General features: G+C 39.5%; 2 protein-coding genes and 2 long non-coding RNA genes across 7 annotated transcripts; 3 read left to right on the forward strand and 1 right to left on the reverse strand.

Moving 5' to 3' along the window:
• The first annotated feature begins 5,212 nt into the window (after positions 1–5,212).
• LOC135261477 (uncharacterized) lies at positions 5,213–20,981 on the forward strand. Its single transcript, XR_010331955.1, has 4 exons — positions 5,213–5,365; positions 15,003–15,066; positions 19,931–20,135; positions 20,849–20,981. It is a non-coding gene; the product is annotated as an uncharacterized LOC135261477 (long non-coding RNA).
• On the reverse strand, positions 16,382–21,139 carry nrsn1l (neurensin 1-like). Its single transcript, XM_064347806.1, has 2 exons — positions 20,957–21,139; positions 16,382–20,188 (listed from the first exon to the last, which is right to left on the reverse strand). Exons 1-2 carry the CDS (start codon positions 21,137–21,139, stop codon positions 19,793–19,795), a joined length of 579 nt encoding a protein of 192 aa, XP_064203876.1. The 3' UTR covers positions 16,382–19,792.
• Positions 21,140–32,094: 10,955 nt separating this feature from the next.
• Positions 32,095–56,047, forward strand: LOC135261478 (uncharacterized). Of its 3 annotated transcripts, none has more exons than XM_064347809.1 (11): positions 32,095–32,492; positions 34,688–34,827; positions 35,100–35,253; positions 35,481–35,527; positions 35,998–36,048; positions 37,178–37,204; positions 37,666–37,695; positions 37,832–38,009; positions 38,680–38,779; positions 39,771–39,806; positions 40,374–40,609. In XM_064347809.1, the coding sequence occupies exons 1-11, from the start codon at positions 32,483–32,485 to the stop codon at positions 40,393–40,395; spliced, it is 795 nt and encodes a 264-aa protein (XP_064203879.1). In that variant the 5' UTR covers positions 32,095–32,482; the 3' UTR covers positions 40,396–40,609. The 3 variants fall into 3 exon arrangements, with proteins under 3 accessions (XP_064203879.1, XP_064203878.1, XP_064203877.1); XM_064347808.1 differs by lacking the exon at positions 40,374–40,609 and adding an exon at positions 55,411–56,047 and having other exon boundaries at positions 32,096–32,363; XM_064347807.1 differs by having other exon boundaries at positions 32,097–32,363.
• Positions 56,048–79,658: 23,611 nt separating this feature from the next.
• LOC135261479 (uncharacterized) lies at positions 79,659–119,837 on the forward strand. Of its 2 annotated transcripts, none has more exons than XR_010331957.1 (4): positions 79,659–79,722; positions 90,701–90,789; positions 117,378–117,493; positions 118,343–119,837. It is a non-coding gene; the product is annotated as an uncharacterized LOC135261479 (long non-coding RNA). The 2 variants fall into 2 exon arrangements; XR_010331956.1 differs by having other exon boundaries at positions 118,605–119,837.
• The last annotated feature ends 24,342 nt before the right edge of the window (positions 119,838–144,179 follow it).

Raw genomic sequence — 144,179 nt, forward strand, 5'->3', positions numbered from 1 at the left:
AACATGAGGTCTTTTCATGGGGCCCTTAAATCTCTGGTGGCACCTGTGTGTGTGTGTGTCTCTATGTGTATGTATGTGTGCAATGAATGTTGAAGTAATCCATATGTACATTTACCGTACAGTCACTTAATTTTGTTATCTGGTTTTGCAATCCAGATTCCGTGGAATCTGTTAACACACAACACAGTAGCCTATCCATAGTAATGACATACCATTCAAATTAATTCAAGCCAAATTTGTCCCTCAGTTTGGGATACATTACAAAAATCAACAATGCTCATGTGCAAAATATAAATTAAATGTTCCCTGCCCCTAAACAACACAGCTTAAATCACGTGGAACATTTTTTCTAGACAAACAGCCATCTAGAGTTTCTCACAAGTTGGCCGTTGTTAGCAACACTGTCAATTTTTGCCAGACATTCTAATTCCAATTGTATTTATCTATGCAAATAAATCTATTCCTTGTTTCAGAATTAGTGATGCCTTCGTCGAAACTGACAGGAAATCTACAATGGGCTAACATTGTGCAGGGGATGCAAGCAGTTTTGAGAAATTTGACACAAAAATGAAAGAAAAAGATGATATTGAAAGACCACAGTAGTACATACTGTATATCACCGTGTACAGTGCACATTCAGTTATGGACTACTTGTAATAAAACATTCTCTTTCCTTCTGGAATAAATTGTCACAGTGCCATCTTGTGGTAGTAGAATAAAGTAAGTTATGTGAGACCTTAAGTGAACACAATTAGGACTAAAACACAGAAATGCAGCCAATCACTTGCAATCACTTACCTGAAATGCACAAGTGTTTTAAACCCACAACCTTAAATGGAGTACGCAAGTCTGAACACATTTACCTGCTTGTAATCTTTGAGTCACACTGACAGCTCTTTGTCATTAAACTTCAACAACATAATTTTAATCAAATATATCAATATTCAATTCAATCCAAATAACCAGCATGATATTCTGGGTTCCATTTTTGTATGGGTAGTTCAGTGTGTGAATCACCTTTGACATTAGCTGTGCACACAACAGACATTTAATGAGAATCTGTGTAAGCAGCCCTTTTTAAAATTTTAAATTATTTGAATCCATTCACTGCACTTGGGGTATAAATACATGGCAAACAAAAGTACAAATAATGTGCTAATTAAATCCAGTCTGTATTTATTGTAGCAAAATAAAACGTAAAACCAATAACAGCATTTTTGCACATGGTGCACATTCGTAAATGAATCCATAGAGGGCGATATTAACAAGCAAATTGAAATAAAATGTACACATGCACACAGATATTCCCACAAGCAGTTTTAAACTATTACAATGATCATCATTATCTATATGGATTATCTTTTATGTTTTGCTGCAATTTGTTACAACTGAAACAAATTATTTCAAGACACAAACGCAGATTTGACATTAGACAGTTATTGAATCCACATTGACATTGTTTTTGACATTATTATTATTATTATTATTATTATTATTATTATGAATATTTGATAAAATACTAATAGACTATACCAGGGTGAATTAATGAATGAATGAAAATGCTCTTATCTCTCAGAAGGGATGGAGAAAATCTTTAAACCTTGGTAGGCTTATTAGGGATGTGTGAAATTGCAATCTACTAGAAAATGGCAGCAATTGACCTTGTAGTGGCACAAAAGCACTTATTTAGCATTGTCAGCCAGTGCTCAATCTGAAAAAATAATACTTAAAAATGTTCTCATGAAGCATAAGTCTGATCAGCATGCCATTTGGAATATGAACACTTTGTTCAAATGCCTACGTGAATTGTGAAGAAAATGGTAAAATGGTATGTTCAAACATGGTAAAATGACAGTCATATTTCAGTACATGACAATTAGCATAGGATGCTAAGTCGCAGCTTTAATTCTTGGTCTGTTTAATTCCAGACTTTGCAGCAATATTTATTATAATGATAATAAGAATACCAATACCGCTACTACTACTACTACTACTACTACTACTACTACTAATAATAATAATAATAATAATAATAATAATAATAATTATTATTATTATTATTATTTCCCTTCTTTCCTCAGCTTAAAATACAGCCAGGGCAGAACGGTTGTGCAGTGGGTAGCACTGGGTTCGAATCCTGGCTTGGGCCTTTCAGTGTGACGTTTGCATGTTCTCCCCGTGTTGTGTGGCTTTCCTCCCACAGTCCAAAGACATGCAGGTAGGCTAATTGGAGATCCTAAATTGCCCATAGAGGTATGAGTGTGTGTGTGAATGGTGAGTGAATGGTGTGTGTGTACCCTGTGACCAATCCGGCGACCAATTCATGGTGTGTTCCTGCCTCTCGCCCAATGCAAGCTAGGATAGGCTTCATACCTCAACCCCAACAAGTCCATATAGAAATGGTTTTGTCACGCTTGGTATAGAAGAACTCGACTGGCCTGCACAGAGCCCTGACCTAAACTCCATCCAACACCTTTGCGATCAAATGGAAAGCCAAATGTGAGCCAGGCCTAATTGCCCATTCAGTGCCCGACCTCACTAATGCTCTTCTGGCTGAATGAAAGCACATCCCTGCAGCAATGCTCCAACATCTAGTATAAAGCTTTCCCAGAAGAGTGGAGATTGTTATAGCAGAAAAGGGTGGACCAACTCCATATTCATGGCTGTAATTTTGGATGAGATGCTCGATGTCAGGTGTCCGCATACTTTTGGCTATGCAGTGGATTTTTTATTAAAGCGTGTTTTGGTGTCTTTTTTCAGCAGATACAGATGGACCTGTCCAGATTATATTTAAACTGACCATTTCAGATCCATTAACAACAAGTTTCCAAATACCCAGAACATCAGTTTGCACTGTCTGTCTCTGGAGTTCAATTAGCATCTATGAAAAGAAGACTGAGCACATCCTACACTTTGAACCAAGAATTCCACAACTGAGCACTCTATTTGAGCATTCAACATAGCCTGTGGTTGTCTTTGTGCTCCAGTTCTGAAAACATTATGGAAATTTCAATGCCGAAACACTTTAGTTCTGCTTCATTTATTCTCTTGGGGGAATTTGATGTAAGAATTCCCCAATAATATGTATCATTTAGCCAGCCACTGAGACGCCCCCTTTACAATTCAGACAATTTTCATAAATGCTGTCAAAACAGATGTTTCCTGTTTTAAGAGTCTGGGGCAGCAAGAAATAAACAGCATGGGTCATTTAATTAAATCCAAGGACAAGATACAAATCTGTTATTTATTGTGTCCTTGCACATGAACACCAAACAGAATAGCAAATTGCTTTTTGGTGGCTAATGGTGTTTTCTAACGTACTTATAAAATAATAAATTCACATTCCTAAAGCATGGTCGTTGTTCTTATGCAAAGATTGAATTAACCTGCATAACTCTTAAAGGTAATTTGTGATATATCATATGTAAATGGAAAGCAAATTAACCTTCCCACCAACAACAAAAGATTCAAATGTTCTGGAAAACTGTTCTGAAATGAAGGATTAAATATTGAATTATTCCCCTCTACAGTGAGGGCTGGAAACACGTTATGATGGGGGGGTGGGGGGGGTGGGGGGGTGGGTGGGTTGCACTCAGTTTCTTTGCAGAGGTAATGTTGTAATAAATGTGCTATTTCAATGAATCGCAAACACATCATTCTAGATTACCTTTTTTTCTAGTGCATTTATATCAACTACATCAATGCAGCAGATACATCTGTTCTCAGAATGAAAATGTTTTATGACCATAGTCATGAATATGTTTGAGTTTAGGGGGCACGGTCATCTAGGCTAATGGTTCAGTGAGGGTCGAGCTCTAGTTTTAGAGGGCATGGTTCAGAGTGTTTAATCACGCTCGTAAGGTACATATCATAAAACATGTCAAATTTTAATTTCTAACCAGAGATGTTGTCTCACGGGAGAAAGGGCCTGGTGGAGTCAGTAGCTTGTAAAAAATGTAATCAGGAAAAAAATAATAATAATAAATTGCAAGGACAATAACAACCCAGCATAGCACAGCAATCCAAACGCAATTTCTATTTATTTATTTTTTTAACCAGACCAGAATCTTAGTGGAGCAGGGAAAATGTGTCAAGCGAGAATGTCAACCGCGTGATTACTCATGAAACCGCAGTGCAATGTGCTAAGAGACATAACTTAAAGCCAGCGGTTAATGTCCCATCTGGTAATTTTACCACAAGTGAAGTAAAAGCTGGTTTTATTAGCAAAGGACCTGATTAAAGTTTACCTTCTCCTCTAGTAAAAGATTATGCTTTCTTTGGGAATGACCAGACTGCTGGTTGCTGCATAGTAGGTTGCGTCTTGGGGGGGTGTGATATAAAACATAATCAAACACCAGTGTTTCTTCATTGCGTTTAAAAAGGGTATTCAGACAACCAACAGTTATCCCACCTTCCGTCGCCTCCAGGATTTTACAAGTAGGCTATTTTGTTTTGCTAACCTCAGAAAGTGGCTTATTGGATTCATTAGAGAAACAGCATTAATCTTAAAAAGCATGCTTCACAGTGCTATGGGCAACATGAAATGAATGTGAAGGCTTGTGCTTATTGCGATTGTTGAACTGCGTGTATGTTGATGTTGATTGCAGTGTTTGTTGCTCTCGGAGAAAAGTGAAATGAATGGCCACAATCGAGGTCAGAGCAGCACAGTGACCCCAGAACAGCTGTGCATCAACTTGAAGTGAAAGTTCAGGGTACTGGGATGGCATATCATGGCAGGTGTGCCATCCGGCAAGTTACGGCCTGGCAGCGTGTGCCCCATACTTATACAGCACTGAGAGTTTGGCACTTAACAGGGTTTCATACAGAAATAACCACAATGACTATAGACTCTCAGCCCTTAAGAACATTAAACTTCTGTATCTTCTGTCCTCATGTAAACACACATAATTGAGATACAACTTCACATGTCGACATAATAAAGCTTCGAACTTGGGATATTTTGCGATTTTTTATTTATATTATTTTATTTATTCATCACAAATGCTGCAGTCCCACGCATAATAATTCTCCCTATTAACCATTTAGCTTCAACCTCTGTCAATAACAACGTCATAACATCGAAGTAGTCTGATCAATGTAGTCAATTACAGGACACTCGGATCCATGCAAAATGACATCAAATGAAGTGCACATGTGATGCTATTTCAGCCAATGGAACACGTTTTTAAAAACTTGGTGATCGCATCGCCATCTTTATTTGTGTGGAAGAGCTTGCTTGATAACTTTAATTAGCTAGCTTGCTAACTGTACCTGCTCTCACTGATTTAGTCAACAGAGCGTGTGTAACGTTCGTGAAGACGGCACCGAAATGAAGCACCGTAACATGTGTTGCAATTCAGTCTGGGTAGGTAGAATACCGGTTGTATGTGAACATACATTGTATGTGTGTGCGTGCGTGCGTGTGATTTGAACCAGCTATATTGAGCTTCGATCTACACGCTGAAGTGGTACTCACGCTCACCGCCTTGACATCCAAGCCCGCTGCTCCCTCCCACCCGTGGCTAATGGAACCGGAGTGCTGTGACCCAGGGGTGGCCTCCTGCTTCATTTCACTCAAGAAAAGCTGTTATTTATATAGCTCGCGTCAGTCCCGTACAATTTGTAGAGCTAAAGTTACCAAGATAAATTAGCACCGACCGTAGCATTCGCAATTACGTTTGGCCTGTTGTCCTGTTGTGTGCATTTCTGAAATGGGCCCACTCCCCAGCCATTGTCCGTGTCCATCTGGAACGGTAAAATATCAATGGTACTTCAATGCTTTTATCTCTGACATATTTGGCGTTGTGCAAATGGAGAAAAGCACTGTCGCCTGGACGATCGATAATGTTTGGTACGGAAGTATAAAGAGTCGTTTTGTTTAGTTACAGCTACCAGGAGAATATAAATTTCTGGGCTGTGCTTAGGTCTATGCGCAGCAAAACAACGTAGTTGACAGAATCAGCGCATTTTGGAACTAACTAATGAATCATACCGTATTCATTTAATTTGTATTGGTTGTTGTGGATAGGGAAGTCCAACTTAATTTGGGTAGGGATAGGGTGGGAATGTGGAGTACGCTAAATGTGGCATTCTTATAGCCTATATTCTGTGGTAACAAGGTGAATTGTAAGCTAATTCATTATCAGGGGTAATAGTATTATCATATTGTAAAAATGGAAATTTGATTTATAATGTTACAGAAGCCCTGGGTCCTAGGGTACTATGTGTTACCACCACCCAAGATTCACACACAACCTTCTGGATACTGGCTTAGCTCCCCACCTCCTATACCCCAATGCCACCTGTGAAATGGTCTGATTTTACCCAAGGGTGTGCTCAAGCACTGCAGCATTAGGTAGTCAGAAGTGTATCTCAAACGGCAATTAAAATTCACAGTAGGCTGCCGTATTAGTTTTACTAACACCCAAATGCATAGTTTTAAGAGATTTAGGCTGTAGTGAGGCTTGGGATGTTTCGCCTTTATGGACCCTGCTTGGCAGTGACGTATTTTCCTCATGCCGTGGACTGGTATCAGATCTTTCATCCTGGTTATAGTGTTCAAGTATGCATAAGTGACTTGTGCGTAGCGTGATAAGCTATCCTTATACAGCACTCATTACATTGTGGGGATATCTCCATACTTGCCCGTGGTCTTCCAGCTTGCTTGTCACCTGACTATGAAATGAACCCAATAAACCACTGTAACGATAAGAGTTTTTCCCTGAATATAGAAATAATATCACCAGTGCAGTTAATGCGTTTATCTGTCACAGAGTGAAATTTGATGGGTTTGTGTCAGTTGTGTTTAATAACATTGTAGCAAAGGTAATACGGGTAGCAATAAGCATATATTAAGGCGTGAAAGATCCTTTGGATTAATTTCCCATGTGGAATATTGCTTTTTGGCATGATTTTGACTTGTGGTGTTTTATGCTAATAAGCTGTCTCTTTAGCATTTTTATATATGTAACAGAAATGACAGCAAGGGTGAAGGAACACATTTTAAGACTTATTTTGTGTTGGTGTGCGTCTGTCTGTCTATCTGCATTTGTGAAAAGAGTAATTATTTTGTTGTTGATTTTAACAGTGACGAAATAAACCATAAATATTGGGTTTAATTTAGTAAACAGAATGTATCTGCATATGCTTTGAGTCATCCAGGAATCCAGTGAACCATTACTATAAAAAATTGAAATTGCCCTTTTTCTGTGCTCAAAGGAATATTCAAACTCAGCTAGAATATTTGGAAAATGTATTTACTTCTGAGATATCAGACTGGAAATATTCAAATGAGAACGTTTGATGCTGAAGCAATAAGTACAGTATGAACTCTGTGTTTTATGTCTGGGGTAGATATGGAGCCCACATTTTCCTTGGGAGCAGACACAAAATATATTGAATTTGTTAGTGAACAGATAATTACTTTATAAATTGGCCGTTGGGAGACACTACTGATGACACTATCTCCGGAAATTGTGTTTCAGAGGGACAAACATAAAACAACCAGTCATTCTATTTGGAAAAAGTAATCCGTCAGATTTAATGAAGGCAAGATTTTTCATTTTCTATCTTGATTTAGCATTTTTATTTGGCCAGCTCCGTGCTAAATCACATTAACAATGTTTATAGTTGCATAAACATTTCTGCTTGCATTTGCACTCACATTTAATATATGCAGCTGATTTCCATTGTGAAAAATGATCAAGGAACCCATTATTGCCATGAAATGACAGCCATGCAAAAATATATTAAGTGTATTGGTAAAAAGTTGAGGGGTTTCAGGGAACTTTATGGAAACTGAACAGCATTGAACCCATTGTTTAGCTTGATTTACAGTCTCCTTAAAAATGATTGGCACCTTTGATAAGACAAACAAAAATATTATAAAATAGCCTAATACTAGTGCCAACCTATATTGTAATCTTCCAACATGTAGAATATATTTTACTTACTGATGATTATTTTATGACATATGATGACATTTGATGGAGTCAACCAAAATTACACTTTTATAATTATATTTTTTCCTAAATGTCATGTTTTTAGTAGTACTTTATGCTGGGTGGGCCTTCTCCTTGCAAGGATAATGGCACTGGGCCTTTTTGTAATGTCTTATGAGATTTAAGAACACATTGGGAGGGAACTTAAACCATTTTTTCCATACAGAATATTTCCAGTTCCTCGATATCATTTGGCCTGCTCATCAGACCATGGATCATTGTCTTTCTGCAAGGTCCACTTGCTGGCCTGTTTCAGCCTCCTGACAGAGTCAACCAGGTTTTTGACTAAAATGTCTAATGTTGACTTTAACAATAATTTTTGATGTGACTAAATGTTTATCACACTTCTCATTTGAAATTGTAGCTCATTTAAATACAAACATTCTTTTTTGTTGCATGTTGGAAAATGCCTGGGTTAAATGTGGACTTAAATCTTAATGTCAAGCATCAGGAATCACATATGATAACTTTTTCAGTGACATTTCCTCCAGCATCTTCCAGATCATAGGGAATTTAGCATTGAATGTGTTGAATAGGAATTTTCATTTTTATCAGACAGAAATTCAATTAAAACCGTTCTAAGATACAGACGGGTGACAAATTAAAGAAAAACCCAACTTAAACTGTCTTAGTAAGGTGTTGGGCCACCACAAGCCACCAGAACAGCTTCAGTGCACCTTGGCATAGATTCTACAAGTCTCTGGAACTGTACTGGAGGGATGGAGCACCATTATTCCAAAGGATATTCCCATATTTTGTGTTTTGATGATGATGGTGGTGGAGAGCACTATCTAACACGTGGGTCCAAAATCTCCCATAGGTGTTCAATTGGGTTGAGATCTGAAAACTGCGAAGGCCATTTTTATTTCACATGCCTGGACACACTAATACAATAGTGTGGTTGCATTTCTTTAATTTAGGGTCTATTTTGTATTCTTTAATTTTAACATTATTAAATGCAATATTTAAGCTATTGGTCCTGAATATCAAACGGGACGAACAGGAGGAACATAGTTAAGTTGAAGACATGTTTCATATTTTTATCTGTAATGATTAAATGGCAATAATATTTGGATTCAGACGATGTATAGCAGGTGTCAGCTGGTAAATGGAAAGATGATTCCAAAAAAAAAAAAAAAAAGATATCAGCCCATTCTGATGGAGGAACCGGATCCATAGTCAATGCTCATCATGAACAGTCGTCCAGTTCCATCATCCTCACACCCAAGAATATGAAGATGGCAGTGCAAGCTGGAACATGTGCGCACCGCAGCCTGGCATGCAGAGGCATCAGTGTAATCCTGTTACGGTGCCACCGGAGGCTGGCGTTTTGCACACTTGATGAGCGGAGGTCTGATGCTCCACACCGGGATTATTTCGCGAGCGGTTTAGCGGAGCGTCTCTGAAGTCGGTTTATGACGGCTGAGCCGGGTTCACACGTCCGCTGCCTCCTCTGAAGCCTGGAATCTGCGGCTGTAGATTTGCCTCTCAGGCCGGAGGGGGATGTGCTCAGCATGGCTTCGGAACAAAGACGAGCGGAATCCTCCGTAATGGGAGAGAGGAGTCGCAGCGGGGGACTGCCACTCTGTCAGTCATCCGGAAGGCTGGGACAGGCCATGTGTTCCGTAAAACACGCTTACACCCTCCTCTCTTCCAATAGACGCAGTACTGTACTGTTCACCAAATATGAAACACTGAGCAATGGCAATTTTAGAATTAAAAGCACTTGCTACTACTACTATATTATTGTTATTATTATTATTGTTATCTGGCCTGGGCCTGTCTAGGTGGAGTTTGCATGTTCTCCCCGTGTCTGCTGGGTTTCCTTCGGGTACTCCGGTTTCCTCCCACAGTCCAAAGACATGCTAAATTGCCCATATGAGTGTATGAGTATGAGTGTGTGAGTGAATGGTGTGTGTGCCCTGCGATAGATTGGCAGCCTGTCCAGGGTGTCCCTGCCCAGGATAAGCGGGTACTAGATACTGGATGAATGGATTAATAATAATAATAATAATAATAATAATAATAATAATAATATTATTACTATTATAGCACTTGTATAGAACCTTTTCTTTCATCATCATAAAATGCTTTACAGTGAAGGGGGTGGGGGTGTGATCTAATAACACAATGAACTCATTCATTTAGCCGAGGTGAGAGGGGGATTCATTTAGCCATTTATAATGGGAGATGATGATTAGATGGCCAGATTGAGAGAGTCGTATTGGGAATTTGGCCAGGACACCAGGATCTTTAATTTGGCCAGTATCACCTTGGGATCTTTAATGACCACACTGAGTCAATACCTCGGTTTAAATTAGCTTCTGGCTGTGAGCCTGTTCATATCTAATACCTACATAGAATTTTAACTACTTATTTTGAAAATAATTATTTGAAATATATTTCGACACTGGTTGTCCAATTAATATTATATATGTATTTCCCGAACAGCATGTTTGGCCAAATAAATGCATTCAATTTCTTAAATGTTTTTCTTAGTTTCAAGTAGAAAAGTGCAAATTTAATAGATAAAGAAGCAAGAATCAGACCTGTAATAATTCTGTTCTTTGTAAAACATGTTTGTATTGATCTTTGCCATTCCATTTGAAACTACTGATTGACCAAATGTATGTGTCTCAGACTGAATATGACAAAATATTTAGCCTATATATTTCAGATTGTGGATTAGACACCATATGCAGGTCTGACAGAATGTACATATGACAGACTGTTTGCATTTGTCTGAAGTACAGTGAATTTTCGAACTATGTATATGGAGCAAAAATGTGTTTTTCTTTCATTTTTGTGTGCTTTTAGAACTATAGAATACGAAAGTTTTGTAAATGTTTGGTTAACTGGTCTGTCACAGCCAGTTGTGATGCACTCAAAGAAACTGCCACTGCAGCATTAGCCCTGCATGACCTTATTATTCAGAAAGTGATGAAGTGAATGAACCTGTCAGTGTCAAGCAGAGACAGAGAGAGAGAGAGAGAGGAAAGTCCAGCTTTCTCTCTACTGTTTTATTCATTTAATTAAATTCATTCATGCAACCTCAACATTTTTCAAATGAGTAAACGACTGTACTTCTGTGCTGCTGTACCCACGTTGCCTTTCCTTCCTTGAGAGAGAGATTGTGTGTGCTCAGTTCATGTTGCTATCAGTACGGGAGCGAGACCACTGCCGTTCTCAGTGTACCTGACGGGCTGCCTGGGTAACGGCCAGGCTTCAACATGCGATGCTGACGTTTCTTGTTTTTCACCACAAAGTGTCAGTGTTGTGCTGCTGTTTACCACGACGGCTTTCCTCCTCCAACCACACACACACACACATGTGCCCTGCTGAAGGCTGGTGAGGGTAACGTTCAGGACAACCCCAGCGAGAACCCTGTCCTTTCTTACTGACTTAAGTGATGGAATCGTTTCACAGGAAATCGCAACCACTTTGAACTATTTCCAAAATGTGTTTAACTATTAATGTATTCACTGCGTTATGTTTATTTATGTGATCATTTTTACAGAAGCATTGCTTGAATTTTTAAAGATGTTTATGAATATTATGCATTAGTAGGATTATTAATAAGTTGTTTTATATCCTAATGGTTTCTAGTTTAACTCAACTGCCCAATTATGTTTTGTTTAGTTTTTTTTTTCCCCAACCTAAGAACTTCCCCACTGAGATGTGCTCTGTGACAAATATATTGTAAATGATGCTATGACAAATTAAATATTTCATATTTGGCATTACACTAAAAGGATTCAGGGTTCACCATTCACAAAAATGTATTTATTTATTTGTTTGTCCGTTAGTGAGCCACCCAAGGTTGCAACCGGCTTCTAAATGATGTCCGTAATAGAAACTTCTCAACGAGACAGGAAATCTGGTATACTGCGCTTGCGTTAATATACTTTAAATGGGGATTCATATAAATGTTGCTAAATCTCTCATAGATATCTGCCATGTGTATCAGTGATTGAACTGCAACATAGTAATGTAGTAACATGCGTTATTGTTCAATTATGTTTTTTCATCCTGTCCTATACAACGAGTTAGCATGATAAAAAAGCCTGTTCACTGTGCCTTTCCTTGAAAGGACAGGATCAAGTCAATATGAAAATATGTGAAGTTCAGTCTTCTGAAATTTTACATTATCTTCATGGTGGGTATTCAGGAAAAGAGGTGCCACGAGAGCCAATCAACTTCACTTCACTCTCATTCACATTCACCAAGGTATTCATACAGCAAGGTTTTTGCCTTTTAGTAGTACACGTCCTTCAATAGTGTACTAAATGTGCGGCTTCCTCGAATGAAAGCTTTACAGGAGAGTTTTATGAATGACGTTTCCTTTTTCATTTGCTTATTCCGTGAATAGCTGTTTCTTGAGTGACCTTGTTATTTTCATCATTTTTGTCCTCACTTTGTTTCCAAGGCCGTGTACACTTTTCTGGGTAACCTATGCGTACAATGTTCAAGGTAAAAACACAGGTGCGGTGAAAAACAATCTCATATTTTATTTTTTATATTACCATTTGAATGTAGGATATAAACAGTATGCATGCATATCGTTTTGGAAATGTAGTTCACAGAAGTAGTGGCAGTTTTTATACCTGGCCATGTGTCCATGGTTACAATCTTTATGCCATATGAATGCATAACTTTATATTATTCAATACTTCAAACATATTTCAAGCATGTGCGTTATCTTGTTTGAGTGGAGGACAGTGTATAAGTATCAGCTAATTTAACATAGTCGGGTTTTATTAAAATTCTACATAGTCAGGATTTAGTCTAAGTTAAAACCACGACACAATTGACACGACACGAAGGTGAGGAAGAGTGCATTCTGTGTGAATATCATTGTGAAGTGATGTCTGTCAGAATCCTTCAAACCATGTATAGGGCTCACTGTCCAACATTTTCACGATGCCACATGCAACACTATACCAGTGTGTTATAATTGGCATGGTAACAGGAATGCCTATTGGCTTCTGAAATATCCTTTCAGACACATTTGTAAAATCATATTTCCGTACCGACATCTCAAGCTTTCAGAACACAGTACGTTGTACTGTAAGTCATAAAACATCAGGGGGATTCTGGGAAAGAAGCCAACCCAAGCCTTTTATTCACACTTTAACCAATTTATCTGTATATGTAATCACAATAACATATCAGATCAGTGGTCTATGTTTTATTAGTCTAGTGTGTGAAGCTCATTAGCATAACTTCAACAAATGAGCTGAACTCATTTGTTCAATTGTGCATTGTGGAAATACTTACTAAACAGTGTTTTGTTGTGGTTGCTGCAGTTTATTTGCAAACATTTATTACCATTAATAAAAATATTAGAATTGACTGATTCAAATCTTATGGTTTTAGCTTATATATATATATATACTTACACTCAGTGGCCACTTTATTTGGTACTCCTGCTTGTTAATGCAAAAAGCCTGCTCCTAATAGTGAATCATGTGTCTGTCTGAAACTCAATATGTAGAGCATGCAGACATGGCGAGGGCAACATGAATACATGGATCCATCCTGCCTTTCGTCATCGATGTAGGCTGATGATGGTGTAATGGTGTGGGTAATGTCTTCTTGGCACACATTAGACCTCTTAATACCACTTGAGTGCCATTTGAATGCTACAGCATGCCTAAGCGTTGCTGCTGACCATGTGCAGTCTACCCTTTTTCCAATGGATAGGTCCAGCAGGATCGTGCACCATGTCACAAAGCACATATCACCTGAAGCTGATTCCACAAAGCTGACAGTGACTTCTGTTCACTCCAGTGGCTTGCACAGTCCCCAGTTCTCAGATGTTCGCAGCACGAGCGTGTGGCCTAGCGCAGGAATGTGTCTCCAACATCATGAATCCTTGCCGCAAATATTTAAGGCTGTTCAGTAGGCAAATATGGGCCCTACCAGATACCCGATATAGGTGTACCTAATAAAGTGGCCACTGAGTGTATATGTGAATAGTGACACGTACCAATTTAACTGACGGATAACCCCACATATTCCAAGCCTGCCCTTATTTTATTAACAGACATGCTGTATTAGACAGACATTGCAACAGAAGCTAATCTAAGATAGAACAGTGGATGGACAGGCATGTTATTGGAGCATGAAAGCATTACACTACACAGCCCTTTTTGGCTTGTCATTTTGCATCTATTTATAATAACAAAGCTCGGCTTTGTTTACACAGCTCTGAACATGCATTAAAAGCATAAAAACACGGCGCTTCTCACGCATTAAAAAATGTACACTTGACATTCGAAAATAGAGATTTTCATGAGGATAATCTTTTAACTTTGTGCAGTTAGAGAATCAAACAAAGCTATTATTTTTTTTCCCTGCATGAAAGCCTCACTGCTGTCCCCAACGTTATCTCTCTGTCAGGCATAATGTGCCACATTGCGGATGTATGGAAATGTGTTAATACAAAACGGTGATAATGGGAGAGTGGGCGAGAAACACTCGTGTGATATTTCTTTGACACTTTTCCCCCAAGAGTGAGTCGAGTCACAGTCGGCTTTGGTATTTGGAACCACCATCGATGGACCGTGCAAGTCCTTATTAATCAGCTCTACAGTATGTTTCGCCCCAACTCCAACCCCAAAAGATTTGCTGTTTGTATCAATATTCGGCCAGCCAAAAATCTCAGCAATATACAAAAATATGTTGCACTGGCACTGATATTTATTTCAAACCAATTGTTGCTGGATGTCTTATGGTTGTGCAGCAACAGAGTAATTTGAAATGCCATTGATGTATTATGAAACAGTGCTGCCATAGCTTGTAATAGGTAAAAACAATAATTCACTTGAGCTCATATGAAACGGCTTTGGTCTATTGCATATCATACACCCTGTCACTAGGGATGCACATGCGGAGTATGATGTACAGACATGGAGGCTGCTGGGCCATGCAGAATAGAGTGTCATTTAATATGCGGCCCCAGCGTGTATAATCTCACTCCTGTCTCTCTTGCTTTCACAGCAGTATGCAATGGCAGCACAACACGCAGGCTGCCACAGGATGAGGATGCTGATGCCTTCCTCAGGTAGGATTTTGAGTCCTGGCAGTGAGCCAGGGAACACAAGGTACAGAGGAGAGACAGGCATAAAAACATGAGCCCCATGGAGGGACTCTCAAGAGGTAATCAAAAATAGCCTACCTCCAAATAAATAAATAACTACAGCAGTGAGTCATCCGTTGCAATAGAGGTATTTTCAGGGTACCAGTGTTCCCAGAACTTTTTTTTTTGTTGCTTAATCAGTGAACAGAAAGTCATAGAGTCCTGCAATAACAGCTTGTGAGTGTTACATGAAAAGAAAGGGAAGCTGTAAATGAGGGTTTTCAGGACCCAGATTCAGCACGGAAGCCTTGCGATTTACTGCACATAGCCCCTCTGTTGTTTGCTAGCCTGAGAACGGGATGGTGACTCACTGCAGATCTGGTGTGACACATTACATCATCTTCTGAATGTGTTTTGAGACTATATGCAGCTCCCAGGACCTGGCCTCGCAGACATACAAAACAGGAAGTCCTGCATCCTAAAACATACAGCTCCATGTTACACTAATACAGCATATAAAGGTTTACAGGGGTGTAGAACCCCTCATAAACTAATATTTGTTTGTACTCTACAGAGACCCATTTTATAACCAGTTTTACTGTATAGAAGATTACACCTGTATTATTTCAAATGAAGCATTACTTTTTTGGTTGTAAGTATGATCATGCTATTGCATCAGACAACTTTCCTTTAAAAAGAAACTGATTGGTTGTTTGCTTACCCCACTTTGAAATTGTCAGTTGTGCCATACTTCTTATTTTCATCTCTACAAGCCATAGAGTGCAAAAGGAGAGCTAGCTCCACTCAGAGGACATGCATATCTCTATGACAGAGCCTGTGGGCGACTAGAACCTTGTAGGCTCTTGGGAAGTACCTCGACTGACTGGAACATTCAGTGTACATACTTTAAGCAATTGGTGTTACATTTTATGTGATTGCAGCAGTAATTTGCAAATGCATTCTATACTTGAGGATCGCAGGAGAAGAATCATACTGCATTGCGTTAAGTTCATGATAGGTTTGGTCTTTTGGAGTCCAATTTCAATTTGAAGTACTTAATGGAGTAGGTCAAAAAATGGAACACAAATTGAATAAAATTAGAGCATCAAAAAGCTCTATGGCTTTGCTTTGAGATATTTCGAACAAAATGCAATAAATCAGCACGTATATCCCCGCTTGCACATGCATCATCATTATAATTTTGCTTTTTGTAGCTTGTGACGTATTATTGCTGAAAATCATCTTTTTATCTGTGCTTAAAAATATGTGTTAATATACAACAAGAAACAAACAGAATCAGTTTTGTGCGCAGATATCAATTTAATAATAATTAAATCCATTGAAAAATAAACAGTTACCTTACTGCTGGGTTACATTTGTTTTTTGTTTTTTTTTTCCTCTAGTTTGCATTTCTTTTACAATGAGTAACATGAATTTCATTAATGGTCAACTGGTTTTCTGTATGACTTCTCAGCTCAAGATTGCTACTCTTTCCAAAATGGTTCAGCTGTGCAAGATTAATGCCGGGAACGGAACCATAATAGTGATAACCATTGTGTGAAAACAATGTACTGTGTTTTTTTTATTCTTTGTCCTAACCATTAAAGCATAATTAAAACAAGCTACCAAACAATAACATAACTCGACTATGTGCCTAACTGACATCAACACATAGAGTGGCCCTTATATTCTGCAGGGTAAATCTATCATAGTAATTAGGATTACCTAGAATCTCTGTCAGTCATATAGGGGGAGGTCTTTTCTTGGGAAAGGCATATTGGATCAGATTCACATGTATAGGCATAAATGGAGTTACACTGGCACTGTAGTGCAGTTTCAATACCAAATCTAAATTTGCCCATATTTAGTCTCTAATAGAATCCATTCTGCTGATGTACTTGTAGCTGCTGTAGCGAGAGAGAGAGAGTCTTGTATATGTTATAGAATAATAGCTTTTTCTCCACCAGAATAATGTCTTCAACAGGAGTTTAATTTCAAGTCTTGTGCTCTTACAGTAATTCAGGATTTTAATCCTTATCAACCTAACATATAACATTTCCTATATGGATCAGCTGATTTTCACATATAAATTCATGTTTGATATTAAGATTCATAGTCAATAATTGTCAAAGGAGTCCCATTAGAGAGTCTCATTAATTTATATTTTGCTCTTAATTTCCTTCAGTTTTTATATGAGATTTGGTTTAGAGTTAGTCTGTGTGTGTGTGTGTGTGTGTGTGTGTGTATTGAATTAATCATTTAGGTAGTGTAAAACGATCATGACACCTGTATGACAATTAAAGTATAAATAGAACAACATCTGCCAGATGTTATTCTATCTGTATATCTATCGAGTTGGTAGGTTTGAATAGTATGAATGAGGTCAGCTTACATGGTTACATAATTTTGATGTATTTCATACAGTTATTACAAATCAATGTTCTGAGAGCCTAATGTCTTTTTGAATAAAAAATATAATGTACCCAGTACAGTTAAAATGAGGTAAAGTCTTTGCTGTGTGAAGCCTAGCTTAGTCACCAAGATATTTACCCATTTCTTTGGGCTGAGCTTGGTTCTATCTGACTGTTAGCTTGCTATGCACTTGGGATGTTTTACCATCATTCTAAAAGTATTGCAGTGCCACAATTTCAGTGATGCCACACAGCCTTGGTAAGAAACCCTAAGAGAGACAAATGAGAATAAAATGTATTTGTGTCACACATTATTTGTTATCTATTTGAAACAAAAAATGAGTCTAGTATCCGACACTAATGACAATTCAAGGAAATCCCTTTATTTCAGCTTGTGGTTTCCACGAACCTTTATGGTGGTGGTCATGCATTGCCTTTCCAGTGACATCAGTTATTTTGTGTGGAATTATTCATTTTGGGGACATTTATGTATTTATTTATTTGTTTGTCTGTTGGTTTGTAGTATCTCTGAAGACAACAATGTAGGTGCTCAGTATTTAAAGAATGATCTTTTGAACACATGGAACATTTGTATCCAAGAGTCCCTTTTGTAAATATTTTCCTAAATAAATTCAAATTCAGTTAATGACTCGTGGATGAATGAATGACTTATGAATCTGCATTATCTGTACTAAAGGTATTATCTACGCACAGGCACATATTCAGAGAGCTGGTATTTGAACTGCACCTCCTGCTGTGTGGTATTCAGCGGTACTTTGTAGCTCCAACGTCAACTCAACACAGATCCCTTTATTAATGACGTATCTAGTATGATCTAGCTTCACACCGAGACAAAAAACAGGCACTGTTTCATTTGAATTTAATTGGATATGGGCACTGGCATTATGGATCTGATAACATGTTAAAGAAGACAGGACGTTATTTCATATTCTGCTTCACGATTTCTAATCGAAACGGATGATGCCGACGCCGCTGAGCTTTTCGGCTGTTCGGTACTACTCTGCAGTTATTATTGAAGCCGTGGATCAGCAGCAGATGACAGGAAATGCACCATACATACTGGCCTAATGGGCTAGGGCTGGGCTTAATAAGCCTGCTGCTCTGTCAGTTTCCTTTTCTTTAATAAGGAACTCACGGGGAGAAAATAAGCATGGATTTCATACACGGGAGACGCGGGAGACATTTCGTTCGGCTGGTATTATTATTAGTAATATTTCCCTCAGCATAAAAAGATGGCCGAGATCAGTGGTAACCAACCCTGTTCCTGGAGATCTACCATCCTGTAGGTTTTCATTCCAACCCTAATTTGGCTCACCTGACTCTACTGATTAGAACCTCAACAAGATGTCTATCTCTTGAATGAGGTGTGCTTTGTTAGGGTTGGAGTGAAAACCTACAGGATGGTAGATCTCCAGGAACAGGGTTGGTTACCACTGGCCTAGATTGTAGGTCGCTATTTTGCTGTACTTCAGTTTAGGCGACCAAGTGCAGAAATGCACAACGCAGTCAACCCCTGTAATATTCTGCCTTATCTATATTGTCTATATTGTACTGTTGATTGCTTGGTTTCATTCTGCAAGACGCCTGTGCGCTTATTGGCTCATCAGCAAAGCGGGACGTGGGAAAAACTAAATAAATAAATGAGATCTGGCCTGGACGTTGTTCGGCAGTGTTATAATGTTTTCCGAAAATCAATAGCCCATTTATCAAGGTGTCTCTGGCAGTCCAGTCGCATCGATTGCCAAGATAAACGCAAAAACAAACTATTTTCTCCTGTCCACGAAACTCTAGAACATGATGGCTGTTGGCCAGCTTTCGTAGTGTTTGAGCCTCAATTTTGGAAAATGGATAATACTCAGTTTCAGGTATTTTCTGCCATTCAGGTATTAACTGCCTTGGTGCCAAGAGTATAGAGGGATGCTCCTTGGATCCTGGAAAGCCAGATTAGTTGTGAAACTTGCTGATCTATTCACCTACAAAATAGCTTAATTACCATTCCCCCCTAAGACTTATGAGCAACCACATCTGCTCATCTCTTAAAGTAAACTTGATAACGGAAAAGGAAATAAATAAATATGCAACTGGGAGGCCTGTTCTTGGATGTTGAAATCTACCAAACTCTACGTTGTGCTGCTCCTGTCCAGCAGCATCCAATGAATGTCTGGTGGCTAACGGGTTATGGACTGTATGTTTTTCCTACCTAATCATGTAAGCTGACCTTAAAACGTTTAGGAAATGATCCAGTGGTGTGGCAGCTGCCGCACGTGCTCTGTCTGACTTCAGGAGGTGGGCTGAACGTTTTGCACTTTGGACAGTGTGACAGGGATCTTACTCTCTCCCGGTGTGGGCGCTTTAGTGATCGGGTGGGCGGCGGCAGCGTGCATGTCTGCTATTGTCTCCTTGAACTTGTGCTGCAGGTAGGCCTCGTCCTTGGAGTGGCTCTTGGCGAAGGCGGAGAGCAGGAGGCCCACGGCCATCAGGATCCCTCCCGCGCAGAAGAGCGCCGCCCCGGCCAGCTTGCTGAGGTGGAGCCCCTGGTTGAAGCGCACGGCTTGGCTATCCACGAACACCATCTCCCCCTCCCCGAAGGCTTCTATTTTGGACGGCACGGCATAGCCCACGGTCAGTGTGATCAGCCCGGCGATCAGCATCAACGTCCCAAACGCGAGAGAGACCTGAATGGGGGGGGGAGGGGGGGAGAAGCCGAGTATGCTTGAGATCAGGGTACAGATTGTTTTAAAAAAACACCATCAGGGTTGTTTCTTAGGTTGGTCGTACTGAAATGCTCTTTATCTTGATTTATCAATGCTCAATCCTTAGAGTCAAATATTTTGCCTGGCTTTGAAATTGTTACATCTGCAATGTGATGACTGCTTGCAGAAAAATACAATATTCTCTGGGTTTCATATTGACCATTTTGGTCCGTCAGGACTTTATCGGTGCAAAATATGCTCACTTGTTATATCTCCACTCTCAAAAAAGCAGCCAAAATAATGACTAATGGTTTCATTTGATGTTACTATGGCATGCCAGCTGATTCTACCCTGGTTCTGAAGAGCTAAGGTCATGCAAGGTTGAGAGTTTCCCTTCAGTGGGGAATGGATCAACCCCTGAAAAAATATCATTCACATTACTATTATTTCAATGTCTCCAGTTACATTATTGAGTCCTGCATGGGAATAAAACTGAGAAAACCGGCAATTTACAGTGGGAGCTATTGCTGAGTACCACAGCACACAGAAACACAGATTCTTGCATTTAAAAAATTGTCTTAGTCAACCATTAGTCATAACATGTCTGTGGAACATGTCTGATGATGCCAACATTGTTTTCAGGTGCAGAAGAGATTGAGCAACCATAGTGCCGGTCCCTCAGTTTAACAGACACATATGACTCGGCCTTCCCAGAATTCCACGCAGCCCGACACCAGAAGATCACCCCACCTTCCAGAGGACAGAGCTCCACCTGCGCGGCGATCTCTGAACCTGAAAATCCTCGTCGCGCTCCCAGATGGAGGCCGTGCACTCCTCGTAGAAGTGGTGGAGGTAGGAGCGGACGCCGTAGCGCTGGCAGCTGTCGTGGGCCGGGCCCTGCCCCGACCCGCACATCTCCGAGCAGGAAGCCATCTTTCACTGTGAACACGTAAAAAAAAGAGCGCGCTCAACGCGGCCGCAGCTGCACGCCACCGATCGCCGCCGGAGCCGGTTCATCCTAGCCTCGCCGCGCCGCCCCGGCTCATTTCCTCTGCCTGATGGAGCCCGCCGGCCGCCAAAGACCAGCGGAGTCATCAGGCAATCGGTTCCCTGCTGTTTCCGTTCTTACGGCCTCGGCTTCCATCAACCCTTTGCCCACACAAATACTTCGTTGTAGTGCGGAGGTGACAAATTTCTACAGTGACACGGCTGTCAATTAAATTACACGACTGGTGAATACTGGGCCGCACTAAGTGGACACGTGCAAAATCTCTCAAAAAAACACGTCAGCCTCTTCAAGCGCGAACCGAGAGGTAAACAAACGTCACATTGCAAATCCCACACCTTTTCAACCGTGGATTCTGCCCACCCGGTGTCAGGCAGCTATTTACATCTGGCTTCCCTCTGCCGAGAGGTCTTAGCCGCCCATGCATGAGTCACCCTGTGAGTTAGCTGTGTGCGTCCGTGAGCCACCAAGGCCTAGAGGACAGGCACGTCCACAGATGATCTGCTGTCGTACGCATGCATGCAGAATGCTTCAGCATTTCCCTGGTTAGCATGATTATGTAAGTGTTGGGCCATAATTCAGCATTCGATTAATTAATTAATCTCAGTTAAGGTGAGGGTAGATTTCAAGGACACCCTTTCTGCACACACAACAATGATTCTTGTGTTTCAGGTTCAGATCTTGGGCTGGCTATTGCTGTGGCACCCCTGGACAACAATGAGACCAAAATGGCTACAGTCAATATTCAGTGAAATATAGGATCTGTTAAAGGTTTTTTTTTTTCTTCCATAACTGGGAAATAATGGCTATGTTCATTTTCAATTCTATTGCTCTATGGTTGAAATTTTATAATGCTTTAGTACATTGTTGCATATATTACTGTTGTCCATTTATTATCCAGCAAGACTTTCATGCATTCAACGCAGCAGACTCATCTCTTCGTAATATAACCCAACTGCGTTGGTTTGAATCAATTAGCCTATTGAACAACGTCCAAGCCACAAGCGGACTTTAAAATGAACACTAACATTCCTAGTCATATGTAAACGGTGGTGCATTAAATTCTACGGATGTGTAAACAATAAGGATCGACAGACACCTCGTGTTTATTAATTAGCCAATTATTTCACACTATTCGTCAAACTCGTGGACAGCTGAACAACTAAACTTCAACAAAAATGTTGTTCATTAAATAAACCACACTTTAGTTGGTTTACTGAAATATGGAAAATCATATGTGCGTGGAAATTATTTAATTGGTAACGCTGTCTTCATATGGGTAGAATTTCCCTGTTCCATCATTGTGATGTATGATAGTAATGCATTTATGAAATAAAAAAATAAAAATAATAATAAAAAACGGCATGAAGAATGATATGTGATGTTAAAGATAAATTAAAATCCCAATTTATTGTACAAAGGACTTATTCCAAATTGTCAATACTATTGCAGGCTTTAGAAACAAATACAAATATAACGGAACCTTTCGCGCATGTTATTTATGACAAAATAAATTATAAATAAAATAATTTACAAAACATATTCGTGACAAAACAAGGGTATCCATAGGGAAAAGACCTATGCTATCCATTTTACACGATATCATGTCATTTGATGAGCAAGGTCAGTTGATATTTAGGTTACCAATCCGGTAAACACACCAAAGCTTCCTCCGAACGGAGCGCTGTCCAAGGTTATGAATCCTCAGTTGCAACTAATACAGAACGTTGACGCCACAATAATGGGCAGATCACTAAAGCCACGATTACACCGTTAAAAACAGTGGCAGCCTACCTATGGAAGGTAAAATACATCTCGAACGACTACCAAGATCGATAGAGGCACATAGCCTCTCTGTAAATTGCATTTAGATTCGTTTTCAGTACAGGTGAAACAGTGATGTTCGGGTCAGTTTGCTACATAAAAGTTGTATTGTTGTATTTCGTGGAATATGACACATAATTCAGTTGCATTTCACAGCGGTTTCACTACACATCAGCTGGTACCTCTGCCTGGAAAGAAATTAAAAATAAAATATCGCCTTTGTCTCTCACGAAATCTGTTACTTTGCTTCAGTATAAACCGATTGCAGTTGTACATAGCATAATCCCGTGTTCTGAGAATAATAATATATCTCTTACCCAGCCCTGGACAGTGATCGCGCGCTCCTGCTCCTTCACTTAAGACCCATTGCTCTGCGCGTCTCCTCGTAGGCAAACAGATGATTTACGTTCCCCAACTCATGTTCCGTGGTGCGCAGGCGCCATCTTCCATTGCTATCATCAGGGTCAGCCTCGTGCTGGCGGAACAACTTGTTGTCAAGGACCTTTCTATCACCATTTTGACTGTTCTCCCTGTGGATTTGAGTAGAGGTTACCGCGACAACGTCGAACATTCCTGCTTGATAATGGAAAAAGATTTTGATATGTACTGATTTAATTAACAAATAATTTGCTTTCAGTGATTCTGATGTTACTGTGATATTTTAAAGTGTTTTATTATTAGAGTAAATCACTGAACTTTCTACATCAGCACTGCTTATTCTGTTCTGTTCAGTTGAATTTTATTTGTATTGTGCTTTGTACAGGTGCTATCAGAGATAGATGCTTTGCGGGAAAACAGGAAGTTTAGAGTAAATTTAGTAGAGGACCCACCGATGCCCTTTACAGTTTCCAGATATATTCATCCTCTCTTCAGTTGAATGTTGTTCTAGAAATATTGTAAAATTTATTGTTAAATCTTCTCCATAACTGAGTATTTAAGTTCTGATGTCTGTCACGTTGGCAGGAAAATAGATCCTCATCCTGGATTCTGTATCTCTCTCCACATCAAAGGTTTTAAAATTAAAAGATTAAAAATAATGGCTTCAAAAAGATAAATGTAACCTAAAATACCCAGTGCCAGGTAACGTAAGGACTTCATCCTTTTTTAAGCAATATACTTCACGAGCAGCAAAACAAACAGCTCTTTCAGGGCCATTGATAAATTGAGACTGTGCTATTCTACCAGTAGAGAGTTGCTCTAATGGAAAATTGATATATTCGGTTTTCAGTGATGTTAATAATAAGTACTCTCAGAGTGAATGCGAAGATAATTGCTGATGGACAATAATGGTTCGATATAATTTCAGTGCACTTTATGCTGAATTTTGCTACTATTATAATTTTGTGGAATGAATGTACAATTCCGGTTCACTTAAATGTGGCACACAATCACATAGGGCAACACAAGCCATAGATAGGACAGGATGTACTTACATTACGAAGCGGCACTGCCTTACATTACCTCCTGTTTGCTTCCTGTTAGGCTATGCTAATGTTTTATTACACCCTAAGCAGATGCCTAAGCAGATACAGATAGTGTGTTTTTAAATTCAATGACTAACACAGCTTTATTCATGTTTCCAAATGCTATTCTGCATTTACAAAATACGTATCATTTAAAACATTCAAGGAAAGAATAAGGAATGAACAAGTGAAAGAACAGAGCGCGATTTGGAATTCCATCAAGATTTTACGGCACAAGCTATTTTTAGATCCACCACTGACGCACTGTGTGAGGCAGCATTGCTCACGGGTTCTTTACGTATGGAGGAAGGCGGGGGGTGAGAGAGAGAGAGGGAGAGAGGGAGGGGGGTGGGGATATGTGTGTGTGTGTGTGTGTGTGTGTGTAGTGTTTGAATGTGTCTGTGTGTGAGTGTGTAGATGCAGTGAATGCCTTAATATCAGTCACATTTTCACAATTTTTTCAAGATGGAGAATACAGGCTTAGCTAGCTCAGTGGTTTTAGAGCGGGTTTAACAGCTGACTGATTCATTGCCATGGTACATTTTTCTGGGCCATTGAGTGGACAGCGTCATCCAGGGTGACTGACCATAGCAGTGTGTACGTAATTACGTAATGCGTCGTCATTGAGAAGTGTTTAGTGTCATGATTCAGGATTTCTTCATGCATGCCTGTATGGTGAACCAAAATAAAACAAGCGTTGTGTGTGCGGCATATATAACAGCTGCGTAATGGCCTTCCAACTGAGCTGACACGGAATGGATTCAGCGAAAGGCAGTACCTCCGTTAGAATCCAACAGTGTGTGGATGCACAGCCCACACGTTATGCTGATGTGTGTTCGCCAGCTGCCTTGAGAATGAAAGTCTAATGTTCATTCACGTCATGTGGCGGAGAGGGGGAGAGACGGAGGACTCGTCCCCGAGGCGTCTGGCTGTTTCGCGGGAGCTGTGTTTCTGAACCGTAGCGTGAGTCATGAGATTGACTCAGACACCTACAACGTCTACATCCTGCTGGAGATGTGCTCTCATTTCATAGTGAGTAGTGTGAAAAGAACTGCCAGAAAAGTAGAATGAACTAAATCTGTTCTTCATATATATATATATATATGATTTCATTCTACTCTTCTACAAACATGGTAGCGGTAATGTTATGGCTTGGCCAGGTATGGCTGCCACAGGAACTGGCTTACTTTTCTTTACTGCAGACCACGCTATATATGCATTTAGCATATTTGCAATACTTCACTGAGATTGGGCAGACAGGATTGCCTGGGGCTTAACGTATGCTGCCCTTTCCTGTCTGGGGTGTAAAAGCTTTGGAAAGCAATTAAGTTTGAATCTAAGAAACAATTTTATCAAAGCAGATTCCGGAATGATTCTTGCATACTAAATACGTTTGGATCACTCATGCCAAGCAGAACTGATTTTATCTTCAATAATAGATAAGGAAATGCCTGCAGAGGCTGACCCATAAGGCAATGTCTGCTGACAGACTGCTTCAGAGAATGAACCGGAGTTTAAAATGAGTTAACACATTTCAATCTGCACGTCACCCTGAGTTTCGTCAAAGACTAAGTGAACAACCCTGTGTCTGTGAACGAGCCTGTAAAACAATTTAGGTTCATTCACAGCATAATGTACCATTGTAATCAAATTATACATTGGATGTATACAAATGTATTTAACAGCCGAATTGAACAGCCCACATTACTACAGTAATAAAATTATTACTTCAACAAATCTACAGGGAGCTCCATAATGTTTGGGACAAAAACATTTTTTAAAAATTGATTTGGCTCTGCACTCCACAATTTTAGATTTGTAATAAAACAGTCCATGTGGTTGAAGTTCACATTCTCAACTTATATTTAAGAGTATTTTTATACATTTTGGTTTCATATAAATGATAAAACCTTGTTTATAAATAGTCCCCCCACTTCAGAGCATCATAATGTTTTGGACAACTGGCTTCACAGGTGTTTCTGATTAGTCAGTTGTTTCCAATTGCTTCCTTAGTGCCTATATGGGAGCTTTCAGTATCTAGTTTTGATTCTAACATTTGATTGCCTTTGGAGTATGTCATTGGCCTTTGTCAACACAAGGACCAGAGTTTTGCTAATGAAAGTCAAGCCATTGAACACACCAGATTAATCAGAAACACCTGTGACTCCATTTGTCCCAAACATTATGACACCCTGAAATGGGGGGGACTATTTACAAAATGTTCTGTAAGTTCTACATGGTGAAACCAAAATGTATAAAAATGTCCTTAAACAAAAGCTGAGAATGTGCACTTAAACCGCATGTGTTTGATTATTTAGCTAAAATTGTGGACTACAGAGCCAAATCAATAAAAAAATAAGTCTTTGCCCCAAACATTATGGCGCTCACTGTATGTTACCCAGCAACAGGCAAATTGAGTGGATCAGGCGTTATTGTTCTCTCTATTCTCTGATATCAAGAGAAAGGGATTTTAACCCACATGCTAGGCCTAGTTTCTGAGCTCATATATTTCTGTGTTGCAGTGATTCATTTTCTGGGAAAGAGATTAATGGATTAAGCTTTTTCCCAGAATGCCATTGTTCTGTTTGTTCGGGAGAGATGTTTCTAGCACGTTGCTTAAAAAAGCCAGTTCCTCAGCCATAGTTTGCATTAGCTTTGTTTGTAAAACTGGTATTTGGTTTTAATATTTCTGATATATTTCTCATCATGTTAAACAAAGAATGTGTCAGGTGATCTCAAGATTTCTTTAAGCTTTGGAGGCACATAAAAGGGGAAACAAGAGTCATCTAATATACGTACAAATAATATAATAATAAATATTCACTCAGTGAAAATGCACCCAGCCAAGAAATGTGGATTCAAGGCAGCAATACTGATCTATTTGTCCTGACCTTGTCCCTGCTATTATGCACGTGCAATCCCACCACAAGCAATAGGAGTTTTATTTCAATCCGATTACAAAGAGATTGACTTGCCAAAACCTTTCAGTTCTGTACAAACATACTATGCCAAAATTATGTTTGGAGTGTGTTGACTAGAAGATTATATTGTCAAATTCAATCTTGCAAGAACAAGAAAATGAACACGTTCCCCTGTTTTTTGACTGTTAGAGACTATACCAGGTCCCCAGCCTTATCACCATGCAAAGGTACTTTCTAACTGACCAGGATTCTCTCTACTGGGGCTAAAAAAAGATACAACAAACACATTTAATATTTTATTCAGAGAGACACTGTATAAATTATTATATGTAAGTATAGCCCTTTCCACCATCATAGATCTAATTAAGATTGGAAAGTACTGACCATTGTTATTCATATAATTAAAATTTTAATATTGCTTGTTTTTTTCATTTCTTGAGAAAGGTCTTTAATGGAGTTTTCCTAAAAATGAACAATAATGTGCAGAAATGAAACTGGATGTAGCCATAGCAACTATATCAACACTGATTGAATGTGCACAGTGCTTTTCATTAAAAGCAAGTATAATAAGCTGGATACATTTAACAGAATTGAAAATATTTATTTGGCTCAATTAACCATTTAATGTAGAATGAATTAAGCCCATTAAATGTTTAATAAGGATTCAAATATTTGATAAACAATACCTGGCCAGAAACTGCAATCCTCCTCCAACTCATCTTGGTGCAAGTTTGACATGCTAGCTGACTGTGTGTGTGTGTTTGTGTGTGTGTGTGTGTGTGTGTATGTGTGTGTGTGTGTGTGTGTGTGTGCGCACGTGTGTGTGTGCGTGTGTGCATGTTACAGTGTGTGAGAAATGTGAGTATTTGTATATTGCAGTTGTAATGTGTGTATTGCAGTGTGTGTGTGTGTGTGTGTGTGTGTTACAGCTTGAACAGTATGCATATGTACTGCAATGTGTGAACAGCACAGGGTGTGTATACTATTGTATATGAGTAGTTTGTGATATGTAATCATTATCTGTGCAATTCTGCAGTGTAATTTTCTCTCTCTCTCTCTCTGTCTGTTGCCTCACATACTCGCTTTTTCCTGGTACAAACTGTGAACAGCAGAAGGGGGTGATTTCATTTCCATGGTTACAGTCATCAGGCAGTGACCCTCAGGAAGTTACCTCGGCGTGCTGAACGATCACTGGGTAATGACACTTCCTGTATAAACTGATAAAAGAGACTTGATCATGCTGTTGTGATGGATTCTTCCTCTGGTAATTCATTTAGAGAGGGCTCATTATTCATAATGAGAGACAGGACTCCCCCCCCCCCCCCGACTTCTTTACATTTTCGGTATTATTTATACGAATGGCTTTTCTAATGAATAACACTGAGGCCCTCAAGAGATGTAAAAACATACATATTTTTAATTGTTTACCAACATTTTTTCTTTGTTCTCGTAGGATATTGCACAGCTTCATGGGCTAAATAGATGCTTGTATAGTTTTTGTATTTTGTTCAGCAACAAAACACTGACCATGCTCTTGCCACCAGCTATTTATAACATATGAGAAAATTAGGTTTGGTTTGTGCAGGTATGTGTATGTGAATAAATGTGTCAATATTGGTGTATGCATATGTATGCAATTATGTGTGTAATTGTTTGACAGAGAGTATGAGTGGCTTTGTTTTGGGAGAATGTTTCTGTGTGTGTGTGTTTATCAGTAAGTCTTAGAGTGTGTCTGTGTTTGCATGTGTTACATGCCTGAACCCAATGCCCTCATCTCTAAGTGAATTCAGGCCAGGTCATGCACATCAATGATGTGACACCATTCTGTCATGACAAATGTTAGATCACTGTAAGTGCACCCACATGGTGATTCCCAGTATACCTCCTAGCTCAGTATATTTCTTACACTGCATTACAGTCGCTTTGCATGTATTCCTGATGGGTGTGTGTGTGTGTATTCTGTCCCGCTCAGCATTGTGTGCAGTGCACAATAGGACTTGTGTGTGTAATAGTTTAGAGGTGTTTACGGGTTGTAAGAGAATAGGTACGCACAACCTAACCTGATTAGGGAAACAGAAGGAACTGTTTAACACAATACAGTGATAAAGAGTAACTGATATTTAATATATTAATGGGGTTCTTTGGTCATTCTCCTCTTCATTATTTAAAATGTGAAATGACAATAGAGATATAATATTTTTATGCATTGTGAAAATAACTTGGGTTTTTCAGATATAATATTTATATGCATTGTGGAGATAAGCTGTACCTTTCATATATATATTTTTTAATGCTTTGGGACAATAAATGGAGTGATATATTTTTATGAATTGTAAAAACTAGTCACATTTCAGAGTTTATGAACTATAAGATGTTGCAAATATGTTTTATATGTGAAAGTCATAGCTAACAGTTAATGCTGGCTAATTATTCCCCTATTTCAGGGTACTTCAGTGTACTATAAACATTATTTAACAGCATATTAGGATGGCAGGTATGGCCATATTAAGGGCATACTCCATATCTATACAGAACAGAGAGTTTAGCACTTTTCGGAGTTTCCTACAGAAATAACCACAATGACCACAGACCAACTTCTGTACTTTTTGACCTCATGTAAATACATCTGCACACGTCCACTCGATAAAACCCCAGACTTAGGTTATTTCACATTTTCTTCTTTTTCCCACCGATTTTATCATCACAAATGCTCCAGTCCCACAATCAATAATTCTCTTAATTGGACATTTGTCTACCTCTGCAAATAACAACATCCCATCAAAGTAGTCCAATGAAAGTAGCCAATTGCAGGATATTCAGATAGGTTACACAGGCAAAAATATAAGATACACATGTGATGCTATTTCAGCCAATAGTATGTTTTTGAAAACTTAGTGGTTGCCATCTTTGTTTTGTGTGGAGTCGAGTTTGCCTGCTGAATAATAATTGGCAAAAAATAAATAAAAAATATTGCTTTTACCATATAATCTTATATTTCATTTAAATGCATTCTCTATCATTTCACATGAAACCCCCACATAATATTGTTCCATGACTCAGATAACTACATGACTACAAGGTAGGGCATAAAAGACTGCATTTGTAACCGTTACTCTTTAACCAAAACATAATGCAGCCAGCTACATAGCCATAGTTTTTTTTTTCATTCAAACAGCTGGCTGGCTATCTAGCTACACAGTTTCATCAAACCAGCTGCATGGCTAGCTAGCTTGCTGCTTCAGCTCAGCTTGAAAGTAACATTACTGAAGTGTAGACAGCTAGCTAGCACTGGCATATGGCATAAATGAAATCATTAAAGTTTACTGAACGACTAACTAGATGCCTGCTTAAAAACAAATTGCATCCGATTGGCGCAATTTGCGTCAAAATGCACTGTTTTCTTTGTTGTTGTTATGCGTGAAAGACCTGCGACTCAAATAGGGGCGACAAAAGCCACGAGGTAAGACCGATTGTCTGGCAGTCGGAGGGTTGCCGGTTCAAACCCCGCCCTGGGCATGTTGAAGTGTCCTTGAGCAAGACACCTAACCCCTAACTGCTCTGGCGAATGAGAGGCATCAATTGTAAAGCGCTTTGGATAAAAGCGCTATATAAATGCAGTCCATTTACCATTTACCAAATATCTCAAATCAGCTATCAAAACCAGGGTTGCGTTTGAAATCTATGCCTCCCTTTCGATAAGTTTTGCTTGTTTCATCACTACCAGTAGTAGATTTTGAAAATACAGAGTGTCAATAAGATACTGCACTAGCTGTAATGCTTCAGAAATATGCCTCCAAAATAAACTTTATCAGAAGAATTGCCACTTCATGCCATACGTCATTATAGTAATGAAGACGATGGTTCAGGAGATGAAAGTGCACTTACTGGGGGATGAGGATTTTTATTTCTAGGCAATTAATGAAAAAGTGAAACTGAAACCTGTGTGAATAGTCCTGTTCTTAGGTTACGTGTTTTTTTTTTTTTTTTTACTGTTTGTGTAATAAAATACAAACATTACTATATATTATACTACTATATTTACCATTAAAACTACTGGAATGTATGTTTGCGTACATGTATGCACGTCTCTCGAGATTAAATTCTTTATGGTTCATAAATTTATATGCATTATCATTAACTCATAACAAACACAGTACAAAAATTGTATCTCAACCAGAACAATGCATTCAACATACAAAAATTTCAATTTACTCGTACACACTAAGCACTGTCCATAAGTCATTAATTAAAACTTGAAAAATCTAGGCCTGCTGTTAAGTATTGACATCAAAATTATCTTCTAATGCTAAAATGAAAAACACGGGGCCAATTTACATTAAATTATTTTGGAAACACTGATTTGCATTGCTTTGGAATAAAGCTTGTTTATATTGTGCGAGCTAAGATAGCCAATATTGTTTGTTGTAACTTGGCCTGATTTTGATATCTACTTTTTACGGCAGGGCTAGATTTTGCAAGTTTCATTTAATGACTTAGAGATAATGTTATGTATGCGTACGTAACGTTGCGTTTTTTAAAATTTATTTTTACATTAAAACTAACTCTGTTCAAAATGTCACTGAAGCAAAAGGAGGCAAACCACGGTTCATTCAGACAACCGAAGCGAGAATTTCTGAGGTTTCGAACTAACCGGAAGTAAACAGACGGAAGTAATAATCACTGCACAGCTGTTGGAATCGTACGCTCTATGGTTGGAACTTGGAAGTGGACCTGGAGAAGCAGAAGGGCCAAGGCGATGGACCGTTATGTGCTCATTTTCGTATAGAGACCAATGCAACCAGTATTAGTTAAAGATTTGCGGAAAATAAAAAAAATGTTGCTAGATAACGAACTAGTTGGACTTGTGGACCATGGCTCGGCAACCCAAAAACCACCCAAACATGGATGGAAAATGTACCCTGCTAGAGTATTGACTGTAAACGGTCAGTAAATTGTGTCGTTGTTAACAACAGCGATATTATTAACTACATCATCGTTAATAATGATTAACCTTAAAACTTAAGGTTACTAGCACATTTTCAAATTTTCCAATGTTTGACTGATGGTGACAGGTAAGTTAGGTTAACCTAGCTTGTCAACGTTAGCTATGTAACCTAAAGTTGACAATACGATGACACTAACAGTGCGGATGCACTTCAACATTCTGTTTCACGGAAAAGGTCGGTCACAAAACTGTTTTTATCCAAAGTAACAGTTTTTGCATTTATGAGTAATCAATGTTGTCGTAAAACGAATCGTTACCGTGAAGAATCACCGACTTGTTTACATTCTGGACAAATGTGACTGCAAAGGGAATCTGTCGGTGTTTTCATCGCAGCACTTCCGACACAAGAGATCCTGGAAGCGCTGTCCAAAGTGTATTCTTACCGTGAAGAGTGCCTGACCCTTAAGCGTAGACATGTTATCACGGCGGCACAATTATATCGAGAAATACCATACCACCAAAAAAAAAAAAAAACCCATTTGCTGTGACTGCATTTAATTTAAACACACCGTGCATAAAAAGCTAAAAAGCTTTCATAATGTGCCATCATAGAACGGAGTGTTTAAACCCATTTTGGGATGCACCGCCTTCCAAAAAGAAAAGAAAAGAAAAAAAAACTAGGTTACGCGTGAAGTTTCAATATGGACCCACTAGTCTGGCTTTGACGACTTTGGGACTAAACTGACTCAAAAGTAACTTGAACATATAATAAGTGGCTAGTTCAGTATTTTTGCATAATTTTCTGTGGCCTACTTTGAATATACGTGATACTAAAAGTTCAGATTTAAGCCTATTGTAAATATATTTTCCTTAAGTGTATAATAGTTCAAAAGTGAACCACGTATACGTTCTTATTTTAAGAAAGTATGTTATATTAGCGTGTGCTTATAAGACTTCGTAGCGTCCACCTAACGTTCTTTTTAGGCTAAAACTGTTCATTCAAGTGGTTGGCCTATCATATGATACAGTATCATGGAAGACATCCCAACACAGCTCCATCATGCAATTCAGGGGAGAATCCATAATAGTACACGAGAAAACTGAAGTGAGCCTCAGCCATGTTTTTGCGTTAATGAAACTAACTGCACAGGCAAAGATGTTGTTATTGAGAAATCATTGGAAATGCATGGAAATTGGACAGTACCTTATTACTGAACTCCCCTTAGTGCCAGAAGAAGAATATCAAACATCACAAAAATGCATCCTAGTTCAAGTGAGCTTTGTGTATTCATGCCTCTTTGTATATAAAGTTACCAATATTTAATTGTCCACTCCTAAATCTTTTAGAACTGCTCAGGTGTCTGAACAATTTGTACATGATTGTCATGATTTACTAAAAAAATAAAGTGTGAATAGACATGTCCACTGAAGTCTAAGCAAGCTGAAGATTTAACATTCATTATGGAATTTTTCTATGGGTTTGGGCTTATGGGTTAAACCGATTGTCACAGACAATTCCTGAATACAGGAATAATATGTTGTGCAGTTATCATGAATTTTCAACAATTTCTCAATAATAACATCTTTGCTTGTGCAGCCATTTTGTTTCTTATGGTGTAACTACAGATTCTCCCCGGAATTTTATGATAGAGTGGTGCTTGGGATGTCTTTTATGATATCACACGATACTCCTACTACTTGAATAACCAGTTTTAGGCTGAAGGGAACTTTTACAAGGTGGACAATGTAAAGTCCACCTTGTCACTAATACAGCATACTTTCTCAAAATAAGAAAGTGTGTTTGGTTGACTTATGAACTATTATACACTTAAGGAAAATGTACTTAGGGTTATACTTGCTCACAGGATGTTTAAGTTACGTTTGAGTTCTTTTAACTAAAATGTCAGCCGGTTCAGTCCCAAAGTTGTCAGTCAGACTATATTTAAAGCCTACAGTCTTTCCTTTTGTTTGTAAAGTGGTGCAGCGCTGTATTTAGACACTCCGCGCTATGATGGCTTAACAGATTGAGTGTGTGATTGACTGGTGTTTTTTGTATGCATGGTAGCTTTGATCTAAATGCAGTGACAGTATATAGCCTTTTTTTTCCAAAGATGGTATTTCATGATATAGCCTAATAGTAACACCATGGTAACACACTTCTATGCTTATGGGTCAGGCACTCTTGACGGTAAGAATACGTTTTAAAACAGCACTTTTCGATATTGCTTGTATCTAAAGTGCGGCGACAGAAACAACAATAGATTAATGCAATATTTATTCTAATTCATCTTTCATTAACTTGCCTAAATGAAACATTTCCAGATGATTTAGAGACAATTAAAGCAGAAATGGAGTGGCTGGAAGGTGTGGATCCAGAAGACCATCTAGGGATTACACCAAGGAGGAGGAAAGTTGGCAAAGATGAAGTGGTGGATGATGATGAGCCTAGGAAAGCCAAAGAGGTTAGCTCAATGTATCAGTTGGCTTGACGATAATTAATTGTCATTTGGAGAATGATCGTTGAAAAGGGGTTTTGCTTCTTAAACCCCAGTTTCCCATTTGTGGGGAATTGACACCAATACCTTTTGCTCATGTTCTTAAATATTGATAGTGATGTCCTAGGCGATTATAATAATATATTAATTTCTTAAATTGGGTGGCATTTTTGTTTAATTGTATCCAATTTTCTATAGAATTTGTTGATAGTGAACTTAACTGCAGTTTTTTTTTTAAGAAAAGAAAAAATGTAGAGCTGGACTCTGTTTTACAAGAATATGAAGAGGAGCGGAGAAAGGACAAGGCAACAATACAAAAGCTGAGAGAACAGGTGGATTCTCAACAGAATGAAATAAGAAGACTGCAGAACCTCATCCTCAATTTGCAGGATGGTAAGTAATTGTAGTTAGCTCTCCATATATACGAATGCACCCACTGCACATGAAAACTTCATGGCTTGTAACGATTGCTGCGGTATGCCGCACTATTTTGTGAAAGAGAAGTGTTCTCTAAAATGCCGGTGTAAGGAGTTTTACAGATATCCTAAGCTCCTTGTATTTCACACTGACTGGATTGTATTCATGTATTTATATTAAAACAGTTGTTTTTTTATGTGCAGGCGTCTCGTCCCTCATAAAGGACACAATAGAAAAATCAACGCAACAGGTAATGTACACTGGGTAAATCATAATTGTAAAGATAAGTACGCTGGTCAAAAAAAAAATAAATAAAAGAGGTCAAACAGGGACACAGATGCAAAGCATTTGTCATGACATAAAGACTCATGCCACTATAGCTTCTTTACGACTGCCCAGGCCGCACAAAGTCGTCAAACCGACCACACCAACCCACGAACAAACCCATAGAATGCAGTGGTGCTGCAAACACTTAATAACATGCAAATGGAAGGGTACCAATTGCACGTGCACATACACATGCGCATATACACACAGACACACATGTTCCATGCATGTGAGGCAACACCAGGGGCAGCGCGGTGAACCGCGAGTGAGTGAATGTGTGAGTGAGGCTGTGACTTTGCCAGTTGTAGAGGTGCTCCACATCCAAAAAAAAAAAGGATAACAAAAAAAAAACGTGATGCTTCTAGTGATTATTCTGTAAATTTCTCATTGCAGTTTGCTCCAAGGCACTCTGTTAAGATGACAGATCTGCAGGCATCACCATCTGTGAGTTTGTTCTCTTTTTGTGTTTTTGACCTTTGCAGAAATTACTGAATAAATGTCCTTGATTTAATAAATAATATTGAGATTGCTTACTCACTCTTTCACAAAGAGAGGAGGGCAAAGAGTGAAATAATGCCCAGACTTAAGACTGACAGGTTCCCATTTCCTACTTCTGCGACATTGTTAGAAACGTGTGCAGATACTTTTGAAAGCAGTGTCTTCTTGCATATAATCACTTGGCATTAGCAACAGGTGTCATCTGAAATTTTGCATATTCTATTTGCTGAACCTGAAGGGCCAGCCTACTGTATTCTGATGGGCTGTGCTGATTAAAGTTGCACTGTGATCTTTTGGCATTTTACCTGAGAGGTAATTTACCTTGCACAATGTTCTTGGAGTAATGACACCTAGCAGTGTAAGTTACCAATTTTAATTGATGGCAGTGAACATGGCAGCTGCCATGGCACATGGACTGTGCTATGTGCTACATAGAATTAAATAGCTCAGTCTAAGCCTATGGAACAGTTTAAAGCCTCTTTGTGCGGAAGCAAAATTGTGATACTGATTTGGAGAGGGACTGACTAAAAAAGCTGTAATGTATGGTCAACATGGCCGCCCGTAAAGACTTGCAGCATAACTTCTTATATTGACCTACTTAGCTTGCTTACTGTAGGCCCTGCATGAACACCCATTTGAAAACGTAACTATAGACGGGGCTAATGTCATTATAGTTCTGAAGACATGTTAGTGAATCACAGCTTGACAAACACTAACGTTAGCTAGCTAGCTATTGCTGGCTAGGTATGTCAGCAAGATGTTTTTTTGTGGAACGTCACTGTGGGACGTAACCTCAGCTAGGACTGTATTCAATAAATGTGCTAATTAGCAAGCTAACTAGTTCATTATACACAGTTGTAACTAGCAAACTGCAGACTGATGCCGGGATTGTTTACCCATTTACAGCATGATACTCAAGTGTTGCAACGTTTCAGCCAATAGCTGAGTGTAGTTTTTGGATTCATCTGTACTAGGAATGATTAATGCTGTTCAAGGTGGATTTACACTAGTATAATGGCTGCTCTCTGATGTCAAACAAGCAGATGTTCATTTTTTGTATCTTTCTGGCTCGCAGTTTCCAGCAGCCAGTGCTGACAACAAGGTATGTGCAGAGCTACAGTGTATTTATTTATTTATTTATTTATTTATTTATTTATTTATTTGTTTGTTTGTTTGTTTGTTTGTTTGTTTGTTTGTTTGTGTTACCACCAACAAGGAGGTTACGTTTTTTCCTGTTTGTCTGTCAGTTTGTTTTTCTCTCTCTGATCAAGATATCTCAAAAAGTAATGGCTGGATTGCCATAGTATTTGCTGTGAACATACAGTATGTGGATGTCTTGGGTTTTTCCCTCCTGATTCTCAGAAAACTTTCTCTGTGGCATCTTGGGAGCATCATCTGCCGGACCCAGTCACATTTAACATAAATGCATGTAACCGGGAAATTATGTGTGAATGCTTTGTTCGATTTGAACCAAACTTGACACGTTTGTCCTACAATAACAATTTTTTTAGGCCACTGTAATGCCTAATGTCGGCTCAGTGCTAATTGTTAGTATCATTTTAGGCGGAGGTGCAAGAAACCATGACTGTCAAGGTAACTGAAATGGAAAATTTGTCATTATTCATATTATACTCAATTCAAAGTGTACTGTACATCATCTAACATTATAATCATTATGTTTCGAGGTGCATTTACTGTCTCACTTAACTTATGTTTGGCCATTGACAAGAACCTGAACGCGAGGTTGGCTGTCAAAAAGGCGTTGACGTACAAGAAGATGACCAGGACACTAATGACGGCCATGTTTCCTCTGGAAACTCTCCTGAAGAGTTCCGTCACTGGGAAAAAGCTCCAGAATGGCGAGCCCAGGCCCGCATTAGACCCAGCCAAAGTAAAATCAATCATAGGTAAGAAAATACATGCTCTGTGCCAATTAGTCAAATGTTATAGATATGTACTTGCACCCATCTATAATAATTTAATTATGACCATTCCCATGCTCAGTTATGCCTAATAGGTCACTGCAGCAATTTTTGGGTTGATAACATTAGTTCTGTAGTTTTGGTGCAAAACGGAAACATTTTTTACCACTAGAGAATTGGGAAGAAATGACCAAAAAACTCTCAAAAGTACCACATTGAGACCACAAGACCTTGAAAAACACTTCAGAAAAGTTCATACTCTGATTTGGTATCAATAACTTTTCGTATCTGCCCAGTTCTGGCAGTGTTGCGGCCACGTAGCGGAAATGTTATAATATCGACAGAACATTCCAGTAACATTGTGAGAAAGTTTTGTGTTAGCTGTGTGGAGACTCCTTTAAAAATTGGCCATTTTGGCGATTGTATGGGCGGCCCTTTCTTAGAATCTTTCTGAGAAGCTCACTTAATGGCAGTGTACATAGGCAAATAATACATGCCTATGTCTAGTTTCTGGATGTAGAGTTTCATGAGGCTATGACTGTCCCAGAGGTCACAATGGGTCAAGTTTAAGTGTTTGAGTGTATTGTCGTCAATATGTTGGTCTCTAGAAGGGTTAATTGTAAACATTGATTATATCTTCTTATTCTTTTGACAGACGAAGTTAAGAAAAGGTTTGTGCACGCGAATGACACCGACATCAAAGCTTGCATGGCCCAGAAGTTGAAGGACCTGCGCCAGTGCGGTCGCAGTGATGGGTAGGTTTCTGGTCATCTGGGCAGTGGTCACAACTCTCTCAAAGCTGTGACTAAACTATGTGATGGACAGACTGTAGAAATGACTAACAGGAACTGGCATACAAAATGCGTAATGTTATGTTGAGTAATGTATTATAAAATTCATGTTATTATGCAATCATTGAAAGTTTTTTGAGAATAGTCACAAACCTCCATCCGCCACCATGAACATAATTCTCTTAAAGGAAACCACCGGCATAATTTTACATTTGCCACATTTCCAGCCTCACACAGACGCAACATGCATTGACATACTGTCTTGCTTCAGATGAGTAATGCATCATTGCAAACAAAGAGAATAGAATGAACGTACCAAACATTGAGTAGTGCTGAAGTTTGTCTTCTAAAGTGGGGCCCATTTTACCTGTGCACTCTTGCGCTAAAAGTCGTCAGTCAGATGTCAGTGTTTTAACACTGGGCGGGACGGTGTAAGCCCTGTATCGGCCCCTAGTTTGGCCATACCTTCTTTTTGTCATCCATATCACCTGTCAGTTAACATGCTTACTGTAACATGTAATGAGTGACAGGCCTCTCCAAGCTGGCTTAGATGCCCTACTTGTCACAAACTTGATGTCAGGTGTTTGTGACATCACAAATGAGTTGCCAAAATCTGGATATGAAGTGTGGTGGATACTAGCTTGTTTTTGATTGAGTTATATATGTAGGAAGGAATTAATAAAGCAAATTAACTGACTTCTGGAAATGCAACAGAAGATCCTCAGAAAGGAGATATATTTAATATATGGAATCACTTTTATTCACCAAGTACAATTACACATAAAAGGATATTGAAATGTGCGTAAGTCAGCACAACAATTTAAGCTTGTGCAGTCTGATGCTAGCAGTGATCCAAATGCAAAATGATAAGAGTGGTATCCTTTGTTACATTGTGATGAGTTTTGTAGATCTGTTGAAGATTTCTATTATGATGGGTATGTTTCTCTTTTGACAGATCTGCACTGTACCTCTGTCAGTATGAAATTGAAAGGTAAGCCCCCCTCCCTGTTTTTATCACTGAAAGTAGATGGCTTTCTTGACCAGGGTCTGACATGAACACCAGCCGAACGTGGGTAAATTGTAGGCATTGGCGGGCAAAATTATCAAGTCACCCACCATGTTGGCAGGTAGATTTTTTTTTGTTTGTTAGGTTTTAATTCATATTTGGGTTGACTGGTTGGGTTATGAATGCACAGGCCTGTTCTGAATTGTTTGCTGGATGCTATCCTCCAACAAGAGCAGGCAAAGTCAGTAAAGGCCTGTGTATGTAATTCTCATGTTTTCTGCACGGTTTTCAGAAGCGGCAGATATAAATCTTGAGTAGCAGGTAGAAATGTTCCCTTTTCTGCCATTAGTGGCTGGTGGGGAAAAAAGTGAATTTCATACCTTCTTGAAAATAGAAAATATTGACTGGAGTCGATTCATGGGTGTGCTGTTGTACTCTCTTGTGATATTGATTAAATATTTCTCCACTTGGATTAAACCAAATGTGTACCTATGCATGAGCTTTGTGCATCAGTTAAGAATTTGTCTAAAGAGGATGTTTCTGTTTTGACAGATTTACGCAGCTTGAGGATTAAGGACAAAAGTGATGGACTAATAGATAGACTTTCTGTTTTTCTCACTCACACACACACACACACAATATTATTGACACTTTTTCATTGGTTTTTTATTTTTTCGGCATTTGCCTATTTTTTTTTAACCATATACAATGTCAGGCTATTACCATAGCCTGCTTCTTGAAACTTGCCCTATTGTTGTTCCTTCAATAAAGGACATGGTTTAGAAGCATTATCTTGCGCAATTGTTGATTTTTGGTTTGTGGAATGTAATTTAATGAGGATCATTTTCAGAACTAAAATCATGTGACTTTTAAATTCTTGTCAGTAAGTTCATTTTTTATGTTAGTGCTTTGCTTTTAAAAACATTTTTCTTTACGAAAGGAATGTGTGATTGCAGTTCACGTGAAAAAATGAACACAAAAAGCAATGCATGCAGTTCATGTTGTTCACATGTTAATCATGTGGAAAAGATCAACATAAAAAACGTTTTCAAAAAACCGCATGTATTTTCAGTTCTCATGTGTACTCTGAACATGTTTGGTGTTTACATGTAATTCTTTTTGCAAGGGTTGGTCCACTGGACCCAGATATGATCAGATCAGATGTAGAGCTTTTTTTAAAAAAAATAAAGAGCTCTCAAAATAGAGCTTTTTAGTCCCCTGCCTGCTCTGGGCTTGACATCAAAGGAAGGATTATTTTGTTGAAAAAGATTCCATACCTGAAATGAAATATGGTGGTGAATCTTTGATGTTATGGGGGTTTTCCCATCTACTTGTCCTGGGGCTCTTGTTAAGGCTAATCAATAACTTCAGCGAGGACCAAGCAAGCCCAAAAACCTGGTACACATCCCCCTCTACCCCCCAGCAGAACCACAAACCTGGTACCCCCCCTAATGCGGATGTTATAACCACTCACAAATTCTGTGGTCCTCTTCTCAGCTGCAGCTGCCAACCGCTCAAAGCAAATTCATCTTTGTTGTTCGCCAGATACCTGTTAACAAAAGACGAGAGGGGAACCTTCAGGGGCCTTAGAGGAAAGGGGGGAGAAATGAAAAACATTTTTGTCTTTGTGGTGCAGTCTTACTGAAGGTTCTCGGCACATTATAGTGAATGGGTACTAAACTGGTATCATTCGTTGAATGATTTTATATCACTTTCTGTGTGTTCAGCTTCATGTATTGTTCTTATCTGTGCATCTGTGTTAGTGAACTCCCCAACATATTCCAAGCAAGTTTGATTGCTACTAACGTGTGATGCTTGAAGGGCTGGCTTGAAACTCTGAAAAAAGTGACGTTTTGGGCACTTCGGATTCATGACTAAGGATCATTTGGTGCGTCATATGTCTGTTCAACCTCAAGCAAATTGACTCATTCAGTTTCCATGCAGATTAAGCTCAGCCAAAGGTTTCTGGGTACCTGCTCAAAGACATGAGATGCAGCCCTCAACCCAGTCAATATTTGCCCTTAACTTGCCTCACATTAAACGCTAGTGTTAATTGTTTTCTTCACAAACAGTTTGAGACTCAGTGATCAATTAAACTTGTTGTAAAGGATCTAAATCTGAATCAAAGTTAAGCATATATGCTGATTTTAATCTGGCCAAAAAAATAGAAAACAAATAGAAAAATTTAACTGAGGAACTTGTACATGTCGGTGTTTATGGTTAATCTTTCTTCATCAACAAACTATGAATTAATTCCCATTTAAAATAACATACAGTATCTATGGACTTTTTATGGGCATTGAGCATTTTGTATTTTTTGTTTTTAGATTTATTAAATATGCATTTTGTGAAATGTTTATTTTTTATATAAATTAAATGTAAAATAGAATACAGAGTGAAATCTTTTATTAAACAATTTTGGCCATTTATTTATTTATTTATTTACCCAAAAGTAAATGTGGAAAATATATTACTCAATTAAATTTAATAGGAAAGCATTACAATTTTATTTTGCTTCGAGGCTTTTAAAATTGGCAATTGGAAAGAAGAAAGAAAGAAAAAAAAACAGTGCGCTGTCAGATGCCTCCAGGGTTTCACAATAAGAGCTGCTAATGGAACTTTATTAATGCGATCCCTGGAATGACCATTACAGAATAGATTTTCAGAGGCAGACGTGCGCTTCGATCACTCACCAGATGAATTATCAGTGGTCAGGCCCAGGACATGAACCCGCTTCAACCCTTTTATTTTGAATATGATGACGTGAACACCGCCGGGTACTCAGAACCGCACCATTAACGCTCAGCACATCGTACAGGCTCTGCGCTGTGATTGGTGTGATTCAGCTTTGTGTGCGCACATTCCGACGGGTTAAATGAAAGTTGAAAGACCAATTACACTGCAGTATGCTCTGCCTTAATGGTTAGGCTTTTGTAAGTTTTGTATCATTCTAATGAACAAAGGTAATGCAGTTTTGTTGAGGGGGAAATTATAGTTATAGGCTTTTCTCTTTATATAATTTTGCATACGGATGTAACTGAGGAGGGCGGCCCGGTGGTGCAGTGGGTAGCACTGTCGCCTCAGAGCAAGAAGGTTGTGGGTTCGAATCTTGGCTTGGGGCCATTCTATGTGGAGTTTTCCCCATGTCTGCGTGGGTTTCCTCCGGGTACCCCGGTTTTCTCCCACAGTCCAAAGACATGCAGGTGGGCTGATTGGAGACTCTGAATTGCCCATAGGTATGAGTGTGGGAGTGAATGGTGTGTGTGCCCTGCGTGTGTGTATTCCTGCCTCTCGCCCAATGCACACTGAGATAGGCTCCAGCACCCCTCCGTGACCCTGCTCAGGGTATAGATAATGCGAGTATAGATAATGGATGGATGTGAGACGGACATCCAACACCACTTGCAACAACCATCAAACAATAAAAAGAATTGGAAAAACGCCATTCCTGCTTTAACCAAAAAATAGTCATATTTATTGTCTGTATCCCCATACATAATTAAAAGCAACCCACAGCGACGTCTCTGGATTTTCCCATCCCCATCCCATTAAGGTCGATGCCTGGAGCAACTCGGTGTCACTTATCTTAACAGTGTGGGCTATAGGCTACGTTGTCAATCTCAGTAAACAGGGGCAGTTACTCCTGCACCGAACGGAAAGGGCAGAAGGAGTGTTTAACACATCCGGAGTAGGTGCTGATTATCCCCCTTCTGGGATAATAACCTAGATGAGATGGCGCTGCTCTCTGACGCTCACGTCGACCGGTGCTCCAGAGAGCGCGTAGGCTATGTCAAGTATTGAAATATAATTGCGAAGGTGAAGCCAGGCGCCGCGATATGAGAACGTCTTTCATCACGTCTCGTCGCCCCGCATTACCTCGGCAACAAGGATGAAATACGAGAACGCTGAACACCATCCTCGTTTCGCCTCCTCCTGGATGCACGTTTGAAATACGAAGGAGCCCGCCTGAGCACGTCGGGTGGGCATGTTTTTAAAAAAAAATCCTTTTTGCGCAGGTACACAGGGAGGCCTTGCTGAACGCATGCTGTCAGCAAGTTAAGTGTTGTGCCGTTCTGGAGAACGTCGATGCACCGCCTTCACCTCTCACCGTTTTCACCCAGTGGCCGATCGGGAGTCCCCTCTTTTCCGTAGCTTCCCCCCCCCGTCTCTCGTCCTTGCATAAAGTCGCTTGTCCTCTTTGATTCTCCCTCCTCTGCTCTGAGCCATCTCTCCACGCTCCAGTGAGCGCGGCAGCGGCGAGCGTGTCCGCAGACATCAGTGATGGACAGCTATCCGGATCCACGAACGCGGCGTATAAATAACGGGAATGGGGAAATGTCACGCTCGGCTGGCGCTGAACTCCGAGCGCGAATCTGTTGACAAGGTGACGCCTGTCACTTCCTGTATTATGAATAAATAAATAAATAAATAAAGCCTACAGGTATGCAGTGTGGAACCCAGAATGGGGAAACCCGAATTCGGTTTATAAGGCAGTAATTTCTTAGAACGTATCAATTAACTTTTCACGTTCGTGTCCAAGTCCTCGAAATGATAACTGTGAGGGAAGTGAGCTGGAATCCCGTTTAACAGTTGTTTAGGGCTGTACGGAGGTGATACATTTTCAAGTGTCACCTTTATTGCAGGATAGCCTGAATTACACCACTGCCCTGACAATTGTCTCCTTAATTGGGGAGTTTCATGAAAATTGAAGAGCAAATGTACCCCCTGAAAGCATGTGAACTTAACAGTAGCTATTAAAGTAGGCTATGCAAGCCTACAGGTTATTTGCATGTTTTTAAATGAATATTCAATTTGCCGAAGCCCGCTGGACGTTGATGGTGGAATTATGGCTGTTGTCATGGTGAATTCACTGTCCCTAAATTCATTTCTTGTTGTGTATGATCTTGAAAGGACAGGTTTAAATGAATGCTGCACTCTTTCTAGACTATATGCAGCACAGCTGCACTGCATTAGAGAGGACTTTTGAGGCAATTGTTAAATGAGGTCCAATCCCCACATAGAAATCATACGTGCAACATATTGCTTGCTGAACATCCTCTGATTTGAATCACAATTTTAAAATGTGTTGCCTGTGTTTTATCCCACTGTGGAACTGCTGGAATGGTGCTCTGCAAAAAAGTGTATTGCTATTATCAAATTATAGTACATAATTTTCATCCAAGAGTACCCAGGTCTATGAACTGAACATTGTCACTGATACCAAGCCTCAGAAATTGAGTGTGAGCATATGTTTTTATAATTTTTTACATTTCTAATATCTCGAAAGAAGACATTGACAGATGCTGAACAGTTAATTGGTCAACATTGGGTACTTTCACACTGTGGGTCTACAACCCCGTTACAAACAAACGTAATTTAACTTCCCTCATTATTCAGGAAACGTTGTATATCCTGGGGCATATGCGATGAAGTTTATCGTGAAGATAAACTTGATTTAATCAGCAATACTCGAGTCTATTGATGAATCACAACGCAAAATGGAAGGTTTTATGGCCGCTTTGGGCGTAGTTTTCAAAGACAAGAGCACATCTATTTCTGATTTGCATGCCATAAAAGGATAGCCTAAAAGGACATCACCATTTTGTTTTTTTTAATTTAACTTTTATTTTGCTGGGAAGTCCCATTAAGATATGGAATCTCTTTTACAAGGGAGACCTGGCAATGAAGGCGGCAAAAGCAGTACTGTTAAAATGGAACACGTGTCTTATTAATTAAGACATACACTTGCCATTTTTGCGCATATGCATCCCAGTTCACACTTAATTTTTCAATCTGCGGTAATTGGTTTTTCTTGGTTGAATAATAAAAACTGTGATTAAATTATAATACTATTAGGCCTTGTGTTATTACAGGCACACGCAACGATGAAGACCATAACTGATGACGAAAACACTTTTGCATTCCCATATTGGGATCGTGTCGCAGTAGCTGTGATTTTGGTCATTTTTACCCCATCAGGTATAAAGTACTCTACGGAAACGTATTGGCAGGAAAGAAAGGGTTTTTAGCAGTGGGCCATGGGGTGACAAATCCTATATGAAGGTCCCCAGCTGTGGGTGGTCTGAATTAGACCCCACTGCATGCTGGGTCCAACAAACACCCAGCAGTGGAGCGTGTACTCCTCTAATGTAGCCCCCCTGATTACACCAGCTTTCAATAATAAGAGCTACTCACTGCAGGCCTGATTTCCCCACAATCCCTTTTTTTTTTTTTTTTTTTTAAACAGCCATTAGTGTCTGTTGCTAGCAGGGTGAGTTTTTATTTCTGTTATGGCATATTTGATTAAACCCCATTTCTCAGTCTCCACATTGATCAAGTTACACACACACACGTGAACACACACACACACACACACACAAAGTGATAAGCATGTGCCTGATTTGTTAGACTGATACACATTTGTTAACTGGATCCTTATGGAGGAAGATTCAGATAATCTAAAATTTGAATGTAGTGTTATTTTTTTAATATGGGGAAGATCAGTGAGCTCAGTGCCTGTGTCTTCCACAAGATGGCAGTATAATCCTGTTTCTCTTTTATCTAGTGCTTTCTAGTAGTGCATTGTATACTCTCTCAGCTGCTGAGGCAAGCAAATGTAACTGTCAGTTTCCTCAACTGTGGCTTTTATCAGTACAGCCTTGTCCTTGGGAGTGCAGTTATGACACAGGTACATGGCTGTCTTTGTGCGGTTAGCAAATTAAATGAAAAATTTTGAGTTGCTAAACCATCAGAGCCCTAGCACTGTGTTAACTGAATAAAAATATGGAACATGTATTGAGTCCAGGGATGTTACAAACATGCTAAGTACATACTTAATGATAATAATAATAATAATAACTTGATTTATATCTCACTTTTCAGAATATGGTGCTCAAAGCGCTTTCCTAAACAACAATACTAAAAGGTAAACCCCACACAAAGACCATTGACTTGAAGACATTTCAAGACATTTGCTCATAAGTGCCTTTTCACTGAATTAATTCAATATTATTTGTGATTAACATAAATTTACCTTCTTGTATATGTATATACATAAGATTAATTAATATTAATCACAAATAATATTGAATTAATTCAATGAAAATGTGTTAAGGATGTCAGTTGAGTTCAACTTTATTTCTCTCCAAGGGGCAAATGTATCTCAGTCTTATTAAAACAACAACAACAACAACAACAATAATAATAATACTTGGAGAACTGGAGCAATGCTACCACACTTCCCACCGGCTATGAGAATAAGCTGGGCTTTCTTTCAGGCACACTAACTAGGGATGTGGAGGGGTCAAGTGTACCATTAGAGTCATTATTAATGCATTCATATTAATGAAATGTGCGGGGTCATCTGGTCATCTTCTCTCTTATTGGTTTACAGCTGACTTTCGGTGCACATAATTGTTTGTAAGCACACATATATACACCGATCAGCCACGACATTAAAACCACCTGCCTAATATTGTGTAGGTCCCCCTCGTGCCACCAAAACAGCTCTGACCAGTCAAGAGTTTTTAAAATCATTTGGAAATAATTCACTCTCTAACAATGTAATGAACTACCAATAGTGCAATAACTACAAATAATGTAATCTATTTCAAATTTTTTATGTAATAAAAACCAATAATGTAACAAGTAGTAGTAGTAGTGTACTTTATTGATCCTTGGGGGGAATTTGCACTGTTGCAGCATCAAAGACAATAAAGTAACACAATCAGATACACATGTACAGTAGATACAAAATATCAGATACAAATATACAGTAGATACAAATATATACAAAAATCCAAATATACCAGAGGACGCCTTCAGAGGTGGAGTCCATGCCTCGACGGGTCAGAGCTGTTTTGGCAGCACGAGGGGGACCTTCACAATATTAGGCAGGTGGTTTTAATATTGTGGCTGTTCGGAATAAATGTTACATACAATTACATAAAAATGTTGCATTTTGTCTGCACCCAGCCATCCTATTATGTTGCACATTCTATCCAGTAATATTATTAAATATTGTTTAAAACCTGTCTTGTCTGTTCTTTAAAGTTTGTAAAGAACAGTGATGTAAATTGCCTTTTACTTTAGACCAGCTAATACTCATCCCCCCACAACAAAATCTCATTTGGGGAATCTACAAACCTGCGACTGACACTGGGTAAAACATCTTGCGCAAGGATGCTGGTGCCTTTTCAGTATCACATGGCTTCTTTCCAGGTCAATTACTTCACTGGAGCAATCAAATGATCTTTTAAAATAAGCGTTCAAGTCCATTTATTTCACTAAAAGTTTTAAGTACCAACAAAAAAAGCATCACTTAAAAAAAAATATTTGAGGTTCACTACATGGAGGTAAATACAGATAAATGGCTGAAACAGACATGCTGTCATTTGATATTTTATGGAGACGGGTTACATCAGTGTAGAATGTGTATTAAAAAAATATAATAATTAGGGCTCTGCTCTCCAGAACCAATTTCACATGGTCCATGAGCCCAGTCAGTGGCCAGTGGATGTGACTATTGAATGTTGGTATTTCCTTGAGGTGTGGAGCACACAGCTCAAGGCTAGTGGCGCAGGTGGAAAACGGGCTGGATTATGCAGAATATATTATCAGTGGGTGTGTTGCAGCTGGATTCATTCATAGTCAATCAAATGACCTCTTTTCATTCCCTTTAAGTGCGCTGCCGGTTTCCATGGTCTACCACTGCGATCGAAGACAAGGGTAATGATATGCTAATCAGATGTTTCTAAGACCTTCTTTTGCAGCAGGGTTGAGCTGTGAAAAAAGTGACAGCTCAAAATCTCATAAATAAGAGAAATGCGTTTCTCCTTCAGAATTAAGATAAACCATTGCCTAAACATTTATTACGGGCCATGGGTTTTAATTCCCCATTAAACTTGCTAAATAGCTTAAATGTGCTATGCTATAATTAAGAAATAATGACAACAAGCATCTTGAAGTTTTATTAAACAAAATAAAACCAGGGAAGATCATACAATGTCAGTGATCGCATTCCCAGCAGTTTAATGTGTTGCTCAAAATGAAAGAAAGAAAAATAACAATGCTCAAATCCAGAATTAATTCACAACTGTGACATAGCTTATTTGAACTAAGTGGGTTTGGATGAGTTGTGGTTTTGTCATGATACACATATTTTATCTCCTGGTTCCAAATCAGAATATACGTTTGACTATACGTTTCTCACGCACAGACATTGCTAAGCAACAAAACAGCAAGTCTATCCCATGGTTGTAACATCTATATATAAAATATAAATAGAACATACTTATAGTAGGGTATAGGGTATAGAAAAGGTAAAACCTGGTTTCCACCTCACAAATTAGTAACTGGCCAACAAATTACATAACGCCGACAGGAAATTGGGATTGGCTGAAAAAGGTTTCTTTACTCTTCCCTATTGACATGACTACATTGACAAAATAAGTGCATTTTAAACATGACAAAACCACAACTCATCCAATCCTGTATGTACCATTGTTGACAATGAACTGAAAAAAACCATGACCTTCCTAATTGGTTGCTGGTTTAAACATCCATGAATTTTTGAACCAACTGTGTGTTGTCTGGAATTTTTGTGGATATTAACGACTTACGCAGTTATTTTTTGTTACAATTGCACCGCAGCTCCGTTACAACTGTACCGCCATTGTAACATTGAACTTTGTTAACATTTGTTTGAATTGTCCATGAGCCATTTGTGATCACCTCCAACTTAATGCGACTTATTGTAGCAGACAGGTGTGTGCTCTTTGTAGTGAAACTTCACAGCTTTTCATTGCATTACTTCTAAATAATTCAGTAATTAAGTAAAAATTGCTACAAATAAGAATTCAGTTCTGCCAGCGAGGGTGCCAGTAGCAGAATAGATCGACACAAAAATGACAATGAACTGCACTAAATTTACAATGAACTGCACTAAATTTACAATGAACTGCACTAAAATGACAATGAACTGCACTAAAATTGCAATGTACTGATTGCTCTTGGCTGACGCATGCCCAACAGCAGCTCTTCTCCCACTTCAGCTCACAACGGGTCACAATATTTTCCAACGGCTCAGGCACATCAAGATCCATGGTAAAAATACCAGTTCGCCAAAGCAACGGGTCGCAGCACACCATGCGCCAGCCGGAAAATACAGCTCCTAGTCTTCCCAAGGCCTCTATAGTTGAGAGAGAGTGCTTTTGGTAACTCACCCTCAGACATATAGTGTTCCTGTCCCCATGTTTGTACTTGCCATTGACTTTAAGATAGCTGTGTTGTTGGAGGCTACATGTATGAATCCAATCTACTGAACAACAAGAGTTGGACAATAAAAACATTACCATGAGACTCATATCTGTCTGTTACTTTAATGGTTCTGGGCCCAAGTATAGGGTTGAGGCCAGCAGCTAAAGACTCGAGATCAATGGCAATGTAAGAGAGTGACACTTATTCCCATGAAAAGAGAAAAGAGAGACCTTCAGGCATGGAAAGTAATATCAAGGTGTCTGGCCAGTGTGGGTTCATTTAATGCATTCTTTAATGTGCAAGTCCAGAGACAGGGGTAGGCGTGGAATGGATCTCCCGAGATCACTATGTCCAATAATCACAGTCATGGATCAATATAACTGCTTCTTGTGCTCAAAAACTGAAAACAAAAAAAAAAGAAAAAAAATGGAACATGATACAATAGAACCGTATTTATTAGTCAGGGCTTGCAGAGATGAAGCAATTTGTATTGTCCTGATTTTTTTGTGATCATAGACACTATTACACCCTGCAGACATGAGTGCACAGTATACATCAAGCTTATAACGAGGACATGGACACATATGGAATACTAACAGATCTGTAGGGTGTCCATGATGGTCTGGTCCTTTCGGCAAGATATTGCTGTTAGGACAAATCTATTACAGCCGCTAGTGCTGGGCTGCAGTGTGTCTGGCCTAACCCCATGACATTGATACAGCAGTAGGTTAAGTGTACCCAACATGCAATGCAAGCCAGTCAATACCCACCGCTTTACGGTGCGGTAGGGTCGTAGTGTGGCAGCGCATACAGTTTGACCCCCCCCCCCCCCCCCCCCCCACACACACACACACACACACACACACATGCAGACACTTTCAGTGCATCCGTTATGTTATTTTTTATGGCTTTTTCTTTACGGTTGGAAAGTGTGGCAGTCCTCGAGCAGCCACCGTAATGAAAATGAAGCGTACTCATGAATCCGCGGCACGCCGTCCCAGGGGTGATGGGTAATGAGACTGCGGTGTCACCGTTAGAAGCCTTTTAGTCATCAGAAGTGCGCCGTAGGTATTTTCAAGGAAACTCTGCATTCCTGAAGTTCAGATTTTGGCAACGTTCATGCTGTGGGTTGTGGGAAAAAAAAAAAAAAAAAACGTTTAAAATCTGTGACTGCTGTTTGAAACGGTGTGTAAAGGCTCAGCTGAGGATGGTGCCGGCTGGGTTTGTCCAGCGCTGAGCGGACGGGATGCTCTCTGATCATGGATGCAGCTTCCTGCCGCTGGTATTTTCAAATGACTGGGTATAATGAAACTGATATGAAGGAGCTGCAGCCTTGAGCAGAGAGATACAGACTTAAAACACGGTGAGCTCTCATTACATCCAATGCACTGTGCAAGACACAGTAATGTTCAATGCTGCAATGATTATAGAAAAAAATGTTATTGTGAAAAAGAGCACAGATTAAAGAAGTCCATTCAGACACATTTCAGGTTTGGTCCAAATAAGCCCATTTGTTTCACATAAAGAAACTTTCCTACTAAACAGAGATTTGTCAGGATCACATTGCACAGAAGTAATGATTAGTAAGCCTTCCTGTACACAAACTGTGTGAAGTAGTAACAGTCTGTGCGAAGTTAGAATGTTTACCAAATAATATCTGTCAATTCCAATAGATACCAATGTTTCAGAAATTGTTTATCTTATCCAAGTACTAGAAATACAGACTTTTTGCATGGTCACTACGTACACTTTGCAAGGAAGTTCCCAAGAGACTACAAGGAAAATGAAAACCAGGGTCTTCAAGTCAGGTTATAAACTGCTACTGTCACATAGCTACAGACAGTACTGCCTGAGATTTATTATGAGGCAACCAAAATGCAAAAAGTTGCAATGGTTTAAACCATATTAAATCATCTAAATTCTCATCTAAATTTGTCCCCCATTCACCCTCAGCACTGACTGACTTGACTGCTTGTGAACAAAAAATGATATTATAATTAACCTACTGAAGCGACCTTTTAAATTGATATACGTTCATACTTATTTTTATCTACCTGACTGGCACAAATTGGCATTTAACTTTCTTTGGAATCATTAATATATGCAGAACTAATTGCAACATGAAAATGGCTCTTTTAAGTTGCAATAAGCCTTAAAATGCGCTCTTAGTTTAATGAGATAAGTATCATATTTGCATTTCAGCTATAAGATTGCACTCATCAGACAAAATAAGATGGAAATATGTTTCCTGGATACAAATTATCTTGAAAGAACATCCAGGAAAATTTTATGAAATGGTGTATATAATGTTTTTCAAATACAACCCAAAACAAACTTTACTTTGTAAAGATATCCGCTTCATAGTGTCAAAGTAGGAAAAAGAAACTGCAGTCCAATGCTGTAATTTATTGAATGCAAGGCATGCTCCAGTAATTGTGCTTCCCATTCACATTCCAGCTGCATTCCTTCTTCATGCTATACCTGAACCATACCTAATACAGGACTCTGCATTTTTATGTTTTCCTGACATGAATCAAGGCAGCATATCATTTAAAGTACACATACCGACAGAGAAGATGCCATTTGATGTGGCTGCTACATCAGAGTATCCATTTTGTGTGTATTTTTAATTCTTACAATCATGAGTTCAGCGGTAAACATAATGAATTTAATGCAAATCAACATGCATGTATACAAAAAAGTAACACATCCAAATTGGGCTTTGTGCTATAACCAGTTATTACAAGCTGCTAGTGTCCTGCAATCTCTTACTATACTGTAACTCTCAAGTATTCTGAGCCATGGAAGTCTGCTGATTATCTTAGCAGAGATTATCTGTCTGTGGAACACCAGCAGTGAGCAAAGATTGATTACCATACCCCATTTTGACAAAAGTACCCAGATGAGGTGATATATAATAGGAATGAATCACTCCACCTTCATGTAAGAGGGGGGTATGGTATGAGGAGGGAGGCAATTGGCATTTTACTAGCTGTAATTACAAGTCCAGCTACGGCAATAGAGAGAGCACTGTTCTCTGGGAGTGCAGGGCCAGCTTTTCAGTGCATCGTTATTTGTTTAAAAAAAAAAGAGGCTAGCATGGAAATTTGCCATTAGCAACAGCGATTTTCTGTACCTGTATCAATGTGATTTGTGTTTAAAAAAGCAAAAAAATTCAAATAAAAAAAAAGAAACATCCCAGAAAGCAAATAACTCCTTTTGCATCAAATACTGTACTTGTCATGTAGTTAACCTACATGGTATCATAACTGCACCTTTTAAAGTGATTCTAAAGTGGCTTAAAATAGTTGAAATAACCATAAATATTCACAAAGGGATGTGTCCGCTGCACATCCACAAAATACCTATTCAAAATAATATCAATAACTGCAATAACACAAATTTCAAATCAGGCCTAAAGTCTGTATTGTATGAAAGAGATTGTATGGACGTGGTCAGGAGCACCCTGCCACCCTACCTCCCCACTGAACTCCTTCCAAACGGTCCCACCCACAAGTGAACAAACACACTGGAAATGTTTAGACTGATATAGGTCGATATTGCAATGCAATTGATTTCTCATACGGTCGCTGATGCTTAATGCACAGCATAGTAATATGATGTAGTCTGAAGCCATTTATGGATTTATCGTTACAGTCACTTTAAGTGACTGTATGGGCAATGTGCAATGACATACTTATACTAATATTACTTCTACCACTACTGCTACAAATAGGAATTCACAATTTGTGAATAAACTGTGAGAATGGAACTGATGCAGGCCCTGGAGGTAATAACATTTTCCTACCATATGCCTCACACAGCAACACCAGCCTTCAAACAGAGCACTGGTGAAATCCATTAGTCATTCAAGGACAATGAGGTTAAGTGAATTTGTATTACCTTGTATTTCTGTGAGTGAGTAGCGTTTCAACATCCAGCACATACAAAATTATTCAGGAGCGATCTGCCCAGAATCGTTCCAATTACTCCAGCGCTGAACATAGACCCTTCATCACCTCTGTTTATATTTCATACACAAAATTTGTACAAATAGCTGTACAATGCATCTGTTGCTCTCTATTGACCATCTGAAATTGTTGAGTGGAAAAAAGGAGAGAAAGGGCATTGCTCAGGGTGCCCAGTGAACATATTCAGGCAATGATTCAACCAATATTTATTACATGGGCAAATTCAAAAGATAAAGACAAGGGTAATGTTTTTCCACTGAATTTTGGCGATTGATAAACTTAATGGCTTTCTCACTGAAAATAATATGTAATTATTAAATCATGAGTTGAGAAGAAATGTTGATTGAATGCAGGCCTCAAATCACATAGAAGAACAGGTGAAATGAAGGTCTAATAATAATAATAATAATAATAATAATAATAATAATAATAATAATAATAACAATAATAATAAATTTATTTTATATTGCGCTTTTCATGGTCTCAAAGTAATTACGTAGTAGCGGACACGTTTCCACGGTGCTGCCTAAGTTCTTCGTTGCTCCCTCAGCCGTATGGCTTGCTCCGTGCTGATTGGAGCTCAACAGATTGCCCCTAGGCCGCAGCATGCATGTCCCAACATCCACTACTTTACATACGTCTACATTCAGGGGTTATGGTGCTTTGGTGTCGCTGCCACTAGCCTACATGCACTGGAGATGGCCTTTTTAATATGCCTACATTACAGTGGGCTGACATGCAATCTACAGTGTACAGCACAATTCTTTCTGGCACAGGGGTTCGAATTCTGGAGAGATATGTTTAGTGAATTCTTTGGACTAAGTTTAACATGAACAGGAATGGTAACTTTTTGGAACACACATCATTGTCATCTTAGGAGGATTGTAGCAGTACAGTGTTGATGTCATTTCCTTCGTCGCTGTTAAAAATACCCACAATGTACTGTGCCATGTTGTTTGTCTCCAGTATCTTAATTGTTAAAATTACCCTTTCCTTGCAGAAGGAAATAGTTCGCATTTGAGGATGTGAATGTGCTGCATCCTTTGGCCAACCACTCAGCACGCTTGACATTTTCAAGGTCACCTTATTTTACATCTTGGCAACATCCTGCCAGTGACTGAATGCATTAGTAATATTGACAGATATGCTCAGACTACAGCATTTGATCTCACACTTATTAACAGCACGGTAGATTATGTTCTTGCAGGGCTGTCCACGCTTATAAAATAAAGATACAGGATAAAAAAACACAGAGGCTCTTGTTTTTTATGTTTATTTCATTCGGTGTTACAATTCAGAATTGGAAATGTGGCTTCCTGTTTTTATTTATTTATTTATTTATTTATCTTATTTTTTTCTAGTTAAGCTAAGGGCAGAGCTCGACACGAGAAGTCTCTGTTTCATCTCTTGGAGCGAATCAATAATGTATGGAACTCCTTGCATCTCAGAGGGAATGCTTACAACCAACTGGAGCCCTGACAGCACCGCGGCAGTGTGGGGCTCTCCATGTATGAGGCTTCCAATTAAAGACAACATTTAGAGGATCTCCAGGAGAACATTTGGTGCGAGCCTCAAAGTACCACCCCCCGAGACTCTCTGACCTACTCCCCCGCATTTTATTGATCTTCAGGCAGATGTAAAAGTCTATTGAGGTCATCATTCATTTTTTATAATCCCAAGAAATGTCAAATGTGCCCTAAAAACATATTTATGTCAATTTTAAGCGTGTCAACACAAACACCGGAAAGGATTGATACGGTGTGTGCGAGGAGTTGATATTTCCTTTTGCCAATTGTGTATGTGAATCTTGATAATACATTTTCTGTAATATGTTTATTTGAGTAATACATGGGAATTGTAGTCATTCAGTTTGATTTTGTAGACTACAGTGAATTCAGCTGTCCTGATAGTATTTTGAATCCTGCTACCACTCTGCACCAGGAACCAAAGATGTTCAGGCTTTTTTTTTCACTACAGCATGTATTTTTACTGATTGTTATGAGAGGTGACAGCCTTTTTAATGATTATTTCAAGTGTTTTCAGGAAAAGTGTATATAAACACTGCATCAATTTATGTATAAATAAATAGTATCGAATGCAACAAATTGGTAATGACGTACATCAGTATTCAGGAACTCCAGTGAGTTTTTGTGCCGTCTCTCCGCTGTTTTCCTCGTTTGAAATAACAATTGAATATGACACAGACCGGCTTATAGATTGCTCTGTAATAAAACATTCATTATGCCACCATGCGTGGCTGACCCTTGGCTGGGACTAATTGGATGCACTTAGTCCAGGGACTGGCCTCTTGCTGTGATAAATATTTAATCACAATGCGTCCCTCTGCTTTTTTTTTTATTCCTGAGCATTGTATATTAGCCATTCGCTTTGAGAGATCGCACGCAGGGCACAGCCACTGTACCTGACAGGAGATCGCCGGTGGCCCGCTCCAGTCGATGGAGATGGTGTCAATTATTTCTGGAAAGGGACACTCTTACCGTGTCTGTCAGCGACATGTCACCAGCCTCCAAAGCCGGTGGAAAGACACAAAGGGGACACCACGCTGCTCTTCTGAGGCTATCCGGAGAAAGACGGTCCCCAAAGTGGCCTGACACTGTAAAGCCACAACACGCAACCAAAGCAGGCCGACTGACCCGGGGCAAAGGGCCTCTGCAGGGACCATCCGCATATTTCAATTCCTTTCTTATAGTGTAAAATAGGACCGCATGATGCCACCGACACCTACCGGAATATAAACTCTGTGGCCTTTCAGGGTTTTCCCATATATATATTTACAGTTCTTCACAAAGAATGTAAATATCTTATCTCTCACATTGTCTGGGGAACTTCACTTGCTATCAATAGGTTGCCGTCTTGAATCCTAAGCAATGCGCTGGCGTTATATTACCTTGAGCAAGGTATCAGTAAATCAATATCGCTGAGGAAAGCTCAGTTTTCAACAATGTTCTACAGTAGGTAAAACTCTACCAGTTTATTGTAACTGGCTACTTGAAATGATTAGCCTAGACTTGTATAAAGTAAGCATTGGCAACAGCAACAGAAATTGCATGTAATTAAATACTCAGTAACCTAAATATAACCAGAACAGGTCAAAACCTAGTATATGGCTGGATCGTGTATGGGTGTGCGAAATTGTCATCTGGGCGACCAATGATGTAACTTCATAACTCGGCCGACCAATGGTGTAATTTCATCATTCACTCAGTCACTCAGTCACAGACATTCGCGTTTATAGGGCAGGCCCCGCTGTTGCAGTCGAGCCAAAAATAACATATAGGGCCTTCTTTAGAAATAATATATCAGGCCCTATTTTTGCAGTCAAGGCACAACTGTCAAACTTTAGCAGTAACCCACGGCGGTGGCTAAGTAAGACATGTCCAACTCAATTAACAGAATTCCATGGCTACAGATGGTAGCATACCTGCAGTACAGTTATAGAAGAGGTAGGTTTAAGGGACATGCATTACCTGTGGGCGTGGAGGTTTGGTTTCATTATGATCAATTAGATTGGCTGCTTTATTTTCCTTCAATACTATTTCTTCATGTCTGATATATTTGGCTAGCAGATGAAAAGTGGGCAGATGTGGCTTGTGAACTAGGGGGGGAAAACCTGACACGTTAAGTTGTCTCGTTATGTCTAAGCACTATTGCTACAGACAACAATTTGGGAAAAAACAATATATCATGTAGAGAATCTTGTTAATGAGGCCTTTACCATTGATACATACTGGTTTCAATCTGTCACCAACAGATTTATCATAGTACCCAGAAATTACAAAGAGTCAATTTTTATTAAATATAACCCCTTTATGCTTCTTCTTTTTAAAATGTTTATTGAATTTTCTTTTTTTTAAATATCTTTCTTAGACATCATTATGAGTTTACCAGCTATAGAAATGAACCAAAAATATATTCAAGAATCATAGTGTGTAAATACTGTAAATCAATCACGCACAACTGAGCTTACTGTATTTGATCGAACAGGGACCTTCTGTAAGTCACATGAGTGAAACACCCCTTATGCAAGCTGAACAGCCAGTGTAACAACAAATATAGACTACTCCACATAGCTGCTGTTTATCTGTATACACCAAACTGGAGCTTTGTGACCAATAACATGGCACTTTGAGGAAGGAGCAATTACTTGTATGAAATTTTGTATTGGCAATGGGATAATGTTTTTCTCTGAAACCGACTGCTTAAGACACAGAGACATGAGTAGTGGTTTGAATAATGCGATCAACTTATGTCCCGTTCCCTGGAGGGTGGTGCCTAAGAAAGGAAAGAAGTAATCTGAGGTCTACATCTATATTAACCGTAGCCCACAAATCACTGATATTAAAGAGGGAAACGGCTTTCAAGTTCTCCCCATGACTGGACCGGGGGACCCCGCGATTCAGAACAGAGTCCCATTCAGAATTTTGATTTACAGTTCTCCGTTTGAACAGTGCAGCTCTGTACGGGCTCCGCAACGGTTCAAAATCAAGTTACACAACTTCTGCTTACTTGGCTCCAGGCCCGCTCTTCATCACCCCTGCAAACTTTTCCATTTTTAAAAATGTTTTTCTTCAGATTGAGGTCATCATTAAAATGGAACCTTCACCGACGCCCAATGGGCTTAATTGTGTCCTCTGAAAAAGCGCTGAGTCTTTTTATAACTTACCATATTTCTAACTCAAAGATGAATGCCCGTAGAGTTAATTATTAATCCATTCCATACGTACCCAAAGTGAAGAGGTAGCACAGAGAACAGTGTGAGAAAATGGCTTCTGTTAATGAAGGGAATTTTACACTGACTACACATATTGACTGGAAAGAAGCAACATACCCATGAGGCAACATGATAATTCCCCTCACCGTCTAATTCATGTTCCCATCCGTGTTTAATCAGTTTCAGATTTTAAACTGAGAACGGGATGACATTTTAACCTAAAGAAATAAAAACACATTACATTAATTGTAGCACAAAAGCAATAAGGAATAATGCAAAATATGATTTTCTTTCTGAGTGCTGTGATTTAATTAACCGACTGCTCTACTCCCCACACTGAGTTTGTGAACAAAGAGACAAAGTTAAGGACAGTAATGGGTTGGAGAGAAGCATCTTAATTATGAAGACCATGATTTATACTCTTCTTTTTGAGAACTGATCTTTTATTTAAAAAAGCAGATATCTCGTGCCATCTATGCTCCCTCCGTGGTAACGCGTTTGCAGTGAAATGAATGAACGGGCTAAAATACACAGCGCCACAATGCAACAAAATGCTAATTTTGACAGCAGCAGATGTTGAGTTCTACACTGGAGGGAAGCCTTATAACACCTCTGCCGGTGTGCTAATTGGAACACCAGAACCCATTTGGGAGAGCTCTCTGAATTCAGAGGAACAAACTTGCGAGCAAGAGCAGCGGAGAATAATGCCATAATGTGTGCTGTGGAAATATTCGGAACACATCATTTGACACAGATGACATTTTTCAGTCTCTCAGTGTTCATTAAACTATTTACAGAGACCGTGTTGTGGGTTATATTAGTTTCTTAGAGGGCACTGAAGATAGAAGCACGTTGTTTATAAGAGGCTAATTGGCCTCACCATCTGACCAGTTGTAAAGCACTGAAGACCATCGGCAGAAGGCAGAATTGGTTTCTGTTGTACGGGAAGAGGGAGAAAGGGACAGAGGGTCAACATAATCCTTGTTTTGATGTTTGTTTTGAGAGATCCAAAGATTTGCTGCAATGCCTGACATATCTCAGTGGATTTCCCTTTTGTACTGGAGTCATATATGATTTATTAGCTGTAGTGTATGCGAGAGAGGGGGGAAGAGAAGGACTTTAAAATGTCTGTGCACTTGTCATTCATTTTTGTTGTATAACACCAGCCAAGACCCTGGTGGCAGAGACTTTCCTTTTGTATCTAAGCAGGTTATTATACGCGAGAAAGGCTACACATTTCATACTTTGCCATGATTGTGAAAGCTTTTTCACCAGCATCCCATTTATGCTCAAAAAAAGAAAGATCTAAATGCGTTCCGAGGTTCACAGATGTTACGGCGTGTGCTGTCTAATGCATTTCTTTCAAATTGAGGCCCATCTTCATTTTAAATGGGCCGTTCTCCAGTTATAATTAGATTGTTTTATGCATCTTCATCCGAGGAAAAATAATACACAGCCCCCAAAAGAAGGGTGCTGGATTTTCCCAAGCTGTGACCATTTTATCAGGGCCGCAATCATTCAGATGTAATGTGCTTTGTGTTTATTTAAATGGTACTTCCATCACAGGGTAGTAAAAAAAAAAAAAAAAAGAAAAAAAAGAAGCAAGACATTGTGGCAATAAACAAGAACCCCATTCACTGATTTATGGTACATTAGGAGCAGGAAAGGCACTTTACTGCTCTAGAATAATATGCCCGTTATTGGCACTGTGCAGTGAAAACAGGGATATAATATTACATTGACTGAGGTAATAGGCCCTCTCAGCAATGGGTAGATGCAAGCTTTGGAGAATTCTGTGGCCTGAGGTATCATTTGCGGTGAGCTACAACACACGGCGGATACGCAGCAAACAGCCATCTTTAGGGACCGCCCGAGCTAATTCCCCGAAGGGATGATTAACATTTAGAAGTGGTGAGCTCGCCAGTCGCATTAAGCCCAGCAAAGGTGTAGATAACCTTTCCAGACGCGTTGAACTTGGGAGTCAAACCGCTAAAGTGAAGCTGCGCTCTATTCCCCCGCTGTACATCATAATCTTTGGGGTTATGAGCGTCAGATCATCATAATTATAATTACCACGATTAAAATGATTTATTTTCACATTTGACTGAATTATGTGGGAATAGACCACTTGTTTTAATACTAATAATAATTTTTTGTATTTTTCCTTGATGTTTGAGAAATGGATATGCAGAATTTATTTATTGACTTGTAGCACGTTTTTTCTCTGTTTATTTCTGGTGTGCTTTATTTTGCTATAACCATCCAAGATAACACAATTCAAACACAGAAACATTTCTCCACTTGCGACTGAATGGAACAATGGAACAACAGTGCATGGGGAACATTTGTACTTCTTTGAGTTCATACATTTTTTCTGAAATTCTTTCTAGGATTAACAACAAATATATAGAACAAATTAAGTTGTTTGCGATTCAAGGGTTGACTACAATATGGCCATGCACGCTTAGTGAATTGAATTAACTATCACATTCAGCAGAATCCTTCACAGCAGTGGAAAAGAAAAAGAAGAAAAAACAGGCATGTAATATTGCTTGCAAGGGCATTTCTGAGAGTTGGAGCCATATGTGGCCTTCAGCACACCTGTGGTTCCATCGTACAGGCTAGAATGTCCGGAACAGAGAGGAACAGGAACAGCAAGTCAAGGGGACCATGACAACGGCAAGCGGAGAACATCCGCCACTCCGCAGTGCACTTCATTACAAGGAGATGGAACTCGATAGCCAAACATGTGGTGAAGGTCATGCAAAGTGAATGGAAGGATGTATCATGCTCAAAATAGCCCGCATTCTTCAATTAGAACTGGGGATGGAAAATGATATAAATATCATCATCACCACCTCCTTCCCAATATCCGCCCCCCGAGATTACAGCACACAAAATTAGGCCTCCGTTTGACTTAACCTTACTGTCTAATTTACAACACATGGAAACACATTTGTATATGTTGAACAAAAGTAACTGGTTACTTCAAAATACAAGTTATCCAGTCTGTCGGCATTACGTTTTGCTTAAAGTATCACCAAAGTGGACTGAGTGTTTTTATTTTATTTCATTTTTTTATTTTATTTTATTTTGTTACTTCAACATCCAAACCAGTTGAGAGAAATCAAAGAAAGAAGCTTTTCTTTGCTGTGTGCCAGAATGAAAAAGCTGACTCACAGCTTAAAAGCAAGGCAAGCGAAAGGAGACCGCTGGGCCTCTGACATTACTGACCCCAGAATGGACTTCATCTTTACAATTCCATTCCATTGCCCCTGAAAATGTTGGGTCTTATTTATTCCCAAGTTTGAGTACTTTTCCAACAGATCAAAAGTTTCCATTTCTAAAAGCCCAAATCAGTGCCTGCTCCCCAAGTGTGTGCGCACACACACAACACACACACGCATACACACACACACGCACACACAATCAATTCACTGGAGATCTCCACTAAATTTAAATGAAGAAAGCAGCACAACCCATCAGATCAGCGGCACCTGGAGCTACTGCCGTACAAGAAATTCACAAGATTTCGCACATCACTACTGTTCTGCTGCTGTAGCCACGTGGTAGTCCAGCAGTTAAGTGGAAAAGCAGACTGTCCAGCTGAATCCCAGGTGGCACCGCTATGACCAAGCACAGTCCTGCAGAGAGGCAGTCATGCCTCACACTCGCGTAACGAATCGCACACTACTGTGAGTGACCCTTTCACACTGACTCGGCTGCTACAGAGTCAGCGGACTTTGAGCACAAAAATACAACATGCACAGCAAAACAGTTGGCCTTAACAAGTGTTTTCATTTTGTAATGAGACTTAAAATTGTATTTTTCTCTTTCAAGTGGAGAATATTAGCTTGCGAAATTGTCTTTCCCCATTGGCAAATCTCGAAATGAGTAAGACTGTATCACCTCACTGTAAATATTTTTTGTCTTATTTAGCAAAAATGTAACAGAAATAAGACTATGTCTAAATATGAAACTAAAATAGTGAAGTATTTGACTTATTTATTGAATTAAAATATTGACTGCTTTGAAATTGTGGAATTGTACTACGCATAACCACATATGGACATGGCAGCTTCTTCCAAGCCATACTATATAAACTCTGGTCACTGGTCAATGACACTGCTCTATAAAGTTACCAACCTAAAACGTAACTTTTGAACCAACAGGATCACAGTTTATGTCCCTTATTTTTATTCAGCAGATATTTATTGAGGCTTTTGAGGCTGAGAATCTTGCTCGAGGATACAACAGCAGTGCCCCAACGCCCAACCCTTTGGGTAAAAGCCCAGATCTTTATTCACTATTTAATGCAGCCAAGTAATTATTTTCTCTTGTATGCTAGCTGCACCTGTTTTCCCCCTGCTTACTACCCTGCCATTGTGTTCAGTGGTACTACTTGCAGCTACCCATTTCAAAATGGATACCACATCTCATCTCTTACCATGGCTTCTACCTCTGTGCATCATGTTTTCAGCCTGGAACTCCATTCCACTGGTTATTTTCCATTCGCTTATTTTTGTCTTGTTTCCTACTGTGATTCTATAAGAAACAGCTTGCAGAAAACAGTATCCATTCCCAGTGTAACTCAATTGCTTCTGCTTGCTGGTTATCCTTTGATAAAAGCCAACCAAAGAACAGATAAATTGTAACATAGTATGATGAATGGTTTATCTATGGACAGCTGTCAGAGATCATAACTGGAGCTAACTGGAAAAACCACACACCGTGATAATTTATTGAGAAAGAAATCATATATTGAACCTGAAAGGACAAACTTAAAGCATACTATGAAGTATTTTTTATTTGAAAATTACTATGCTAAGGCATATATATGATGCACTGGCAATCTCAGTCTTTACGCACTTTTGCCAAATTTGTGCACCTTTTACCTGTATCTGTTGTTGTAAAATGTGTTTGGGATGTTTCTGGGCGTGCCGCTCTTTTTGGTGGGGGGAGGGGTGGGTGTGGCTACAGAGCCTGGGGTTTGGGATGACATTCCAGCGAAGTGTTTGTTGCTAGTTAGCTGTTGCAATGGTAGATGCTAAGAAGTTTAACTAAATGTCCAGGGGGATATTTCACTAAGTAGTATTACTGAGTTAGCTGGGTAACTGTGCGGAGTAAACTAAAATCCAAAACAGGTCTTTTTACTTCAGTCCATGTTCCAGATTTGGGAGGGTTCAGAGTTTTACTCAGTGCAGTTATCCAGCTAACTCTTGCTTTGTGAAATATGAGCCAGAATAGCTAAATACCAAATGAGGAAAAACACAAAATAGCTGCAACAGCACTATGGAGTAGCTACCATATGATTTTCCCACATGCTAAGGAGTGCACTCAGTGTAAAGATCATTATAACACTACCTAATTACCATCTATATAGAATCATTCATGTTGCTAAAAAAGCTATTTTCAATATGTCTGACCACCTCTCCTCTTCGCTTGACATTTTGCTTGCAGCACTCAAAGGTGTGTCCTGCACATCGAATTTGAAATAAAACAATGAATATGAGGTTAAAGTGCTGGTACTTACATCCATATTGGATGATCTGAGTAGGAATTACAGCCCTCTATATGCATAGCCCTATGCATGCATAGCAGAAAGGGCAGGATCAGTCTCAGGTAAGGCCAAGGCCCAGAACATCCCTGGTGTGGCTAACAATGTGCATCTTATGGGAGCTTTATTCTGAATTGATGCTTTGGGGAGCTAAAAGTCAAGCATTGAAATTCGGGGTAGTGTGAGTAATTATGTTAACACATAAAACACATGTCAGGCACTGCTCTGGTATGGTAGACTTATCAGGTTTATAAATATATAATACCATACATAATAGATAATAAAACATAATGCAAGGTAGATCAGAAACATTCTCTCATATTATGTTTCTCAGGGAACAAACCAAGGTGCTTCTTACTGCAATCAATCCAAGCCAATCATTCTGAGCGCTCTCAAACAGCAAAGATATATATCCCTTTGAAAAGCTCCATGTGGTTCTGAGGAGATAAGCCGATTTCTTAACTATACTGTGAGTACTTCTGATCAAATCACTTTGTAAAGGTCATAGTGTGGAATAAAGGATCATGCACTCACATTTCAGTTTAATAGTTCTTGGCCATAACATACTGAAAGTTTTTTTTTTTTTTTTGGCTGTTACTGAAATCATCTACAAATATTGCCCAACTATAATATTAAAATAATTGCATTTGCTGACATGTTTTTATACATTTAGAGCACCCCACTGGTTTGATTAAATGCCCCAAAGCAAACTGGTATATTTTTATGACTTTGTGATAAGGGCTGTGCAGATAAGTGTAGATAAGGACTGAAGAGGTGTGAATATAGCCCTAGCTTCATTTAAATTGTATGAATGAGCTCTGCTGAACACCACCACAGTCAGTAATCACTTTTGAGCCATTACAATTTTCAAAAAATTTAGTAAATCTTTCCAGGAAACAAAAGCTGTTCCTGCGTCAAATCTCTATGTGTCGTAAAAGAGATCTCCAAATGGTATAGTGTTGCCTCAAGCAAAAACTATACCTGTGCTGGCGTCCTTAAATTATGAAGCTCAGTAGGCAAAATGTATGTCAGGTAGATCAGATTTAACATTTGTAGACTCTGCCAAGTAATTTTATCAAAATAGTACCTCTTAAGTTATAGCTGGTACAGCCTATTTAAACCAAATAAATAAAGTAATTATCATATGGACAGGCATGATCACAATGACTAACATGTGTGCTTCCAACAGTGAAAACAACACCAACAAGCCTCTAAAGATGGAGATGTAAGGGTGTTTAACATTGAAATGGAACAATTTTGCTGACACAAACTAAACCAAAGATATGAGAAATTCAGAAGCCTCTCCTTTCAGTCTCTGTGATTCTGTGTCTGCAATCCTCTGATATTCATGTAGTCTGAAGAAAGTCTGAGGAAGCTTATAAGATAGATTTTTCTAATACACGGCTGTTCACACAAGAGTCTTACTATGTGAAATTTAACCAAAACTCCACATAGCACAGGTGCATATAATCTAATGAGTGCATATAATCATACGTAGCTACAGGTGCAGCTTGCATGCAAGAGGAAAATAACCACTTGGCGGTGTGAAATGGTGAATAATGATCTGGGCTTTTAACTAAAAGGTGGACCTTCCCAGTCGGGACACTGCTGTTGTGTCCTCAAGCAAGATTCTCAGTCTCAATAGCCTCAATAAATATCAGCTGTACAAATGGCTGTTGTGCCAAAATGTAAATAGTGCTCATGGCCCTGCAAAAAAAAAAAAAAAAAAAAGCTATATACTAATACTATATAACATTTACCTGGTTGTTGCCCTTGAAGATTAAGGACACAGTTATGTAACTGACATAATAACAAGAAAGGTAACTAGCAAAGAGCATTACACTTACCATGACCAGAAGGATTGCAAAACCTGTAAAGTTGCCACTTATTTGGCAAATAATTGCATTGAGATAAGGGAAAAAAGGAAGAAAAAAAAAAACGCAGTATAAGTAAGACGCAGCTGCAGCTCACTGCCTATAGGAGGATCCTGCTGAAGAATATGTGTTTGGTGCTCCCCAAGACAGATACACCATTATGATTTCTATATAATACATAGCATTTAGCAAACTGTAACTGTTTGCTCCAAACAAACACTTTAACGATATCGCCGTCACAGCCGAGCTTATTCTGATTCAGTTATTCCACAGCATTAAGCAAAGTCCCACACCAGCTGGAGACATGTGACACGAAATGTAAAAGATACATAACGTGAGATGGGGAGGTGTAATTTTTTAATGAACGACAAACAGCACGTTCTCTTTTTGGCTGCCGCAGTTCCGGGAGAGCTGCGCGGCGAATGTTCAAAAATCTCCCTTCCGTTCGTCTCTCACTTTCTTTCACTCTGATCATTACACTGTAATATCTGTTTAACAACGTGTTAAGAGTACTACTCGAACTGAGGATGGCAAATATAGTTTTTGCAATTATGCTACCCCAGCGATGTTAATGAGTTACCCGCGGCTCGCATGTGAGGCAAGGGGGCGCGATTGTTCTGCCTGCTGAATACCGCCAGTGCTTTTGTTACGCGGGGGACAGAGATGGGTTTCACAGGCCTGCGGATGACGGACAGCCGGCTGGGTGCTGAGAGGGACCAGCTGAATGCTGAATTGCGGGAGTTCCATTCAGCCTCCGCGTTTAAAAAAAAAAAAAAAAAAAAAACCCAGCTTCTGGGAACGCGGCCAAACGCAGGAAGCAGGCTCCAGAGCGGGGAGGCCTTGGCTTGGGCTGTACGGCAGAGTGTTTGTGTCTGTACCGGGGGAGAGGGCAAAGGGTGAGAACCGGGGAGGGGGCGCAGGGTGTTTGTCTGAAAAGGCGAGCAGCAGGCCGGCCCATATGTCAGCCTGCGCCACAAAAGGCCCCCTCTGCATATTTACCATGACAAACAAGATTACAGGGAACAATCGATCTGGCACACTTTATCGAACCCAGGCTCTGACCAGCCTCCTCCTCCCTCCCTTCTCCCGCCCCCTCCTCCTTTCCCCCCGCTCTCCTCCGGCCAACCGCTCTCCGCCGCGAGCAGCAGATGCCACGCTCCCATTCACCGGGGGGCTCAAGTGTCCCCCTCTCTCCGACAGCACCCTGAAAGGGGGCCCTGAATGGGCCTGGCGAGGACTAATTGCGCCCATTGTCTGACGGTGACAGGCCTAATCCAACATGATGTGCTTGCCTTTTTTTTTTTTTTTTTTCTCCCTCCAAAGCTCCCCATCTCCCTCCTGCATAAAGCTCCTAATGGAGAGGCCTGTCGCCATCCCCCCGCTGCATTTCTCATTCAGATCCTGTGCTCAGCCTGCCGCGCCGCTCGGGCAAAGCGCTGTGGGGGTGGGGGGGCGTGGCAGTGAGGCAGGCTGGGGGGGGGGGGGGTGTGCGGGTCGGGGGTGCTGAATGACACTGGGTCTAGTACAAGCTCTTCAGCCGGCGTTCCCCACCTATATAGAGGGAGCGAAATGATAATAATCTCTGTCTGGGCTTGTCGGAGAGACGCGGCGTAGGGAGAGGTATTCTAAAGCAAGGGGCAATTATTTTGAAGCCCCGGCTAAGCGGCTTCTCAAGCCCCCTGGGCTCAAATTAGACCCAGAGAGAAGTGCGTTAACCTGACATAGCTGATGTCACCTGTCTAAAAGTTCAAGTATTTGAGTATGGTTGCCTTCCTTCAAACTGGATGAACTCTCAGCGGCTCTCCAGCGTGGTGATAAACATGCCTGTTTGCCATTGTTTATCATCAAGTGTTAACGGGTTTTGTGTTGAAACCTGACTACAAATGACACATCTCTGAATAGTTTCTTGGTAATGGAAATGGGTAAATGGTGTCTTAAAAGAAGTTTTTGGTTCTCACAGAAACAGTTTTAATTGGGTTGCACTGTGGAACAAGGGTGAAAATCCAGCTGACACAAATTTAAGGATGTAGGCTCATTACAGCACATTTTCAGAACTGATAATATAGTGTAAAATTAAAATAGCGCTGGCTTAACAGTGCTAAAAAAATTAACCAATAAACCAATTGCAGCTCAGAAATCCAAGTGTACACCAGCAGAGGTACTGGATGACCAAAGCTGAAAAGCCACCAAGACAACTTGGTGTACTGTTCAATTTTTTGATTGAAGTAAAATTATGTTCTGACACACAACAAGCTAAGATAAAAACTGAAGAGAAAATAATCAAATGCACAGGTATTGTTGGATAACTTATATATGTTGGTTATACTTATTTTCTCATGCAAATTTATCCTTTTAAAAAAAGAAAGCTTTGAAATGAGACAAAAACATGTGCTTCATCCTTCCCCGACATGATGTATTAATACACACCACGTAAATAATCTTGCAGCACAAGTAACACATGCCATGTTGCACAAAACTACTTAAGATGCCAGTGGTAGGCCTAATACACAAGAGAAATCACTCATGAAAACAGGCCAATAATCATATTTAGAAGTTTTAGTTTTGCTAAAATATTCAGAGGACTAAACTATTTTTCATAACTGGAAAAATTATACTTGTTTCATAGTTGTGTAATTTAGGCACTTGTGCATAAACACATGTAGCCTAAAAAGAGGCTTTTCCTGCAATATATTTACTTCAGGCTATAATTGGGAGCTGTACAGTAAAAAGCGTACACAGCTTTTATTTTTTTGTTCACTGCTGAATATATCAGGCAACAAGTCATTCTGCCTGACATGCCTGCAGCTGGCACAGGAAATTCATGGCTGCCAAAAGTCTGGGCTGCAAAAGAAAAATGCTTATTTGTCCATTTTGAAAAAAAAATAAAAAAAACTGTTGCAGATAAAAACGCGATATGACTGCTGAATAGAAAATATGAAAAAAAAGAAAAAGGAACACTACAGAATAATACAACAGATCTGATTCAGGGGTGTGTGATCACACAGAATGCCGCACTGTAATGATCTGATTCATGATGGAGTAATTAATGGGAAGATCATTAACTACTATACCATTACAAAATGTAACTTATTGTGATAAAAATATGGCTTTGTTGCCTTTCTGCTTCTTGTTTTGTAGTGTGTAATGTAATACTGAAGTTCTAAGAACTGTATTCATGCAAATAAACAATTTCCAAGGAAGAGGTCCTTGTGTAAAAATACAAAGGACTCCATATGCTCTTCATGCTACTTTGTGATTGAATGATGTCAGAAATACAGCAGGCAAATTCAAATCCTATGAGATGACGCAAAGAGACAGTTAGGAGCTCGCTAAGCCTGGAAGATGGGGAGGCCTTGGACGAATTAAGTCCTCTGAGTAGGGCCTGGGGCTAGATTATTGCACCGGCTGAGAAATGGTGGCTGTGTCTGGAGACACGTGGGAGGTACGGAGGGAGGACTCATACCAGCAGATTCACTGAACCACTGTGAAGCACGCCATTTCTGCACAACCGCACAGACAGATCCCCCACCCGCCCCCTCACCCCCACACCCTCCCCAAGGACATCAAAGCAACATCCACCTCTGGAGCAGTGGCAAGACCACAGGCCAAGATCTCCCCACAGAGGACTGCAGGTTTAAAGATGCACAAGCAGTCCTATTCATTGCCTTTTAACACACTCATTTTCCACACTTAATCCAATGTGGAGCCACATATAAATTATTGATATATTAAAGGATATTTTTATCCTTTTTATGAATGGCACAACTCCTTAAAAGTATCTTTTCTGGACAGCCTATAAATTCTCCTGCTTATTCACTGCATTTGAAAACATTCGGGATCTTTCACAGGAACCTTTGATCCTTCACAATGGCATGTGGATAATTGTGGCGCGGAGTGGTTAATTGCATTAACGAGCGACATCCTCGACTCAGGGCCGCGGAGGTTCGCCATGCATCATTAGCCACGCCTCCCACGAGATCAGGCGACAGGGCTGTCAGCTGATGCCTTGCCCCGTGCGTGCATGTGTCCTGCTGTGAGTGTCAGCTGTCACATCTGTTGTGTTCACGTCTTTCCCCACGCAAACCTGCAGGAATGAAAATGCTCCGACATATGCTGAAAATATATTGCCTTATTTAGGAAATGTAGTGATATACGGTAGTTCATTGTAAAAAAACCCCCCAAAACTAACAAATAACAACAACAACAACAACAACAAAAACAACCTCCAATTACACTGTAGGTATATATAGTACCATCACAGAATAAGGCTGATTTTAAAGTAGCATTTGTTTTCATTGTGATAGTGATACCCTGCAGTGAAACACAACAGGGAAAGAGCTGCATTCTGCACAATGGAGCAGTTGGTACAACAGGGCAAGTAATGTGAATGTTTGGCAGGCCTTTTTTTAATTACGTTATTTATGACTGCAGCATAAATAAGGGGTTAATTTTCATGTGCATTTGTGTCATAAATTAGAAAATGTATTTCTTCTCTGCCAAATTATGTGTTGTGCTGGATTCATTTTCAGGCATAATAGCAAAGAGGGATTTACATCATTTTTAACGACCAAATGAACACATTCAATAAAAGACACACATATGTAAATGAATATGGCGTTGCTCGAGCCCAGAGGAAGGGAAGTGCTTATCTGAGTGCGACAAATGGATATGGGGAATGCTGAGAGAGGCATGCTCGGAATGACTGAGCCACGGCAGCCGCAGACCTGCTGAATTCAAATGAACGCGACTGGATCCGTGCGGCGGCCAAAATAAAGCATGACTGGGGGAAACCGCAACGCTGGGTTGGTAGGGGGCGCTGTTGCCATGCAGCTAGTGGCATGGGTTGCACGTAGAATCAGTGTAATGAAAATCACTGAAGGCACATACGCGCACATGTCTTCTGATATATTAATAAATGCATGAATGAGCCTTATGGAAATTAATCTTATGGAAATTAAGAGTTTTTATAATTATGTAATACATATGTAATATATCTGTCAGGGCATTCATATGCACAAGTTACATTGTATTAAAAGGTTTGCAATAGTTTGTCTTGTACTTCTACACTTTCAGTTTTTAACTTCTGTTGCATTTGATTTGTGTAGAAATGGCATTGTGGTGCAGACAGATTGTTTTCCATACCCAAGTATTTTCCTTTACTTAAATAATTAACTGAGAACAAAGCTCTCATGGTACCGACCATTCTGACTGAGGTGTTAAAATGCTTGATATAACAGTTGATTAACGATAAGAAAACCCTGTAAACCTTGAAAGAAATAAAAATGTAACTATCTCATTTCAAGTAGATCATAAAATATAACAATTATTCATTTTGTTGCCTTTTAACACTGCTTTGTTATTAAAAATGGATATATTGTGTGACAACAGAGGCTTGTATTTATAGCTCCAACACAACCACCATAAAGCCCTGCATTTTCCTCTGAATAATTTATAAAGCAGTAATGTCATGTTTGTGGTGTGCTTCTGTATGCTTTATGACTGCTTTATAAGCACCCTAAATGTAAAGTGGGACCCCATTTTGTCCATTTGTTTCATTTTACTTTTCATTATTTCTACTGTATTTTATGATAATCCACACTCAGGTACCAATTATTGTTGTATTGTATGGCTGAACTGCACAATCACTGTGTAGCTGCACCTAAGTTTAGAGACACGTACCATAACTGTTTCGGCTCATTTTCACAACAGCACTGTTTTCAAAATCATTTACTATTTGGCGATTATAAATATTTTGTTATTTACCTCTAGTAAATACCTCTTATAGTATCTTCTATTGAAGCATTCAAACTGATGGACATCGTTTCACAATTTTAGCCAGCAAGTAATGAGGGATATTGTGTGGCCACACAGTGTCTTTGTATCAAGCCCTAATAAAATCAGGGATGCTGTGCAAAAGCTTATTTGAGTACTCAGCTTGTCGTAGCCAAAATACACGGCTATGGATTTACGGCTGAGGGCAGGTGCAGTGGGTCTAAAGTATCAGAGAATGTTATGATTTGTTAGCCAGTCTGGAAGGCACATGTCACAAGCTACATTATTATTTCACCAAAAGGTGAAACAGTCGTTGTGGTGGTTAAGTTTTTACAGTGGTCTAGTCTTCATTTTTTAGAGTTTAATTTTTATTACCCCTCCCAACAAAACATTTTTCCATCCATTTTTTAAGAGAAGATGGACATATGCTTGTCACAGAAGGACTTTACATGCACAGCTACAGGCATGTTCATTGAGTTATAGGCTAAGAATAACCAGCCACTAGGTATTAACTGTTTCCTGTGCTGCACCTCCAGTTTGTCATATGTTTTCATGAGGAAACGCTTTCACTCAACCCCATATCCCCTTCTCATTCCATTTCATACCACACGCTAATTTCCCTGTGGAAATGGAGGGGGAGAGAGGTAGATTTAGCTGGCAGCTGGCTGCTCATAACTACACAGCACATGCTGGGGGTGGGTGGGCGGATATTTCATATTCTGATGGCTAGCTGGAATTGGCTCTCCTATCTTACTCTGAAACATGCTATTTCCCAGTGCCCATCGAACATAGAGAGCTCAGCTGGGCAGCTATCTTTTGAGCAGTAGACTCATGCTTGCATGAAGTGGTTATCTGATTGTACAGCCAGAGGTGTGTGTGTGTGTGTGTGTGTGTGTGTGTATGAGGGGATTAAGGGGATCTCTTTGGGGTGATTTGCTGCAACATTTCACCCAAGGAAGAGGGTTAATTTATATTCATTACCCCATCTGGAAAGAAGCCTGATTAAGAAGTATAAATCCAAGCTCAGGCTGAGATTGAACATAGGAAAATGCGTGGAGTTCACAGAATGATCACGCCAGAGTTTGATGAATAACATATCAAGCTGTTTACAGACGTGTGACATTGACGTCAGAAACTCAATCCTAAATCGTGAAAAATGTGACTTTGCATATACCGTACAGTCATAAGTATTTGGACTGTGACAATTTTGGTTCTTTTGGCTCTGTACACCTGCACACTGAATTTGAAATGAGACAATATCGGTTAAAGTGCAGTCTATCAGCTTTATTTTGCAGATATTTGCATCCATTTTGGGTGAACCATGTAGGAATTGCAGTCCCTTTTATACATAGTCCTCCCATTTTGAGGAACCGAAAGTAATGGGAGTCAGTAAGTTGGACAATTGGCTTCTCACCTGTTTCTTGGACAGATGTGTGTTGATGCATAATTAGTTCTTGCACAAGAAAGCAAAATAAAAATAAAAAAGGTCTAGCATTGTAAGCATGGCGTTAGCATTTGGAGTCTGTTGCTGTTGTCCCTCAACATTAGGACCAAAGAAGTGTCAATGCCTGCAAAGCTGGCCATCATGAGCCTGAAAAATTATAATAAATCAGAGACATGGCCAAACCATTGGGTGTGCCAAAAGAAAATGTTTGGCAAAATGTTAAAAAGCAAGAATGCAATGGCGAGCTCAGCAGCAGCAAACAACCTGATATACTACAGAAGACCACTGTAGTAGATGAGCAAAGAATATTTTCAGTTTTGAAGAAAAAACACTTTTCAACAGATCAAGAAAGCTCTCCAGGATGTCGGCATAGATGTGTAAAAGACTAAAATAAAAAGAAGACGACACCAGCATAGCATCAGAGGGTTCACTGCAAGATGTAAACCACTAGTACGCCTCAAGAACAGAATGGGCCATGTTAGAGTTTGCTTAAAAGTATGTTTAAAAAACTGTGGAATTCTGGAACAAATGCTTTGGGACAGATGAGATTATTATTAGTTGGTACCAGAGTGATGGAAAATGAAAAGTGTAATGAAAGAAAGGAACTGGCCATGATCCAAAGCATACCAGGTATATATAGACCCATCCCATTGGGTCTTCATAGAGACATTCAGTGCAATTCAAATGTTTTAAAAAACAATTGGATTGGGACTGAAAATTGTATGACTATATTTTCTGAAGAATGTTAATGTGAATATAATCAGCAAGACAGTCAAATGTAGTGATCTGTCTGATTTTAGTATATGCTCAATGAAATTAAAGAAATCCTACTGTCCTTGTGATGGCAAGAATTTCTCAAATGTAGAATAGAATAGAATAGAATAGAACAGAATAGAAAACTTCATTGTCCATTAAATATAAAATAAAATGGAAATTTTCCTTCAGCTCAATGCTCATTGCAAGTGACACAGACAAAGGTATACACGGATTAAAAAACATAACAGCAAATATTGGACATAGGAACACGTTTCTAATCTTATATAATGCAACGCACACAAGTGCATGTAGGACAAAGATGAAAAGTGGGGTGAGGATAAGCTTACATGATCAGATGAGGTTTAACAAAACACTTAACCAAAAGCTATTTCAACGCTGGTCCCAAAAGCATGGGTGAGTTGCTGTTTAATGTAATTCTGCACAAAACAGGCAGATTACAGCTACTCATGTAGAGTAATGACACTCTATGCACGTTATCTTTCAGTGGACAGGTTTAACCTACCTAAAGCCTGGATATTAAACACATTTGGTCCTTATGGGACAGCATTAGGTCCTAATGTGATTAAAAAACAACCTAGAACAGCATGCAATAGAGATATAAGGCACATCATAAGTGTTAGCGACAAGCATGGGCCATTACATTATTCATATATAATACAATGTAACAGGACAAGATGTATTTTTTACTGAATGTGCAAGGTGATTGTTTGAGTGAGGTTTTCACCTTCTGAAGTGCACATATTACACAGTTTGACTGAACTGTATGGGATCCAACAGAGGTGGTCTTACGTTTGTGTATTGCATGGTGTCTTTTAGATAATAATCTGTCCATAATTTTCCATGGTCTGTTGTGGGTCTGTATTCACCAAAGTACAGCAGAATGTCATTAACTGCTATGGGAATGCTAAAAAAGTGATCACATTCAGTGACCGACTATCAATCAAAATCTGTCAGCACCTCTAATTGCTTAAGATACTGTATTTCAGGAGGTGAAATCTATGTATATTTAACTTCCGAAGCTGCAGTAAAACAAAAATTGCTTTCACTGGAGCATCAGAAAATGTATGTTTATGATATCCATTAACAATCATTAACAATATTTTGTGAGGAAGTGTGAAGATAAACTTTTCAGCTTTTGAAAAACTAATAAATTTAATCACTGTATGGTGTATTCATTTATGTTATGTCTTTTGTTCTGTGAACAACTTTTCTGGACATGAAGTCTGCTTTTGACCTCTGGTAAGGTAACTCGTTAGACAAACATGGCTAGGCAACTCACTGTCAGTATAGTAGAGATAGAGGATATCTCTAGCAGACGTGAATTGAAAATGTGGACAGGCTCACAAACGATGTGCACAATGCACCGTTGTCCCAATGATTGAATTGTCATTAGGAAATGATAACATTGTCATCTCTCAAGAGCATTGTTTGCATATTTTGAATCCAACACGTAAAAGAAGTGAAAACAATTGTAAATGTGCTCCAAGCTTTAAACCAGAAAATACCTTGAGTCTTCTTCAGGTGTGCTCATTCAATTGCAGGTCAATTATATCTCTCTAGTATCATACCAATGCATGCATGCACATTCACACAAACACACACAAACCACAACATTTCTCAGTGCTTGCCTTGCAATCATGACTTAAAATCTGGAGAAAACTGAAAAGTGAAAAATATTTAAACAGTGATACAGTTTAATTTTGTCCCACAGGTAAAATTAAATAATACCTAAAAAGTTTAACTGTAATACTACACCAAATCAAATTCTCACCACATATTATTTCTAATAATCTGAAAATAATGACTGCCGCTGGAATGTGTATAAAGAAAATTCTAATGATAATCTTAATCTTTCAACAAATAAAAATTTAATTTCAGATTTTCTAGATTCTCATTGAATGCAACTTTTAATTTTTTTAGTATCTGCAGGGCCATGGTACAAAAACCAAGTTCCAAAGGCGCACCATAGTCTATTTGACTGAGCTGAAATCCATACTCCCATAGAACAAAATAAATAGGACATTTTACATTTTAATCATGCACAATATTTTTAAGCAATGTTTAAAAAGCCAAATGAAAAATGAAAAGGACTCCTTCAATGGAATGCTGTAGTCAATGCTAAATTAGTAGTCAAAATTAGACAAAGGTGGGTTATGAAGAGTACATGGACCTTGTGCATACAGCATTTATTTAATATATCCCATGGCACACAACAGAGACCAGACCTGGGGTAAAATGGTGTGTGATTTTGTATGAACTTCTAAAATTATTGTCTGTACTTCATAACCTCAGAGCAAGCTAATAAGAAAATAGAAAGCTTGCAATCCTCATTCTCAAGAGGGACTGGCCTGCTTGAAAAGATAATTAACACATTATTCTTATGTCAATGTTATGGGATAAAAAGAAGAGGTATATTCATTATTAATTCATCAAAACATCCTGTGGTTGAAACTAATAACTTTGTTTTTTTTTTTTTTTTTTAATTCCCCCACTACAATGCATGAAGAGTAATGTGAAAGACAAAAGAAAAAGTTTCTGTTATGATTCATAACATCCATTCCATCCTGGAAGAAAAATCCTGATCAATGTTTCTGAGTGAAATTTGTATCACAAACATTGTATTACAGATTTGCATGCGTTTTTTTACAATGGGGAGCATGTCTCTTTAAAACGGTTAACTCCAGCCTGGATTTGATCGACACATTGTCTTTAACTTTGACTCTCAATTAAATGCAAGATTTCTTTTCCCCCCGCAAACGCAGCCTGGCAAGTTCAGCGATACCAAAAAAATGTACGCATGGTTTGGTAAGAAAAAAGACAAACAAAACAAACATGCATTTAGGACAAATGTTGACTGGCACAGGTGTTTCCTCTCATTCCCCTAACCCGCCCACAGGCCCTAATTACGCCTCTACTGTTATAAGGCACACATGTTTGGCAGAGATGTCATTTCTGGGTCATTTTTCAGAATTATTGCAAAGCTTTGCTGGCTGGCTTGCCAGTCTGTTCCATCAGGCCACTGCAACTGGTGCAGAATGCTTCTGCCCACATGGTTCCTAAATTCCTAAATTCACTGGGTGCCTCCCATTACTTTTCACACCTCACCTCCTTTCCTCCACTCCCCAACAACCACTTGTCTCCTACCCGGAAGAATGTGGAGGAAAGGAGGGGAGGAGACGAGTTTCGGAAAGGAGAGACAACTGGGAAAACTGCTTTTTGATCATCAAAATCGATGTTGACCATTCATGAAATAGCGCTATCGTAAGCGTTATTTTTTGAGGAGCCCACAAACAGTCCCATAGCCAGTCACAGATCTTACACGTTATCAGCCAATTTAAAGATAGAAAATACTTTGTAAGTTTCGAATATGATTAGGTGCATGTGCAATGGCCTGTAGCCTACAAAGATGAACCTGACATTGCGGTTTATGTCGAGACACAAAGTAATAGCCTATGTAAGCAGCAACATTAGATCAAAGTAAATCTCATAGTATACAAACATAATGGTTTACTGTCATTCCTGAATCCTGATGTGCCTGGTGTCTAAACGTACAGAGCACTAATTCACCGCATACAGGTCTATTATAGTTAAACAGCCTTCATTCTATTGCCAGTTCATTGCATCTCACACAAGCCAATTCAGAAACCTTTCAGTAGATTAGTGAAATGGGTATATCACCTCATATTATCTGAGTTATTGCGTCCCCAGGAAAGGGTAAACGATACTGACATCAGTCTGCAGTTTGCTAGTTACAACTTCTTATATTTAACTAGTTAGCTTGCTAATTAGCACGCTTATTGAATACAGTCCTAGCAAAAGTTACATCCCACAATGAAGTTCTGCAAATAACATCTTGCTGAGATACGTAGCCAGCAGTTGCTAGCTAGCTAATGTTACTGTTTGTCAAGCTGTGGTTAACTAAAAGCTCACTGTTTTCCGTTTTTACAAATTTTTAAAAAGGAGCTGATCGTTTCAGATAGATTTTCACCTGGATTTTATGTTTCCACGCATCAAAAAATGTTGTTCCTGTTTGTGTGGGATCAGGTAAACAGTGTCCTCAGGTGGTGATATTGACCCTTTGTCAAGCCCCTCCCAAGTCCTGCTCTCCTTAGTTACTGCTGCTAGTTCTGTCAAGCTTGCGCTTCCATAGAAAGGTTTCTATAGAAAACCCATTGAGAGGACCCATCCGTTTTATTCATTTGTATTTGTACTGCATTTGTATTGAGTTCAGTTTGAACAGACTACCACCTTGTTAATCAAGCAACTCCCAGGTATGTTACAGTGCACTTCAATTAATTTCAATTCAGACTACTGGCGGAGGCTACAGTTAACATATGCAAACAATTCTTACTGTACTTACTGTGACCAGTGACTTGTTTAGTATGCACATAAGTAACTAAATGCTTCCTGGCAATTGAATCAAATAAATTGTCAGGTCATCTTAATTTCTTTGTCTTTGTGCTCCCACCTCCTTAGAGGTCAGAGTTGTGTAGACCACTTTTCTCCCGATGTCATGTACGCTAGCTGATTGTTAATGATGCTCCGTAGTCAAGGTTGTCAGGTGCCTGTGTCATTCTCCTAGCATTGAGTCAAAATCCCTTACTTGAAGCCATTTTCACAGATGAACTGGTAACAATCCATACTTGATGTTAAAATTTGTATGTATGGAAAAGTTTTATTGATGTTAGCTGGCTAACGATGGCTATTGTCAGCATCCCTCCTGCCAAGTTACCACCAGCTGTTAATGTCCACTTTTGGAGACTGTTATCTCATCCATATGTCGACAGCAGGGACCCAAGTATGTAGTCCGGTGTTATATATAACAAATAATAATAAAATATTAGCACATAATGTTATTCCTCTCAGAATAAAAGAGAGAAGCCTCATCTGCTGTCAGTGAACGTGAGTGGCACTGTCATGATACAGAACTATCCGTACATTGCTGGGTAAAATTTTCTTCTTGTATGCATTTTTTATTTTTATTTTAGATATGATATACAGATAGGCTACAACTCCTCAGTGATTTTACAGTGAACTGAGACTCAAACTTGTGCAACCCAAGTGGGGGGTTTTATTTATAAAAGTGCCCCTGAACTATTATACAAACATTTATATACACATAAAAAAGAAAAGAATCAGCACATGAATTGTACCCATTCCATTGCACCGACCTACCGCCAGACACTGCTGAGAGCAAATGACCTGCTTATATACACTACACGTTATCCGGACTATACCATGTCCATACAATATTCAATTATCAATTATCTCAGAATAAATGACAATATATATTTTTATACATAGAAATCATTATAAATATATTATCAGTTGCTACTTTATATCTAACAATCAGATAGGTAATTGAATATGAGAAAATATTACGTATACACTTTAGGGTCTTCCCCCGTCTAAAATAGCAATTCTTCTTGTCCAGCGCATCCAATGAAATTGCACAAAATCTTGACATTCGAATTACGTCATTCCAGTTTGAACATGGAACAAACGGAACGAACAACGGTTAGTTGAAATTCTAAACATTGCGTTTATTGAACATGGTGTAGTGAAAACAAATCTATTTAATGTTTGTTATTTGCAGTACATTATGGTGGTGAACAGATGTACAGTAGCCAATGTGTTTGAGTTGACAAACCAGCAAACATAAATGGTGCGCATTTAATTTATGAAAGGGGTTTACTGGTGCCAAACAACCGCTACTATAATAAGCAGATTAAACCTGTTTAAAAAAGTGTCCTAGCAGGAATGGAGGGTTCGCTCCGTTACAGTCCCAAAATACAAAAAATAAATGCAAGTGATAGAGGATGCACAAATGTGAACAGCTGCATTTATTTGTGGATCAGCTACATTTATTGGTGGATCGGTTACATTTATATATTTATTTTTGAGACTAATATATGCATAGGGTTGTACCGCCATGCAATATGGGGACGAACATTTTTAATAAAAAAAAAATTACATTTTAAATATAATGTGCTTTGTTCTTTGCTCATATCTACAGTATTGGGTATGACTGTAAAGGAATATGGTTTGTGGTTATAGCATATGTATGTCTGCTGTGCTGTCAATGCTATGGAATGTGCATACCAGCTGCTGTAAGAGTAGCCTACAAAGGAATAATGTGATTTGTAAAATATTTTATATGGTACACTCTTGGCTGTCACTATATAATGCAGACATGAGAAATGTTGAGGGATATATGTTTTTGCTTAAGTTTGCAGTTGATTTATGAAAGACAGCGCACCCTATGCATTGTGTACGCAACAGGTCTAGCGCCCTGGGTGTCTTGTATGAAACAGAGCCAGATTTCTAAGCAGCCTGCATGAAAGAGGGCTTGCATACTGCTCTGCTCATCATGTGTAAAACAAAGTTTGCATTCTGAGAATCGTGTATGAATGTGATAGCACTTGTACCCTACACATAGGCCTATACGAAAGAGAGCTAACATTCTAAGCACCATGTACTGGTTTAGTGCCTTGCACTTAGAGTCTAGTAAGTGAGACAAAGTGGTACACACATTTACAACGGAGCATTTATTGGACTTTCCCGACTAAATGTTCATTTTTCACATTTGTGATGCATCATGCTAATGGTAAGCACTGGGGTCCAAAAGAACTCTCTCATTCTACTGAAGATAATCTTTCTCTTGTGCTTTTCTGCCACGCACTGAACACATGTACTGTAAACATAAAAGCAAGATTTTACTAAATTTCATTTCCAAAAGCATGCTTTTTCTTTTCAAAACTAAAAGAAACTTTTAAAGCAAGGGGTTTTAAAGGATATACAAATGATTATTTTAACAAGTTTCGAAACACCTGGCTTGTACATTTGTGAAGGAATTTTACCTATTAATATCTGGCTAGCACAGGTGGTACTGTATCGTGGCCCATCACACTCAGCCTAAACTCAGGGGAATCACAGGGTTTCACCATAGACATGCATATTTTACTAGACAGGTGCACGAGCTAACCTAAGCTTGTGAAGCCCCGGAAGTACAGGCTGTGCTTTGCACGTTGAGTGTGAAACGTTGGAGCTCCCATTAAAGTGAATGGGGAATATCAGACTTGAAAAAAATTGACTGGTGAGGTTGTTGAATCACCTTGGTTTTCTATATTGAATTCAATAGGCAGCAAGCTCTTTTGTGCTCAACATGCGCTGTTGAGGTTGATTCTTGTTACTTCCTAGGCTTCACTGCTTGGCCTTTGATACCATTTCCAGTTCCTATGTATGCTCTATGAGCTTCACAGGTCCTCTGTGCCCACATACCCAAGGACATATGTACCAATGTCCCTTCCCTGAACGCAGTAGATGCACAAGGCTGGAGGAATTATCTTATAGTACTTTGTCAGACTCAAGGTCAGTTGTGTAGCAGATGATCAGAAGCTTGTTTACTAAAATACCCAAGGCACTTTCCAACAATTGCCACACTCAAAGAAGAAGATAGTCAAATATATTGATGGGAAGGTCAGACTTCATGGATCCAAAAACAGATGAAGCTTTCATGCCTTATTAACAATTCCCCTTGGACAGCCAAAGTTGTGATTGGTTCACACAAGCCATCAATTTACAGGCTGTTAGACCATTAATGATTTTCATAAAGTTGCACTCTCATCAGCAGTTAAAAGTTCTGACCCATTTCACGTTGGTAGGAGGGATAACGACGGCAGCAGGTTGCATGTGATTGGATACGTCTCTTCAAGCGTGAAGGGCATCAGATTGTCTGACTGTCTAGGGGGCTTGGACATGATTGGTGTACAGTATGTGCAAAGTACCAAGCAGAGCTACCAGCGAAGATGCAATGTGTTAAAATCCATATTAAATCATTGTCCATTACATTTTATTGCAGATAGGCATTTAGCAGATACTGTAATCCAGAGCAGTTTACACAGATTGCTATTTTAAAAAAATTTCTTTTACATAAAATCAATTTATACAGCTGGCTATTTTACTAAAGCAACTCTGCTTCAGTATCATGTTCAAGGGTACAACTGCAGCAGCCCAGCAGGGCATTCAGTGCACAACCTGAAGTTACACTGCTGCCCTCTGCAAATAGAAAAACAACCTAATATTGTAGGTAGTAATTAAGGTAGCTCTTTAGTTAGCTATCTTGCTAGATATGTCAGAGTAAACTAACTGTTGTCACATTTAACAACCAACATTATCTAGTTGTGAACAGCAGCTTGTAGGAACTTTGCATGTAAAGTATTATTTAAGATGTTTTGTGGCATTTACCTTTTTGGTAACTAGCTAAATAATCATCAAGCTTGCTCAATGGCAAATTATATTTGTCACCAAAGACTGTCACGTTCTCATATACTTCTGTTATTAATGGATCTCAAAGATCATTTGACAAACAGGTGAATTTTTAACAGGTAGCCTACTTACTGCTTTGTGTCTGTTTAGAAACATGCAGGCAAAAAAGGATAAAAATGCAAATATGTTCTTATACATTTAAAATCAAATATTGCATTCATTTCAAGAACCAAAATATACAGATATATTTATTTGTAGAAGTATTTTAATAGCTTTTCAGAAAAAGTTTTGATTAGCCTATGCCAAGGACACTGAGCTGGCTGACTTATGGCTGCTGGATTTTGAGAGTCAGGGGCAGTTCCAGGCATAGGCAAAATACCCCACCACCCGGTCTGTGGTCGCCACCTAGCCCCTAGTTACCAACACCCTGAAAGGATCCTGTGAGGGTGATAGGTGAAAATTCACATTTGCTTATTTATTTTGTCTAAAGACTAGCTCTCCCTAAATAAACACTGGTGAAAACTGAAATATCTGAATCCACCACCTAGCGTGTGACACCTATCAATATCAATATCAATATATTGTGGGCCTATCAACCAACTTTTTAAATGTGCTATTTATATTACTGTGTTTTATTTAACTATATATATATATATATTTAAAGTTAGTAAACAACAAGGAAATTCTGGAAAATTGTTGGAAATTGAAAGGTCTGAATTTATAAAGAGGTCTTTTGTGAGTCAAAATTAGCATCCTTTTTAAATCTACCACGCAACCACATGAGCAATAAACTTTACATGTGACTATCAAATTAGCAAATCAAAGTTACTACTTATGTAAAAAAAGAATGACCCTTACTAAAAAAAATAATAGGGTGCAAATCAGGAATCTCTTTAATGGCAAGCAGTCATTAAAAGTGTCTGAAAGGGCCTCCATCTTTTCTTCTGTCCCTAAATAGAACTGTGATTTTTCAGTTTTATTACAGTAATTATTCTTGTTCACAGTCCCCACAGCCATGGAGCAGTGACAGCAATATTATCATTCTTTTGACTTTGTTTCCATCCTCCCAGCAGATTTATGTATTGGTATTTCACGAGAATAGTTGTAAACACTTCTGGGAACAAATGGGACATAACTGCCAGAGGCTGCCAACCTCTAAATAGAGGTCCAGACTATTGATGGGCCCATCACTGATTGAATGCCTCCCACGCTGACTTTATAAGGCATGCTCAGAAAATATAACATTCCTGAAAGTACCAAACCATTCTGAAGTTTTGGAAGGAGAGTTAAATGAGTAAAGACTATTTTGACATGTTCACTTCTGGGAATACGGTCACAGAGAATTAATTTGCTTGTATTCTTGTTTTGTGACGCTGAAAGTCATAATGTGCATTTCAAAATAGCAAATTCAAACAAAAAAAAGATTGTGAACATGCTGTTTGGGTTTTCTGAATTTAATTACAAGAGTAATCAGACTAATTATGTTGAACGTCAGTCTAAGACTGTCAGAATAACCTCACTGACCGAGAACAATGTGCTTACAAGTCACCAGACATGGTTCCACCCTAACACTGACACATAAAATGTGTTTTTGTTTTGCGTGTTATTTTTAAAAAGCAGAAAATAAATAAAAAAGAGTGTGTACCACAATGCAATTTCTCACAGCAGTTCACTTATATTTTCTGTTCCTGCAGTCCAGTATGCAATAAACCTTCATCTCCATGCTGCCCATTCCAATGTCTTTACTATGTCAAGGAAGAAGCCAGACATCTTAGCCACTGTGCTTCCAGGTGCCCGTAAGAGAAACAAAGTGGTATAACAAACGGTCTATAGTTGACAGCTGATCTTACATTCTTACATTCTCAAAAGAAAAGAAAAGAAAAAATCGCAAACTCTGCATTTTAACTTAATTTCTTAATGTCACTTTTTGAACCACTAAATTTCAATGAATGAATAGCTTAGCAAGTATTTTGTGATGATGATTGCTTGGTTCTGGCTTGAGATTTCTTTCATGCCTGCTGGTACTACATAATAATAAAGTTAATTTTTTTTTCACGAAATACAAGTTGCTTATTTCATTTTAATCATAAGGACTAAAAGTTAAGTTAAAGATCATAGTTAGAAAAATTGTGGCAAATACTGCAATAGGAAAAATCTATGTTACCATATGATCTACATGGTGTTTTTGTGTCTATTCACACCTATATAATATTTTTTAAATGAATGCATACAGCATGAAATGGTTGACTCCCTGACATACTGAAAACTAGTAACACTTCATGGAGGTAGCACAGTCTGCCTGGTCAGTCTTGGCTTCTTTTACCACTTCTTTCATACCATTTACCCACGTCTCCTTTTCTACAGTTTTCAAGCATCAGTTGAAAACATGCATTCTAGGCACACTGTCAGTCAAGGCACACTTTTCAGAATGCGTTCTTCAGTCTGAAGTTTCTTCAGAGCCAACTTAATATTTGGGGGACAGCGCACAATATTGATTGCTGAGTGAAAGAGCAGGAAGGCCATAGAAATCCACTTTCTCAGATGGATCGAGGGCCATGTGAAACTCTCCCCGGCCAGACTCCTGAGGGGAAGCTGTAGGAATGGATTAAGTCAGTTTGGTATCGAAGCTTGAGACCCGCACATTCTGTCTGGGCTGGACATCAGGGCGACGAGGTTTGAAGAAAATGGACGCCTTAAAAAATGACTTCAGCAGACCATGGAGTAATAGAATTGGAATAATCAATTTGAAACATTGTGTAATAAATCAGCACGGTGGTCAAACCCCGGTCCGTGAAGTACTGAATGAGAAACGGCGGGGGAAGAAAGAGTGCTAATCTTAAATAAAGACGTATGACCTCATGCCGAGGTTTTAATGAGGCTGTGCTGCAAAGTGCAAAATGGAGTTGAAGGAAATTGTAAAAACATACTTCTTGCATGTGTAGTCAGTCAAGCAACAGGTCCGTTAGAAATTAATTCACAGTTCCACATGAGGCCTTCTGCTGTTGGCAGACAGTCTGGTCATATCCTCCAAAGCAAGATTTTAAAATTTCCTTTTTTTTGGATTTGTATCAAACTGTATGTGGGATAATTCGTTTTGTACCAATTTTGTTTGGGGAGAAGTTCTCTTCCTTTTCCAAGCACTCTCTAGGACAGTCTGTGTACTACTCTTATTGTATACCTTTATGCATAATTCAGCACTTTTACATAGCTCTTAGCTGGGTAGAACATATTTGGATGTACAGAAAGGTTATAATATTCGTAGACCACCAACCATGAATAATTGATCAATCGCTTCGATTGACACTTTGAGGTAAAGATCAGGGAACATGGCCACAGTCCCTGAGGGACACCCCTCCTCCCTTCCCACAGAAAAAAAAAAGAATAATACAGGGAAAAATTATGCTAATGGGTCTTTCATGATCTTTTAGCTGAATTTGAAACAATATGACAAACAGAATGCACCCATCTGCTAATTACAGCAGACATCATTAGCTACCCAGAGGAATGGTTTTAATTGGAGATTTGACTAATTAAAGCACGACAACAGCTGCATTCAGATAAAATGGGGAACGGTAATTCTTATGCATGCTAGATTAGGGTGCCTTTGAAGAGACTAAGAGCTGTCATGGGCGATGTCACCTTAAAGCATAGCTGAGTACCGAGAATTGAATGGAAGTCTGGTGAAAATTTGATGGCAACGATTAAGCAAGTGACTGGGGGGAAACACGGTGGCAAACCAAATGTAAAAGGTAATGAAATGTATTGTATATTTCTTGGAGCTTGTATGTATGAGACAAAGCGGAATTTCAAGTCCATGTCATGATTGCTTGTGCTTATGAATGTGCGTATTGTACACTATGTACAGTTGAAGGCGTGCTGCAGGGAGAAGATCACTTTGCATCATAGCAAACAACAAATGAATGAAACTGAGGAATCATATCAATAAAATCAAAACAGTGTTAGTACTGTATAGTTAGTGTCCCAAAAGCGAATGGCCTTTCACTAGAATTGTGAAGAATTATGATAAGCTCTGAAGCAGTTTGGCTGCCAAGTATTATTGTGAAGCAAACAGTAATGTGAAATCAGCTGGTCACAATAGACGAAACATGGGGAAAGTGGATTTTTAAAAATGATTCTAGTAATATGGAAGGGCTTCCATTAGGAATGGATGGATTAATTGTTTATCAGTATGATATTCTTATTTCCTTATCATTCATAGACCAGACTACATGTCACCTCTACATTGGGAGTGCATACAGTATTCATGATGGAAAAAAAATAAAATAAAAATAAAATCCAGAGCCTGAAATCCCATCTGTCAGTAATAAGATTCAACTTCCATAGCCTAACCTTTCCGTCTGCCTCCTGTGTCACCTCAATCAGTCCATCCAAATCGCCCCAGGAGTTTTTAAATATCACTGAAGATGGAGGGCTTTCTCTGAATTCTGTATCCCCTTAGTCAGGGAATAACCCCCTGAATCCACAGTCAGAATAATGGGAGAGCCCTCTGTATTGCCAGTTCCAGACTTTCCATCCGTTGGGATTTGGTGCCTGTGATTATCAGGCCAGGGGTTAATCAGTCTGTGGGGCTGGCGGAACCTCACTTTAGGGATGGGGGGAGGGGAAGGAAATTAGGCTGGATGAGAGCAAAAGCAATAAAAGCTTCCCTTACCTCAGTGAGATTTGGATTTACTCCTACCTGCATATTCCAAATGGAATTTATTGCCCTTCTTGCCTAAAGCTTTTGCCTTAATGCTGAAAATGTGTGAACAAGCAAAAAAATCCGTCTTAAATGTTTACAGAAAATGTAAACAAACCCTCGGCTGTAGTAAAACAGTTTGGTTTTTCCCCTTATTTTTCTGTAGGACACCCTTCTCTGTCCCTCATAATCCATTCATTTTTCCTTCTTTTACCATGGCAATGGAGATGATCTTAATGTAATCTGGAATTGGCTTGAACATTTCAAAAGGTAGGCTGTTGGTTCAGAGCAAGCAGCCATATTCTTTGCCACGCATGCATATGCCTGTGTTTACAGCACTGTCAGTAAGTTTGTAATATTTGCTCTGAACATAGATCTCGCCTTTCAAATATCGCAACGGTGTAAATGTGATCTCCAATGTCCACAAAAACGGCCATGGCCATTCAATATTTGTTCATATATGCTGAAGCTGGAGAGACAGGCTATATGACAGTGTGTTCTGACAATACAAGCACCATTCAGGGCTTAAAGTTCTCCGGCACTGTGCCGGAATTGCGGCGCGAGGCCGTTATAGATTCGAAAATATTATATATTGTACAATTTGTTATTGTTTGCTATTTGTTTCAGTTGTGGTAATAAACATGTTCATTTTCAATTAATTAATTTCTTCATTTCGTGAACCCCCCCTTCCCTCCATTATTTCTCCTAACCCCCGAACACATTTCAGGCACAGAAATTTTCCTTGCTTTAAGCCCTGACCATTTGTTTTGTGGGGTTTTTCTGTTGTACACACCTGTGGACATGCAGCATGTTATCACACAAGATGAACAAAAGCAGAAAAAGCTCTTATGCAGTTTTATGAGCAATTGCCATACTCGCAAGCTAGCCTGTTAATGACTAAGATCACAGGCACCAAAGAGGGGACTTCTTGATTACATTTGCAATCCCACAGCGCTCAGAGTTACACAAGTCGATTGGAGTTTGCAGTGTTCACTATGAAATAGCACTAGCACCAACTAACATCAGTGCAAGCTAGCTAGATAGCAATGTGGTGAAGTTTTCAGAGAAATGTCAGTCCTACGTTTGTGTAAGAGACTGTGCCTCCCTATAGTTATACACCAGTACAGTATATACCAATGTTTAGAAAATGTATTTACTTTCTGGAGGCCGCCTAGGCTAGCTAGCAGTGTACAGATTGATATGAACAGAAGTTAACTGGAAGTTTGAAACAGGCCTATACGATTGTCAAGGACATGGTCATGGAAAGGTCAGAGTTCAGGAAAACAACCTGGATGTGTCCTAATGTAGCCCAGCTGGAATGGCAAATGTGTAGCTGTTTTTAGGGAAACATTAAAATTTTTAATTAAAATCTTTGTGTTAACATTTTTCAAAAATTTTCGTGGGCATTTGGAGCACCTCTGCTCCTCAGGGCCTGTTTCATTTGAAACTGTTGAACATGGTATGCCTCTGATTAGGTAAAAACTTTCAAGACACAGATTCCACTCCAGAAGAATACAATATCTTCAAATTCTGATCATTTAAAATCAAACTACATATACGCAAACAAACATATGTATTTGTATGATTAATGACAGGCAGTATGTGATAAATACATTTAATTGCTATACCTTGTGTAGTTACTGAAAGATGATTAATGGTAACTAAAGTATTTTATGGTAAGCAGAGGTTTCTGTAAAGCATCCAAATGGTGGACTTATAGAAGAATAACCTGAATTTTAATAAACTCTTAATAGTAGATGTGCAAAGGAATCTGGGAAAGGTCAGAGGTAAAAAAGAAAGAAAAAAAGAGTTTGGATATGCACAACGTCTTGGTTTGGATGAACCATGACGAACGAGTTGTCATAAGCATAGGAAAATCATAGATACATGCTGTCTGAAGGTTTTGTGAGGTTATCATCCCAATGTGTGACCTGCCCATGTGTGAGTGATGGATATGTAGCAGGCTTAGTACCAGTCAGTAAGTACAATTCGCTGAAGTCCATGACACACTGTAGCCTTCTGGCTTTTTATCTCAGTAGCCCTGGGTTGTCAGAGATTACATTTACCAGCAAACCAGACACATAAATCAACTATTCCCAAAGGGGTTTCCCTCACAAATTTAGACGTACTAAATTTTATTTTTTCCTGATATGTGTCAGTGCAGCGAAATGTTAAAGAGTGGTGAAACGCCATACGCAGTGTTGCAATGTGCTTTAAAGCAGGGACTGAGGCTATAATTATGTCTCATTGCAGTTTGCTCTGTTATCATTATAACAAGACAGTCCAACGGCACAATATATATATATATTATATATATATATATATATATATGCGTGTGCGTGTTTGTGTTTGTGTGAAAAGTGAAAGTTATACATGACTTGGATACTAGAAAATTAATTGACTAATTTCATTACGATTTATAATAGGTCATTTAAAGTTGTACTGCTGTGAGTATAACTTTAATTCCATTAGTTTATGTTTTGTGCCTTTCTTAATTTAATAAGCCATAATTAGGTAACTAATATGGCTTTTTAGTTTGAGTTTGGTAGGAGAGGTATGAGCAGTTTCAAAGGAGACCTGCTGGAACTTTGTCTAGTGTCATGGTCAAAGTTTGAGTAATGTTTACCAGTTACCATAACTCTCACCCTTGCATATTGTCAGGAATGATCCATGAGCAGGGTCCTCACTCAAATCATATCTAGATTTTCCATAGCTTTTAAATTTCATTTTAAGATAAATGTAGGATTTTCAAGTATAATTTGGTGTAATAGTCAGGTATAAATTGGACTGTAGGGTGACGTTTGCCAGGTACACTTTATTTTGGTGGCAACATACTATAACTTTAACCCCTTCACAGAAAGCCCCCTAGTGGCCAGGATGCTGGCGTGTTGATATTGCCCAACTCGATACACAACAACTATGCCAGATATGGAGTTTCTAAGCGCCATCATTGTCATGTAGCTCATCCATTTAACAAGCACCCCCTCCCTGCAGTCTCATCTACAATTACATCCCCTAAGCATGGCACACTGTACAGCAGTGTCAAACTGGGAGTTCATAAAAAATATTTTTTTACCACCAAAAATTCATACTTTCTCATAGCAACAAATAAACCAAACTACAGCCCAAGGTATTCCAATGCTGAATAGCGAAATAAACAATAGGAATTTTTGTGGAATTATACCATGTCATTCTACTATCAATATCTGTGTGTAAATCTGGAGTAAATATACAATCTTACCATTGGTTTTACACGTAAAGATTCAGTGGTCATTTATTGTCTTGAACAATCCGTTTTGCAAATAAACATGCAAATACAAAGTGGGGCGAAATGCTAAACCCTCACTCGCTGTTTAGACTGGTGTAACTCTTATCCAGGAGAAGAGAGTATAAGCTTTCCAATGGTGTATTGCTTGTCACATTTTAAATTATTAACAAATGCCTGAGAGAGGTGCATAACAGCTTGAACTGTTGCTTTATTACAGTGTCATGAAGTCCCCCCCCCCCTCTTTTTTTCCAATGCATCAGCATGCCTAAAGAAAATTCTCTGGAGAGTTGGTCAGGACTTCGAAGAGGAGAAGGAAGCATATAGTCTAGCCAAGGATACATACTAAGATGTAAGTTTTACTGCTTGTAACAGTTGAATTATTTATGTTGTGTCATATTTTTGATATTGTTATATTTGCATTGGCTGTAAAAGACAACTGTTAGCCTTTGCTTATAGTGCTCAGAACTTTTCTATTGGTTGCTAACTAACAGGCCTAGCTGTGTGTATAGGGGCATTGTTAGCATACCCTGGGCAGTGTCAGCATGGTGTTGTGGCTTGTTGTGGCCTACTTTGTTAGAATTCATACCATTCATAATGAAATTGAATGTCTTTCAAGAGGTTTGTGCTACTCTCTAATGCGAGGATTTCACATTCTGTAGTGTAAGTGTTCACAGGTGGCTCAGTCATGTGTTATATTTGATGCACCGAATTACCGTGAATATAGAACATCGCCAGCATTTTTTATAATCTTATTATAAATGATGTGAAGTATTAGTATCTCCATTGGCTATACTTGCCACATAGGTAATGGGAAATATTCAAATATTATATTCAAATTTACTGTGTGCTGATATTTGCTAGATTAACAAAATTTCCTGTGGAGTGCTCATAAATGTTAACATTTGTAAAATGCTGTCCTGCCCCCTGCAACAAAAGATTACATATTGCAGAGTATAGAAAAACATACAAAGAATGAACAATTACATATTTAGGTATGTGTACCATGGGGTGTCACAATGTTTTTGCATTATTTTTCCAATGCGATATCAATGTTTCATCTTAAACCCTCATAAAGGACAAATTTATATGTATTATACTGCACAGAAATGATTTTATTCATTTTTGGAGAGGTTTTTGGACCCCTAGATACAGTATGTTAGACTCCTATACTGATAAAAATATAGGAATTCTCACTTGAAAATGGTGCAAAAGTAAATTTCATGAGTCAAAATAGTTGATTTGCTGTGAAATATGATTGTTATCATTTACAGCAATGCTTAATTTGGTTCAATTTGGAGACACTGAGGGACACCAGGGTAGACTGCTTACTTTTTCTTCATTAGTAGATCTGCACCCTCAGATCACCCTCAGATTTTGCTCACTTGAGGTCAAGGAATTTATGATCCAGGACATGTGTAGTTTTACCTGTTAAATATATGTGATCTCTGAGTATTTCATTTCAAACTGACGGAGAACTACTTCATTTTTGCATTTTTTCCAAGCTAATTGCATTTGTGGCACTTAATTTCTACCTAAATATAAATTGTGCAAGAATTGATATTAGTTACACCAAGCTACAGTAGTTACTTAGCCAGGTGGCCATTTTCCCTTTTCCTAGTTTTCCCTGACATTTCAAGGACATTTGAACCCTTTCCATGAGTTTTTTCCATGACTTTCTAGGATGCAAATATTTTCAAAGGTTTTCAAGCTCTGTGGAAACCCTGCTTCATGAATAGAAATTAACTTAGAACCATATGCCTAATTCAGACATTGTTCTTTAGCAGTGAATAAAATATTTTAAAATATTCAAACACACTTCTTTTACTCTTTTCTTTGCTATGAAGAACAACATTATCTTAGCACAGTTTTCTTTCTTTGTATCATATAATATATCTGTATGTGAAAATTGATTCTATAGTACAGTCGCAAGACCTTACCATTGACCCATAGTTGTCCCCAGTGTAGAGCCTACGCTCAGTGATACCTATAAACCCACAGGAGGGACGTGACCGGTGTAATTACATTGACTTAATCTGTATACCCAAGTCAAATGGCTACCAAAACAAAAATCAATTCGTCTGTCTGAAAAAAGAAGAGCCTTTATGAATAAGGATTCAGAGGATAAATCTGCAGGGAAATGTGGGGTGCAGAAGACACAATTGAATATAAACAAGGGCTACCAGCATGACTTTGAAATAGTATATTATAGGAGCACCTCGGGGGAATGAAATCATCGTCTCTGAACCCAGTCCTAAACCTAAATTATAAAGGCTAGGTATGATTTCATGGTTCAGCAGGCTAGTTTCCTGGCAGCATTGCTTTTTCAACATTAGCCCAATATGGAAGCAGGGAGGTTTTACCATGCACTCTCCTCAAAGTATACTATACCCATGAGCTGGCCTGCCCTTGCTTACTGGTAAAATAATCACCTGCAAATGGTTGCAGCAAATTTACAACGGAACTAGTGCAAACATTCTTTTTTACCATAAATCTTCAAAATGATTGATGAAGCATTTCACTGTTCAATGATAAATAGTTCCTAATAATAATAATAGTAATAAAAAATCTTCATCATCATGCATCATCATGATTGTTGGGTTAAAATGGAAAAATTACAGGTGCAGCTTTCTTATTTTAATCATATGCAGCAATGATGCCCACAGTATCTATTGGATATTGAAAGTAGTCTTAGAATTGGAGACAAAAGAAACAAAAGGCTGCATGACAGCCAGCATAGCACACCTTCCATCTCTGATGTACAGTCAGCAGGTCACAAATCATTGTTGTAACATGTAGCTAGTGCATTGATAATGCCAGCTGCATTATGATATCATCGGCTAGCTAGATAGCCAGCTGACATTATGAAATCATGGGCAAACTATCAAGCTATTAGAAACCAATGACAGCTCTGACATCTTTGCTTGTTGGCTAGCTCCCCAGCTCCATCCATCCATCCATTATCTATACCCGCTTGTCCTGGGCTGGACAAGTTTAAGGGGGGGGTGGAGCCTGTGACCTCAGCGGAGTCAGTGGCAGATTGCCACCTGTGTAGCAAACAAGGCTACGGTAAATAACAAGGTGTGTGATAGTCAAGGCGTGGTGGTGCATGCATGCATGCATGCATGCATGCGTGCGTTTTCTCATTAAAAAAATTAATGATCAAGCTAATATTTATATAGTATGGTATTTTTTCCTGTATGCGTGAATGTAAAGTATACACTAAGAAGTATACTTAGAGAAGTTAGGTGGATGCTACAAAAGGGCGGTGTGAAGGACACCAGTCCTGCCCCCTGCTGAGGTTGTCTCCTTCCATCACAGAAGATTACCTCTGGCTGCACTTTGTGCTGGAACTGATGAACCTCAGGGGCCGTTTTGAGCCCTTACTGTGCGGACGAAACCCAGCGTCTGCCTCGGAGTCCATAATTTGATCCAGAGTTCGAGCGATCCGGCTGGAAGCAGAGATAAGCGATCCAGAGTAGTTTCTCACGGGTGTGTAAGTTTGGCTTTCGCATCTCCGCTTGAGATGCATTGAGGCAATACTGCTGGGAACAGCTCCATGTCAGAGCTTGGTTCATGGCATTTGTTTTTGGAGGTTCAAAAGAGGGCACAAGCTTAGATTTACGAGTCTGGCAAACTTGCCCCGGGAACATAAACTGATACACAGTGAGTGCAGTCGAATCGTTTGTGTGTTGTTGAATGCACAGACATGACATATTGAAAAATAGTATATCAGCAGATATAATCACAAATAAATCTATACATGTAACTATGCTAAACACACCCCTTAGAACAGAGAAAGGTACGTTGGTAAATGTAAATTGAAATGGCTTAATTGAACATGGGGCCAGACAAAATGACATTTGGAAGTTTGTCCTCATTGCATTCCAGTTCACTGGATGCCATTCACAACATACATTTGGAACTATTGTGGGCTCCAATGGCAAAGTCCAGTCTCTGGCTGGAATGTCTCCAATCTCTGACTAATTTAATAATCTCCAATAACACATCTGTAACCAATAATTAGAGGATTAAGAGGGACGTCAGAGCACCAGGGGTCAAGCCAGGCACAACTGTAATTACGGTGGAGCCATGCAATTTTTAAAGTTCAGATTCCCTTAGCTGTCTCGTGTTCAAGCCATTTACATTAGTCAGCTACCATTCACTAGAGTAATATCAGTGTTGGATGGAGTACTACCGTACTGAGTTTCAATGGGACTACAATTAAATGTGTCCTTGTCCATCTTCGATATACTTAACCGGAACATTGATATGAAGTGAACTATTAGGACAATGTAGCATGTATTAGTGTGGTTATACATGCTACAGACTTTATTGACAGCTAGACCAACCGTATGCAAGGAAGTCCTATTTTTTAGGCTCAATCAGTGCTTATTTCAAAGCTGGGTGACAAAGCTTCAACTCGTTCATTTGCTACTTATGCAAATTCTATCAAAGAAATCATGTTTCAGATTCTTGGATGTTCACAATACACATTCCACTGAGAACCATGGGCCTTTAAGCAGACAGAAAATCCAGTGTTTCTGCATGTCAGAGGATGAGAATTAAATGGCGTACACATACAGCGTCACTCAGTGGAAATGCATGCGTATGTGTTTTGAGGTTATCCTGTACATTGCTATATATGAACTCTGTCTGCATTCTGATGCGTCGGAGCGACTTGCCCTATGTATCTGAGATCCATTTACCATTGTATCTGATAATTGCACAATCATTTTCAGCAGCTGTGCCATCTGGATAACAGTGTAAAACTACAACAATTACAGCCCATATCAACAGAAGGAACCAGAATCGATACACTATGTACACCGAAGCATCCATCAAATGTCTGCTTTTTACGTGCCGTACATGGTATTGTCCTTTTTAAGTGGAAGGAAAATCAATACTCTGAGACATTTATGTGTATTTAGAATTTCCTTTATTAGCTTAGTGCTGCGCTGTGAGATTTCAGTACCGAAGGGTCACCGATGTTCTCCAATGGTACCATACTGCACTGCAGCCTTATATTTATCAATAAATACATTATAGCATCATACTCTAGCATCTTTGGACTATTGAGGATAGAACAAGTTGTGCTTGTGACTGGCACTGAAGGATTTCTTCTAAAATGCAGACCTCTTTAGAATTCAGGGTTGAGGGGGCGGCGGTGGTGAGAGGGGTTGGGACAACAAGGACTTAATGGATTCAAATTTAATGGATTCCAAATGATTGCCCTTTAGAAATGATAAATAGCTGTTTAAAGCAACTGATAAGACTATAATGTTTCTCAGCTCACAATTGGCACACACATTTACCACGTCAGATGAGATGCCTTGAACGAGGCTTTTTCCTCTCTCTCTCTTCACCCCTGTGTCTCTCTTTTTTAAATATGCAAAGTTGGACTCAGAGTAAGTACATACACTACAAAATACCAAGTTGAATGCCTGATTCTTTGCTTGATAGAGAATGAGACATGTGTCAAGTTTTCAGAGTATGACTCTATGGAAATTTTAGTGCACTGTCATTTTCCCACGTTTTGTTTTCAAAAGTAGTTGGATTCTACTCTCTTCTGAGACTTACGTAAAGCTTCATGCTTGTTTTTCTCAACAAATGATAAAATAAACCATCTTATACCATCTCAGCCCAGTTACGACATTGAACAATGCAAATATTTCATTTATTATTATCTTTTATTAAAACTGTTCAAGCAGAGTTTAATTAACTAGATTTCTCCCCTTCACAGTCGTCACACAATATTGAATTACTTCCCATGCTCCATGTTTCTATGGTCAAGCCTGACAACTCTAATACACTTGTCTAAATGCTTTCATCATATCCTGTGCACTTCCTTGACATGAACAAGGCAACATGGTAGTCCATGGGTCTACAAATAAGAGTTTTGAGCCAGACTTGGTTGGATTGATAGCTAGCAATGGATGTGATTGATTTAGCGAGCTGTTTATCATGATAAATTCAAATTACTTGGTGATTTTAAACATATAAATATACATGTTCTCATATACAAGACTCAGAGCTAATATATACTATATAACATGCTTGTGTTAGTACATCTTTATTTTACTGCAAAGTCAGACGTGAGAGCTTGCCATCTAACATTTAGTTAATCTAAAAATACATCTGGAGTGAAATAAATTCAAAATCATGTGTCTAAATAAACACAAAAATGTAATGAATAAATTCATTTGGATGGCTGACCTTCAGCATCTCACAGTAATTCCCCATCGTAGCAGAATGCCAAGCCTTGGACAAGACATTTCAGCCTTAAGTGTTAAACACACCCTGGGACTGCATTGCAGCCCATATTACAGCAACTTCAGGCCACTTAAGAATATACGGCTACAAGAAATTGGTAGAACAGAGACGTATTGTAAATGAACCTGACTTTCCACACCTGAAAATGGTTACTGTTCTATAAGTAGCTTGCTGTGCATAGCAATTCATCAACACACCATTCCATGGTAACAGCCACTAAAGTGCTTACTTGTTCACGAGAAGGTGCAAATTGCACATTTATTTATTTATTTATTTATTTATTTTTATAGACTAACAAAAACCTTCAAGAATAATGATGCACAAATTTGGGGAAAATGACCAGATTCCATCCATCATAGTCAGTCATATACCTTAATTCCATTTTTCTGCTTATGAATAAATAGCAATAAGTACAAATATATCCTTAAAAATATTTAAATGAAATGATATTTAGTTAGCTACCTCATTTGATACATGATACATTTGATACAAAATGGTTGTTGACTCCTATGGAAACAGACATGGAATCAAGGGGCTTCTGGAACCACATTGGTGAAATGCTGGATAGATTTGGCATTATGTTTCCATTTCACAGTAGCTACATGACCTCAGGGATTTAATATAAAAATGACTGTTAAATTCACATGGCCTTGTATTGTTTTATTTCTGCTGCTAGAGTATAACGAACTAAGATTGTAAATTTTCAGTCCAATTTCATTCATGAACGCTATCCCAGCTGTGGGTAAGTTTATAGGGAAATCATTCACTGAGAACCTTTGCTTAATAATCTTTTTATGTTGTTGATGAGTCATGTTTGCTAGATAAACTGAATCCTCTTGAAAACAAATTTTTACAAAAAAGGCAGGTACGCAAAGATTGTATGGTCTGTAAGTCCACTCTTTTCCATTCACCCATCAGAGAAAGAGACGAACCCGGAGCCCCTGCCCATAATGCCTCTCTACACTGTCTGTAGTTTGCTGGGTCTTTTCTGTGCGACTCCAGAACTATGCAGTTCTGCCCCCTCCCTTGGGGCCTTTTCTTACGGTCTGTGGGGGAGGCCTGCCTTCCCCCAAACGCAGCTCGTCCCAGGGTGAAGAATAGGCCCACTGTCTGCCTGGCCGGCCTGCGTATCGCCCGCCATTGTGCTATTCATTTGTCCCGTCGGCGGGGACGTCCTCTGACCTTTGCCTTTTTTTTCTTTTCCTGTGCGAGTGCCTCTGGGAGGCTGGTTTCTCCGGGCAGATGCTGCCTCAGAAGCGTCTGCGTGTTTGTGAGTGATGCTGCCACATCCTTGCTCCAAATTAAAACTCACTTTTGAGCAGGCCTCCAATCAACTGACGTAATACTCCGCCCTCCCCCAGTCTTAGCTGACAGCGTAATGTTGAAAAATTGGAAAATTAACAAATTATTGCGTATGTGTGTGTATTTAATAGCAGAACATAAGAATATACATTACATCACTGACGTATCCAAGTCCTTACACAAGAGAGTAAATAACTCAGATCTCCCCACTATCAAAACAAGTTTAATAATGAGCTAGAAGTGTCTTGTTCTTCAATACCAAGTATAAGAAATAAATATGTCAATATTTAGAAGACAAGTCAAGATGGAGAAATTAATAGCCCTTGAGGTAGTGATTTAAAATGCTGTTTCTTTATACACTCAACTACTGATAATTGCATACGTTTGTAACTTCCGTGTTGACATATTTAAATAAAATATGCACATTACAATAACAGCCACAAAGCCCATGTAAATGTAATTTAAGTGCGTAAGGCAAGAGAGGTAAGCCGATCAGCTGAGCACAACCTGAGTGACAGGAGCCACTTTAATCACAAAATGGAGGTGGCCCAACAGCCTGTTATGTGACTACATTGATGTTTCAGTGATAGATGGGAGTGAAGCCAAAAAAGTAAGCTGTTAGGGTAAGCTGTTTCAAAAACTGTCCCTGGAAAATCTTTTTACACTTCCTTGCATCATGTGCCTGAGAACCAGGGAAAGCATCACTGTAAATAAAAACGGACTATTAGTTCTAGGCACCATTCGCAGCTATACATTCAAACTACAGAAGATCATCACAGGTAAGAAGCATGAACTTGATTTGTTTCTAGTCTGTTTTGATAGAAAATGTTGTTAACTTATACATAATTCAAGTGTTTTTAGTTGTTCATGAATTTTGCTTCCGTGACAAGAGGGAATCATCAATGTAACCAGAAGGACACAGTGGTGTTCACAGCCTTGTAGCCTAGCCTGGGTAACTGATGTCCTTACATGCCTTCTACACCATGATGCATTTTTTATGTGGTTTAAAAAGCAGTATTAATGGGTGAGACTCTGTGGCACACTCCATAGGGCAGCAAACTGAACCCATAATGGCCCCCAACCCCCCATGTCCAGAGGTTCGATTTCCAGCTGTAGTATTTCTGTAGTGTGATCTCATCTCTATCTGTAACCCTGCTGTCCCCCTGTCTGAATAAAGCAGGAAACAAATACATAAGGGGTGTTCATTTAAAGTCAGTGCCGATGTGTTCTTGGCTGTTATGTTACTATGGTAAAAACATATTTAAATTCAAACTCATGAACTAACCCAAGGACCCACTTCAAAGACGCTTGCTGCAAGGTTTTAGCATGAACTCACAATGTGAATATCATGCCCATCATGAATTAACTTGAAAGGTTAGAGAAGTGGTCCAAATGAAACAAAGATGTACAGATTTCAATGAGATGAAATGGTCTACCAACAAAAATATTGAGATGGAAGAAAGTGGTCCTGTTTGGAGTTTCAGATAAGACAGACATGATATGCACCCAGACAGAGAAACGTGCTTAAACAAGGGACAAGAGAGCAATGAACCTTAGGTGAAACAAACATGGAATCTGTTTAATATTTTGGAAGGCTTGGCATGACAAAACAACTGCATAAATTACACTATAAATATAGACAATGAAAAAACCAATAGTTATAGCCACTTACACTCAGTATCAAGTTCTTGAACAGTCAGAAAAACAAGAAAACCTATGCTTTTGCTATTTTCATTGTATAAATCTGATTGAGAACATTGAGAACATTGGGGTAAGAAGAGATAAGAGTATCATATCATGTGGACAGTTAAGTGGTCATGAAGAGAAGAGGAGGAGACCTCACATGGGACCGTGGGGCACTCCATCAGAGCAAGCTTTATCAAAGTTGGAGTTAATTCTAAAATGGAATTGTTTAGCAGTCCATCAGAGGAAGATATGCTCAATGCTCATTTTCTTATGTGCACTGAATGTGTCATTTTACAATTAAATTTTTTCATTGCAGAAAATATTCAGCTTTAAACAGAAATTAACTGTTAAATGTGCTAAATCTGTTTATACAGTAGAGTGCTCCATTTAAATTGGCATGAAAATGTGTCATCAACTGAGGTAACAAAGTAATTTGACCTGGTGGACATAAGGAAGCCATAATAAATCAAAATGTTTGCTGAAGTGAAAATCCTGGTTTGTTTACATCCTGCCTCTGCAGTTATTATTATGTTAGTGCAACTTCATAAAAATATATATTTTTATTGGTGTTAATGCCTTTGGCGGGATTGCTGCCATATGTGCTGATCATCATGTACCTTTAAACCACTTAACCGTTCATAAAGATGGCCAGTGGCTACAGATTAATTTACCGATGTGATCATAGGTAAAGAGAACTCACGTTTTATGGTCATTTAATTGGCTTATTCCGCTAAGGCAGTTTAAAACAGCTTAACCAGCCTGTCCTTTAGCCCCCTACTGCAGCCCCTCATGCTAAAAGCAACCCCAAAGTACAGAGCCAAGCTTCAAGGCTTCAGAACTCCAGTGAAATAAACTGCTGCTTCAAACCACTTAAATTTAGTTTTAATCGATGGCAGATAAAAGCTACCGCAGCTGAAAAGGATAGTTTGGGCATATACCACAGGTCAGAGGACTGGAGAATAATGCTTAATCCACCAGAGATGACTGGTTGGCTTGATGTTTTGGCTTGATGTTAGGGCTAGGTGTTACAAGAATCCATAGAACTGACAGAACATTATTTGTGAATGATGTTTATTTCATAATTAGCCCCCAGTCCTATAAAATCCTGAACCAAACAAATAGTTGGGGATTTTATAAGACTGGGTAGTATCCACAGGCATGTACATTTTGTATTTACATACTACTTTGTTAGCCGGGAGTATTATAAAAGAACATTCCTCATCCACTATTTTAGTCTATTTAATTCTTTAATTTTGAATGAGCTCAAAACAATGCTGTCAAACTTTGGAATGCACGTTCTGTTTAATGAAATGATTTTTAAAATCCTTCTGAATTGCATATAGATACAAGCAAACATAAGACATAGAATATTGAAAACCTGAATGGAAGTCTCAGTTTAACTTCACAACTGCTTGGGGGAAGCATGAATTTATTATTTTCCTTGATACACGTGTTGATCTGTCTATGGTAAAATGTGATATTCCATTCTTGGAAGATTTTTCCAGAATATTAAAACCAAAATATTTCAATTTATATGCAACAGAAAGGGACTCATGACCAGAAGCTGTGTACTCTGTAGTTGATTAGATATATCATTGTATTTCATACAATAATGAAATAAGCTTAAGCAGCATTATTTTAAAACATGTACCCCAAGTTGCATAACTATCCTAGATATTTGACTGTCTTGCAACTACGTACCATGGAAAAAAATCCGTCTAATAACTTAATTGAAATATCACATTGGAAAGTGTCATTTCAGTCTGGTCTTAAATTAATTACATGATGGCAGCCACTTTTTCATGGCAAGGACAGCCTTCTACCTGGCTGGATGGGGCCAGAGAGAATTCTGCACTTATCACACAGAAATAAATGAACCAGCTCCCCTTTATAATAGGAATTCAGTGTAATTTAGATCCTTTACGTAATTTAAATTAATCATCATAGTCGTGGAAGTTGGGCTAATTACTCGAAGAATGTCCAAAAGACTGCCTTCGCGATAAGGGATGGCTTTAAGTGCTAGTATTTGATTGTGCCTCTAGAGGGCAACTGTGAGCTGAGGAATGATAAAACTGCAGAGAAGTCTGAATTGAACAAATGTTTTATACAAAAGACAAAGTGTCTTTTTATTCTCTCTGTTCTGCCTTTTCTCAAAAGCAGTGTCTGGAATGTTTTGCAAAACGCCTAATGCATAGTATGCTTTGCTTATGATGTGATCTTTGAAAAGCTGTGCACAATTTGGATGACCATCAGATAACCCCGAAAATCATGCATGTAATGTATATGAGAAAGCGTGCGGACAGCTTTCATCTGTCCCATTAAAATGTTTTGCATTTCTGCTCACTAGAATTAAAAATTAGGAAGGAATAAAAAAGGAAATAATGATAATTTTGCTTTAACTGATGTTTTTTTGCATGATTCAAAGAGTAAACTGAGACTAGTGATATCATTCTGTTCATGGTCAGCTGTGTGTTTTTATTGAGAAGATGCTGGTACAGTCCAACACATAAACATTTATTGGTTTTTGTTTCTAAACATCCACAGTGTATTTGGCATCCTCAAGCTTAACATCCACTAATCCCCGTGATGAGTATGAAAGACTTCTGTTTGTTCTTTTTTATCACATGATATCTTGGGCATGATAAAGAACTTCTGCCACCATCGTCCTCTGATGGCTGCGTTGTGCGCACTAACCTCCCGCCTCGCCGCGATGGGCGGACGGATCCACAGGAAAGCTCATTGTCTACTTGGACCCCTTCCACCCCGAGCCCGTGTTTACAGCCTCAGAGGCCCCACGGACGCGATATCAAAGGCCTCCGCGCAGAGCAGCGTGGCTGCAGGCTCGGTCCCCGTCTCCCTGCTACAACGCGTTAGCGTCTTTCAAATGCCTTGGCGGCGCAGCTGTTCGCGGGGCCGCGGAGCGCCGCGGATGCTACGAGGGTCTGCTGCGAGTGGAAAGACCCCTCGACCAGATACATCCTTCCAGGGGCTGTACCGATGACCTTCATGCGAGTCGCTCCTCCAGCTGACAGTCCCCTAGTTTCCTGTCAGCAACTTGAACATCTGCACTTGGGTAAAGCGGCGTCCGCCTGGACTCGCAGTGTGTGTGACCGGTGGCTAATTTTGTCCTTTCAGGGCACCGATGTTGCATTTGGGACCTGGAGTGTTTACCATGACCATTAGGTTTGACAAAACATGCACGCTTTTCGCTCGCAGTACGAACAGCTCTAATGCTGTCATATTTCCCTTGGTAGGAAAATTACCTAGGGCTACTAATTAATGTCTTGTGCAGTTAAATTATGCACTTAATCTCCTCACCCTGCTCAAGTCGATGTACATGCACGTGCGCACACGCAGGCACACAGACACACGCGCACATACACACACACACACACACACAAACACAAATAGAATGAAAAACACTCTGTACTGTCTCTGTACTTATTCTGGCCTTTTTGCCCTTCTGCATGTCTGCATAAATGTGTAGGCTGTTTAAGGTTCTCCATTTATTTTCCCAAAGTGGAACACTTAATCTAAATAATCTTAAACCCTGTCATTGTAAATTTGTACCACATTTTATCAGCCAAGCTGAAAACCGAACAGAACAGCCAAGGGCCACATTTTAGGCTGATCATGTGTCAAGATATCGAAACAAGTTTCAGAATACATACGGAATTTATGGCACTAGAAACTGGTGCCGAGTGAAAAGACTGAGAGATGAACTGCGGGTGAACTCTTAAACCAGTTTTCTTCAAGAGCACCGGAGATAGGCATCGCAACGAACCGAAAATGAGATTCCACGAGAAACGCACGAACACACGCTGCTGCAGAGGAGACGGTTTCAACTGCATCCTCCAAGAGTTTTAGCCCCAGTCTGTAATCTCTGAAGGCTGCCAAGAAAGTGAGGGAGAGAGAAGACGGCGGAGCAGACTGGCTCCCGCACTCCTCTGTCTGAGTCCTGGGGCCCCGGGCCGGCTGGGGCCTCAGCTGTGTCTCACACTGAGCCGGGCCTCGGCGAGCTCCCACCGCTTCCTCTCGTCTTTAATTCAACCTCTTCCTTTCCCTTGCCTTGGACTGTGTATTTGTGATGTGCGCTGATTTATGGATTATAGCACGAGGCTCTTTCTGGGGGAATGGACAGAGTTTTGCAGCGAGCCGTGCGGCGTTTCTGCTGCGGAGGAAAGGGATTCAAGGCCGAAGCTTCGCCGCTTTGTTGTGGTCCACCTTTCCAGTGTACAATAAAGAGAACCTGCAGATAAGCAGTGTACCCGGGGATGCTGATACTACCCTCAGTAGGGCGACAGCCATATTTTGGCCTAGATTCAACATTTGTTCTTAACTTTGACATAAAAGGCATATTTTTCTTCACAAAACCAGTATTGCAAGTTCTCCCAAACTGGTTTTGCATTAAAACAAGGCACCTGTATCTGACTGTAGGTCAGAGTTATGGACAAAAGTTGAATCCAGGACTGTTAGAGCTACGAAACCCTGCTTCCCCCTGAAGTGAAGCAACGTCCTTATCTCTGTGCCGAACGGATATTCCAGGACTAAGCGTGAAGTGATTAGCCAATGAACACATGGGGGCAAATTACACAACAGGCACACTGTGCAAATGAATCAGCTTGTGTTCTGAGCTGTGGTACACCTGACCCGACCAAAACACCTGAGCTAGCTTGCTACTTTTTTCAATCTCAGGGTAGTCCTGATAAATGGAATTTTCCAAGAGAAAGGTAATTTAAGGGCAAGCTATACACAGCTGTGTTTCACGTTCAGTGAAATACCTGCCTGGAATCCATTATGAGTCTATGCATCACAAATTCAAATTATTCAGATTGAAACATATTATTATTGCATATGGCATAATAATAATGACTTGATGAACTCAATTAGCTCATGCTTGATAATAACCATGCACATAATCTGTAAGTAGATAATGCATTATGCATCTGAATGTCATATAACATTATAACAAGGGCTTAACAGCTTTTAAAAAATGTACATGACAAAACCCACCTTGGATTCAATTTGATACAGCTGGATGAAATGTTGAAAGGAAGATCACTTTAGTCCTAACAAGTGTCTTACAGTAAGATTGTTCATACTACATTAGATTACACTCATTCTGCAGTGTGTTATACTGTAACTAGGGCCCTGGGCATTTGGCAACTGATTTGTATAGGTGGTAATGCAGTCCTGCAATACCAAAATATAGATGTAGCCTTCATATGAGGCCACCTGTTGAGAAATAATTAAAAACCGCCCTACCTGAATCATCTCGATTTGTCATTTTAATTATGATTGATTATGCACAATTTCATGTCTTTCATGAGTTGTGGCCATGGTTACTGTCATGTATTTAGTTTATGCAGCAGTATTTACAGAAATGCATCAATAATGTTCATATTCACAAGGGTGACCATATATATTAGATTTTGAAATAGGAGGGGAGGAGTAGGGCAGGCTCTATGAACATACTGTAATACTATGCTGTTTGTCTGTTTGTATATGATCTGACTATGGAATGAGTAAAATCTAGGCCTTTAGGAATTTAGGAATCTTTCTGTTGAAAAATGCCAAATAACATGAATAATGGATTTTGAAGTGTCTCTTTATGGAACATGCATCGCAGAAAATACAGTGCATTATATTTGTGTCCTGCATTTAAATATACATTTTATTGACCTAACTACTTGCCATTGATTTGTATTGCATTGTGAAAACTTGCTGTCTGTGTGAACTAACTTGTAATGCGTTGCTACCAGTACACAAGAAGGACACTGCAATTATTTGTTCATGGTAAATCGTTTAGATGCAGATCTATTTCTATTGTCATTATTCTTTAGTATAATTCATTCAGTCAACATGATCATTTGTTGAACTGCACCAGACCCATTATGACTGGTTTGTCTTAATCCAATTAATCACTGCTTTATCACAGCCAATTACACTGGTATGTTTTCAACAAGAGGGGCTATAGAGCCATGTAAAAAATGTCAAATATCAAGTTACTTACAGGCTACACAATGTAGTAGCTAAACTCATGACCCTACTTGCTATTTGGGGCTTCAGGCCTTGTTCTTGCTCAGATTTTGCCCGGTTCTTGCTCCACTTCTACTCTTGCTGTTTTTGCTCTTTTCAGCTACTCTGTAAAGCGTCTTGGTGACAGTTTTCTGTAAAGGGGGGGGGGGGGGGGTGTCTATGGAAAGAGAATGACGGAGAACATTTTATTCCTTCTGGACTTGTATTCCTTATTTTCACTGATAATTTCACTGCACTCTACTCCACCTGCACCGCTATACAGTATACTGCTCTTCTTAATCCTGTAGTAAAATTTAAGGCCCCTGGGCACCATTTGTACTCATACCTAGGGCCACTAGTTCATCTCTCCTTGCTTTCTAACATGGTGCTTCCGTCCTTCTCTAGGTCACAGGTAGCCTCTTTGTCAAGCCATTTCTTAAACAAGCATCCCTTTTGCACCACCTCAGTAATCTAAGCTCATAAAGTAATTGTCACTAATTAAGCACAGATGTTGATTGACAGCTGTCTACAAGCAGCAATTAAATTCAGTTTGATTACTAACTACCATGGACATACTATGTAAGAAATGCCAAAATTTAAAAAGAGAGCAGTTATATAACATTTTGCTTGCAAAAAAAAAGTAAAATAAAAGATGTCATTAATTTATGATTGAACTAATTAACTCAACGTGGTCTTCAATCAAGACTTTAAGTAGAATCAGGTGTCTTAGTGCTGGCCAAAATCAAAAACCTGTTTTATATGGATGCAGTTTCCTTTTAACTGCAGTGATACTCAATCCCGGTCCTGGAGAGCCACAGAGTCTGCTGGTTTCTGGTTTTTCCTTGAGATCAGTGACCGATTCAGACTCAAGAAGCCAGGTGACCTGAATTAACTGCGTAAACAACTGCTTTAACTGATCAGTTGCTGTGTGTTACTCAAGTGCTGAGTAACAACGGAAGCCAACAGACTCTGCGGCTCTCCAGACACCCTTTTCACAGCATTTAACTTCCATCCATGTTCACGGTCCTTCCTGACTCTCCTCATATTAGACCAACTAATTGTTTCAATAAATGTCTCACTTAGAAACTCAATTGTACGATTAGGCAATTGGCCATGCCGTCGAGGTGCCGATGGGGACCCCTGGAGGATAACCAGTGGAATACATGTTTAAGTCCCTGCAGGTCACACGATGGAGACAAACCGGTGGCCCTACTCACACCACATTATGCTCAGGTGCTTCATTAGAGCAAAAAGAAAAAAAAAAAAAAGGTTAACACATTTTCCACCGAGAGAGATTGAAAAGGGATAACAGGGATCTTTCTCAGTGTGGTAGCGAGAGGTGGTCCGTCGGTCCTGCTAGTTCTCGGATGAAACGGACCGTAGATCACGGCGGCCGAGTCTTTCATTTAAATGCGAGCCCTCCGCGCGAGAGAGAGCTGTGCAGAGTCATCCTGTGGCCAACTGCATAAATATACATCTCATGCCACGCTTGAATTTAATATGTGAGCCCGCGGCCGTTTGCTTCCTGCTCCTCTGTCTGCGATTGCATTATTACTGACAGTTCAGATATTGGATTTTGAATGGAACAAATGGAGTTAATAAGAATGAGATCATTGTAGTTAGAAGGTGATTGGCTTTCTTGGGTCGGAGCCAAAAACAATTTGTGATTCTTTTGTACCTGCGTCTGTGCCTGGGAGATATAGTGAACGAGCGGGAGGGGGGAGTGGTTGGAGGTGGGGGGGGGGGGGGATCAGCTTTTATCAAGCACTGCCTGGCAGGACATTACGTCATTTCTCTCAGGCCATAAATGGGCACCGAGTCCCATCTCTGGAAGCCTTAGCGAGTGTGGTGAATCGAAGGCTTTGTCTGTCCGTTTATTTATTTATTTACCAATATATTCATTTATTTATTTATTTACAGTGAAGCAAGACAATCTGAATACGGAGTGTAAGCCGGTCGTGGCTCAGAAGCAGGCATAGACAGAGGCATTATTTAAATCTGTCTTTCGTGCCGCTTTGTCCTGAAGTTGGAGGCGCGATGTTAAGCTGTTACATTATCCATTCTGCCGCAGTGTTTTTCGCTGCTTTCAGACACAGCCAAAAAAAAAAGAAGAAGAAGAAGAAAACTGTTATGCTTCGAGAGTATCAAAACAACATTTGCTTAAAACTGTTAAAGGAAAAGGACCGTGGAGGTTAGGCCGAGTGACCTATTGAATGGAGTCTTTCTGCCGAAACAATCACGTTTTCTCTGGAGGGAATGTTGGTGCCCTGCAGATTTGATGGTTTGACACGAGAGGCGCGAGTGACAGTGCGGCTCGGCGCCTTGAAAGGGTTAGGATAAGAATGCGTCTGCTTCTTTACTGGCAAAGACAACAATACTGAGGGATAGTAGTAGCAGTCTCACCGCCCCCCACCCGCTGAATGGCTTACAGCAGATAGCAGATACAGGGGCGGGTAACCAGAGCCTGTCAAGCCCTTCCCCCGCTCTTCAAGTAACATTACATTCTATCCGTCTCACAATTATCGTGCGCAACAGGAAATTGCAGGTCTTTAGATAACACCGAGTCTCACTAGCTACTGAACCTGTCACTGTTGCTCTTAAGTGAACGGAACCTGAGGAACAGTGGTAGCGGTCTCCCCACACACCCCTGAATAACACTGCTGGGCTTAAGTGAATGGAAAGCATATTATCTATTATTTATTAGATATTACTTATCGAAGCAATGTATCTTATAATGTTCAAAGCCACCGTCGATACTACTATAAAATGATGACTGCTTTTTCAAGAATGTGAAGGTGCACTGAAATCCTGCCAGTCAATTTTTTTTTTGTTTACATTTTTTTTATTGATTTTTAATTTTTTTTTAATGAAAGAGACAGCCACAAGATCCCAAGCATCATGTGGTCTTAAACGATTTAGTAGTATTCAGGAATATTTAGAATTGAATGGTATTAACAAAAAGCCAGTGTGTGCATATCTGAACAGGAAACAGACAGTATTTGTTTGCAGCTAGCTAACTGCTGGTATGCAAGTTTTGTACATGTCAGGTACATGCTATATTTTCCATATACAGTAGAATGGATAAAACACTAAACAAAATTATCAAAACTTTTCGAAAACCTCTGGGAGTAATGACAATGCATTACACGATGCTATGCACTCAAAACAAAATAGGCTTCTGTGATGTAATAAGTGCCATAGCTGACAATAGAAATACAGTTTTCACTGCTTTATTGCAAAATCCCAAGAGAATAAGTGTAAAGGTGTATGCCCAAGGAAATTTTAGGGCAAATGAGTGATAAAGCAGATTTTTCTTAGGACTTCATAACAGGGTGCTTTCTTAGAAAGGTTTCACTAAAACTCAGACTAATAATAATACTAAAATGGTGTCCCAGATGGTCAACAACTCATAAATCTGAAATTTAAATGAACTATGAATAGAACTAAACAGAACTGATTCAAAACATGAAAACTGTTTCATAATTAATGAAACCCCTGCCTTGTAGCACTGAATAATAGCTTTTTATAACAGAAAAGGCTATGAAATGGGGGCTCTGGGAAAATCCACATTTTCACATCTGCGGGCCTAGCTTGGGACAAGCTCATTTAATTTTATTCAGTGCTGCTCAGCATGGACCATCCATTTCACAGTTAAGTGATAGCATATCTCAGAAAAGGATGTGCTTATCTCAGATGCATGCAAAACTTGCATAGCTGGGACTGCATATAAAATTCCTCAAGTTAGGATCAGACCCCTTGCGATTCCCCCCCCTCCCCCCCCCCCAATACAGGAGTTAATCACATTTGATTCCATTCCAAGTATATGCCACAGTAGTTTTATGCAAACTGAAAGACATAGATGAGGACTGTTTATATTTTACTGCCAACTTAACTTTTATTTTGTTTTCCATGTAGATGGAAATATATATTTTTATGTGCTTGTTCTACATAAAATATAATTATAGCCTTTACTCTTGACAGAATGTTCTTAGTTTTCTCTACCATCATTTATTTTCTGTTGATATGTGCCAAGTGCCAAGTGACTTCACTGACTAACTTTGGCTATGATGTATCAAAGCAAATAGAAAAAACTCTCATATGTAAGACCTCTAGACTTTCATACTTTCATGGCTCATGGCAAGGTCATCTATGTCTGTGGGAGAGACAGAAGGCATAGATTATTTATTGTGGAGAATGAAAATTCTCAAAATGGATTACGACCTAGCATTCCCTCTGCTCACTCAAAGAAGATTCTCAAAGTGAATACAGTAGCTGTGTGTAGCTCTCTACTTATGAGCCCTATAGGAAAAACAGGCCTGATACTCCAAATTAAACTGAAATAAGTAAAGGCTTGCTACAGTATGTTTATGTTAGTACAGACATAGTGTTAAATAATGTACAAACTGAAAAGGGTGTGAATAACTGATTTCATATAGTCAAACCACAATCTTTCAAAGGTGGTTTCCATTCCAAAGATCACCTCTAAACAAATGCAACAATTTTCACAGTGTGTTTACTTTAGAATCATGTGACACGAGCTATTGTGGGGAGGCTGTGTTGTTTGGTCAATGTATGCTGATGGATAGGGTATTAACTGCCATGTGGGGCATCAAGACCCAAACTGGGTGACCAATGCAGCAAGCAGAAAGTCACATGGCAACTGGGGCCCTGTGTGGAAGATACCCTCGACAATAATAGAATAACATTTTCTAATTATTTTTGAGCAGCGAAAACCCATTTGATGTGGAAGCTCTGTAGGGTTTGTTCATACGAGTCTGGAAAGCTGTTCCAAGGACAGACACTTGATGAATAGTCATTATGTTCTCGATTGTTTACTCTCAAATCAGTTAAGTACAGTGGCACAGCATGATGGGCTTTTAAGGACAAGCACTGTATTAAATGGCAACAAAAGTAATGTGGATCCTTTCGAGCTTATTGTGTAAAATCTTTGAATGTTGACTGGACCAGACGGCAAACAAGATTTCAGGATTGACAAAATCATAAGTGACCCATGCAGGGTGTGCGTGTTTCAAAGTGTCTCCCAAGCAAAGTTCATCAAATGACGCGCTTAACGAAAATAAGTGCATCTATTAACCCTTGTAATCTCATTTTAAATTTAAAACGAGCCAGTGTCGTGCCGCAGAACCAAGGGCGCATTGTTTCCAGGAAGTCGTTCCGGGAGCTGTTACAAAGCTATGAAGGCCACGGTTCACATGTGCTGAGGGACAGTGAATCAGTGACACAGTCCGTCCATTCTTCCCGGCTCTGTTATTCTCTTTTCGAAAACACTGGCTTTTTTATTCCGTTGAAAGAACAAAATTTACAAGAGGAACAAAACAGAACTGTGCTCTGGGGGTACACAAGCCATTTGAGGAACAAAACTCCTTTTCAGTGCCCTATTAAGATCCGCTCTCAGTTTGTTGGGGTTATTTGTCTAAAGGCTTAGGGCTCTTTAAGCCCTGTAATGTTTTGGGCCTGAGTAAAAGGTCACGGCGTGCTATAAATGCAGAGGGCATGTACCCGAAGAGAATGCTCCCATTTATATCGACACTCCATCCCGCCCGGCGCTTTCCAGCGAAGACTCGTGCCTTTGTAGGAAGATCGATAACCAGAACCAGGGGATCCTCATCGACCTCCTTACAGTTTGAACACTGATGAAGTTCCCAGCTGCTTGGTAGACAATTATGAAATACACAGGAAGGTGCTTTATTCCAGACGGTGACGGATGTAAGAGGTGTTTTGCCCTCATGAAAGCCTGAAGTAGTTAATGGTACATCCAAAGATAACATTGGCATGTGACAAGCACAATATAAATACAAAACAAACACATATTGATAAATAATTATTATGAATATAAGTGTATTTGTTAGAACTGTTAAAGCTCAAGTAGGCTAATACCTCTCTGAACATTTTTTTAAAGAACATATTGTTTTTCAAATGTGAAATTTGAAGTTAAGTTTGAAGTGCGAACAGCTTCATTAGAGGGTTATGGTCTGTGCTGAAGTAGTGAGATATCATACCATAAAATAACCAATCAACACATAAAGGCACACACTGAGATATATAATAAGCCAGGAGTCTACAGGGGACAGCTTAACCCTGTATGGAAAATCATAACCGGAATCGAGTGGCTCAATGGTCATTGTCATTTAACAATTTGCAAACTATTACTACAAATGCAAGTGTTCCATTTATCGCTTTCAAAAATGATTGCTGATTGCAATCTTATTATTAGGAAGTCTCATATACCTCGTAGTCATAGTCACCAGTTTTTTTTGTCTATATTTCTATATTCACAGAGATATATACTTACATTGCAGTCCGTATCATAGTGCGGTCATCAATTAGTGGTTAATTGCAACCCTTATAGACCAATTTGTTTTCCTAACACTTGAAGAGGAAGGAAATTAAACATACAAGAGTTTCTTTTTACACAAGTACATTGCACACAGATGGATTCAATATACTGTGTACAGATTTCAATTCATCCACAAATACAACACACAATTACGGAACCCCCCCTAGGCACCCTAGGTGAAAAAAATTTCAACATGGAAATTCATACTCTTGGTTTTGCAATCCGTACTCTCTGCTTTAAAAATCTGTGCACTCCGTTTTACAATCTGTAGACTCAGATTTTGCAATCCATGCATTCGGTTTACCAAATCCATACACTTTTGTACACTGTTTTGTAATAGGAGCTAGCCTGCATTCAATTAAATAGCTAATGTAGTTTGTATGTCGTCAGTTAAAAGTTAGGGCCCAACAAGAAATTATCGCGCTTAATGAATGAACTAATGACTAAACTTAACTTAATGAATTCAGCAGAATAACACACCATGCAATCTATGATAGCATTATTTATTTAAATTGCCGAGTCATCGTTCTTTGGTGAATTATTAAAAGGTGTATGTAGAGACACTGTTTTATAAAAGTGGTATGGCACTCGAGCCCCTGATATAGCATGAATATAGCCAGGACTTGGTGGTTTGCCGGGGATCTCCGCTTCGAGTCATGCCTGACATCAGCCCCTAGCCGTGCCAATATTCATTAGAATATTGAATATTGGCATGGCTAGGGGCTACCGCGGGTTATTGTACCATATCGCTTTAATAATATCCCGTGTCCTCATGTGTGAATTGTAGCTATGATGCTTCGTGTCTGACTTTCCTGCAATGAAGCCGAGTGAACTCACTCAAATGACGTGCAGGGATTGCAAAACTGAGGGTAGGGAGTGCCAAACCGAGCTGACAAATGGCAACTGAGAGTATGGATTTTTAAAACCGAGCGCAAAGATTACAAAACTGTGGGCATGGATTTTTAAAACCGAGGGTACAGAGATTACAGATTTCCACGTTGAAATATATTTTTTCACCTAGGGTATCTAAAAGGGTTCCATACACTATAGATCAACATTCACAATCTTTTAAGATACTATGATCTTGTTTTTTTGGAAATCAACAACAAGGGGGAATCGACTGTAAATAGGGTATGAAAATACTTTGAGCAATGGGTCATCTACAGTTTTACCGGTGAGCTTAAACATTCCACAAGAAACTTTGGATGACTCAAAATGAGGACGTGCAATCCCTTCTGCAAAGTAGTCTTAATGCCAAAAACAAACCTGTGGAAATTGAATTGTTAAAAATAGGTTTTAAGCATTGTTACAGCAGAAAGTTATGCTACCAGAGGAATGCAATTACACAGCAAGGTAAAACCTGCATCTGAGCCATGCAAAACAAGATTGTATTCTGCTTTGTACTATTCTGTGTACCTCGACTTCTATACCAGATTTGAGGACCTGGAGATGGATATCTTTCCAAAAACTGCTGTCCTGGCACAGCTCAGAGGGTTCTTCTGAGACGAGGGCTTAGGGGCATAGTTCACGTTAACTGTGGAACTTGGCAAAAGCCTTGTTGAAATGTTCTATTGGTTTGAGAGAAGAGAATACACCAGAATGTGCGCAATAAAATTAAATTACTAACAGATGAATAGTAAACACTAGCTCAGCATATGCACAGCACAGTCAAAACAATACATCTGTAAACAATCTGTAAAAACAAGATGTTGCAGAGAAACTCTTTTTTTCAACCAGTATGCAAATTCTTGAAGCTACGTTTTTTTTTCTTTCTTTTTTTTTACTCCAAGAAAGTCCGCACACTTGACTACAACACCCCTACAAGATTACAAATGTGCTACTGCTACACTAATAGCCACAATGAAAACAGCACGTGACAGCAGTGTGGGAAGTTTTCTGTCAATCATTGTTAAATGGCAGTTGACTTAAGAATGTGGATGACTGTGGAGGTATAATGTGATAATTATCTATTAAGTGATCAAAGAAGCTTTACTGACCTCAGGCAGAGGGATGATTGAAACGAAGGTGAAAAACTACTGGTGACTGTACTCATAGTGCGCTCTTTGAATGTAAATGCTTAACAAGGATAACATTGGTTGTAACAATATCCCTTAATTCCAATAGAGAAAACCATGGCTTAGGTACAATGCAGGTTTGACTAACAACATAATTCTGTGTCACTGGAATGTTTTGTAGCTCCCCCACTGCAAAACTTGAGAAATCCATGTCCTAAAGGTGACCCAGAAGTGTCAGAGTAACGATGATTTTTTTTCATTTGAAGTGCTACTAGAATAATTCATGTTCAACCAATTGTTGGTGTTAACATTTCCATGAGGTTATTTTCAGTTTTGACACAGTGTTGTCTAGAAGAATTTACAACAGCAGCAGCAGCAGACACACACACACACACACACACCCACACAAACACACACACACACAGGGACTCAGGGCCCTTAAACATATTTATTACATGGAAAAGAAACACACTATACAGAATGTTTGTACCGAGTTGGAACACATTCAGTTAATAGTGTATCCAGTATATTCCTGTATACAGTAACTTATTATTTCAGTTTATGTAGTCGAAACATGTAGCCCTTGAATGTATATATGTGACACATCAGATCATGCAAGTTTATATAGCTATAACATATACCGTGTAGCCATTGGACACTTATGAGGGTGCATGTCTGCAGCACACAGCCATCAAACACAGAGGAGTTTACTGTATGTCTCTGGGAAAAAGCCTTACGTCATCGGCCCCCAGCACGTTCGCTTTGAAACCCCACATCTATTAACGAAAGAGCAGCCTCCAAAACCGCAGGAAGCGGTGCAGCCACAACTTAATACGAGCTTTTATGTGCTCCACTCTTAATAAAGCTGCCGTTTAAGAGGCGATGCCAGATTTATGGGCACATCCCTGTCCGTCTTTAGTGCAGCTTGCTTAGACAATAAGAGACAATAATCGATCGAAACCATTGAAAGGTGGGGGTGGGTGGGCATTTTATTTTTATCTGGATGACATAAATCAGCATTTAATTCAGGCACAACCTGACCGGGCCATTGCTCTGTGTAGGGTAGAAAGTATGACAGAACAAGGGATTAAGCTTCCCGGGTAGTTTAACACATTCCTCACCGACAACCTCAAACCGTTTGATGCATTGTGCCTACCAAGGAGGGGAAAGCCCATATTTTTGCCTTATCAAAATGATGTTCCCTTTCTACTGCAGATAGCAAGTAAGGTAATTCCTTTATGGATAAACCCAGAGGAAGAGCTATGGAGCTTAGTCCTGAAATAAATCCTTGCGGCCTACAGAACGTTCTTCAATGCAATTTCACCAGAGCACTTGGAACCAGCACCAGGAGAACAGGGAGATGTCCCTGGGGTTGACCATAGTACTGTCATGGAAATGGCTGAGGAAACACTTGAAAAGGGTTGGGGAGCAGGTGAGGGCATTGATCAGAATGAGGCTTCACTGAAACAGGAACAAGTAATTGAACTGCGCAATTGCAATTAAACTGCATTGAGTTACAGAAGAAATCCCGCTGTCCTTTTGCAGAAACTATGAGAATGGCAGACATTAATATGCACAGGGTGGAAGTGGCTCTCTGAAATATTAGATAATAAGTTGAATATTCAAGCATCTGATTATCTATCCACTCAACAGGACATCTGCTTCAACAGTGTAGATGGAGTACCACATAAATGACCGACTCAGGATTCAAACCTTTTGGTCATGTGTTTCATTCCCTAACCACTTCCTCGCGTACAGTTCATGCCCCAAGGTGTTATTGCTCCACAGCCCTATATTTTTTAAGACTGATGTTGACAATGATGAATGCTTAGTGGCACGTGTCCACTGATCGGACATTATTTATCAATATTTCATCCACTGCCTGCAGACGATCCAGTTGATCATTGAGTACAATTAATTGAAGGCACTTAAGGCAAATGATGATTTAACATTTGGGTTGCTTTAAACAGGGCGCAGTAGATTTAAGACAGTGGGAAGTTGGTAGCGGTTTTCACTTTTTAAAGCCTTTGCACTCCCCGCACACTATCCGCATGCTACACCTGCTACATAAATAATTAATTCATTGAATTATAAAGGCAGTCAGAGAGCAAAAAAAAAGAAAATGCTTCATGTGTACAGATGGGCTGCAAAGTGTATACCGTCTCTCATGCAGCACCGCGAGTGTAGGCCTGCTCGATAAAGGTATTCAACAAAACCTTCCTGGGCCCGTAGATCTATGCGCCGTCCCACGGGTCAACGAAGAAGAGTCTTTGGAAAAATTAATTCAGCGCTACAGGGAAGCCGCGTTCGACCCCAGAGCCCGCCTCCTCTGTGGCGATAAACCTTAAACCGGGAGAACCCAACATGTGAAAAAAGCATTACTGGCAGAGTTATTTATTTATTTTTTTACAAAGAGCGATCTCTCATTAAAACGGATTGCCTAAAGCTGGAATAATGAACGGAGGGAAGAGTTGCGCATTATATTCAATGCTTTTGGAGAGAACGGTTCAAATGAGGGAAAAAAGGCCCTGCATTTTTACTTATAAGACTAGGTATGAACTGTAGAAACATTTAAAAACCCAGATAACACACAACACAGTGCAACACAACAGGGCACAACATACCATGTAAAATAGCAATTAATGGGCAGTGAGTTCTATAAACTGCACGTCTCAGCTTTAAGGGGTATGTGAATAAATACTCTGATTATTTTATTATATTTTAATGAATTTATACCATTCTATTTCGCTTTCTCAGGGGGGATTTTGACAGTTTTCATTTTACAAACTCGTCTACTCTTCCAAACTGGTTTTCACATAGCATGCAAGTTAAATATAGTACCTTGTTTTTCAACTCAACATCAGTTTAATAGGATTGATGGTGGCGACTATATCCAATATATTGGGCCTGTTGCTCAGATCTTCATGACACAGCAGAATCGGAATCCTCAGCAGCCCACCTGTTGAGTTTGGTATTCAGCATGTACTGTTTCATCTAAAGCAGTTAGATACATGCGGTGAGGTCCATAATGTTTGGAACAAAGACATGCTTGTCTTGATTTTGCTCTGCACTCCACAATGTTAGATTTGTAATAAAACAACACACATGTGGTTAATGTGTGCATTCTGAACATCTATTCAAGGGTATTGTTACACATTTTAGTTTCATAATGTAGAAATTACAGCACTTTTTTATACATAGCCCCCCATTTCAGGGCACCATGAGATATATTATTGTTATATAAATGAAAGTAGTCATTTTTTGAACTTTGTCGCATATTCTTTGCAGGAAATGGCTGCTTGAAGTCTGCGACCCATAGACATCACCAGGTGCTGACCGTCGTCTCTGGTGATGCTTTGCCAGTCCTGTACTGCAGCCATCTTTGGCTCTTCCTTGTTTCGGAGGTCAGTTGCCTTACATTTTCTCTTCAGCATATATAACGCATGTTCAATTGGATTCAGATCGAGTGAACTTTCAAGAACAGTCAAGAATTTTCCGGTTTTTGGCTTCTTTGTTGATTTAGCAGTGTGTTTTGGCTCTTTGTCATGCTGCAGGATGAAGCGCCATCCAGTGAGTTTGGAGGTATTTGCTTGAACTTAAACAGATAAGATGCTGCTGTACTCATCTTCATCTCAAATGTTATGGAGCTCACTGTACATAGTTATTTCAACTAAATTGCAGGCTACACAATAGGAATACAGAGCAAAGAAAGGAAAAAAAAAACAGGTAAACCTGGTGTTGTATGGCTCTATAGGGGTAGGTCTTCTAACTGCAAGAGCCCAGATCTGCTATATAATTCTTCATGAATAAGTGCCCACTACAACCTTCCTTCCCTACAGTCCAGTTTTCTGGACAGAGTTGTGACAGTTCTGAAGTACAGTCTAAGGTGTAGAAAAGAGTGCTGTATCAAAATGAAAAATTGATGAGCAGAGTCAAAAAGTTGAATCAGAAGCTCTTGACTGGATTATGACTAGAAAAATGAATGAGGTCACAGTTAAAGCATTAAAACAACCCTCTTTTGTACTATCTTTTAAGGCAGGAAAAGGGTGGTGCGGCAAGAATCCTTGAAACCATGAATTGTGAGACTGAATAGCAAGGAGTTCTGTGTGTTAGTGGCAAATCACTTGCACTACAATAAACACATTAAAGTAGGAGTGTAGGCCCGTGAACTAAAGTTTCATTGGAATGTTGAGGGAAATGTGTCCAGAATCAATAACTGAGTGTATACAAGTTTCTCTCAATTTCTGTTTCAGGGTTGCATATTTGGCACACTGCAGACTAGGATTCATAAGCACACCCTGTTCTGGCCAACTTCCTCACAAGAAAATAAAGAATAAATAAATGACCTGATAGAAGGGGAATTGTAGAAATTAGAGGGCAAGGATTGAGATGACTTTACAAGAGCCTTGCTTTGTGGGAATGCCGGCTCTGAAATTTTGGACCAACAGTGGCATGTTGGGAATAGAGCAGAACGCGTTTGCTGACAGCCCTGATCAACATTATTTTCCTCCCCAGACATTTTATCCATTGCAGCAACATTTGGGTGATTCTCAGAGTCAATTACGCCAAGAAAACCAAAAGGGCTTGATCTGCCACACAGAATGCTAAATCCCCTCATCGACATGTCAAACAGCGTCAGGATTAAAATGGCTGAATACTCCTGTCATCAACTCCGTTTCTGCAAAATACATGAAAGCGACATCACATAAATGCACATTGGTATAAATAATTAGGGAAATAAAATTTGGTGCAGAAAAGGCTGTGTTTTTTTCTCTGCTGTGATAATAAATAAAGAACACGCGATTTATAGTCCAATTTCCACTCCTGATGCAATTCACTGACAGTGGGAGGATCAGGCAGGTAACTTGCAAAGTCTTTCGAGCCAATCTCATATAATCTATAGGGCGCTGGTGCAAACCGATCCAGAGTGAGACTCAGGGACCTCTTGGTAAGATAAAGTTTAATCAAACTATCAAACTCTCATTAGACAACAAGACATAAACTACCATAAAATCATGAATTTGGCTCTAACTGTTGACTAAACATGTGCAGCTTTACAATTCTTCTGGAAGCAGGAAGCCATTGGGAGCAACAATGTCCTTGGTTACCTTGGTTTCATGAACTGACAGGTATTTTTATGATTTTTTTCTGCTCCACTGAATCGCAGCCCCAGACAAATTTAGATTTATTTGTGGCTTTGGGATTTTACTGTGCCTGCACAGAGTCCTTTGGCATGTTGTTTGGAAGCCTGTCAAGAATGAGAGAGTAGAAGAAAGTAAGTGCAAAACACAGATGGAGAGAGAGAGAGAGAGAGAGAGAGAGAGCAGATTGAAATGTGGACTCCTTCACCAGATACAAGTAACCTGAACTAGGGACACTTGTGTAATTTGTAAAGTAGATGTTAAAAAATGATGCCATACAAGTTCTACCTATCTGAAAGGTTTGACTGCATTGTCCGAACTTGTCAGCATAGATCAGGGTTAGATTCAAGTTAAATTGAACATAACAAGATCATTCCTGGTTAAATTTATATCACAGAAAAATCCATGCATTTAAATGCATTGCAAGCTGTGAAAACTGGTATGAAGAAGATACGCACAGTCAATATTTCTATCTTTATTAAATCAAATCTGGAAACATATGCAGTGCATATCTATAGGGATTGGATCGTTGGATGGGGGACTGGATTGTACTTGAAAAAAATGCAATCAGAGGATGATAAACAATGTATGGAAGAAAACAATAAAAACAAACATGGAAACCATCAGTGTCTTGTCTTTGAGCCAGAAGCTGAAAAAATATGTCTGGAATGTGACTTTAGTTGACGGAGGGCTTTGGCTTTGGTTTTTTAAATTAGATACACATAAGAAGATTTTATCCAAAAATAGGTTATGGAAGATGCAGCCCACCAAAGAATTTAGAGAATTCACTAAAATTTTTAAATCCTAATTTGCTGATAGGCCTCTTAAAGTATGCAAAACTTACAGTCTTCCATACCAAACTTCATTTCAGTTTTCAGTTCCCATTTCCAGTGCATTTTTAATGCATTGACAGTACGGCAACAGCCCTTTAACACCCTTTCCAAGATCCCTCCAGTTGCCAAATTAATAAATGAAATAATATGGTTTTAATGGAAATGCGTTGATCAAGGCTGGGCACGACATCAATTATGAATAAAGCATCCGTTTAAAAAAAAATTCATCCCTGCAAACTGCTTTATAGCCAATGTCTTTAGTGGATGTGTGATAATAATTCAGGAAGCATTACGGCTGGGCAGTGGAAATATTACACGCGATTAACATGCTCGTGCTTGATTTAGTGATGGGAGGTCCTTGCTAATGGCTCCAGTGATTGGCAAACAATGTAGCGGAAATCGCTGCTGACATCCAAATCCAAGAGATCTTCATGTGTGGCACCATAATCAAACACTAGGCCAATGTAATCTGTCACTGCGCTATAGCAGATAGTAAATATTAAACCTTCAGATCCATTGCTTTATCATACCCTTGATGATAGCGAATGAAATATCACAGTGGTGTTTTTCATGCCTCTGAGTACTTTGGGCACAGCTGGATGCATTAACGCTTAAGCAGGCATTAACAAGAGCAATATAGCGAGTCACTGTCCCATCCAATCAGGGCTGCAAGACATAGCCGCTCAGCTATTCAGTCCGTGTAGGATTTTGATGTGACTGACACTCATGCCAATTAAACTTAAAATGAGTATGATCTGACACTATAGGAGCTTGCTTTCAATTATGTAAATGGAAATTGAAAATGAAATGTGTCTGACATCGATGGTCGCCAGTTACTAAGGCTCTCTGAGCTCTGGTTCATGGTCTCTGTATGTTCATATACCGCACAGTAGCGTAGTACGTGTTAACACAATAGCCGCATCAATCAGAGCCAGCATCTCTTATGTAAAATAAAATGTAGAAAACAGATGTATTTAATGTTAAAATTTCCTTCAAGCACAGAAAGAGAGGTTATATGATTGAAGCAGGAGTGGTGTGATCTCAGCTCTGTCTTCTATATTAAAAAGGATGAATTACCACCCTGGGAGGAGATCAGTAAAGAAATGTAAAGGTTACTTGCTTGATGTTGTTCTTCAGTATTAAGGACGAATTGCATTGCGGTAATATTTAATGTGCAGGTACAGTACAGTCCTGACTCAAAGCAAAGATTTAAGATTGTACTTGGATTCAAAAAAAGAATAAATTATATTAGTTTAGAAACCTGTGTCAAAAGTAATTTTTTTTTTTGTTTCGACTCTACTGACCAATAGCCCTGATAAGAATATTATTCTAATATGATTCTAAAATTATAACTGTATTACATGCCATTATTTACTTGCCTGAAAGTCACCCCAGTCCAATGTGAGTGTCCATGTCTTGCAAATTCTAATTGTACGTGGCATAATAATTTACAGACATTCAGACTGAACACATTTCTCAAGTTTACAGTAGCACACCGCACATGGAAACTGGCATCTCTCTGGAAAGCCCAATTTCCCTGCCTCCCCTTCAGACTGAAGGAGAGGCATCTGCTCTATTTACACCCATTTCCCAAATACACAGGGCGCATGCACTCACAGATACGGCAGGTATTCACAAGAGCAGACCATTCAGCCCATGTAGGCTCTTTGTTCTTCTAAATAAAAAGAGCATCTAGCACTGCATTGAGCCTGAACCTGAAAACTGAAAAGATCCCTGTTATGAAATGCTTTCTATGCCCGTGCCAACTGTGGCTGGCATGCCCAGAAGGCGGCACATGGTACGCTGTAGCACCAACCTGGGAAGGGAGGGTTGAAAAGGAGCAGCGCTTGGCGACACGTGCCCGTCGGCAATCTCACAAATTGGCAGAGGACACCGCAGCAATAAGAGAGGCATGCGACTAGTTATCCCTTCCAAACTGAGAGAAAATGGCAGAAATCCGGGTTAGAATTAGGTTAAAACAAACAAAAAAATGGTTTATCCTCACAGGTGACAAAATCCATAAAAATTTTCATGACACACAACATCGAGAGGGCAGGCTCAGTTTGCGCAAAGCTGAACATGATTACAGCAATCTGCTCACAGTCGGTTGATTTAAAGCAGACTGGGGTAGCGATTTATTTTTCCAAAACAACAACAACTGAAGCAGTTTCAAAAGTCTATGCAGCCGCATGAAAAATGAATAATTCTGTTTTTTTCCCTCCTTGAAACCAGTCATTCATCAGTTTGAGGGAAATCAAACTATGGGTTAATTTGTGCCTGGAAATTTATGGAGCAGCTGAATGGAGACGAAGGCAGAACTGCCAGGCTGACAGCCGTGCTGACAGATACAAGCGTCTAAGTGTCTCCCACTAAAATATATGGGCTCTCTGGGGTTTTTCCATTCAAACGCAGTCTTCTAATGAGTCCTAATGGAAGCGAAGGCTTGGTGCTCACTGCCACACAAGAAAACATCATAGAAAAAATGAAATAAGAGAAAAGAAGCCGTTGACATCCACGCATTTTCTATGATTAGTGTCACACAGGTCCTAATACTCTCGTTTCACAGAAGCCGATGGAAAACACGCGGTTCATGGTTTTTGACACAGAGCGCATTGGAAGTTAGCTGATGTCAAGATTAGGGCCAACAGCTATGCATGACTTTTGAAATGAACAGGGAATTAAGCTGCCTCTGGATGTTTATTGCAGTAACAACTGGAACACAAGACCTTTGTTATCTAGTACCACATATCTGGTGTCACTGAATGAGAAGATAAATAATGGCAGAAAGGCAATACTTACAGTATAAATCTTTACTGCAAACCCCCTGTGTGCGAATTAATCAATCATAAGGCTCTGAGATGGGAATATTGGGCTCTTCCTACTATCTTCTTCAAATATTTTTTACTCTATCATGATTATTCATATGGCCTTAGTGTATATTTTAAACATTTACTTCTGACTATGGGCATTTTTATTTATTGCTTAACTATACTGGATGTTACATATAAAATAATGATCTTTTTTTTGGGATGCTGAGTCTGAAATGAGAAAGTTCATGGTATATTATTCATGATAGGATGGGGAGCATTATATAATCCTGTTATTCACACATTGATATCATAAACAGGAATATGTGATCATGTTCTCATGCTGGATGTTTATACATCCACCTAAAGAAGAGGTTTGATTATGTTAAGGTTATCAAGCATTTTTTTGGAACTTCATTGTATGTTGGGCCATATTTATTCTTGCTGCAATGTGTTTTGTTGCTGACTTTATAGAACAGTATCTGTTACTGTAAATGGCTGAAATTAATCGCATGAAACTGACTTGGGAGAAATGTAACATTTGTTTTGTTTTTGAGAGGTAAGGTTGAAATTTGAGTTTGGCACAAGTTAAAGATCGTAATACGTTAGACTTATCAAAATATGTCACACAATTCTGCATAATAACAATGTGTATACGCAATAATTATTATTTAATGTATTATTATATATTTTATTATTTATTTTTAAACACTGGCTGTGGATATAATGGTTTTGCCTAGCTTGCATTTCAATACATTGTGGTCAACCTCATGTAACCATGTTCATGGTGAGCCAGTCTTTAATTCTTCATAGAAAGAAAGAAACAGAAATGGCTTCAGTTCAACAAATGAATCACAGGCATAGCCCCTGGAAGCAGAGTGTGATTACCGTGATGAATGTTGCGAACTGCATACATTTTCAGGACTTCAGTGGCAAATTCTTCATTTTCCGGCCAGCCATAGGATGTCAAGGACTGCTGGTACCAGGAGTAAATGTAATAAGTACATCATTTAGGCTACAGACATCATAACCACGGCAGACGGTACAGTTAGAGGCTGGCTGCTCAGTAGGGCCACAGTTCCTCTTCATTTTTCACTAGCTCCTAATTGTCTTCTGTTATTGCCGGTGAAGAAAAAAACTGATGATCATGCAAAACAAAACTTTTATAAATTTTTTATTCGAGTCACTGGTTGTGATTGGTTAAAGTGTGCTCTTGAATGAACATTGACTAGTGCTATTACCTAATTATCCTCACTAAAATATTTGGTTTACTTTGATTATTTTGAAAGAACATGATTGTGTAATACCATGTTGCTCAAATCATGTGTTACTTCTTTTCCAGACTGAAATGCAGTTGGCAACGTTTAAAGCTAAATATCTGTCTGCGTTCTAACGGATGCATAGCTTATGATAATGCCATCACTAAGACAAACAATACATTTTACATACAGTATAAAGTTGTCATATATGAATTATTGATTATATTTTAAGAATGATTACTATTCAGTAGTTGATATACAGCCAAACTGCCTTCAACATGCCCTATCGCATCTGATGTTGGGCAAACACATGGATGAGGGTCAAATCCACCATCGAGCCTTTGGAGACACACCAAATGCTTGGTAACACTTCCCGGTATCCACCCTGCTAATTTGCCTTGAAAGCCCCTCTGGAATAATGATGGTGATTTCAGCACACACTGGTGCTGTCAGACCAGCCCTGCATACCTGGCTGTTTCTGAACAGAGAAGGTCAAATAAGGAGAAAAGATTGATTACTGTAATTTGGAGTGATGTCCTCAGGCAACGGGCTTTTACTCCCAGCAGCTAAATCCACCAAGACTCCAAAAGCACATCCAAACTTCATTGCTTTCTCAATTTGCTTGCCTCTGTAGCTGTATTCATTAAAATGTTTCTACGGTGCTTATCATCTCTGGACTGATGGTTGAATGTAATGAACAGAATCCCCGAATGAGTCACATTGCACTTTACAAGCACAATATGGCCTTGGGTGGTTAAATTTAAAATCCCTGCATCAATGCCTCTCTAAATATTTAAAACAAAATATTTTGATCTTCTATAAGGGTGAAAAGTACTACTACTATTACTACTACTACTACTTAATTTTGAATACCCTCTTTTTACAATGCACATGCAATTCAGTCTGATTCCTGATATTATCTGACACAATTTTCCCTAAAGACCATAATGACTCGGAAAAGTAAATTTCGATGTAGGAAAGCAATAAATGTTCCATGCGTCCATCCACATACATAATAGGATGAGAGCTTTCAACTGCAGCCAGTCAGTTTATAAATGGTGCAATTTTCTTTTGTTTATGTTCATTCTAGTCCTTACTGTCTACTTAACTCTGTGTAGGAAAGCAAAAGGGCTGTCTGAGGTAAGCATATGGACCATGCCCCCTCCATTTGCAGTAATATTCTTTTCAATGGTAGGAATCCAGCTCTTATTCAATTTGCTTTTATTTAAAGCCTGAAATCAATTAACAGTTGGTTTGCTAGATAATTATACCTGGCCATTAAATATTAATTTATTATTAATTTCCTATTCACATTTTCTTTCTTTCTTTTCTTAAAGCTGAATGAGCATTGAGTTTTGTCAGAGAACTCTTGCTGCAGCCGACCATTGGTTGGCCTCAGCAACTGCATGTTCTCATACTCAACCAATCACATGCACACATCACCAATGGAGAACCTTTTTTAACACCAGAAAGTCCGCTTTTTTTTTTACTACCTTCTACCGCCAAGCCTGATGGCCAGTGGTGCCAGGCTGATCCAGCATTACTGCATCGATTTCTGCACCCACAGCGACTTAATTTCATAAAGATTTTGAAACCATACTTTGCAAAACTCTTTTCTTGAAACAGAGGACATGACTGTATCATCATTTTTATTTCCAAACTATAGTTTTGTTCTGTGGGCTAAGAGAAAATGTGTTAAGGTATATTACAGGCACTAAAATGTGCAAAACACATTTAAGGCAAAACACAAAATGAAAAAAGTAGTTTGCAAAGTAACTTCAGTCATAATTAATTCAGCTCGCTTCTCCTTTCCCGTAATCTCACTAAATGGAGTGTGCTTTTACATACAGTGCCATGAAAAAGTATTTGTATCCTCTGTTATTGCCTTAGAAATGCTCTGTAGCCCATTCCAGACTGATATAGTATCTCATAGCTTCCAGAATTACATTTGATCGTGAAATAGTGTGCTTGTAGAAGCTTTGTAGTGACTGCTCCACTCTAATGGTCAGGTTCAATATGAGAAAGGTTTAGATTGAAGAGGCCTGGCTGCAATCAAGTCTGGCTATTGTCAATCATTTAGTCTAACTATTTTCAACCTAATTATCAATTAAATTTGGTTAATTGGTTGATTGGGTAACTCTTATTAATAATTTAAATAATTTAATTTAAATAGTAATTTTGTCTAAAATTGTCTAAGATTACATTTAATCTAAAGATCTGAAACCATTCAGTGTGACAAGTGTGCAATGACAGAGGAAAGCAGGAGGCGGGCCAGTGCTTTTTCTCAGCGCTGTTCAAACTGTCTGTATCTTCTACAGTCATCAGTTCTACAGGGAACGCACAGCTTTGGTTGTTTGTGTGAACACGGACCGCACACAAATCGATCGCATTTCACACAGTTTCCTTAGCCAAAATCACAGTTTCAGGGAAAATCTGAAAGTATGTCAGAGGCATTATCTCCGCGGAGTTATAAACCATTCTATGACTACAATGCCCACAGTTATTGACCCCGCACTGAAGTCAATCATCAAAGTAAATCATCTTCATCAAACAATGAATTGCAATGAATTAATTCTGCATGATTATATTTGCTAAATTAGTTTTCATAGTGCTTGATCAGGCAATTCACATCAAAGCAGTTCCTGAATAGTGCCAGAGGAGAGAGAAACCCATTCACTGGGTACCAGCACCTGCTACCTATTGTCAGGTAGGGGGTTTTTGTGGGTGGAAAAAAATGGCACAAATTGCCTGTATTTCTTTAATTAGTCGATTTTTTTGAATTCTAAAAAATGCAGTTACTTTAAGCCTAAATATTTAGGAAAAGCCTTGGAAGGAGGAGGGTACTGAATTTGCTGTGTTTGGTGTAATTTAAATTTTAAAGTCCAAATGTCCAATGGTGTCGGGTCTGGCGTTTCTTGTGTTTCTTGCTTGCTGTTGCTCACAGAATTACCCTCCACCACCCCAGTTTCCACCTGTTGTTTAGATCTGCTTCTAGATACTGGGGAGGAGGGGGTTGTTGATATTTCTCCTGTTTAGTAGGAGAGATGTATCGTATTCCCTATGTAATAGGTTACTGCATGCTGGTGCATGCACATAAGTACCTAAAGCAGATCAATTCAGTGACAAACCAAAATAATTACAATGCATATTCATTCGTATTTTTAATCTAAGAACGTGAGTTGTCCTGACTGAAATCTGTATTTCCTCTTCAAGGTACACACATTGTATTTCTGTTCATATACATCTCAAAAAAAAAATCTTAATTTTCGTGTAATTCACATAATTCATTGGTTCTTGGTAATAGCAAAGAGCTGTGTTTGAGTTTTCTAATAGCCCACAATTAATTATGTGTCTATGCATTGTAGACATGCTCGGCTAATGCTGAGAACATTGAACTTTCATATGGATCTTGTGTCAATGTTTAATAGAAAAGAGAAATAAATGCAAATTAAAATGTCAGCCCACAAAAGGTCCACATATTCCCCATTGGAAGACAGAGAGGCCAGTGTCATGGGGTCTGCCTCAGCACATAGACACAAGCCTGCAAACAGTTACTGGTTATTTCTGAAGTAATTACAGAGATTGTTCAAACAAAATTCACTATATGACCAAAAGTTCCTGGACACTCTTTGGTCTGGGGCTTTTTTTCATGGTTTGGGCTAGGCCCCTTAGTTCCAGTGAAAGCAACTCTTAATACCACAGCAAACAATCACATTCTGTGCTTCCCCAATGGTTTGGGGAAGCCCTTTCCTGTTTCATACCCCCAGGCACACAGCAAGGTCCATAGGGAAATAGTTTTGTCGAGAAAGGTGTGGAAGAACTTGACTGGTCTGCACAGAGCCCTGACCTCAGCCCCATCCAACACCTTTGGGATCAATTGGAAAGTCAAGTGCGAGCCAGGCCTAATCGCCCAACTAGTGCCCAACCTCACTAATGCTCTTTTGGCTGAATGGACGCAAATCCCTGCACCAATGCTCTAACATCTACTATAAAGCCTTCCCAGAAGAGTGGAGCTTGTTATAGCAGCAAAGGGTGGACCACTCCATATTGATGCCCATAATTTTAGATGGGATGTTGGATGTCAGGTGTCTACATACTTTTGGCCATCTGGTATAGATGTATGCCCACTAGCTTGTTTGTTTTATAAAATTCTGTATCTACAATATAGAAATGCTTTGCCACTACCAGGCAAAAAAAAAGTGGTCCTCCATCCTGAATAGAGTCCTGATTTGGCATAATTTGGCTGGAAGTCATCTGCAGCAGGTATAATTGAGGGCCACTCAGGGTGGGGCAGGTTTAGTTGGCTGGATATTCCTTTTTTATCGGTGCGTATCAAAATTCATAGAGTCCTATGACCCAGTGCTTTGGTGCGCAGGATGTGAAGTGAAATACCAAGTGAATGTTGCTTTCACAACAGGAACAGGTTAACAAAGATAACTGCCTACTCCGAATTAGAGAAACAGAAAGAATAGACTGTTGTAGCTGACATTACAAATGGTCCATTCTGTAAATACCTTTTTCATAAAGGAGCAAAATCTTTTTTAAAAAGTAGAGTGCATGTTTTAAGAAAAACAAATTGTCACATACGGATAAAATCGCTCGGTGAATACCTTCTGTTTGACCGTATCACAGACAAAAAAAATTTTGACATTCGACAAAATCCTATTTCTCTTTTTTAATCATAGCAAATACCAATACAATATAGAAAGACTGTACTGACTGAAATGCATCAATTTGGCATTCAATAGCAAGGTTTTTTGTTGTTTTTTCCAGACTATGAAAATTACGTTAACATCACATCTTCAGAGAGAAGCGTCTTGTTTGTCTGCACACCTCACCTGTGAAGTACGAGTGTTTGATAATGGCTGAAACACTCGATGACACAACCGCATTAATTTTCTGTAGCTTCAAGCAAATCACCTCCTTCAGTCTCCGAGGTGCTCCAGAGAATTGGATGTCATCAACAGCCATTCAGCGTCTGTGGAGGTGCGAACGCAGGACTGATTCACAATTGCACCGTTTTCGCAGCCTCCCCCCAAAATCCCCACTGATCGCGCTCGAGCAAACAAACCCCGCCCAATGGAAATGCGGACGGGCGTCGCGGCGGCGGCGTCCCGGAGCAGACAGATGCGGCTGATTTCTTGCCTTTATTTTGGGAGGCCTCAACGTTTGACAGATTGTGACGCTTGTCCCCGGAATGTGGAGCACGCTTTCATCTAAATTGTGACACCATTATGCACATACCGGAGGCCTCGGAAAGCCAGCGCAGATACACAGGCCGCCGCCTCTTAATCCCCGGGAACGACGAAAAGCGGCCCTGCACCTGCGACTCTAATGAGAGACGCTTACACCGCTCGGAGATCCTGATCAATTGCGCTGGAGGAGGGGGAAGGAAAGCGGGGGGAGGTCGGGGGGCTTGCGGGGAATGATAGTCCTTTGCCGTTCGGATGTCTTATTTTCAGCTTCCAGGGGTCTTTAATAGGAAGAGGGAGAGAGCAGGCAGCCCGGAATGCTTTAAGGATGAGGAGGCTGAGGATATGAGCTCTGGGCTCACAGTGAAATTGGAATGCTTAAATGGCAGCCTTTTCATTCTCGAGTATAACAAGACCCTGGAGCGAAGACGTCCCCAAGACACTTCCAACGACATGTTTTTTTTAAACTGATTTTCCCCCGTCGGTTCTTTTTTTTTCTTCATTTTGAGTGTCTAGTGCTATTTGTGGGCCTGTCCTGTTGCCGTAGCGTCCCCTGTCTGTTTTGGGGAGAGCGGAGCGACAGGCCCCGTGTAATCATTCGCCACTGCCTCTTTTCACTCTGTGGTCCTGCTGCTGACCTGCTTAGTCATTTCACTTGAGGGGTAGATCTTCAGCTGTCATCTCCAGGCAGAATCCAGCCACCTGATTGGGGAGGTCCTGCTGACCCCTCTGCCTGTCCTGCAGTAATCCTGGCCTCAGTCAATGCTGGCACAGTCGGGATTTGATTCCTGGCCACAATGCAGGTCACTGCACCAGTGACAGGGGCCTCAGCCAGAGGTGCTGGCTGGGAGGATCTGACATCATTCGTCTTGAGCATTTCAAAAATATAACTGGCTCATCTGGCAAGGCACCATGTCGGTCCGAATCATTCCTGCAAAATAGCTAATCTGTTGATTTCTCACGTTTTCACTTACCCGTGTACAGCTGACAGTGGCGGATTTGCACTCATGTGGTTTCAGCCGAAGCTCATACATCAGACCATTCCTACAGTGAGCAGCCTCTCACATCTAATTTGACTTTGCGATAGACAAATACAAAAGGATGAGGAGAACGTGCCGAGCGCGAGTGTAGCCATGCAGGATACAGGTCCAAAACAATTATATTACGGGTACAGAGGCCTTTGCGAACTCCCCCCCCCCCCCCCCCCGTTCGAAAGCCTTCCATAATCTGCCTCACACAGAGGTTCTGCGGTCCCCTTCCACCGCGCTGATAAGAAGGGGTGTAAAATGTGGAGCGCGTGGGAAGATTTCCAGATTGCACTACTGTCTTCGCTGGACACGCGTGGGCGTAGCGGTGTTCGCCGGTTGTGCCGGAGACGCGCGGGGGACAGCGGTGTTCATCGCCGAAGCCTCTTTGCATTTTGATGGTCTGAATAGCGCGCGCTCGCACTCATTTCCCGTCCATGCAGGATGCCTCGCCGCTTCCTTCCCATTGTCACGTTTGCCTGGCGCTCGCTAACTTCTCCTACAGCGCACCTCGCTGTAATTTGCAGATGAATTGAGTTCGCCCCCTTTCAGGTTAGGCTGAAAATTGTTTCACCCTTCTTTGATGGGCATACAGCAGGCCAGCCTGCACCTGCTAACTGGGAGGTGGGCTCATAGAACATATTAGCATCGTCCCCCCAGTTGGTTGTTACACAGGCACACACACACACACACACACACACACACATCATTTTCAGGAGCGACTCTAAATCTGCAATTTTATCAAAGTAGGCCTTGGCTTGATGTGCATAAATCATCTGCTGTGAATGATGTTTAGCAATGAGGATTCCTGTTTGGTAGGTCTGGAGAAGGAGTCAGGGCATCTGCAGGGGCAGGAAGGGTTTGGGAATGATGAGAGAATGAAGAATTCTCTGTGCCATTGTTAGACTGATAAGGTCAGGGGGGCATGGAGGAGGTGGCTTTATCTCCCTGAGTCTGCGGTGTGTGTCTTTGTTGGAACATTTCTGGCAAAAGCAGCTCCATCATTAAGGCTAAGATCAAGTGGAAAGCAAACACGTATTCATGTCAGCACAAAAAAGAAAGAAAGAAAAAGACTTCCAACTACTGTACCTAACTGGGAGCGTGTGCAGATAATGAGATTATATAAACTTTTTTTAAATAGAAAATTAAAAGGGCCTTAAAATAAAATCTGTATAGCATGCATTTTCTATTTATTTATTCATTTATAATTATTGACTCTTTGACTGTACAGATACTTAATTCCTTTACTGTTCTGACTGTATTAAGTATTTTAGGGTGCTGTGTATAAGGACAGGACGTGTATAAAGAAAGACATGCAATGCAATGCTTCAGCCAAGGTTTAAACACATCTGCGGTTGGGCTAATCTCAACTGCAAATTACTACTTTAATTACTGACCACTTACAGAGTAACCATTCACCTTAGCATCAGCTGGCACTGGAGCAAGCAGGTCATCACATCAAAATTGTCCTGCAGCGAAATTCCGGCACTAACAAATGATTGTTGCTATTTACACACTACATATGATGCAGTCATTTAAAAATGCAAGCACCTGAAAATATTAATGATCAAAATGTTTTTTTATTTTATTTTTTCCTGTTGAAACCAATTGCGCACACACAGTTTACGTCCTTTCAGGAATTGCACAAAGGAATATTATGAAGTAGCTGTATGTTGCACAGTGTTTAATGTATTTGCTGAGCACAGAACATATCTCTGCAAATTAAAGGGCAGTGGTTACACACATGCATAACAAGACAGTGATACATAGATACATAACACTGGACAATGCAAGCAATTTGTCTGCCTGTTAAACTTATCGCAGCAATTTATTCAAAATAATTTTTGTATGCTGGCTCATCATATTGAAGGTCATCCACTGCGGGTAAATTTAAAAGAAAAAAACATGAAACTCAATTAAATTAACCTACACACACCTTGAGATGTTTGTAATTATTTAGGAAATTGGAATAGGATACATATATGTTCTTGTTAAATCCCCCTGGAAGTCAACAGTGTATGGGTAAGAGGAAATCTTATGCAAAAACTAGGTACTCTACAGGCTCCCTAGGAATGCCCTGGGGCTGGAAAGAGAATTCATAGGAATCTGCATTATCGTATTCGAGCAGCATTCTGATCTTTACACCATTTTTAGGCCGCATATATCAAAATCAGAAGTTGGGGGCTGACCTCAGGGGCTTGTGGGCTTTAATTGCATAAGTTGTGGACTGCTGTTGTGCCCATGAGCAAGGTCATCTGTCTCAATGCCAAAAATAAAAGCAATAACAAAAATAAAATAAAATAATAATATGAACACTATTTTACAACTAAATATTTATCTTCAGTGTTCATGTAATGTGGGAAAACATGTTTCCTTTTAAAAAAAAAAAATCATAATAAAGAAACTATCTTGTAAATGATAAGTTTAAATAAATAATAACTAAAACATATCTAAATAATAATACTATTGTGTTTAATTGAAGATCCATTTTATTTTGATATTAAGCATTCATGCACAGAGCAACTAAATAACATACCAGTATCCTATAAAATCATATAAATCTACCATTTTGCACACAAATATTACAGTTTAGCAACTTCATGCTCATGGTGGTCACTGAACAAAAAGGTCTGGTTGTAATAGAAACAATTACAACAACAAACAATGCAAACTACATGTTCCTGAATGTACTGTAAGGTCTTTTGTCTAAGACACAGGGGTACACTGGATTAGATCCAGACGAGACAAGTGAATTAGTCATACTGCTTATGCATCTGTAAAAACATATGAAGAAAGGACTCTGGAAGCACTCCTGGAAACTGACTGCTTGGACCACTCCTTCTCAGCTCTGCTTTTGCCAGCTTGTCAATCTGCACAAAATGTGTGTACATAATAGAAACGAGAGAACAAATAAAGGACATTTTCTGTAGGCTCAACTGCTAATTCATCTTTGCATTTCTCTTGGCAGAAAACTTTTACTTTATAAATTCCCATGAACTGGAAAGGCTTTCTCCTTAAAAAAAAACTCAAGGAGCTTTAAACTGTCTGGATTCTGTAGAACTCTCTGGAAATTAAACCACAAATAACACATGTCCCACATGCTGGCCTCCATACATCAGTTACCAGTGATAACTACCATATATGGCCATGTTTAAGAGGTGTAATTAGCGCATAATTGACACACCGTTAAATTAGCGTGCAAACTGCTATTTAGTCAGACCACATTCTGAAACACGATTCTCTTGAAATGCCCTAACGATACAACCGTGTTCAAAACACACGTACCTGAAGGGGGAAGAAAACAGGAAACAGAGGCTGCAGGAAACAGCGTCAGAGGAGGCACCACGGAAAGTGGGCCTGACTCGGCCGACTGTGCGTGTTACAGGGCAAACGCAAAAACAGCGAATCTTAAGGAGGAAGCTCCTTTGTTCAGCAGACCGATTATTGCGGGCGACGGCCGCTGCAGACGTCTCAGCCTGGCGGCGAAAGCGCGCGCGGGGGGGGGGGGGGGGGGGGGAGGCGGTGGTGCGGAGAGAGCGCGCGGGGGGAAGCGGCGGCTCTGTCCGACCCGCCTACGCCAGCCTCAGGACCTGTCAGCGCTCGCGCGCGGGAGAGCTTCTCCGAGGATCGGCGGGGCCGCGAGGAACGGAACCTGTCTCCTCCGCGGCGGATTAACGGGCCGACTGACAGCCGGCGGGGGCTGCGATGGACGGGAGGGCGAGGAGAAGCACCTCTCTCCGCCGCCTTCGAGGCCCTCCCGAGGAACGCCTTCCGGGTCTGATCGCGTGGGAACTTTCTTTCCTTCCGACCTCGCCGAAGTTACGCAATGCCACAGCGGCGCTTTCAAAATATAGAAATAAACGCATCTGTTTGCGTTCCAGAGCGATGCTTGATCTATCCTTTCAGATGGAGTGATCCACTGTCATTCCTGCCAAATGCATAAATCACAGGCATAAATAGAGACAGCTACACGGGGATTCGATCTACTCCATAGTTTATAATATGTATGTATTCCCATGCATATTCATAACTAATGCTCTGCAGGGCAGTTACAATATACTTGTGAAAGCACAAGGAAGGCAAGGCGGTGTAGGTACAATAGCACAGAAGTACAGTAGTTTTCTCATTTGAAAAATGTTGACGTTGCACTTGTGAATTCAATGAAATGACTAAAACAGCTGAGAGAAAGCTGGACTTTTTCTTTCACCAGATGGTACTTTTCCCCAACGCTGAAGCAATGCTTGGAAAAAGTGACTGTTTTCTTTTTAGATTATATTTTTTAAAATTTTGTTATAATGTGTCAGGAATAATACAAGTTTTAAAATGACATGGTTTAGTATGATAGCATTACACTGATCAATGTTTGGCACAGTTATCTCTCTCTCTCTCTCACTCTCTCTCACACCACTCCCCCCCTCTCTCTCCCTCTCTCTCTTTCTCTCTCTCTCACACTCCCCCCCCCCCCTCTCTCTCTCTCTCGGCCCCCCCCTCTCCCTCTCTATGTTTCTCATTATCTGATACAATGTGAGTATGCGAGCAGCCCCTCCTGTCATGTCACAGTTTGATCTCTGGAGCAGCCTGAACAGATATGACCCAAAGTTACATGCATCCCTTGGATGTGGAGCATTACAGAAAATCTCCGGGGATATTATCCGACTCTGCCCTAATTATTTAATGGAGCACACAAGGTTTTATAACTTGACCAATTGCACACCATTCCCAAGGCTCCTAAGAAGAAGGGGGATCTGTCCAAACTAGAAGGAACTTTCCGCCCAGTGATTAAGTGCTATATCAAGCCGAACGCCTTTAGGGGCTGAGTAAGAGTTCCCCTAGTTCAACTGAGCAATTGTCTGCAGTGAAGGGAAGTGGAAGAGAAAAAAAGGGCCTCAGGTTTTCTCATTTCTCTGTGCTGAGCTGCTCGAGCTCACAGACTCTGCCTGCTTCGCTGCAAGCGGATGGAACAGGCGCGGCGGTGGGAATTGCATGGTTTTACAAGCAGTCTGCATTAATGGCTTTCAGATACCTACTTGATATCACCATGAATATTCCGACCCTGAGGGTCCACCGTCTCCTATAACTGGGAAAGCGGCGTACCTGGATGCATTATGCGCACTTCGGGCAGACCCAGCCAGTGCACTTTTGTGGGCTGCAGCAGTAGTAGTGGGCTGGGAAAGTGCAGAGAAACTGTTTAGCTAGCAGTTTCAGTGGCCTGCGTTTCTACTCAGCATCCCTAAGACCTCTGAACGTCCTTCAGGGACTGTGGCCAAGGGTACTTGTTTCATTTCTGCATGAACTCTAGTTCCTGGAATGCAGCATATGTTTCGATTTAGCCCTGGACCGCCGCCCGTTTTTTTTGGGCCTGAAAACTGTTTCGGTCCTGTTTCAGCCTTGCCCCGGTGATATTAAATCTTATGAGCAGTTTGTTTTTAGCAACACCCTTTCCTCATCTTTCATCTTCAGCAAGAAGCCCTGCTTAACGGGGACCACTGGGACAAGAAAGCAAAAACATATATCTTGGTTTATGGAAAAGCTAATATTAGAAGGCAATGAAAAATATTTAAAGAGTACAACCTTAAGACTGATTCTTGGTATTCACTTTCGCAAGCTTGCTCTGTGTATAAACACTCCAAGTAAGTACAGCTCACCTCAGGGTTGTACTTGAAAAACTAGTTGAGAGTTAGCCACCAAAACACAAATGTAAAATGTAAATAAATGTATTTGTAAATAAATACTTTAAATAAGGTAAATCAATCCATATGCACTGAAAGAATTACATCGATATTACAATCACTTTGCAGAGCAACATACAGAAGTGGAGACCATGTGTGTAATTCTCAGGAATAGAAAAATGCCTCAAGAAGGCATAGAGGCCCATTAATAATCAATTAGTTACTTAGTGCAACCTAACTAACAGCTATTTGTATTGTAGCACTAGACAGACAAGCTATCTTTCCACAGCAATAAGTATAGCATTCTTAAAAGGGAAACCCAAAGACAGAAACACAAGAAGTAAGGTTAACTAAAGGGGGTTATCTAAAGGGGTCAGGGGAGCCGTGGTGCAGTCTGAAGAGGTGAGTCTTAAGTGTGTCAGAATATGGGCGGGGCAGGAAAATGCCATTTCCTTTAGAAGGTATTATGATCCCTTCATTCAACATTTCTCTGCATAGAACTGTAGATTTCAATTCAGTCCTGCATTTCCATTTGCATTGGTGTCTTCCTTAGGGTGCATTATTTTCCCCAGGTGATCAACACTGGGCAAACACAATATGTGACACATCAAATATGGGCAGAAATTTCACAATCTCTGCATCGGCTATAATATCACATAGGAGAGGAGAGCCCTGTGTTGGGGGCTTATCATTAGCGGTGTCATGAACGGTTCTCTTTAAACATCAGATAATCTTGAGTGAAAAGGCCAATTCTTCCCTCTCCGGTCCGGTATGCATGCAGATAACAGATTTGTTATACTTTCTAATGAGGTGTGAGGCGCGGGGAGAGGGGCCGGGTTCAGATGAAAAACGAGTTTAAAATTGTTTCTCAAACCACTCGGGCTCCGGCTTGTTCGGCCTCAGTGATTTTAATAACGCATCCAGACTCCGTCGGTGGGGATACTTGTTGGGCCCTAATTCATGCTGATTGGTTTTGCCTCAGTGGGTCGAACGGAATGGGAATGGCAATCTCCCGCCTGGTGCGATTCCGTGGTCGACTATATTAAATGCAAATTTAAACCAAATTGTAAATCTGGGTTTTTTTTTTTTGTTTTTTTTTTTGTCCACTTCTATACTTCACTCCAAATGAATAAGCACCAGCACTGTGACAATGTACACCTGTCTGGTGACTGGGTTCTTTTGTATTAACAGGTAAGGGTTTAGAATTGTTTTTAATCGCGATCTTTGTGTAGTTTATGTCAGCGCGCGCGCGCGAGCCTGACTACCTGGAAGAGAAGTGCAGTGCGAACTGCTGCAGGAAAGTAGCGGAACTCCGTAAGGAAAGGTTACATCAACGCTAGGTGCCGCGCGCTGCGCTCATATCATGTAAGGTGAGATGTACGCATATCGGCTGTGATAACAAACGGAAAAAGCTTTCTTACAAAACAGAAGAGAGCAGTGTTCACATGGCTGATGTAAGTATAATGTTCATATGTATGTCCAATGCTAGACCCACCCACCCCCCCCCCCCACCTTCACAAATGCTCTCATTGCAAATTATGTTATCTTCAATGTGTATGAACAACTATTTTTGTGTCAGGGGCTCTCTCTCTCTCTCTCAGTGCACATACATGTGTGGTGCATCTCTAGTCTCCTCGGGGGTTAGATTAATGAATGTCACAGAGCAGAAACAGTTAAAACACACAGATGCCCCAGTCGCTTAGCTGTCCTTGTCCAGCCTCTTTGATTAGGGCCAGACAACTGATGATCAATGCTCGACCTCTTTTCCTCTTGAACAACCACCCCCCCCCCCCCCATCCACACCCCTTCCTCCTCTCTCTCCAGCAAACTCTTTCAGAGGGGACTCCAGTCTGACTGTTTGGCCCCTGTGGGGCCACAGCTGCTCCGTGTCTGGGCCACCTCCTCATTGTTCCCCAATCTTCCGAGAGGAGACACAATAAATTATTAAATTTAACCATCGTGTGATTAAAGCAAAACAATCATAGCTTCTAATTGCACAGTGCAACCATTTTCTGTTTTCTTCATCAGTTTTTTTCTTCCTTTTTTATGAGAGAGTCGGGGAACCTTTGCTAAACAACTCACAGACCAGCAGCTGCTGCCCTCTGTACATCCATTCCCATGAGCTGATGTTACTGGGCGGGGGGCAGGGGATCACAAGCGACCGACATATTAGATCGAGAGATCAGGAGAGACTGCGAATCTCAGATTGCATTGCATTGATGAGGTCTTGGGCTGATGAGGTAAAATCTTATATCAATTTGCACATATGGATGTCTGTTACAAAGACCTCCCCACGCCTCATTCATTTTTCTAGGCAAAAATAATTCATTTTAAAATCACAGAAAATAAAATGTGTGCTATATTCTGAAAATTCAGCTGTACTCATTTGATTTCATGTTATAACACTTCTCAAAATAGCAGTTACGCAAAAATATATGTACACAGATCGCAAATGCATATGTCAGAATTGACAGGATGTGAGAATTCTGTTTTTAAATTCTCTTGGTTCTTGTAGTTATATGGGAGTATTGTAAAATTGATACATAAATAAGAATAACAGAACTGTTTTATAACCAAATTGTATATATCCCAAAATCATACGCAGGTAAACATGTTCTTTGTGTGCTAAAAAAAGCCTGTGTTTATTGGTGTAAAGATTAAATTAATTATTTTTTACAAATTATAATTATAAAATCCTCTCACTGACAGTCTAAAATGGTTCTGAGAGAGCAGTATTAAATGACATCATTTTGTGCCCTGTAGGTCATTATCTCAGACTCAAACAGAAGAGGCAGCACTTTTGTTAATGTGTACTTAACAATGCAGAATGGACACAGCATTTTATGTGCAGAGGGTCAGATTCAATGAACTCTATTGCGAGGTTTATGACTTTCTCTCTCAACATGGAGGTCACTCTTCAAAACGCAGTGGGACATCTCATAAAACACTCCACTGCCAGGTTTTCTCTCTTGATTATTCAAGCTTGTTGCGCATGCACAGGTAATTACACCAAGCTCATTTCACATGAAGATTTACTTGACCAATGTCAAGTGCAACTGTAAACTCTCAGACCATAACAAATGGTTTGAAAAGCCCGTGGATGTAGGATGTCTATATAAATCAACACGGTTCTGTCATTTAATGAAAAAAAGTAATAGAAAAGATGTAATATTTGGTCTTATTTTACGCTAGTTGTGTGGTAGGCAACTCTCAAAGATTAGTCTTTGGCTCCTCTTCTATACTCCCAATATATCAAGTCCAATCATTGGGCCACATGATAATATAGTGTGGCCCATCTTACCTCTGTCATTCCTGCTAACTGCCTCTGTTGTTTATGCAGTTCATATGGAGAGGATTTATACTGTGTGATTTTCCCTTTATCCTCCCCACTCCACATGGTTTTGCCTGTGGAGCTTTGCTGAACTGAGGTCACAATGAGGTGAAGGTTCAAAGGCATGCCTCCACCCCTCAGTTTATCTACTGTATCGTGTTCCATATGGAACGGAGACTGTTTGCATGAATGAAATGGAAAGATACATAAAGAAGGTCATACAGTCCAATGTTCTACACCCATCTCAGGACATTGCCAGATGCAACATTCAATGGTGACCTCTTTAAAAGAAGCAGGCTTTTCCCTGTCTTGCTATTATGAATGCTTGCTCATCCCCATTTCAGAAAAAGGCACAGATGAAAGGGATGTTCATGACTGAGGGGGCATTACCACGTAAATTCACTGGCTCCATTGCTCTGCTGCTGCAATTTTACAAATTAGCTCGGAGAGTTTGGGGTTGGGGGCCGCTAAGTTAAGACCTGATGAAGTCACGCAAACTCCTTTTTGAAGGCTTAAGGAAACCTTTGCAGTGCCAATTTACTTCCTGATAGCTGCAACAGCTGCACCCTTTGGTTCACCATTTAATCCTGAAAAATCGTTATCTAATAATAGAGGGAGATTGGTGGGAGTATTTGCTGGGTACAGTATCTGCAGCTGAGTATACAAGCAATACATTCTTGTCGTCTCACCTAAACAATTCGCAATCAATCAATATGGCTGGACGTCTTAAAGTTTTTTTTGTTAATTATTTTTTTCATTTATTGATCAAGAATGTAGGCAGTCAAATTGCAATGTAATCACATACTGTATAATAAGGTAAATCACCTTAAATTTATGAAACTGCATTGTTAAATATAAATATAGAAATGCCTCATAATAACTTGTGGTTTTATTTTTCTTGTATTCTCCTGTTCCTTCTTGTTGTTAGCAATGTATTTATTTTTGGAATGCAACCAAAATGCAGCTATTAAAATAACAATGCCCTAGGAAAGGCTTTGTTTGAGCCGAAATGTTTATCAAAAGAAAAAGAGAACAGAATTCAAATACCTATATTCATGCTCTTCCCCATCTAAACAGAGGTGTTAACTTCACCAATGCCTTCCCCAGATCATTCTGTTGCAGTTACAGGAAGTTGAGTTACCTGCAGGGAACAGTGTTCAGCTGTAATAGTTTCCTTACTGAAAAAGTTCACCTGAGAAACACAGCTGGAATGTATGCAGTGTGTGATAATACTTTAGTAAAATGCAAAAAACAAAAGGACTGGATTTGTAGGTCTGTTTTTATTATTATTTGTTGTTTATATGTACAAAGTCAGTGTTTTTAATAATGATGAAAACAGATAATCAATTAGTAACACAGGGAGATTACAGTAGGTCATACAAAGCATTTGAAAATGTGGACTTCTATCTTTGATGAATACTGCTAGAAACCATTGTGCAGACTACATTTTTACCATTAGATTCTGCATGCAGCCTACACATGGAAGCACCTTTCTTCTATTAAAAATAATTTCAGAAGAAACTAATTTGCCATATCATTTTGTGCAATTTCCATATTAACTCCATAACGTGAAATTTGTCAATTCATCTCAGGCTAAAGGTAAGTTCAAAGTGAGCTGAATTATAAGCATCATATTAGGTTAAAAATGGTTAAATCAGCACTCTCCTCTGCTTTCCCCCCATATCCTTTTGATATGGAGACTATGGAGTGCTGTTCTTTGAAGTAAGGGTAAATGGGATCTGCCTCATAATTAAATTGATTGTGGTGGGAGAAAAATAAAAAAATACACTTCCTGGTCTGTAATGCAGACATGCATTAAAAAAAATGCTTAATTGGGCTTTGATCTGATTTGCCCTCACAACATTGAAATGTGCTTCCAGAGACAGTTTGCATTCTGTATGGAGAGCTATTTTGATGAAACCAAGACCAGCAACAAATTTGTTCACATCAAAAGGCCAAGGTTGCAGATGACCATGTTATTTAAATGGATGAAGAGAAGCCTAGAACCACACAGATCCCAGCAATTTGAATTGCAGCATTTAAGAAATTTTAATTGAAATACATAAAAATATTTTTTTTAAAACATTTTCAGAAATTGGCTTGTGCTGCATCCTGTATCACAAAAGGTACCCGCACAATGTAGGGGTGAACGGGGGAATAATGGGAATGTAGAATATGGCGTTTTCCTTTTTACTTTTAAGAAGTGCAGCTTATACACACACAAACACCCGCACACGCGCACACACAAACACACACACATACATATACTCTGACCCAAACTTATGGGACAAATCTTTCAAAAAGCAAATCAAATGAGCCCCTGGAAGGCCTCTGGCAAGGAGTTTTGAATGCCATCCTGAGTTTGTCAGATAAAAGCTACAGAAGAGACAGAGAAACCCTGGCAGGTTTCGCCGGGTGAGAGCCAGTTGAAATTTTCTCCAGATGTCCACAACTTTTCAGATCTGAGCCCGAGAATGTGGGGCTGCAGGGGGATAAAAGGTACATTTCAGAGACCTTTTTTAATGGCAGTTAGGCCTGTAGCGAGCCAAGGAAACATGGGGAATGCACATGGCTGAGAAATACAGCACTGCATTTAAGATAACAGGGACATTACATAAAAATTCACAGCACAAAGGTCCTGGGTTCAAATTCCAGCCTGGGCCTATCTGTGTGGAGTTTGCATGTTTCTCCCCATGTCCGCAAAGGTTTCTTCCGGGTACTCCAGTTTCTTCCCACAGTCCAAAGACATGCAGGTTAGGCTAATTGGAGATTCTAAATTGCCCATCAGTAAGGGTGTGTGAGTGAATGGTGTGTGTGCCCTGTGGTAGATGCATGCTAGGATAGGCTCCAGTACCCCCCGTGATCCTGACCAGGAATAAATAAAGTATAGAAAATGGATGGATGGATGGGTACATGTATATATATTGAACTCCATAATGATTGGGACAAAGCCATATTTTTTTTTATTTGGCTCTGTACTACATAAATTAAGATTTGATTTGTAATTGAACAATTCATATGTGGTTAAAGTGCAGATTCTCAGGTTTTTATTAAAGGGTATTTTTATACATTTTGGTTTCACCATGTAGAAATATGAGGCTGAGAATAAGAAAAAACAGAGACATAGGCCAAACCTTCAGCTCCATCCTACAGCCAGACAGTGATCCCAAACATACTGCTAAAGGAACAAAGGAGTATTTCAAAGACAAAAATGGGAAAACCCTTGGCTGTTCAAGTCATTCACCCAATCTTGCATTTCAAATGCTGAATAGAGAACTTAAGGCAACTAGACCCCATAACAAGCAGGAGCCAAAGATGGCTGCAGTACAGGCCTGTCAAAAGATCATCAGAAAAGCTGTTCAGCACCTGTTCTATGGATCATACACTTAAAGCATTGCATTCAAAGGATATAGGACTAAGGACTAAACATGATTACTTTTAATTACATTAAATTGGTGTCCCGAACAAATAAGATAGATAAAAGCTGAGAATGTCCACTTTAACCACATGTGAATTGTTCAATTACAAATCTAATATTGTGGACTACAGTGCCAAATCATACCAGTTGGTCTTACATTTTACATGCAAAATTGTGACTGTTCTCACAAAATATATTTTTTTCTTGGTCAATGGAACTCTATTTTTTCAGTCATTTATTTATCACAAGCAATTACAATATACCGCATCAATAACTTACACATCAGAACATGAAATGTGACTCTGCACGTCAAAAAGTTTGAGTTGTCTGTTTGTCTATCTCACCATCAATGACACTGCAGTGCCAGTCAGAGTTCCACCACAGCTTACCTGCAATAAAAGATAAGTGTTCAGTCTGATTGAAAAATACATCAGTGCTCACCAGACATTCACAACCTTGGAGCCCAGATCCACAGGAAGCTCATATATAGCACATTCTTAACGGTCCATTGCAAGAAGATTTTTTTTTTTTTACATTTTGTTCTGGCTGACTTTTGAATAAGTTCATAACTATTAGACAGCTTCAGCTTTATAATTTTTAAATTTTCATCTCTCCTTCAGTTATAGGTAGATTTTCCTGGTGCCTGGTGATAAATGAAAAAAGTATAAATTTGCAAATACCAGTTTTTAAAAAAAAGCATGCGATGCTTGAAAAAAATATTTTGTTGTTGAGGTTCTATGGTAATATAATTGTTACTATATTACTATTACTTTAATCAAAATGAAAGCGTAATCAAGAGCAATACCGCTTATGCTAATTCACTGTATCATCAGAGACCATGACGTCTGGACTGATTTCCAGCTTGTTTTCCTTATCTGCTTATGAAGTTCCTTTCCGCATCTAAACCGTTCTTGATCATCCCACAGCGTGTTCTGTCTGAACATTTCTCTCGTATCATACTCTTCATCTAGGTATTTCTACTCCCGTCAGTGTGTTCTTTGTCTGGAAGACCCAGACTGTCTCGAAGCGAATGTTTATTTGTGAATGCAGCTCATTATACAGGCTTTGATGGGAGACACTATTACTGTTGGAGAACAGCTACAGTACATTTGGGGTTATTGTGCTGCCTGAGGAGAAGGGAACCAGAAAGACTGTGCTCGGTTTGGAATTCTACTGGAAATTTTTACAAAAGAAAGGATGCTAGACGGGCAACACCTGCTGAGTGTTGCTATGCAACGTTGGCCTGCCGCTACCCCCAAGGCCTTTTCCCTCCCAATTAAGATTTTAGGAGAGATTCCAACTGGGACCACTATTGTGAAAATCAAATGCATTTTTTGGAGCGATAATTCCTTCTTCCTTTATTTGTCTTTCTTTGAATATTATCTTTTTAGAAAAAATGTAAAAAAGAAGAACAG

Source organism: Anguilla rostrata, chromosome 8 (assembly GCF_018555375.3).
Source record: "Anguilla rostrata isolate EN2019 chromosome 8, ASM1855537v3, whole genome shotgun sequence".
Classification (NCBI taxonomy): domain Eukaryota; kingdom Metazoa; phylum Chordata; class Actinopteri; order Anguilliformes; family Anguillidae; genus Anguilla; species Anguilla rostrata.

Excerpts from the sequence above, each read along its gene's own strand:
- nrsn1l (XM_064347806.1), bottom strand. The coding sequence starts at position 21,139 with ATGGCTTCCTGCTCGGAGATGTGCGGGTCGGGGCAGGGCCCGGCCCAC. Across the intron at positions 20,189-20,956 it reads GGAGCTCTGTCCTCTGGAAG|GTCTCTCTCGCGTTTGGGAC; the intron begins GTGGGGTGATCT and ends CCCCCCATTCAG.
- LOC135261478 (XM_064347807.1), top strand. The coding sequence starts at position 32,213 with ATGCAACCAGTATTAGTTAAAGATTTGCGGAAAATAAAAAAAATGTTG. Across the intron at positions 32,364-34,687 it reads TAGAGTATTGACTGTAAACG|ATGATTTAGAGACAATTAAA; the intron begins GTCAGTAAATTG and ends AAACATTTCCAG. Across the intron at positions 34,828-35,099 it reads AGCCTAGGAAAGCCAAAGAG|AAAAGAAAAAATGTAGAGCT; the intron begins GTTAGCTCAATG and ends TTTTTTTTTAAG.